The sequence below is a fragment of the Rhinoderma darwinii genome (assembly GCF_050947455.1).
Source record: "Rhinoderma darwinii isolate aRhiDar2 chromosome 1 unlocalized genomic scaffold, aRhiDar2.hap1 SUPER_1_unloc_6, whole genome shotgun sequence".
NCBI lineage: Eukaryota > Metazoa > Chordata > Amphibia > Anura > Rhinodermatidae > Rhinoderma > Rhinoderma darwinii.
The window spans coordinates 226,139-370,317 of NW_027461670.1; the positions used below are offsets into that span (position 1 = coordinate 226,139).

Genomic DNA, 144,179 nt, shown 5'->3' on the forward strand with positions numbered 1-144,179 from the left:
TTGGCGTACGAGGGTGCGCAAGCTGCCCCCATAGCCGTGCCCTGGAGCTGTAGGAAAAATGAACCATTGAAAGTAAAAAAATTGTGATTAAGAGTGAAATCAAGGAGAGACAAGATGAGCTGAGAAGTTTCCTTCTCAATATCGCTCATCAATAAAAAGTTTGCCACTGCATGTAGGCCGTCCCTATGTTGAATGCTAGTATAAAGGGACTCATCACACGTGACCAATAAATGGTCCGGATCTAAATGGATCCCCTCAATCTTCAACAATAAATCAGCCGAGTCACGCAGATAAGACGGTAGACACTCTACCAAAGGTTTGAGATGGAAATCAATCCATTTGCATGCCTTTTCAGTCAGACCCCCAGTACCCGAAATAATGGGCCCACCTGGCGGATTCTTAGCATCCTTGTGGATCTTGGGCAACAGATACATTGTTGGTATGGTAGGTTCTGGTACATAGAGAGAGTCACACAACAGTTTCGTGATTGTGCCATTTTCCAAGGCATCTTGCAAAATCTTGTGGAACTTTAGTCTGAAAGATGACAGGGGGTTGAAAGTGAGTTTTTGATAGCAAACAGCATTTCGTAATTGGCGTTTTGCCTCATTGACATATGACTGACGTGGCCACAGTACTCCGTTACCCCCCTTATTGGCTGGTTTCACTAAAACATCATCCCATGATTTAATTTTATCGAGACTATCCCTCTCTAGTCGATTCAAGTTATCATAACTGATTTTGCGGGATATCGTGCTCCATTTGTCCGAAACAAGTTTCACGAACAGGTCCACTGCTGGACAAATGGTGAGAGGAGGAAATTTTGTGGATTTATTCACTATGCACTCGGGTATCTTACCTTTAGGTAAAGATTCATCCTGATTAAGTAATTCTTCCAACGCACATAATGTTTCTTTTTCTTGTGCTGTTGTGAAGATATTGTCTTCCTCTTTGAAATACCACCTCTTGAAAATCAGGGATCTCCCAAACAACTGTAAATCCTTCACTGCCAAGAAATGGTCAAAGGAAGAAGCAGGGGAGAAAGTCAAACCCCTTGCCAACAAAGACATATCGCTAGGAGTAAGTGAATGCTTAGATAGGTTAATTACCTTTAAATGTTGATGACCTAGATTGAATTCCGGATTGGAGTTTGGATTCACTTGTCTAGGATTGTAATCAATTCCTCTGTTGGCCCTTCTCTTTGGATACACTGAGTTGTTGTAATTAACTTTACGTTTTTGTCTAGTGCTAATACGACCAGGAGCCGTGTTACGTGGGTCGTTTCGTATTGGTCACTGAGAGATGATATGAATGAGATACATGACGAACGACTAATGTTGGCAACAGGTGTTCTACCATTCCATCTATACATCCTTTTCTGAACGTAATCGTCATGATCACGAATCAGTTTTTTGGTCTTAATGGACTCTATTTCTTTCTCCCATATGGTGCATTGTTGCTCCAGCTGTGCATTAAAAATCTCTAGATTCTCCTTAGTCATCGCAGATTTAAACCGTGATTGAATTGTTTCCAACTCTATGTCCATGGTATCTATAGATTTAGAATTTAAATCAATTAGAAGATCCATCATTTTCCGTGAACAGGCGTTGCAATTGTTCTCCCACGAGGATGTGAATTTCACATCCTCAATGGGAAACGATGGAAACACCTGAATGGGTATGTTTAACTATCGCAATTTGTTCTTATACGGTTTCATTTATTAGCAATGTTTATTCTCTGCCATCTTCATACATATCTGTTACCTTAACTACTTCATATGGCATATGTCCATTCAATGTTGCTTCAAACTGTTGTGGGCAGAACCTAACGTGCTAATGTTTACAGTGATAGTTTGTACAACCAGGCATTTTTCATTCATTCATACTTATACAACCTATTTACTTCATGAGCTGAATGGCTTGTATGTCCTTTTAACCTGTTGGTTTATGGATTCGTTTTTTATCATAGTACGTCTACATGTTATCTTTAATAAAGTATTTATTTCAATTTCTTATACTTCCAGTCTATTGGCATCTTTTTTTTTAGGTTATATATTTATGCTTTGGATGCTTGTGTGGGTACACGCCCCAGGATCTAGCTCACATCTGATTGTTTGCTGGCTAACAGCCACAGTTTACTTCCTTTGGGCTGCTCAGATCCATGCTGTGCTTTTCGGTTCTATCAGGTGTACTAAGGGGCAGATGATTGGCTGGGCAGGTGTAGTAAGGGGCAGATGATTGGCTGGGCAGGTGTAGTAAGGAGCGGATGATTGGCTGGACAGGTGTAGTAAGGAGCGGATGATTAGCTGGGCAGGCGTAGTAAGGGGCAGATGATTGGCTGGGCAGGCGTAGTAAAGGGCAGATGATTGGCTGGGCAGGTGTAGTAAGGGGCAGATGATTGGCTGGACAGGTGTAGTAAGGAGCGGATGATTAGCTGGGCAGGTGTAGTAAGGGGCAGATGATTGGCTGGGCAGGTGTAGTAAAGGGCAGATGATTGGCTGGGCAGGTGTAGTAAGGGGTAGATGATTGGCTGGGCAGGTGTAGTAAGGGGCAGATGATTAGCTGGACAGGTGTAGTAAGGGGCAGATGATTAGCTGGACAGGTGTAGTAAGGGGCAGATGATTGGCTGAACAGGTGTAGTAAGGGGCATGTGATTAGCTGGGCAGGTGTAGAAAGGGGCAGATGATTGGCTGGACAGGTGTAGTAAGGGGCAGATGATTGGCTGGACAGGTGTAGTAAGGGGCAGATTATTGGCTGGGCAGGTGTAGTAAGAGGCAGATGATTGGCTGGGCAGGTGTAGTAAGGGGCAGATTGGCTGGACAGGTGTAGTAAGGGGCAGATGATTAGCTGGGCAGGTGTAGTAAGGGGCAGATGATTGGCTGGACAGGTGTAGTAAGGGGCAGATGATTGGCTGTACAGGTGTAGAAAGGGGCAGATGATTGGCTGGACAGGTGTAGTAAGGGGCAGATGATTGGCTGGACAGGTGTAGTAAGGGGCAGATTATTGGCTGGGCAGGTTTAGTAAGAGGCAGATGATTGGCTGGGCAGGTGTAGTAAGGGGCAGATGATTGGCTGGACAGGTGTAGTAAGGGGCAGATGATTGGCTGAACAGGTGTAGTAAGGGGCAGATGATTAGCTGGGCAGGTGTAGTAAGGGGCAGATGATTAGCTGGGCAGGTGTAGTAAGGAGCAGATGATTGGCTAGACTGGTGTAGTAAGGGGCAGATGATTGGCTGTACAGGTGTAGAAAGGGGCAGATGATTGGCTAGGCAGGTGTAGTAAGGGGCAGATGATTGGCTGGGCAGGTGTAGTAAGGGGCAGATGATTAGCTGGGCAGGTGTAGTAAGGGGCAGATGATTGGCTGGGCAGGTGTAGTAAGGGGCAGATGATTGGCTGGACAGGTATAGTAAGGGGCAGATGATTGGCTGGGCAGGGGTAGTAAGGGGCAGATGATTGGCTGGGCAGGTGTAGTAAGGGACAGATGATTGGCTGGGCAGGTGTAGTAAGGGGCAGATGATTGGCTGGGCAGGGGTAGTAAGGGGCAGATGATTGGCTGGACAGGTGTAGTAAGGGGCAGATGATTAGCTGGACAGGTGTAGTAAGGGGCAGATGATTGGCTGGACAGGTGTAGTAAGGGGCAGATGATTAGCTGGGCAGGTGTAGTAAGGGGCAGATGAATGGCTGGTCAGGTGTAGTAAGGGGCAGATGATTGGCTGGACTGGTGGAGCAAGAGATTGTGCTACTTACAGTATTCCTGCTGGAAGAGGGGAGAGAAAGCTGCAAAAATAAGTGTCCGGACACAGAACTAATAAGAAGATATTTTCTGGGTCTCAGCGCTGCCCCCTCTCCTGCTGACATGCAGGGGTACTTCTTCACCCTCTTCACCTCTATTATAGGATGTGACATCTTGAGGCCATGAGGAAGGGTCAGTGTTAGGGTATGAGCACACGACCTCTCTTCAGACGTAATGGTGGCGTTTTACGCCTCGAATAATGCCTGAAAAGACGGCTCCAATAAGTCGGCAAACATTTGCCCAGTGCTTGCAATGCGTCTTACGATGTGCAGACGACCTGTCATTTTACGGCCGCGTCAGAGAAGTGCAGGACACTTATATACATTATATGCAGGACACTTATATACATTATATGCGGGACACTTATATACATTATATGCGGGACACTTGTTATGGCAGGAAGGAGGTGAAGGGAAGAAGTGAGCCCTAATCTACCCACCGCCCTGTCCCTGCCTACTTGCAACGACCCGCCCTAGATGACGGGGTACAACTTGGCGGCGGTCCCTACGCTGTCTAAGTGCAAGGGAATACAAACAGGGAACAAGCAAGGGAAGGGGCAGTAGCCCACGGAACACCGTGAGGAAACGGAGTGGTGAACGAGCAGTCAGGATCAGGATGTAGTGGAGTATACAAAACGTAGAGCACGGAGCAGGAAGCAAGCCAGGGGCAAAGCGAAGCAGGATAAGCGGAACTGAAGCAAGGCAGAAGCACGGCAGAAGCAGGCTGGAGCAAGGCAGCAGTGGGGCCAGGAATCCAAGAAGAATAACAAGCAATGAGGAAGAGAAAACGGCAGGTATAAATGGACAGGGGGCGGAGCTAACTCCGACTGACCAGGCCACGATAGGCTCTCCCACTCCTGAGCCTGCCACCCTGATTGGTGGGAGCCGGTGTCAGTCTAAGAGGTCTGGCCTCAGGTGTCGACTGATTAATCCTGGGAGTATACACAGATGTAGTGCCTGGCAGATCCTTTACAGTACTCCCCCTTTTATGAGGTGCCACCGGACCCTTACTAAGAGGACCCGGTTTAGTGGGGAAGAGAAGGTGGAACCTCCTGATCAATACCCCAGAGTGAACATCTCGAGCAGGTACCCAAGTCCTCTCCTCCGGCCCGTATCCTCTCCAATGGACCAGGTACTGGAGGGAGCCCTGGATCATCCTACTGTCCACAATCTTGGCCACCTCGAATTCCACCCCCTCAGGGGTGAGAACGGGAACAGGAGGTTTCCTCGAGGGGGACCAGGACGGGGAGCAGCGTTTAAGGAGGGAGGCATGAAAGACGTCATGTATGCGAAAGGATGGGGGCAGCTCCAGACGGAAGGATACAGGGTTGAGGACTTCAATTACCTTATAAGGCCCAATAAAATCGGGGAGCAAACTTCCTGGATGGGACCTTAAGGCACAAGTTCCTAGACGACAACCACACCAGATCCCCGACGACAAACCGGGGGTTAGCAGAACGTCTTCTATCAGCCTGAATCTTTTGTACGCTCTGGGACGCCTCTAGGTTCTTCTGAACCTGGGCCCAGACTGTGCACAGTTCCCGATGAACGTCATCTACCTCGGGATTATTGGAACAACCAGGAGAAACGGAGGAGAACCTTGGATTAAACCCGAAATTACAGAAAAACGGGGAGACCCCTGACGAGTTACTGACCCGGTTATTCAGGGAAAATTCGGCAAGGGGAAGGAATGAGACCCAATCAAATTGACAGTCAGAGATGAAACACCTTAAATATTGTTCCAGGGATTGATTAGTCCTTTCCGTTTGGCCATTAGTTTCGGGATGGAAGGCGGAGGAGAAGGACAGAGCAATCTCCAACTTTTTACAAAAAGCTCTCCAAAATAAGGAAACAAATTGTACCCCTCTGTCAGAAACGATATTGACTGGGGCCCCATGGAGACGCAGGATGTGTTTAACAAACAAAGAAGCTAACGTCTTGGCGTTAGGTAGTTTCTTAAGGGGCACAAAGTGGCACATCTTGCTGAAGCGGTCTACTACCACCCACACCACCGACTTGCCCTGAGATGGAGGCAAATCGGTGATAAAATCCATGGAGATATGGGTCCAAGGTCTCTGGGGAATGGGCAAGGAACGTAGTAAGCCTGCAGGTCGGGACCTAGGGGTCTTGGACCTAGCACAAACCTCACAAGCGGCGACGTAAGCCCTAACGTCTTTAGGCAACCCAGGCCACCAATAGTTTCTGGTAATGAGGTGTTTGGTACCCAAGATGCCAGGATGACTAGATAGTGCGGAGTCATGGTTTTCCCTGAGTACCCTTAGCCGGTATTGCAGGGGGACAAACAGTTTGTCCCCAGGGAGGTTCCCGGGAGCTAAACCTTGATCAGCCGCGATATCAGAGACTAAATCAGAATCAGTGGCAGAAACGATTATACCAGGGGGTAAAATACAAGCAGGATCCTTCTCAGAAAGAGGATTGGCCATGAAACTACGTGACAGTGCATCAGCCTTAATATTTTTGGACCCAGCCCTATAGGTAACCAAGAAGTTAAATCTGGTAAAGAATAGCGCCCATCGAGCTTGTCTAGGATTAAGCCTCCGGGCAGATCCTAGGAAAACCAGATTCTTGTGGTCAGTAAGGACCGTTACCTGGTGTCTGGCCCCCTCCAGGAAGTGACGCCACTCTTCAAAAGCCCATTTAATGGCTAAAAGTTCGCGGTTGTCAATATCATAGTTACTCTCCGTGGGCGAAAACTTCCTAGAGAAGTAAGCACAGGGGCGGAGATGGGTGAGGGAGCTGGTACCCTGGGACAAGACGGCCCCCACTCCCACCTCGGACGCGTCAACCTCCACAATAAATGGCTCCCTTTGGTTGGGCTGAACCAGCACGGGGGCCGAGATAAAGCACTTCTTGAGGGTCTCAAAAGCCTGGACGGCCTCAGGAGGCCAATGGAGGACATCAGCACCCTTGCGAGTGAGGTCCGTAAGAGGCTTAGCGACCACCGAGAAGTTGGCAATAAATCTCCTGTAATAGTTGGCGAACCCCAAAAAACACTGTAGCGCCTTCAGGGAGGCAGGTTGGACCCATTCCGCCACAGCCTGAACCTTGGCAGGGTCCATGCGGAATTCATGAGGAGTGAGGATTTGACCTAAAAATGGTATCTCCTGTACCCCAAACACACATTTTTCGGTCTTAGCAAACAGATTATTTTCCCGGAGGACCTGGAGGACCTTCCTGACATGCTCCACGTGGGAGGACCAGTCCTTGGAAAACACCAGTATGTCATCAAGGTACACTACAAGAAAATTTCCCAGGTAATCTCTCAGAATTTCATTAATAAAATTCTGGAAGACGGCAGGGGCATTACACAACCCAAAGGGCATGACCAGGTATTCGAAATGACCTTCGGGCGTGTTGAATGCAGTCTTCCACTCATCCCCCTCTTTGATGCGGATAAGGTTATATGCCCCCCGTAGATCGAACTTAGAGAACCATTGGGCCCCCTGAACCTGATTAAAAAGATCCGGAATCAAAGGAAGGGGATACTGGTTCCTTACAGTGACCTTATTCAAGTTCCGATAATCAATGCACGGCCTAAGACCACCATCCTTCTTCCCCACGAAGAAGAAGCCAGCACCTACAGGAGAAGTCGAGGGGCGAATGAAACCCTTGGCCAGGCATTCTTGGATATACTCCCTCATAGCTTCACGTTCAGGACATGCAAGATTAAATATCCTACCCTTAGGAAGCTTAGCACCAGGTACCAAATCGATGGCGCAATCGTAATCTCTATGAGGGGGCAACACCTCGGAGGCCTCCTTAGAAAACACATCAGCGAAGTCCTGAACAAACTCAGGAAGCGTGTTTACCTCCTCCCGGGGAGAAATAGAGTTAACAGAAAAACATGACATAAGACATTCATTACCCCATTTGGTGAGACCCCCAGTATTCCAGTCAAACGTGGGATTATGCAACTGCAACCAGGGAAGACCTAATACCAGATCAGACGATAATCCCTGCATCACCAGTACAGAGCACTGCTCCAAATGCATGGAGCCAACAAGGAGTTCAAAAACAGGAGTATGCTGTGTAAAATAACCATTAGCGAGAGGAATGGAGTCGATTCCTACTACAGGGATAGGATAAGGTAAATCAATACAAGGCATAGCTAGAGACATAGCAAATTCCACAGACATGATATTAGCAGATGAGCCCGAATCCACGAAGGCACTGCCGGTGGCAGACCGGCCAGCAAACGAGACCTGAAAGGGAAGCAAAATTTTATTGCGTTTCATATTAACGGGAAATACCTGTGCGCCCAAGTGACCTCCCCGATGATCACTTAGGCGCGGAAGTTTTCCGGCTTCTTATTCTTGCGTCTGGGACAGGTGTTCAGTAGATGCTTGTCATCCCCACAATAGAAGCAGAGACCATTCTTCCTGCGGAACTCTCTACGTTGTCGAGGGGACATGGAGGCCCCGAGTTGCATAGGTACCTCCGAGTCCTCCGTGGAAGAGCGAGGAGACGGGACCTCGGGGGGAATCGCAGGGAAGTCAGAGGGGAAAACATTGAAACTTTCAAGCTGACGTTCCCTGAGACGTCGGTCAAGTCGTACTGCTAGGGCCATAACCTGGTCTAGGGAGTCAGAAGAGGGGTAGCTAACCAGCAGATCCTTCAGGGCGTCAGATAATCCTAACCTAAACTGGCACCTTAGGGCCGGGTCGTTCCACCGAGAAGCTACGCACCACTTTCTAAAATCAGAACAGTATTCCTCAACAGGTCTCCTACCCTGACGTAAGGTCACCAGCTGACTCTCGGCTAAGGCAGTCCTGTCAGTCTCGTCGTAAATGAGTCCAAGGGCAGAGAAAAAATGATAGACGGAGGAAAGTTCAGGGGCATCAGGAGCCAAGGAGAAGGCCCACTCTTGGGGCCCTTCCTGGAGTCGGGATATAATGATACCCACCCGCTGGTTCTCGGAACCTGAGGAGTGGGGCTTTAGGCGGAAATACAGTCTGCAACTCTCCCGGAAGGAGAGAAAAGTCTTACGGTCCCCTGAGAACCGGTCAGGTAACTTGAGGTCGGGTTCTAGAGGTGAGGTGAGGGGTACTACTATGACAGCGTCAGACTGGTTGACCCTCTGAGCCAGGGCCTGTAGGGAGAGGCCCTGCATCTGCTGGGACAGGGTCTCAAGGGGGTCCATGATAGCGTCAGCATAGGAGAAATGGTAGACTAGGTATGGGCTTGTTATTATGTTATGGCAGGAAGGAGGTGAAGGGAAGAAGTGAGCCCTAATCTACCCACCGCCCTGTCCCTGCCTACTTTCAACGACCCGCCCTAGATGACGGGGTACAACTTGGCAGCGGTCCCTACGCTGTCTAAGTGCAAGGGAATCCAAACAGGGAACAAGCAAGGGAAGGGGCAGTAGCCCACGGAACGCCGCGAGGAAACGGAGTGGTGAACGAGCAGTCAGGATCAGGATGTAGTGGAGTATATAAACGCAGAGCACGGAGCAGGAAGCAAGCCAGGGGCAAAGCGAAGCAGGATAAGCGGAACTGAAGCAAGGCAGAAGCACGGCAGAAGCAGGCTGGAGCAAGGCAGCAGTGGGGCCAGGAATCCAAGAAGAATAACAAGCAATGAGGAAGAGAAAACGGCAGGTATAAATGGACAGGGGGCGGAGCTAACTCCGACTGACCAGGCCACGATAGGCAAGAGGTCTGGCCTCAGGTGTCGACTGATTAATCCTGGGAGTATCCACAGACGTAGTACCTGGCAGATCCTTTAGGGTATGTTCACACGTAGTCAACAAAAACGTCTGAAAATCCAGAGCTGTTTTCAAGGGAAAACAGACCCTGCTTTTCAGACGTTTTTTTACCAACTCGCATTTTTCGCGGCGTTTTTCGCGCCGTTTTCGCGGCGTTTTTTACGTCCGTTTTTGGAGCTGTTTTCATTGGAGTCTATGAGAAAACAGCTCCAAAAACGTCCAAAGAAGTGTCCTGCACTTCTTTTGACGAGGCTGTATTTTTACGCGTCGTCGTTTGACAGCTGTCAAACGACGACGCGTAAATAACAGGTCGTCTGCACAGTACGTCGGCAAACCCATTCAAATGAATGGGCAGATGTTTGCCGACGTATTGGAGCCGTATTTTCAGACGTAAAACGAGGCATAATACGCCTCGTATACGTCTGAAATTTGGCCGTGTGAACATACCCTTACACTTATATACATTATATGCCGGACACTTATATACATTATATGCGGGACACTTATATACATTACATGCGGGACACTTATATACATTATATGCCGGACACTTATATACATTATATGCGGGACACTTCTATACATTATATGCGGGACACTTATATACATTATATGCGGGACACTTCTATACATGATATGCGGGACACTTATATACATTACATGCGGGACACTTATATACATTATATGCGGGACACTTATATACATTATATGCGGGACACTTATATACATTATATGCAGGACACTTATATACATTATATGCGGGACACTTATATACATTATATGCAGGACACTTATATACATTATATGCCGGACACTTATATACATTATATGCGGGACACTTATATACATTATATGCCGGACACTTATATACATTATATGCGGGACACTTATATACATTATATGCGGGACACTTATATACATTATATGCGGGACACTTATATACATTATATGCGGGACACTTATATACATTACATGCGGGACACTTATATACATTACATGCGGGACACTTATATACATTATATGCGGGACACTTATATACATTATATGCGGGACACTTATATACATTATATGCAGGACACTTATATACATTATATGCGGGACACTTATATACATTATATGCAGGACACTTATATACATTATATGCCGGACACTTATATACATTATATGCGGGACACTTATATACATTATATGCCGGACACTTATATACATTATATGCGGGACACTTATATACATTATATGCGGGACACTTATATACATTATATGCGGGACACTTATATACATTATATGCGGGACACTTATATACATTACATGCGGGACACTTATATACATTATATGCGGGACACTTATATACATTATATGCGGGACACTTATATACATTATATGCAGGACACTTATATACATTATATGCCGGACACTTATATACATTATATGCGGGATACTTATATACATTACATGCGGGACACTTATATACATTATATGCCGGACACTTATATACATTATATGCGGGACACTTATATACATTATATGCGGGACACTTATATACATTACATGCGGGACACTTATATACATTATATGCGGGACACTTATATACATTATATGCGGGACACTTATATACATTATATGCCGGACACTTATATACATTATATGCGGGACACTTATATACATTATATGCGGGACACTTATATACATTACATGCGGGACACTTATATACATTATATGCGGGACACTTATATACATTATATGCGGGACACTTATATACATTACATGCGGGACACTTATATACATTATATGCGGGACACTTATATACATTATATGCGGGACACTTATATACATTATATGCAGGACACTTATATACATTATATGCGGGACACTTATATACATTATATGCAGGACACTTATATACATTATATGCAGGACACTTATATACATTATATGCGGGACACTTATATACATTATATGCGGGACACTTATATACATTATATGCGGGACACTTATATACATTATATGCAGGACACTTATATACATTATATGCCGGACACTTATATACATTATATGCGGGACACTTATATACATTACATGCGGGACACTTATATACATTATATGCCGGACACTTATATACATTATATGCGGGACACTTATATACATTATATGCGGGACACTTATATACATTATATGCGGGACACTTATATACATTATATGCGGGACACTTATATACATTATATGCGGGACACTTATATACATTATATGCGGGACACTTATATACATTATATGCAGGACACTTATATACATTATATGCGGGACACTTATATACATTATATGCGGGACACTTATATACATTATATGCGGGACACTTATATACATTATATGCGGGACACTTATATACATTATATGCAGGAAGCTTATATACATTATATGCGGGACACTTATATACATTATATGCGGGACACTTATATACATTATATGCGGGACACTTATATACATTATATGCGGGACACTTATATACATTATATGCGGGACACTTATATACATTATATGCGGGACGCTTATATACATTATATCCGGGACGCTTCTATACATTATATGCGGGACACTTATATACATTATATGCGGGACACTTATATACATTATATGCAGGACACTTATATACATTATATGCAGGACACTTATATACATTATATGCGGGACACTTATATACATTATATGCGGGACACTTATATACATTATATGCGGGACGCTTATATACATTATATCCGGGACGCTTCTATACATTATATGCGGGACACTTATATACATTATATGCGGGACACTTATATACATTATATGCAGGACACTTATATACATTATATGCAGGACTCTTATATATATTATATGCGGGACACTTATATACATTATATGCGGGACACTTATATACATTATATGCGGGACACTTATATACATTATATGCGGGACACTTATATACATTATATGCGGGACACTTATATACATTATATGCGGGACACTTATATACATTATATGCAGGACACTTATATACATTATATGCGGGACACTTATATACATTATATGCGGGACACTTATATACATTATATGCGGGACACTTATATACATTATATGCGGGACACTTATATACATTATATGCGGGACACTTATATACATTAAATGCGGGACACTTATATACATTATATGCGGGACGCTTATATACATTATATGCGGGACACTTATATACATTATATGCAGGACACTTCTATACATTATATGCGGGACACTTATATACATTATATGCGGGACACTTATATACATTATATGCGGGACACTTATATACATTATATGCGGGACACTTATATACATTATATGCGGGACACTTATATACATTATATGCGGGACACTTATATACATTATATGCAGGACACTTCTATACATTATATGCGGGACACTTCTATACATTATATGCGGGACACTTCTATACATTATATGCGGGACACTTATATACATTATATGCGGGACACTTATATACATTATATGCTGGACACTTATATACATTATATGCGGGACACTTATATACATTATATGCTGGACACTTATATACATTATATGCGGGACACTTATATACATTATATGCGGGACACTTCTATACATTATATGCAGGACACTTATATACATTATATGCGGGACACTTCTATACATTATATGCGGGACACTTATATACATTATATGCGGGACACTTATATACATTATATGCGGGACACTTATATACATTATATGCGGGACACTTATATACATTATATGCGGGACACTTATATACATTAAATGCGGGACACTTATATACATTATATGCGGGACGCTTATATACATTATATGCGGGACACTTATATACATTATATGCAGGACACTTCTATACATTATATGCGGGACACTTATATACATTATATGCGGGACACTTATATACATTATATGCGGGACACTTATATACATTATATGCGGGACACTTATATACATTATATGCGGGACACTTATATACATTATATGCGGGACACTTATATACATTATATGCGGGACACTTATATACATTATATGCGGGACACTTATATACATTATATGCGGGACACTTATATACATTATATGCGGGACACTTATATACATTATATGCGGGACACTTATATACATTATATGCGGGACACTTATATACATTATATGCGGGACACTTATATACATTATATGCGGGACACTTATATACATTATATGCGGGACACTTATATACATTATATGCGGGACACTTATATACATTATATGCGGGACACTTATATACATTATATGCAGGACACTTCTATACATTATATGCGGGACACTTCTATACATTATATGCGGGACATTTCTATACATTATATGCGGGACACTTATATACATTATATGCGGGACACTTATATACATTATATGCTGGACACTTATATACATTATATGCGGGACACTTATATACATTATATGCTGGACACTTATATACATTATATGCGGGACACTTATATACATTATATGCGGGACACTTCTATACATTATATGCAGGACACTTATATACATTATATGCGGGACACTTCTATACATTATATGCGGGACACTTATATTCATTATATGCGGGACACTTATATACATTATATGCGGGACACTTATATACATTATATGCGGGACACTTATATACATTATATGCGGGACACTTCTATACATTATATGCGGGACACTTCTATACATTATATGCGGGACACTTCTATACATTATATGCGGGACACTTATATACATTATATGCGGGACACTTATATACATTATATGCGGGACACTTATATACATTATATGCGGGACACTTATATACATTATATGCGGGACACTTATATACATTATATGCGGGACACTTATATACATTATATGTGGGTCACTTATATACATTATATGCGGGACACTTATATACATTATATGCGGGACACTTATATACATTATATGCGGGACACTTATATACATTATATGCGGGACACTTATATACATTATATGCGGGACACTTATATACATTATATGCGGGACACTTATATACATTATATGCGGGACACTTATATACATTATATGCGGGACACTTATATGCGGGACACTTATATACATTATATGCGGGACACTTCTATACATTATATGCGGGACACTTCTATACATTATATGCGGGACACTTATATTCATTATATGCGGGACACTTATATACATTATATGCGGGACACTTATATACATTATATGCGGGACACTTATATACATTATATGCGGGACACTTATATACATTATATGCGGGACACTTATATACATTATATGCGGGACACTTATATACATTATATGCGGGTCACTTATATACATTATATGCGGGACACTTATATACATTATATGCGGGACACTTCTATACATTATATGCGGGACACTTCTATACATTATATGCCGGACACTTATATACATTATATGCAGGACACTTATATACATTACATGCGGGACACTTATATAGATTATATGCAGGACACTTATATACATTATATGCGGGACACTTATATACATTATATGCAGGACACTTATATACATTATATGCGGGACACTTATATACATTATATGCGGGACACTTATATACATTATATGCGGGACACTTATATACATTATATGCGGGACACTTATATACATTATATGCGGGACACTTATATACATTATATGCGGGATACTTATATACATTATATGCGGGACACTTATATACATTATATGCGGGACACTTATATATATTATATGCGGGACACTTATATACATTATATCCGGGACGCTTCTATACATTATATGCGGGACACTTATATACATTATATGCAGGACACTTATATACATTATATGCAGGACACTTATATACATTATATGCGGGACACTTATATACATTATATGCGGGACACTTATATACATTATATGCAGGACACTTATATACATTATATGCGGGACACTTATATACATTATATGCGGGACGCTTATATACATTATATGCGGGACACTTATATACATTATATGCGGGACACTTATATACATTATATGCGGGACACTTATATACATTATATGCGGGACACTTATATACATTATATGCGGGACACTTCTATACATTATATGCGGGACACTTCTATACATTATATGCGGGACACTTATATACATTATATGCGGGACACTTATATACATTATATGCGGGACACTTATATACATTATATGCGGGACACTTATATACGTTATATGCGGGACACTTATATACATTATATGCGGGACACTTATATACGTTATATGCGGGACACTTATATACATTATATGCGGGACACTTATATACATTATATGCGGGACACTTCTATACATTATATGCGGGACACTTCTATACATTATATGCGGGACACTTATATACATTATATGCGGGACTCTTATATACATTATATGCGGGACACTTATATACATTATATGCGGGACACTTATATACGTTATATGCGGGACACTTATATACATTATATGCGGGACACTTATATACGTTATATGCGGGACACTTATATACATTATATGCGGGACACTTATATACATTATATGCGGGACACTTATATACATTATATGCGGGACACTTATATACATTATATGCGGGGCACTTATATACATTATATGCGGGACACTTATATACATTATATGCGGGGCACTTATATACATTATATGCGGGACACTTATATACATTATATGCGGGACACTTATATACATTATATGCGGGACACTTATATACATTATATGCGGGACACTTATATACATTATATGCGGGACACTTATATACATTATATGCAGGACACTTATATACATTATATGCGGGACACTTATATACATTATATGCAGGACACTTATATACGTTATATGCGGGACACTTATATACATTATATGCGGGACACTTATATACGTTATATGCGGGACACTTATATACATTATATGCGGGACACTTCTATACATTATATGCGGGACACTTCTATACATTATATGCGGGACACTTCTATACATTATATGCGGGACACTTATATACATTATATGCGGGACACTTCTATACATTATATGCGGGACACTTATATACATTATATGCAGGACACTTATATACATTATATGCGGGACACTTATATACATTATATGCGGGACACTTATATACATTATATGCAGGACACTTATATACGTTATATGCGGGACACTTATATACATTATATGCGGGACACTTATATACGTTATATGCGGGACACTTATATACATTATATGCGGGACACTTCTATACATTATATGCGGGACACTTCTATACATTATATGCGGGACACTTATATACATTATATGCGGGACACTTATATACATTATATGCGGGACACTTATATACATTATATGCAGGACACTTATATACATTACATGCGGGACACTTATATACATTATATGCCGGACACTTATATACATTATATGCGGGACACTTATATACATTATATGCGGGACACTTCTATACATTATATGCAGGACACTTCTATACATTATATGCGGGACACTTATATACATTATATGCGGGACACTTATATACATTATATGCGGGACACTTATATACATTATATGCGGGACACTTATATACATTATATGCGGGACACTTATATACATTATATGCGGGACACTTATATACATTATATGCGGGACACTTATATACATTATATGCGGGGCACTTATATACATTATATGCGGGACACTTATATACATTATATGCGGGACACTTATATACATTATATGCGGGACACTTATATACATTATATGCGGGACACTTATATACATTATATGCGGGACACTTATATACGTTATATGCGGGACACTTATATACATTATATGCGGGACACTTATATACGTTATATGCGGGACACTTATATACATTATATGCGGGACACTTCTATACATTATATGCGGGACACTTCTATACATTATATGCGGGACACTTCTATACATTATATGCGGGACACTTATATACATTATATGCGGGACACTTCTATACATTATATGCGGGACACTTATATACATTATATGCGGGACACTTATATACATTATATGCGGGACACTTCTATACATGATATGCGGGACACTTATATACATTATATGCGGGACACTTATATACATTATATGCAGGACACTTATATACATTATATGCGGGACACTTCTATACATTATATGCGGGACACTTATATACATTATATGCGGGACACTTATATACATTATATGCAGGACACTTATATACATTATATGCGGGACACTTATATACATTATATGCGGGACACTTATATACATTATATGCGGGACACTTCTATACATTATATGCGGGGCACTTATATACATTATATGCGGGACACTTATATACATTATATGCGGGACACTTATATACATTATATGCGGGACACTTATATACATTATATGCGGGACACTTATATACATTATATGCGGGACACTTATATACATTATATGCGGGACACTTATATACATTATATGCGGGACACTTATATACATTATATGCAGGACACTTCTTGGGATGTAATTTGAGCCATTTTTCATGGACTCCAATGAAAACCAGCTCCAATAACGACCGTAATGGACGCCGCGAAAAACGCGAGTACATGCAAAAACATCTGAAATTTAGGTGCTGTTTTCTCCGTACTTTCAGACTTATTTGGCGTTGTCGTGTGCACATACACACATGTACTGAGAACCCCAGATCCCCCTGCATCTGCCCCTCCCCCGGTTTATGAGCCGCATTCATTCCACCCTTCTGTTTCCTGCCAGTGTCATGGTGTGATGAGAGCCTGAAGATGAAGGAAAGATGTTCTGCATCATCTCTCAGCACCTCCTACCCACCCCCGCAGTATGAGAGGAGTTACATGAGGCAGCGGCGGATCGCAGCATGACAGCAGTTCAGCTCTATGAGCTTTACTTAGAAATAGGACTATTGCTCCTCACTCGAGATAAATGGAGAAAAAAAGGAGGATAAAATTCTCCAGCGCTGTCCAAATGTTGTGGAATTGAAGGATTTAATCCAAGGCAAGAAGTGTAAATGAGATCTATGTGTAATGGATAAGAATGCTGAGCGTTACGAGGTCGGGCCGATCCCTTCATCAGGCAAAGAAACAAAGATCATGATGCACGAGGTGCGCCGGGGGTTTTTGTTTTTCTCTCCTTGTCTATAGATATTGCTCCTCACTGACCACCTCAGTGTTCTCCCCCGGTCATTGTAAGACTCTTCACCCCCACTGCCCGAAACCAAGTATGACAACTCCAACATGGACCTTCCCCAACATCCACTCAACAATCAGGATCTGTCCTGGAGAAGACCATGAATCAGCGGAGGAGTATAATGAACCTGGAGAATTACAAGAACCAGCAGCTTCAGAAGGCGGAAGCTTAGTCAGAGACGAGTGACTGAGGACGGTAGACACTGGTAGGGGACAGCAGGCCGAGACATGGTCCACCAACTGCCCAAGGTCAACAGATAACACAAAACGAGGAGGGAACTGGAACCCAGCGGCCAGGCCCCCGCTCAATAGACCCCCCAGCGGTCAACTCTGCTCAATACAGTGAAATCCTACCAGGACTTAACAAACAATCACTGCATCCACATTAGCACCCCAACATTCACCTACAATCATCCCAGCACCCCAACATTCACCTACAATCATCCCGGCACCCCAACATTCACCTACAAACATCCCAGCAACCCAACATTCACCTACAAACATCCCAGCACCCCAATATTCACCTACAATCATCCAGCACCCCAACATTCACCTACAATCATCCCAGCACCCCAACAATCACCTACAATCATCCCGGCACCCCAACATTCACCTACAAACATCCCAGCACCCCAATATTCACCTACAATCATCCAGCACCCCAACATTCACCTACAATCATCCCAGCACCCCAACATTCACCTACAATCATCCCAGCACCCCAACATTCACCCACAAACATCCCAGCACCCCAACATTCACCTACAATCATCACAGCAACCCAACATTCACCTACAATCATCCCAGCACCCCAACATTCACCTACAATCATCCCAGCACCCCAACATTCACCTACAAACATCCCAGCAACCCAACATTCACCTACAAACATCCCAGCACCCCAACATTCACGTAAAATCATCCCAGCACCCCAACATTCACCTACAATCATCCCAGCACCCCAACATTCACCTACAATCATCCCAGCACCCCAAAATTCACCCACAAACATCCCAGCACCACAACATTCACCTACAATCATCCCAGCAACCCAACATTCACCTACAATCATCCCAGCACCCCAACATTCACCTACAATAATCCCAGCACCCCAACATTCACCTACAATCATCCCAGAACCCCAACATTCACCTACAATCATCCCAGAACCCCAACATTCACCTACAACCAGGGGCGTAGCTAAAGGCTCATGGGCCCCGATGCAAAAATTCTTACTGGGCCCCCCCCCCCCCGCAAACTTCTCATGGCCGACGGTCCGCAGCTTTCAAAACAGCACCGTAATTTCAGCCGTAACAGACGCTGCCGTGTGAACATACCCTCAGGGCTTAAAATGTCAGGGGAAATAGCCCCAATACATATGTGTCCGCCCCAAAAAAATGTGTGTATAGGAGACAGCATAGCATATCTATAGCACTACGACCCTTTGAACTATGGATAGGATTAGATACATTGGCTCAGCAGACAGTATCACAGATGATAGGATTAGATACAGTGGCTCAGCAGACAGTATCACACATGATAGGATTAGATACAGTGGCTCAGAAGGCAGTATCACACATGATAGGATTAGATACAGTGGCTCAGCAGACAGTATCACACATGATAGGATTAGATACACAGCTCAGCAGACAGTATCACACAAGATACGATTAGATACAGGGCCCAGCAGACAGTATCACACATGATTGGATTAGATACAGGACTCAGCTCGCTGACATTGCGGCTCCAGCGCTGGACCCAGGATAGGTAAGAATAATAATTTTGCTTCTTTATGTGTTACTGATTATTTTTGTGTGTTTGTGTTTTTTTACAGGTTCGGTTGTTGGACTTCGGATACGAGGGCTTCAATGACGGCGTTTTTTTTATTCTCAATAACATGGTTAATGAGGGTTGTGTTTTTTTATTTCAATAAAATATTTTTTCTATGTGCTTGTATCTTTTTAAACTTTATTATCACCGCCTTAGTAATGGCCGCTGGCTGATTGACAATCTCCATCACTAAGGCGAGGCTTAATGTTAGCCGGTGCAGAGGCCAACACTAACCCCCATTATTACCCCTTTACCCACCGCCACCAGGAGTACTGGGAAGAGCCGGGTACGAACCAGTACCCGACCATCTGTAGTGACGGGCAGGCCGCAGGCTGGTAGTATTAGGCTGGGGAAGGCCAAAAACAGTGGCCCTCCCACCCTTGTAATGCTGCCTGCTGCTGCTGTGTTGTATCTGGCTGGTTATGAAAATTGGGGGGGACCCCACATCGTTCTTTCCAATTATTTATTTATTTTTTAAATGACGTGGGGTCCCCCCCATTTTTCATAACCAGCCAGATACAATAAAGCAGCAGCAGCCTAGCATCACCAGGGTAGGAAGGGCCACTGTTTTTGGCCTTTCCCCTCCTGATAATACCAGCCTGCGGCCACCCCAGTGGTCGACCATCACTACAGATGGTCAGGTACTGGATCGTACCCGGCTCTTCCCAGCACCCCTGGTGGCGGTGGGTACCGGGGTAATAAAGGGGGTTAGTGTTAGCCTCTGCATCGGCTAACACTAAGCCCCGCCTTAGCAATGGATGCTGTCAATCAGCCGGCGGCCATTACTAAGGCGGTAGTAATATAGTTAAAAAAAAAACACAAAGACATAGAAAAAATATTTTATTGAAATAAAAAAAAAACACACAACCCTCATTAACCATTTTATTGATAATAAAAAAAAAAGCCGTCATCGAAGTAGTCCTGGAATCCGCCGTAGTCCAACGACCGAACCTGTAAGAAAACACACAAAATATGATTAGTAACACATGTGTTAGGCTTAGATACAGGGCCCATTTGTGATACTGTCTGTGGGACCCTGTATCTGAGCCTACCACAAGGAAGGCTTAGATACAGAGTCCAGCAGACAGTAATCTTATACAGTATAAGATTACTGTGTGCTGGGGCCCTGTATCTAAACCTACAGTGTGGTAGGCTTATATACAGGGCCCATCAGACAGGATCACACATGGGCCATGTATCTAAGCCTACCATGTGATTGTCTTAGATACAGGGCCCAGCAGACAGGATCACACAATCTGTGATCCTGTCTCATGGGCCCCCTAAGCCTGCTACATCCCTAAACATTGATCGCCTGTCCTCAGGATAGGCCATCAATAGATGATGTGTCCGGGGTCCGTCTCCCAGGACCCGCCAATCAGCTGTTGTGAAGGGGCCGCAGCACTCGTACGAGAGCTGCTTCCCCTTCTTTTCACTACTCGCTCACACTATGAATCGCCGACACGGATTCACAGTGTGACCGGAATGAAGTGACAGGAATGAAGGGGAGCAGCTCTCGTACGAGTGCTGCGGCCCCTTCACTCCAGCTGATTGGCGGGTCCCAGGAGTCGGACCCCGCCAGTCAGGGCAACTAATCTTATCTTCCTCTTCAGCCGCGGCGGAAGTCCTGTCCTCTCGATGCTGTGCGCGGCGCATAGTGCTGTGACGTCATGCGCTGCGCACAGCGCTTGACGTCAGGACCTCCGCTGCGATCCGGAACCAGGAAGGTAAGTACAGTCTGTTACTATAGTAACAGGGACCCGCGGCCCGAGTTACTATAGTAACTTTTTATTGATGTGGTGCGGGGGGCTGTGGGCCCCCCTGGCTTCAGGGCCCGACCGCAATTGCGACCGCTGCGACCCCTATAGCTACGCCAGTGTATGTATGTGTGTGTTTATATATTTATTTCTAGATAGATAGAAAATAGATATGATATAAATAGATAGATATTGATAAATGGAGGTAAGTAGATAAAGATAGATAGATATGAGATAGATAGATAGATAGATAGATAGATAGATAGATAGATATGAGATAGATAGATAGATAGATAGATAGATAGATAGGAGATAGATAGATAGATAGATAGATAGATAGATAGATAGATAGATAGATAGATAGATAGATAGATAGATAGATAGATAGATAGATAGATATGAGATAGATAGATAGATAGATAGATAGATAGATAGATAGATAGATAGATAGATAGATAGATAGACATGAGATAGATAGATAGATAGATAGATAGATAGATAGATAGATAGATAGATAGATAGATAGATAGATAGATAGATAGATAGATAGAGACAGGAGATAGATAGATAGATAGATAGATAGATAGATAGATAGATAGATAGATAGATAGATAGATAGATAGATAGATAGATAGATAGATAGATAGATAGATATGAGATAGATAGATAGATAGATAGATAGATAGATAGATAGATAGACATGAGATAGATAGATAGATAGATAGATAGATAGATAGATAGATAGATAGATAGATAGATAGATAGATAGATAGATAGATAGATAGATATGAGATAGATAGATAGATAGATAGATAGATAGATAGATAGATAGATAGATAGATAGATATGAGATAGATAGATAGATATGAGATAGATAGATAGATAGATAGATAGATAGATAGATAGATATGAGATAGATAGATAGATAGATAGATAGATAGATAGATAGATAGATAGATAGATATGAGATAGATAGATAGATAGATAGATAGATAGATAAATAGATAGATAGATAGATAGATAGATAGATAGATAGATAGATAGATAGATAGATAGATAGATAGATAGATAGATAGATATGAGATAGATAGATAGATAGATAGATAGATAGATAGATAGATAGATAGATAGATAGATAGATAGATAGATAGATAGATAGATAGATAGACATGAGATAGATAGATAGATAGATAGATAGATAGATAGATAGATAGATAGATAGATAGATAGATAGATAGATAGATAGATAGACATGAGATAGATAGATAGATAGATGATAGATAGATAGATAGATAGATAGATAGATAGATAGATAGATAGATAGATAGATAGATAGATAGGTAGATAGATAGATAGATAGATAGATAGATAGATAGATAGATAGATAGATAGATAGATAGATAGAGACAGGAGATAGATAGATAGATAGATAGATAGATAGATAGATAGATAGATAGATAGAGACAGGAGATAGAATAGACAGACAGATAGATAGATGGTCAGCCCTGAGGTGTGAGAGCTCAGCATGACACACAGTGAAGGGGTTAATAGTTGCTACTTACATCTGGTGTAGGGGTCAGAGAGCAGCAGTAGTCAGGATTCCTGAGCTCTGTAACAGTGGACACTGCGGCTCGTACTGCCGGGGAGGAGCAGCAGCACACGATCTTCTTACTGTAGCCATTCCTTTCCCTTGCACAGGTCACAAGGAAGAGGCAAACAGCAAGAAGTGAGCTGATTGGGTGGACAGCACAGTGGGCGGAGCTGGGTCTTGGAAAATTATTGATAGATGAATCCACCCATCTTACAACACCCTCTTGTTCCCCCTCCACGCTATGACTCTCTGACAGTCGAGCTGCCACCGGGTCTCTTTTGTACCCCAGCAGTGACCAGCAATGCAGAGAAATCATTGCAGCGCTAGTGTGGTGAGGGGGGCCTGCGGGCCCCCCTAGCTACGAGGCCCGGTCGCAGTTGCGACCGCTGCGACCCCTATAGCTACGCCACTGCCTACAACCATCCCAGCACTCCATCATTCACCTACAATCATCCCAGCACTCCATCATTCACATACAATCATCCCAGCACTCTATCATTTACCTACAATCATCCCAGCACCCCATCATTCACCTACAATCATCCCAGCACTCCATCATTCACATACAATCATCCCAGCACTCTATCATTTACCTACAATCATCCCAGCACCCCATCATTCACCTACAATAATCCCAGCACCCCATCATTCACCTACAATAATCCCAGCACCCCATCATTTGCCTACAATCATCCATAACATCCCGACTTTCACCTACAATCATCCCAGCACCCAAACAATCACCTACAGTCATACCAGCACCCCAACATTCACTTACAATCATCCCAGCACCCCAACATTCACCTACAATCACCCCAGCACCCAAAAATTCACCTACAATAATCCCAGCACCCCAACATTCACCTACAATCATCCCAGCACCCCAACATTCACCTACAATAATCCCAGCACTCCATCATTCACCTACAATCATCCATAACATCCCAACATTCGCCTGCAATCATTCCAGCACCGCATCATTCACCTACAATCACCCCAGCACTCCATCATTCACCTACAATCATCCCAGCACCCCAACATTCACCTACAATTATCCTAGCACCCAATCATTCTCCTACAATCACCCCAGCACTCCATCATTCACCTACATCATCGCAGCACCCCAACATTCACATACAATCATCCCAGCACCCCAACATTGACCTAGAGTCATCCTAGCACCCCAACATACACTTAAAATCATACCAGCACCCCATTATTCACCTACAATCATACCAGCAACCCAACAGTCATACCAGCACTCCAACATTCACTTTCAATAATCATAGCACCCCATCATTGACCTAGAGTCATCCTAGCACCCCAAAATTCACCTACAATCATCTCAGCACCTTTCATTCAACTACAATCATCTCAGCACTCCATCATTCACCTACAATCATCCCAGCACCCCAACAATCACCGACAGTCATACCAGCACCCCAACATTCACTTACAATCATCCCAGCACCCCAACATTGACCTAGAGTCATCCTAGCACCCCAATATACACTTAAAATCATACCAGCAACCGATCATTCACCTACAATCAAACCAGCAACCCAGCAGTCATACCAGCACCCCAACATTCACTTACAATCATCACAGCACCCCATCATTGACCTAGAGTCATCCTAGCACCCCAACATTCACCTACAATCATCCCAGCACCCCAACATTTACCAACAATCATCTCAGCACCTTTCATTCAACTACAATCATCTCAGCACCCCAACATTCACTTACAATCATCCCATCACTCCATCATTCACCTACAACCATCCCAGCACTCCATCATTCACCTACAATCATCCCAGCACTCCATCATTCACATACAATCATCCCAGCACTCCATCATTCACATACAATCATCCCAGCACTCTATCATTTACCTACAATCATCCCAGCACCCCATCATTCACCTACAATAATCCCAGCACCCCATCATTCACCTACAATAATCCCAGCACCCCATCATTTGCCTACAATCATCCATAACATCCCGACTTTCACCTACAATCATCCCAGCACCCAAACAATCACCTACAGTCATACCAGCACCCCAACATTCACTTACAATCATCCCAGCACCCCAACATTCACCTACAATCACCCCAGCACCCAAAAATTCACCTACAATAATCCCAGCACCCCAACATTCACCTACAATCATCCCAGCACCCCAACATTCACCTACAATAATCCCAGCACTCCATCATTCACCTACAATCATCCATAACATCCCAACATTCGCCTGCAATCATTCCAGCACCGCATCATTCACCTACAATCACCCCAGCACTCCATCATTCACCTACAATCATCCCAGCACCCCAACATTCACCTACAATTATCCCAGCTCCCCATCATTCACCTACAATCATCCCAGCACCCAATCATTCACCTACAATCATCCCAGCACCCCATCATTCTCCTACAATCACCCCAGCACTCCATCATTCACCTACATCATCGCAGCACCCCAACATTCACATACAATCATCCCAGCACCCCAACATTGACCTAGAGTCATCCTAGCACCCCAACATACACTTAAAATCATACCAGCACCCCATTATTCACCTACAATCATACCAGCAACCCAACAGTCATACCAGCACTCCAACATTCACTTTCAATAATCATAGCACCCCATCATTGACCTAGAGTCATCCTAGCACCCCAAAATTCACCTACAATCATCTCAGCACCTTTCATTCAACTACAATCATCTCAGCACTCCATCATTCACCTACAATCATCCCAGCACCCCAACAATCACCGACAGTCATACCAGCACCCCAACATTCACTTACAATCATCCCAGCACCCCAACATTGACCTAGAGTCATCCTAGCACCCCAATATACACTTAAAATCATACCAGCAACCGATCATTCACCTACAATCAAACCAGCAACCCAGCAGTCATACCAGCACCCCAACATTCACTTACAATCATCACAGCACCCCATCATTCACCTACAATCATCCCAGCACTCCATCATTCACCTACAATCATCCCAGCACTCTATCATTCACCTACAACCATCCCAGCACTCCATCATTCACCTACAATCATCCCAGCACTCCATCATTCTCCTACAATCATCCCAGCACTCCATCATTCACATACAATCATCCCAGCACTCCATCATTCACATACAATCATCCCAGCACTCTATCATTTACCTACAATCATCCCAGCACCCCATCATTCACCTACAATAATCCCAGCACCCCATCATTCACCTACAATAATCCCAGCACCCCATCATTTGCCTACAATCATCCATAACATCCCGACTTTCACCTACAATCATCCCAGCACCCAAACAATCACCTACAGTCATACCAGCACCCCAACATTCACTTACAATCATCCCAGCACCCCAACATTCACCTACAATCACCCCAGCACCCAAAAATTCACCTACAATAATCCCAGCACCCCAACATTCACCTACAATCATCCCAGCACCCCAACATTCACCTACAATAATCCCAGCACTCCATCATTCACCTACAATCATCCATAACATCCCAACATTCGCCTGCAATCATTCCAGCACCGCATCATTCACCTACAATCACCCCAGCACTCCATTATTCACCTACAATCATCCCAGCACCCCAACATTCACCTACAATTATCCCAGCTCCCCATCATTCACCTACAATCATCCCAGCACCCAATCATTCACCTACAATCATCCCAGCACCCCATCATTCTCCTACAATCACCCCAGCACTCCATCATTCACCTACATCATCGCAGCACCCCAACATTCACATACAATCATCCCAGCACCCCAACATTGACCTAGAGTCATCCTAGCACCCCAACATACACTTAAAATCATACCAGCACCCCATTATTCACCTACAATCATACCAGCAACCCAACAGTCATACCAGCACTCCAACATTCACTTTCAATAATCATAGCACCCCATCATTGACCTAGAGTCATCCTAGCACCCCAAAATTCACCTACAATCATCTCAGCACCTTTCATTCAACTACAATCATCTCAGCACTCCATCATTCACCTACAATCATCCCAGCACCCCAACAATCACCGACAGTCATACCAGCACCCCAACATTCACTTACAATCATCCCAGCACCCCAACATTGACCTAGAGTCATCCTAGCACCCCAATATACACTTAAAATCATACCAGCAACCGATCATTCACCTACAATCAAACCAGCAACCCAGCAGTCATACCAGCACCCCAACATTCACTTACAATCATCACAGCACCCCATCATTGACCTAGAGTCATCCTAGCACCCCAACATTCACCTACAATCATCCCAGCACCCCAACATTTACCAACAATCATCTCAGCACCTTTCATTCAACTACAATCATCTCAGCACCCCAACATTCACTTACAATCATCCCATCACTCCATCATTCACCTACAACCATCCCAGCACTCCATCATTCACCTACAATCATCCCAGCACTCCATCATTCACATACAATCATCCCAGCACTCCATCATTCACATACAATCATCCCAGCACTCTATCATTTACCTACAATCATCCCAGCACCCCATCATTCACCTACAATAATCCCAGCACCCCATCATTCACCTACAATAATCCCAGCACCCCATCATTTGCCTACAATCATCCATAACATCCCGACTTTCACCTACAATCATCCCAGCACCCAAACAATCACCTACAGTCATACCAGCACCCCAACATTCACTTACAATCATCCCAGCACCCCAACATTCACCTACAATCACCCCAGCACCCAAAAATTCACCTACAATAATCCCAGCACCCCAACATTCACCTACAATCATCCCAGCACCCCAACATTCACCTACAATAATCCCAGCACTCCATCATTCACCTACAATCATCCATAACATCCCAACATTCGCCTGCAATCATTCCAGCACCGCATCATTCACCTACAATCACCCCAGCACTCCATCATTCACCTACAATCATCCCAGCACCCCAACATTCACCTACAATTATCCCAGCTCCCCATCATTCACCTACAATCATCCCAGCACCCAATCATTCACCTACAATCATCCCAGCACCCCATCATTCTCCTACAATCACCCCAGCACTCCATCATTCACCTACATCATCGCAGCACCCCAACATTCACATACAATCATCCCAGCACCCCAACATTGACCTAGAGTCATCCTAGCACCCCAACATACACTTAAAATCATACCAGCACCCCATTATTCACCTACAATCATACCAGCAACCCAACAGTCATACCAGCACTCCAACATTCACTTTCAATAATCATAGCACCCCATCATTGACCTAGAGTCATCCTAGCACCCCAAAATTCACCTACAATCATCTCAGCACCTTTCATTCAACTACAATCATCTCAGCACTCCATCATTCACCTACAATCATCCCAGCACCCCAACAATCACCGACAGTCATACCAGCACCCCAACATTCACTTACAATCATCCCAGCACCCCAACATTGACCTAGAGTCATCCTAGCACCCCAATATACACTTAAAATCATACCAGCAACCGATCATTCACCTACAATCAAACCAGCAACCCAGCAGTCATACCAGCACCCCAACATTCACTTACAATCATCACAGCACCCCATCATTCACCTACAATCATCCCAGCACTCCATCATTCACCTACAATCATCCCAGCACTCTATCATTCACCTACAACCATCCCAGCACTCCATCATTCACCTACAATCATCCCAGCACTCCATCATTCACATACAATCATCCCAGCACTCCATCATTCACATACAATCATCCCAGCACTCTATCATTTACCTACAATCATCCCAGCACCCCATCATTCACCTACAATAATCCCAGCACCCCATCATTCACCTACAATAATCCCAGCACCCCATCATTTGCCTACAATCATCCATAACATCCCGACTTTCACCTACAATCATCCCAGCACCCAAACAATCACCTACAGTCATACCAGCACCCCAACATTCACTTACAATCATCCCAGCACCCCAACATTCACCTACAATCACCCCAGCACCCAAAAATTCACCTACAATAATCCCAGCACCCCAACATTCACCTACAATCATCCCAGCACCCCAACATTCACCTACAATAATCCCAGCACTCCATCATTCACCTACAATCATCCATAACATCCCAACATTCGCCTGCAATCATTCCAGCACCGCATCATTCACCTACAATCACCCCAGCACTCCATTATTCACCTACAATCATCCCAGCACCCCAACATTCACCTACAATTATCCCAGCTCCCCATCATTCACCTACAATCATCCCAGCACCCAATCATTCACCTACAATCATCCCAGCACCCCATCATTCTCCTACAATCACCCCAGCACTCCATCATTCACCTACATCATCGCAGCACCCCAACATTCACATACAATCATCCCAGCACCCCAACATTGACCTAGAGTCATCCTAGCACCCCAACATACACTTAAAATCATACCAGCACCCCATTATTCACCTACAATCATACCAGCAACCCAACAGTCATACCAGCACTCCAACATTCACTTTCAATAATCATAGCACCCCATCATTGACCTAGAGTCATCCTAGCACCCCAAAATTCACCTACAATCATCTCAGCACCTTTCATTCAACTACAATCATCTCAGCACTCCATCATTCACCTACAATCATCCCAGCACCCCAACAATCACCGACAGTCATACCAGCACCCCAACATTCACTTACAATCATCCCAGCACCCCAACATTGACCTAGAGTCATCCTAGCACCCCAATATACACTTAAAATCATACCAGCAACCGATCATTCACCTACAATCAAACCAGCAACCCAGCAGTCATACCAGCACCCCAACATTCACTTACAATCATCACAGCACCCCATCATTGACCTAGAGTCATCCTAGCACCCCAACATTCACCTACAATCATCCCAGCACCCCAACATTTACCAACAATCATCTCAGCACCTTTCATTCAACTACAATCATCTCAGCACCCCAACATTCACTTACAATCATCCCATCACTCCATCATTCACCTACAATCATCCCAGCACCCATCATTCACATACAATCATCCCAGCACCCCAACATTCACCTACAATCATCGCAGCATCCCAACATTCACCTACAATCATCCCAGCACCCCATCATTCACCTACAATCATCGCAGCACCACAACATTCACCTAGAATCATCCCAGCACCACATCATTCACCTACAATCATCCCAACACTCCATCATTCACCTACAATCATCCCAGCACTCCATCATTCACCTACAATCATCCCAGCACCCCAACATTCACCCACGATCATCCCAGCTCCCCAACATTCACTTGCAATCATCCCAGCACCCCAACATTCACCTACAATCATCCCAGCATCTCATCATTCACCTACAATCATCCCAGCACTACATCATTCACCTACAATCATCCCAGCACCCCAATATTCACCAATAATCATCCCAGAATCCCATCATTCACCTACAATCACCCCAGCACTCCATCATTCACCTATAATCATCCCAGCACCCTAACATTCACTTACAATCATCCCAGCACCCAAACAATCACCTACAGTCATACCAGCACCCCAACATTCACTTACAATCATCCCAGCACCCCAACATTCACCTAAATTCACCCCAGCACCTATCATTCACCTACAATAATCCCAGCACTCCATCATTCACCTGCAATCATCCCAGCACCCCATCTTTCACCTACAATCACCTCAGCACTCCATAATTCACCTATAATCATCCTAGCACCCCAACATTCACTTACAATCATCCCAGCACCCAAACAATCATCTACAGTCATACCAGCACCCCAACATTCACTTACAATCATCCCAGCACCCCAACATTCACCTAAATTCACCCAGCACCTATCATTCACCTACAATCATCCCAGCACCGCATCATTCAACTACAATCATCACAGCACCGCATCATTCACCTACAATCACCCCAGCACTCCATCATTCACCTACAATCATCCCAGCACCCCAACATTCACTTTACAATCATCCCAGCACCCCAACATTCACTTACAATCATCCCAGCACCCCAACAATCACATACAGTCATACCAGCACCCCAACATTCACTTACAATCATCCCAGCACCCCAACATTGACCTAGAGTCATCCTAGCATCCCAACATACACTTAAAACCATACCAGCACTCCATCATTCACCTACAATCATACCACCAACCCAACAGTCATACCAGCACCCCAATATTCACTTAAAATCATCCCAGCACCCCATCATTCACCTATTATCATCCCATAACCCCATCATTCATCTACAATCATCCCAGCAACCCTTCATTCACCTACAATCATTCCAGCACCCCATCATTCACCATGTCACCTCAGCACCTCTTCATTTATGTACAATCATCCATAACATCCCAACATTCACCTACAATAATCCCAGCACCCCATCATTCACCTACAATAATCCCAACACCCCAAAATTCAGCTAAAATCATCCCAGCACCCCATCATTCAGCTTCAATCCTCCCAGAAACCCATCATTCACCTACAGTCATCCCAGCACCCCATTATTCACCTACAATCACCCCAGCACCTCATCATTCATCTACAATCATCCATAACACCCCAACTTTCACCTACTATCATCCCAGCACCCCATTATTCACCAAAAATCACCCCAGCAGCTCATCATTCACCTACAATCATCCATAACATACCAACATTCACCTAAAATAATCCCAGCACCTCATCATTCACCTATAATCATCCCAGCACCCCAACATTCACCTACAATCATCCCAGCTCCCCAACATTCACTTACAATCATCCCAGCACCCCAACAATCCCCTACAGTCATACCAGCAACCCATCATTCACCTACAATCATCCCAGCACCCAATCATTCACCTACAATCATCCCAGCACCCCATCATTCTCCTACAATCACCCAGCCCTCCATCATTCACCTACAACCATCCCAGCACCCCAACATTCACTTACAATAATCCCAGCACCCCAACATTCACTTACAATCATCCCAACAATCCCCTACAGTCATACCAGCACCCCAACATTCACTTACAATCATCCCAGCACCCCAACATTCACCTAAATTCAACCGGCACCTATCATTCACCTACAATAATCCCAGCACTCCATCATTCACTTGCAATCATCCCAGCACCCCATCTTTCACCTACAATCACCCCAGCACTCCATCATTCACCTATAATCATCCTAGCACCCTAACATTCACCTACAATCATCCCAGCTCCCCAACATTCACTTACAATCATCCCAGCACCCAAACAATCACCTACAGTCATACCAGCACCCCAACATTCACTTACAATCATCCCAGCACCCCAACATTCACCTAAATTCACCCCAGCACCTATCATTCACCTACAACCATCACAGCAGCCCAACATTTACCTACAATCATCCCAGCACCGCATCATTCACCTACAATCACCCCAGCACTCCATCATTCACCTACAATCATCCCAGCACCCCAACATTCACTTACAATAATCCCAGCACCCCAACTTTCACTTACAATCATTCCAGCACCCCAACAATCACATACAGTCATACCAGCACCCCAACATTCACTTACAATCATCCCAGCACCCCAACATTGACCTAGAGTCATCCTAGCATCCCAACATACACTTAAAATCATACCAGCACCCCATCATTCACCTACAATCATACCACCAACCCAACAGTCATACCAGCACCCCAATATTCACTTAAAATCATCCCAGCACCCCATCATTCACCTATAATCATCCCATAACCCCATCATTCATCTACAATCATCCCAGCACCCCATCATTCACCTACAATCATTCCAGCACCCCATCATTCACCTAGTCACCTCAGCACCTCTTCATTTATGTACAATCATCCATAACATCCCAACATTCACCTACAATAATCCCAGCACCCCATCATTCACCTACAATAATCCCAACACCCCAAAATTCAGCTAAAATCATCCCAGCACCCCATCATTCAGCTTCAATCCTCCCAGCAACCCATCATTCACCTACAGTCATCCCAGCACCCCATTATTCACCTACAATCACCCCAGCACCTCATCATTCATCTACAATCATCCATAACACCCCAACTTTCACCTACTATCATCCCAGCACCCCATTATTCACCAAAAATCACCCCAGCAGCTCATCATTCACCTACAATCATCCATAACATCCCAACATTCACCTAAAATAATCCCAGCACCTTATCATTCACCTATAATCATCCCAGCACCCCAACATTCACCTACAATCATCCCAGCTCCCCAACATTCACTTACAATCATCCCAGCACCCCAACAATCCCCTACAGTCATACCAGCAACCCATCATTCACCTACAATCATCCCAGCACCCAATCATTCACCTACAATCATCCCAGCACCCCATCATTCTCCTACAATCACCCAGCCCTCCATCATTCACCTACAACCATCCCAGCACCCCAACATTCACTTACAATAATCCCAGCACCCCAACATTCACTTACAATCATCCCAACAATCCCCTACAGTCATACCAGCACCCCAACATTCACTTACAATCATCCCAGCACCCCAACATTCACCTAAATTCAACCGGCACCTATCATTCACCTACAATAATCCCAGCACTCCATCATTCACCTGCAATCATCCCAGCACCCCATCTTTCACCTACAATCACCCCAGCACTCCATCATTCACCTATAATCATCCTAGCACCCTAACATTTACCTACAATCATCCCAGCTCCCCAACATTCACTTACAATCATCCCAGCACCCAAACAATCACCTACAGTCATACCAGCACCCCAACATTCACTTACAATCATCCCAGCACCCAAACAATCACCTACAGTCATACCAGCACCCCAACATTCACTTACAATCATCCCAGCACCCCAACATTCACCTAAATTCACCCCAGCGCCTATCATTCACCTACAACCATCACAGCACCCCAACATTTACCTACAATCATCCCAGCACCGCATCATTCACCTACAATCACCCCAGCACTCCATCATTCACCTACAATCATCCCAGCACCCCAACATTCACTTACAATAATCCCAGCACCCCAACATTCACTTACAATCATTCCAGCACCCCAACAATCACATACAGTCATACCAGCACCCCAACATTCACTTACAATCATCCCAGCACCCCAACATTGACCTAGAGTCATCCTAGCATCCCAACATACACTTAAAATCATACCAGCACCCCATTATTCACCTACAATCAGACCACCAACCCAACAGTCATACCAGCACCCCAATATTCACTTCAAATCATCCCAGCACCCCATCATTCACCTATTATCATCCCATAACCCCATCATTCATCCACAATCATCCCAGCAACCCTTCATTCACCTACAATCATTCCAGCACCCCATCATTCACCTAGTCACCTCAGCACCTCTTCATTTATGTACAATCATCCATAACATCCCAACATTCACCTACAATAATCCCAGCACCCCATCATTCACCTACAATAATCCCAACACCCCAAAATTCAGCTAAAATCATCCCAGCACCCCATCATTCAGCTTCAATACTCCCAGCAACCCATCATTCACCTACAGTCATCCCAGCACCCCATTATTCACCAACAATCACCCCAGCAGCTCATCATTCACCTACAATCATCCATAACATCCCAACATTCACCTAAAATAATGCCAGCACCTCATCATTCACTTACAATCACCCCAGCACCCCATCATCCACCTACAAACATTCTAGCACCCTAAAATTCACCTACAAACATCCCAGCACCCCAACATTCACTTACAATCATCCCAGCACCCAAACAATCACCTACAGTCATACCAGCACCCCTACATTCACTTACAATCATCCCAGCACCCCAACATTCACCTAAATTCACCCCAGTGCCTATCATTCACCTACAACCATCACAGCACCCCAACATTTACCTACAATCATCCCAGCACCGCATCATTCACCTACAATCACCCCAGCACTCCATCATTCACCTACAATCATCCCAGCACCCCAACATTCGCTTACAATAATCCCAGCACCCCAACATTCACTTACAATCATTCCAGCACCCCAACAATCACATACAGTCATACCAGCACCCCAACATTCACTTACAATCATCCCAGCACCCCAACATTGACCTAGAGTCATCCTAGCATCCCAACATACACTTAAAATCATACCAGCACCCCATTATTCACCTACAATCAGACCACCAACCCAACAGTCATACCAGCACCCCAATATTCACTTCAAATCATCCCAGCACCCCATCATTCACCTATTATCATCCCATAACCCCATCATTCATCCACAATCATCCCAGCAACCCTTCATTCACCTACAATCATTCCAGCACCCCATCATTCACCTAGTCACCTCAGCACCTCTTCATTTATGTACAATCATCCATAACATCCCAACATTCACCTACAATAATCCCAGCACCCCATCATTCACCTACAATAATCCCAACACCCCAAAATTCAGCTAAAATCATCCCAGCACCCCATCATTCAGCTTCAATACTCCCAGCAACCCATCATTCACCTACAGTCATCCCAGCACCCCATTATTCACCAACAATCACCCCAGCAGCTCATCATTCACCTACAATCATCCATAACATCCCAACATTCACCTAAAATAATGCCAGCACCTCATCATTCACTTACAATCACCCCAGCACCCCATCATCCACCTACAAACATTCTAGCACCCTAAAATTCACCTACAAACATCCCAGCACCCCAACATTCACTTACAATCATCCCAGCACCCAAACAATCACCTACAGTCATACCAGCACCCCTACATTCACTTACAATCATCCCAGCACCCCAACATTCACCTAAATTCACCCCAGTGCCTATCATTCACCTACAACCATCACAGCACCCCAACATTTACCTACAATCATCCCAGCACCGCATCATTCACCTACAATCACCCCAGCACTCCATCATTCACCTACAATCATCCCAGCACCCCAACATTCACTTACAATAATCCCAGCACCCCAACATTCACTTACAATCATTCCAGCACCCCAACAATCACATACAGTCATACCAGCACCCCAACATTCACTTACAATCATCCCAGCACCCCAACATTGACCTAGAGTCATCCTAGCATCCCAACATACACTTAAAATCATACCAGCACCCCATCATCCACCTACAAACATTCCAGCACCCCAACATTCACCTACAATCATCCCAGCACTCTATCATTAACCTACAGTCACCCCAGCACCCCATTATTCGCCTACAATTACACCAGCACCTCATTATTCACCTAAAATTACACCAGCACCCCATTATTCACCTACAATTACACCAGCACCCCATTATTCACCTACAATCATCCATAATTTCCCAACATTCACCTACAATAATCCCAGCACCCCATCATTCACCTACAATCACCCCAGCACCCCATCATTCACCTACAGTCATTCCAGCACCCCAACATTTACCTACAATCATCCCAGCAACCCTTCATTCACCTACAATCATTCCAGCACCCCAACAATCACATACAGTCATACCAGCACCCCAACATTCACTTACAATCATCCCAGCACCCCAACATTAACTTACAATCATCCCAGCACCCCAACATTCACCTAAATTCACCCCAGCGCCTATCATTCACCTACAACCATCACAGCACCCCAACATTTACCTACAATCATCCCAGCACCGCATCATTCACCTACAATCACCCCAGCACTCCATCATTCACCTACAATCATCCCAGCACCCCAACATTCACTTACAATAATCCCAGCACCCCAACATTCACTTACAATCATTCCAGCACCCCAACAATCACATACAGTCATACCAGCACCCCAACATTCACTTACAATCATCCCAGCACCCCAACATTGACCTAGAGTCATCCTAGCATCCCAACATACACTTAAAATCATACCAGCACCCCATTATTCACCTACAATCATACCACCAACCCAACAGTCATACCAGCACCCCAATATTCACTTAAAATCATCCCAGCACCCCATCATTCACCTATTATCATCCCATAACCCCATCATTCATCCACAATCATCCCAGCAACCCTTCATTCAACTACAATCATTCCAGCACCCCATCATTCACCTAGTCACCTCAGCACCTCTTCATTTATGTACAATCATCCATAACATCCCAACATTCACCTACAATAATCCCAGCACCCCATCATTCACCTACAATAATCCCAACACCCCAAAATTCAGCTAAAATCATCCCAGCACCCCATCATTCAGCTTCAATACTCCCAGCAACCCATCATTCACCTACAGTCATCCCAGCACCCCATTATTCACCAACAATCACCCCAGCAGCTCATCATTCACCTACAATCATCCATAACATCCCAACATTCACCTAAAATAATCCCAGCACCTCATCATTCACTTACAATCACCCCAGCACCCCATCATCCACCTACAAACATTCCAGCACCCCAACATTCACCTACAATCATCCCAGCACTCTATCATTAACCTACAGTCACCCCAGCACCCCATTATTCGCCTAAAATTACACCAGCACCAAATTATTCACCTACAATTACACCAGCACCCCATTATTCACCTACAATCATCCTTAATTTCCCAACATTCACCTACAATAATCCCAGCACCCCATCATTCACCTACAATCACCCCAGCACAACCATCATTCACCTACAGTCATTCCAGCACCCCAACATTTACCTACAATCATCCCAGCAACCCTTCATTCACCTACAATCATCCCAGCACCCCATCATTCACCTAGTCACCTCAGCCAGCACCTCTTCATTTTTGTACAATCATCCATAACATCCCAGCATTCACCTACAATAATCGCAGCACCCCATCATTCACCTACAATCATCCCAACACCCCAAAATTCAGCTAAAATCATCCCAGCACCCCATCAATCAGCTTCAATCCTCTTAGCAACCATTCATTCACCTACTGTCATCCCAGCACCCCATTATTCACCTACTATCACCCCAGCACCGCATCATTCATCTACAATCATCCATAACACCCCAACTTTCACCTACAATCATCCCAGCACCCCATTATTCACTTACAATCATCCCAGCACCCAAAGAATCACCTACAGTCACACCAGCACCCCAACATTCACTTACAATCATCCTTTAATGATGGGGTAGGGAGACAGACAGGTGAGCCCTAATCTACCCGCCACTCAGTCCCTGCCTACTTGCAACGACCCGCCCTTGGCGACAGGGTACAACTGGGCGATGGTCCCTACACTCAATAGGTGCACGACAGACAAGGGTACAAAGAAGCCAGGGAAATGGGGAAGTTGCCCACGGGAACACCGTGAGCAACAAGCGAGGTGAACGAGCCGAGTCAAACCACGAGATGAGCGAGGTACAAAAGCGCAGAGCAGAAGAGTGATCAGTAAAGCCAAGGTCAAAAACAAGCAGAGGGTCAGTAGTTCAAGAAGCTGCAGCAGCGCCAGGAAACCAGCAGAGAAAAATCACAAGCAAAGGAGGAAAAGGAAAGGCAGGTATAAATAGACAGAGGGCGGGAGCTAGCTCCGTCTGGCAAGGCTGCTATAGGCTCTCCCACTCCTAAGCCTGCCATCCTGGGTGGTGGAAGATGGAGTCAGTCTCACAGACATAGAAGCAGGTGCAGACTGATTACCTATGGGCGTTGACACAGAAGCTGTGTCTGGCAGATCCTTTATACATCCCAGCACCCCAACTGTTAAGGATCTGCCAGGCACAGCTTCTGTGTATACGCCCATAGGTAATCAGTCTGCACCTGCTTCTATGGCTGTGAGACTGACTCCATCTTCCACCACTCAGGATGGCAAGCTTAGAAGTGGGAGAGCCTATCACAGCCTGGTCAGACGGAGCTAGCTCCCGCCCTCTGTCTATTTATACCTGCCTTTCCTGTTCCTCTTTGCTTGTGATTCTTCTGTTTGGTTTCCTAGCCCTGTTGCAGCTTCTTTACTATTTGACCCTGCTTCATATGACCCTGGCTTACTGACTACTCTCCCGCTCTGCGTTTGGTACCTCGTACACTCCTGGTTTGACTCGGCTTGTTCACTACTCTCCTGCTCTGCGTTTTGTACCTCGTACACTCCTGGTTTGACTCGGCTCGTTCACCACTCTTGTTGTTCACGGTGTTGCCGTGGGCAACTGCCCCATTTCCCTTTGCTTCTGTGTACCCTTGTCTGTTTGTCTGTCGTGCACTTATTGAGCGTAGGGACCGTCGCCAGTTGTACCCCGTCGCCTAGGGCGGGTCGTTGCAAGTAGGCAGGGACTGAGTGGCGGGTAGATTAGGGCTCACTTGTCTGTTTCCCTACCCCCATCATTACACCAACATTCACCTAAATTCACCCCAGCACCTATCATTCACCTACAATCATGCCAGCAACCCTTTATTCACCTACAATCATCCTAGCACCCCATCATTCACCTACAATCATCCCAGCACTCCATCATTCACCTATAACATCCCAGCACTCCATCATTCACCTACAATCATCCCAGCACCCCATCATTCACCTATAACATCCCAGCACCCCAACATTAACCTACAATCATCCCAGCACTCCATCATTCACCTACAATCATCCTAGCACCCCATCATTCACCTACAATCATCCCAGCACTCCATCATTCACCTATAACATCCCAGCACTCCATCATTCACCTACAATCATCCCAGCACCCCATCATTCACCTATAACATCCCAGCACCCCAACATTAACCTACAATCATCCCAGCACCTCACCATTCATCTACAATCATCCCAGCACCCCATTCTTCACCTACAATCATCCCAGCACCCCAACATCCACATATAATCATCCCATCACTCCATCATTCACCTATAATCATCCCAGCACTCTATCATTCACCTACAATCATCCCAGCACCCCAACATTCACCTACAACCATCCTAGCACTCCATCATTCACCTACAATCATCCCATCACTCCATCATTCACCTATAATCATCCCATCACTCCATCATTCACCTATAATCATCCCATCACTCCATCATTCACCTACAATCATCCCATCACTCCATCATTCACCTACAATCATCCCATCACTCCATCATTCACCTATAATCATCCCAGCACTCCATCATTCACCTACAGTCATCCCAGCACTCTATCATCCACCTACAATCATCCCAGCACCCCAACATTCACCTACAATCATCCCATCACCCCATCATTCACCTATAACATCCCAGCACCCCAACATTAACCTACAATCATCCCAGCACCTCACCATTCATCTACAATCATCCCAGCACCCCATTCTTCACCTACAATCATCCCAGCACCCCAACATCCACATATAATCATCCCATCACTCCATCATTCACCTATAATCATCCCAGCACTCTATCATTCACCTACAATCATCCCAGCACCCCAACATTCACCTACAACCATCCTAGCACTCCATCATTCACCTACAATCATCCCATCACTCCATCATTCACCTATAATCATCCCATCACTCCATCATTCACCTATAATCATCCCATCACTCCATCATTCACCTACAATCATCCCATCACTCCATCATTCACCTACAATCATCCCATCACTCCATCATTCACCTATAATCATCCCAGCACTCCATCATTCACCTACAGTCATCCCAGCACTCTATCATCCACCTACAATCATCCCAGCACCCCAACATTCACCTACAATCATCCCATCACTCCATCATTCACCTATAATCATCCCAGCACCCCATCATTCACCTACAGTCATCCCAGCACTCTATCATTCACCTACAATCATCCCAGCACCCCAACATTCACCTACAATCATCCCAGCACTCCATCATTCACCTTCAATCATCCCAGAACCCCAACGTTCACCTACAATCATCCCAGCAACCCAACATTAACCTACAATCATCCCAGCACCCCATCATTAACCTACAATCATCCCAGCACTACATCATTCACCTACAATCATCCCAGCACCCCATCAGTCACCTACAATCATCCCAGCACCCCATCATTCACCTAAAATCATCCCAGCACTCCATCATTCACCTACAATCATTCCAGCACCCCAACATTCACCTACAATCATCCCAGCACTCCATCATTCACCTACAATCATCCCAGCACCCCAACATTAACCTACAATCATCCCAGCACTCCATCATTTACCTACAATCATCCCATCACTACATCATTCATCTACAATCATCCCAGCACCCCATCATTCACCTAAAATCATCCCAGCACTCCATCATTCACCTACAATCATCCCAGCACTCCATCATTCACCTACAATCATCCCAGCACCCCAACATTCACCTACAATCATCCCAGCACCCCATCATTCACCTACAATCATCCCAGCACTCCATAATTCACCTACAATCATCCCAGCACTCCATCATTCACCTACAATCATCCCAGCACCCCATCATTCACCTACAATCATCCCAGCACCCCATTATTCACCTACAATCATCCCAGCACCCCAACATTCACCTACAATAATCTCAGCACCCCATTATTCACCTACAATCATCCCAGCACCCCATCATTCACCTACAATCATCCCAGCACCCAATCATTCACCTACAGTCATCCCAGCACTCCATCATTCACCTACAATAATCCATAACATCCCAACATTCACCTACAATCATCACAGCACCCCATTATTCACCTACAATCATCCCAGCACCCCAACATTCACCTACAATCATCCCAGGACCCCATTATTCACCTACAATCATCCCAGCACCCCATCATTCACCTACAATCATCCCAGCACCCCATCATTCACCTACAGTCATCCCAGCACCCCATCATTCTCCTACAATAATCCATAACATCCCAACATTCACCTACAATCTTCACAGCACCCCATCATTCACCTACAATCATCTCATCTCCAGGACTGAGCTCTGAGGAGTGGGATTCCCGGGGGATGATTTATGGAGACAAACTTCAACTTCTTTGGGCTTATTCAGACGAACGTGTTATACGTCCGTGCTACGTGCGTGATTTTCACGCGCGACACACGGACCTATGTTAGTGAATGGGATCCGTTCAGACTGCCAGTGATTTTCACGCAGCGTGCGCCCGCTGCGTAAAACACACAACATGTCCTATATTTGGCAGTTTTTTGCACATCACGCAGCATACGCTGCTGACACACGGAGCTTTTATGGACCTTTTGTGCGCGCAAAACGCTCACGCTCGTGTGAATCCGCCTTAGGAAGGAGAGTGATTCCTGGGCAGCAGATGATGAGAGTGATTCCTAGGCAGCAGATGATGAGAGTGATTCCTGGGCAGCAGATGATGAGAGTGATTCCTGGGCAGCAGATGATGAGAGTGAGTCCTGGGCAGCAGAGGATGAGAGTGATTCCTGGGCAGCAGAGGATGAGAGTGATTCCTGGGCAGCAGATGATGAGAGTGATTCCTGGGCAGCAGATGATGAGAGTGATTCCTGGGCAGCAGATGATGAGAGTGATTCCTGGGCAGCAGATGATGAGAGTGATTCCTGGGCAGCAGATGATGAGAGTGATTCCTGGCAGCAGAGGATGAGAGTGATTCCTGGGCAGCAGATGATGAGAGTGATTCCTGGGCAGCAGATGATGAGAGTGATTCCTGGGCAGCAGATGATGAGAGTGATTCCTGGGCAGCAGATGATGAGAGTGATTCCTGGCAGCAGAGGATGAGAGTGATTCCTGGGCAGCAGAGGATGAGAGTGATTCCTGGGCAGCAGATGATGAGAGTGATTCCTGGGCAGCAGAGGATGAGAGTGATTCCTGGGCAGCAGAGGATGAGAGTGATTCCTGGGCAGCAGATGATGAGAGTGATTCCTGGGCAGCAGATGATGAGAGTGATTCCTGGGCAGCAGATGATGAGAGTGATTCCTGGGCAGCAGATGATGAGAGTGAGTCCTGGGCAGCAGAGGATGAGAGTGATTCCTGGGCAGCAGAGGATGAGAGTGATTCCTGGGCAGCAGATGATGAGAGTGATTCCTGGGCAGCAGATGATGAGAGTGATTCCTGGGCAGCAGATGATGAGAGTGATTCCTGGGCAGCAGATGATGAGAGTGATTCCTGGGCAGCAGATGATGAGAGTGATTCCTGGCAGCAGAGGATGAGAGTGATTCCTGGGCAGCAGATGATGAGAGTGATTCCTGGGCAGCAGATGATGAGAGTGATTCCTGGGCAGCAGATGATGAGAGTGATTCCTGGGCAGCAGATGATGAGAGTGATTCCTGGCAGCAGAGGATGAGAGTGATTCCTGGGCAGCAGAGGATGAGAGTGATTCCTGGGCAGCAGATGATGAGAGTGATTCCTGGGCAGCAGAGGATGAGAGTGATTCCTGGGCAGCAGAGGATGAGAGTGATTCCTGGGCAGCAGAGGATGAGAGTGATTCCTGGGCAGCAGAGGATGAGAGTGATTCCTGGACAGCAGAGGATGAGAGTGATTCCTGGGCAGCAGAAGATGAGAGTGATTCCTCGCTACCTACCGGGAGCCCTTATCAGCCCTTCCTGGATTAGAAACAGCTGCTGAGAAGTGGCCTCCTCCCTGGATGACTCCAGACCTCCTGAATGTGAGGGGCCCGAAGCCCACAACAAGCTGCTCCTATACTAGGGGGGCCGCATCAGGCCCTCAATCATTCTGGGACTGTATCACACATAATAGGATTAGATACACAGCTCAGCAGACAGTATCACACATGATAGGATTAGATACACAGCTCAGCAGACAGTATCACACATGATAGGATTAGATACACACCTCAGCAGACAGTATCACACATGATTGGATTAGATACACAGCTCAGCAGACAGTATCACACATGATAGGATTAGATACAGTGGCTCAGCAGACAGTATCACACATGATAGGATTAGATACAGCAGCTCAGCAGACAGTATCACACATGATAGGATTAGATACAGTGGCTCAGCAGACAGTATCACACATGATAGGATTAGATACAGTGGCTCAGCAGACAGTATCACACATGATAGGATTAGATACACAGCTCAGCAGACAGTATCACACATGATAGGATTAGATACAGTGGCTCAGCAGACAGTATCACACATGACAGGATTAGATACACAGCTCAGCCGACAGTATCACACATGACAGGATTAGATACACAGCTCAGCTGACAGTATCACACATGACAGGATTAGATACACAGCTCAGCATGCAGTATCAAACATAATAGGATTAGATACAGCAGCTCAGCAGACAGTATCACACATGACAGGATTAGATACAGCAGCTTAGCAGACAGTATCACACATGACAGGATTAGATACACAGCTCAGCCGACAGTAACAAACATGATAGGATTAGATACACAGCTCAGCAGACAGTATCACACATGATAGGATTAGATACACAGCTCAGCAGACAGTATCACACATGATAATATTAGATACACAGCTCAGCAGACAGTATCACACATGATAGGATTAGATACAGCGGCTCAGCAGACAGTATCACACATGATAGGATTAGATACATGATGATTATTTTCCCTCCTACTTTTCTGTAGCTATTCACAGTTGTCCTCCTCCAGACTTTTCATGGCTGGCTTCCTTCCGGCACAGTCTCCTCTCCTCTTCTTCTTCTTTTCCTTCTTCTTCTTCTCCTCCTCCTCTTCTTCTTCTCCTCCTCCTCCTCTTCATCTTCCTCCTAGTACAGTCTCCTCTCTTCTTCTTCTTCTTCCTCTTCCTAGTACTCCTCTTCCTCCCGCGACAGTCTCCCCTCTTCTTCTTCTCCTCCTCCTCTTCCTCCTCCTCCTCCTCCTTTTCCTCCTCCTCCTCCTTTTCCTCCTCTTCCCCTTCCTCCCGGCACAGTCTCCTCTCTCCTCCTCCTCCTCTTCCTTCCGGCACTGTCTCCTCTCTTCTTCTTCTTCTTCCCCTTCTCCTCCTCCTCTTCCGATTCCTCCCGGCAGTCTCCTCTCTTCTCCTCCTCCTCTTCCTCTTCCTTCCGGCACAGTCTCCTCCCTACTCCTCCTCTTCCTTCCAGTACAGTCTCCTCACTTCTTCTCCTCTTCCTTCCGGCACAGTCTCATCTCTTCTCCCCCTCTTCCTTCCGGCACAGTCTCGTCTCTTCTCCTCCTCTTCCTTCCGGCACAGTCTCCTCTCTTCTCCTCCTCTTCCTTCCGGCACAGTCTCCTCTCTTCTCCCGCTCTTCCTTCCGGCACAGTCTCCTCTCTTCTCCTCCTCTTCCTTCCGGCACAGTCTCCTCTCTTCTCCTCCTCTTCCTTCCGGCACAGTCTCCTCTCTTCTTCTTCTCCTTCTTCTCCTCCCACTTTTCTTCTTGGAATCCTCCTACCCTCAGAGCTTGTGTTGACCTCATGCCGACCGCTCTCCCTACCAGCTCCAAAGGCCACACTCGAAACCCAAGAAATGGATCACGGACGGCGAAAGGAGGCGCCAACTCTCTCATGACAAGAAGTCCCAAGATGACGACCCCCACCGCTCAGTGAACACTTCCGCAGGGTAGATGTAGCGCTAAAGTGTGTGAGGCTTCCACATACATTTGGATGACCCAGATAAAATGCCAGGATCCTGTCCTGCCCCAGAACATTATGTGATACAGAGTTGCCAGATTTTTTCATTTTCACCATGAAGGTCCAGACACCTCATTGTAGCGACTTCTACAGGTTAAGATTTCAGCACTAGACAGAGAATCATTATGGGTTATAACGGGTTCTCTCTTGACCTCGGACTGTTACATCAGGGTAATCCCTAAAATATCGCCTTCCAGGCTGGAATTTTACCAGGTCATAGTTTGCCCAGAAGTTCTCAAGCCCCTTCAGACGAGAAAAGCCGATGTCAAACTCAGGAGTGCCAAAAAGATGTGTGAATGCAAAGATGTCCGCCACCCCGAATCCAAGCCCGAAGAGCAGTTTACCTCCCTCCGTCTGACCCCGACTACGTTCTTTCACCACCCCCCTGATCCTCTCCTCAAGGCTCCGAGCAGTCGTCCTGGACATCACCCCTACACCAGTCACACCAGCTCAACCACACGGGCACAGCTGGGAGCAGGTCCTAATGTTCTAGAAGACACGCTCCCTCAATCCTCGTCCCGTCCTTCACCCTTCATTATCAGCTGCCTCATACTCACTCCTCATCCTCTACGTCCTCATAGACACTTTGCCGCGGATCAGACAATCTCCCCTCCGCTCACATCCCTCCAGTCCCAGACTCCGCCGGGACAACCACCTACAAGCTCCGGCTGTGGTCACAATTGTCCGATTTGCCTTCAGGAAATCGGCAGCAGAAATCCAAGGCTGAAGCTTTTGTTAATATTGGACACGTCGTGGATTGTACAATCTGCAGCTCATTCATTATTCTGCGCTGATTTTTTTCTGGAGCATGTGATTGGAGCTACGAAAACCCCATCAACTTGCAGTAAATTTGGAAAGTCAGCCGACTTAGCGTCGATTTAGTCACGGAATCTGCGCCTAAATCCTCAACATGTGAACATGGCCTAACAGACATGACCAGCGCCGATGCAGCACTCTCCACATGATCAGCGGTAGTTTCATTCCAGGTGGAGCAGGAGCCAGGACTTGCTGCAGTCTCCTCCGCCCGTTCATCCAGCAGATCCTGACTCTGCCTTGCCCCCACACTTTTCTGAGCACTTCTCTTTGCAGGCTCAGTGCTGCCCCCCGCAGGGCCCTCCACATTCTGCTTTGTTTTCCTCCCTCTGACCTGGGTGTCCAGTCTTTTACTTCACCACATTCTGCAGGTCGGAGAGGCATCGTCCGCCATTAACCGCATGGCTGCCTCATTCTCATTGCCTGCCATCGACTTCATTGATACAACGGCACGTGGTGGATTCACCAATTCTGCGGACTGAGCCGCACTAGACGACCCAGCGTGCTCCTGTGCAGGAAAATAACCCGGCTTCTGGTCTCTCTGCCTCCGCATCTTTGTCTTTACTTCTTCTACATCCTCAGCTTCCTCGTAGACGTGGCCGGCTCATGGATCTTCTGCAGGGACTCCAAGTATTTAATGGATTGTAATGACTCCATAGGTTGCTCATCATCATCATCGTCCCCCACTCTCTAGTTCTGTGGTCTCAGACTTTGGCACAGACTCCGGTTCTCGCTTCTCTCCTCGTTGATGATTTTCTCCAGGACCACTGACTTTCTTGTTGGTCTCATTCTTTATGTCCAGCACGGCCATCTTCCCCCTCAGTGTTGGGATCTCCCTGTGCCATGAACCCGGCGGGATGCATTGGATTCCTCTTCGTCAGCTTTGGGCTAACACTGGTATGGTCAAGGTGGGTACTCACCAGGGACCACTGAAAGGCAATGTGGACTTAGCTGCCAGGGACCGAAAGGTCGAGTCCCTCTGACTGCCCCATTAACGCGTCTAGCTGGAGACAATCAGATGACAATATGCCATGCTAATTCCAGACCCAAGGGATTTATCAAATGAAGCCGAGGTCAAGGTCACAAGAAATCGCCCAGAAACGGAGTCACAAGCAAAGGTCAGGTACATGATTAATTACCCCAGGGGCAGGAATACGAGGGCTGGAGTCAGGACGGGACCAGATACTCTGCCACCAGTTATAAGGGCAGTCCAATTGTATCATGTGGCTACAGAGGGTAGGCTTCTAGTCTGGAGGTAGTTCTTCATGCTGACCACTAGAGGGAGCTCCGTTAAGTAGTACTGAACATTGACCACTTCAGGGAGCTGTAAGACTCCGGCCTTATAAGGGTATGTTCACACGAGGTCATTACGTCCGTAATTGACGGACGTATTTCGGCCGCAAGTACCGGACCGAACACAGTGCAGGGAGCCGGGCTCCTAACATCATAGTTATGTACGACGCTAGGAGTCCCTGCCTCTCTGCAGGACAACTGTCCCGTACTGTAATCATAATGACCTCGTGTGAACATACCCTTACTGTAACGTCTACGGCCACGGTTCTGACTTAAACCTCGACGTGGCCATGGACATCTTACCTCTCTGCAGCGTCGTCCTCCTGTGAGGCGTCAGCACTCACTTCCGGACTTCGAGACTGTCTCTGGAGGGCGCGAGCACCCGCGCGGTCGCGGTATTAAAGGGCCAGTGCGCGCATTTTGCAGGAAGTCTGCAATCTAGCCCAGGATGCCCTGGGCTATAAAAAGGGCTCTGCCCTCTTGCTCTTTGCCAGAGCGTTGTTTGTTACCCATCGTTTGTCGTGCTAATGGACTCCCAGTGTCTTCCAGTTTCCCAGTGTACCTTGTTCCTGTATCCCGTATCCTGTTTCCGTGTTACCCAGTTCTAGTGCCGTGCTGTGCTATTGCCGTGCTGTACTACAGTCTACGCTTGATTGACTACGCCTCTCCTGACGTCTTCCCGCCTCCTGGTCCTGGACGTGCCTGCCTCGCTACTGTCTACGTTGCCTCAGGTACCATCGCTGAACTATTGAACTCTGTACTTACCTGTCTGGCCAGCTGCCATCCTGCTACATGGTACGGCCCAGTGGGTCCACAACCCGCATCGTGACAGTACGCTCTGGCCATGGACTCCGCTGGTTAATTCAAAGGCATGTCACCCTACCGAGCCATGCAGGTGGATCTGCTGGATCTCCGAGCTAGGCAGGATCAACTCCTTGTGGCAGTGGACCCTATGGCGCAGCAGCTAAGGATGCTAGTTGCTTCTCTTCCTGCCTTGGACGACTTGATTCTGCTTGCTACTCGGGTAGACATAAGGCTGAGGGAGAGATCTCACGAGGTTCGTCAGGAGCGACGGCGCCCTAGACTGGCGCCCAACTTCCAGCAACCCCTCTTGCCCGCTGCTATGACTTTGCCCGAGGTCCCGATGCAAGTAGACCGACTAAAACTATCGGTCCAGGAGAAACAGCACAGGCGCACCTCTGAACTTTGATTATATTGCGGCCTCGCTGGCCATGTCATGCGTCTGAGTCCTCACAAGCCAAAAAGGCCCAGCGCCTAGGTTTGGTTGGAGAGACAACCTTGGGCGTCAACACATTGAATCAAGAACTCTCTTCCAAACTATTCATTCCCGTAACCATCATAGCTGGCGATCGCCCCATCCGATCTCTTCCTACCTGGACTCCAGCTCTGCAGCCAACTTCATCTATCAAGACCTGGTGGATCTCCTTCTGTTGCCTACTATCCCGCTTGAAAGGCCGTTGATCGTTGCCTCGTTGGATGGACTGCCATTGCCTGACCCAGTTGTGCCCGTAACCAAGTCGTTGAGATTCCAAGTGGGAGCCCTTCATGCTGAACTCATCTCCCTGTTCGTCCTGTGAAGGCTGACCACCCCGTGCTGCTGGGTTTGCCTTGGCTCCGTCTGCATGCCCTCGTCCTGGATTGGAACTCTGAAGAGGTTCTCTAGTGGAGCCCAAAGTGTCTTGACCGCTGTCTGGGTCATATCCAGTCGCCACAGTCTCCTCCTCTTCAGCCATTGACAGGGTTGCCTTCTTGTTTCTCCATGTTCTCCGATGTCTTCAATAAAAAGGAGGCTGAGACCTTGCCGCCACACTGGGCATATGACTGTCCGATCGACCTGGTTCCTGAATCGTCTCCTGCTCGTGGTAGAGTGTGCCCTCTCTCCCTGCCAGAGACCCAGTCCATGTCGGCCTACATTAAGGAGAACCTGGAGAGGGGTTTCATTCGTAAATCCTCATCCCCGGCCGGAGTGGGGTTCTTCTTTGTTAAGAAAAAAGATGGATCGCTACGACCTTGTATTGACTACCGAGGCCTAAACCAGATCACGGTGATACTGGGGCAAATTTTTTTTCTAAACTGGACCTGTGGGGGGCCTACAACCTGATTCGGATTCGTCGAGGTGACGAGTGGAAGACTGCCTTTAATAATCGTGATGGTCACTACGAATACTTAGTTATGCCCTTCGGCCTGTGTAACGCCCCCGCAGTATTTCAAGAATTTGTCAGTGCCATTTTTCATGATGTTTGTGTTGTGGTGTATCTCGATGAGATTTTTTCCCCAGATCCAGTAACTCATCAGTATCATGTCCGCCAGGTGTTGCTCCGTCTATGAGGGAATCGCCTTTACGCCAAGCTGGAGAAGTGTGTTTTTGAGAAGAGGTCTCTACCCTTCCTAGGCTATATCTGCAGCGTTGTCCTCCTGTGAGGCGCCAGCACTCACTTCCGGACTTCGAGACTGTCTCTGGGGGGCGCGAGCACAAGCGCGGTCACGGTCTTAAAGGGCCAGTGCGCGCATTTTGCCGGAAGTCTGCAATCTAGCCCAGGATGCCCCGGGCTATAAAAAGGGCTCTGCCCTCTTGCTCTTTACCAGAGCATTGTTTGTTACCCATAGTTTGTCATACTAATGGTCCCCCAGTGTCTTCCAGTTTCCCAGTGCACCTTGTTCCTGTATCCCGTATCCTGTTTCCGTGCTACCCAGTTCTAGTGCCGTGCTGTGCTACAGTCTACGCTTGTATTGCTACTCCTCACCTGATGACTTCCTGCCGCCTGGTCCTGGACGTGCCTGCCTCGCTTCTGTCTACGTTGCCTCAGGTATCCTCGCTGAACCATTTGAACTCTGTACTTACCTGTTTGGCCAGCTGCCATCCTGCTACGCGGTATGGCCCAGTGGGTCCACACCCCGCTTCGTGACAATTACCCATCATCATTGCCCAACTGTCGTCAATACCCGCAGCCCTGGTGCAGAATATATACTGTATGTCCGTCTATATATATATATTCTAATATCTCCAAGAGTCACAGGCCCAACATACGACGGAGAATCTTCCTTAACATCTCGAATATTACACCAAACCCCACGTCCCAGAATATAAAACATTTATAACATCCCAAAACCTATTGGACCATGTGAACTCTCATCATACACAAAGAATCCGTCCATCATGTGACAACCACAAGACCAATGATGGAAATATTAGAGGTATTCAGTAGACTGCCCATCCTCCAGTATTAGGGAGACGTGCACCCACCACCCCGCGCTCATCACACCCCCTACTCATCCTCCTCGTGCTGGAATTAGCTGTTCCCCGGTCCAGATGCTGTTTTCGGGAGGTACATTTACTATTGTAGATATCTGGTGAACAGATTGCTGAGTTTTGACTATTTATTTAGCCGGTGATGATAAATGATATTGTTCCATTATTTTATGGGAGGGGAAGGTCAGCAGTTACTTTTTAGGGACAGTGGGATATCTATGCAGCCATCACACAGATGCAGTAGACTTCATTGCCCAGTAAGAGTTGGGTATGTAGCTGTGATCAATGGTTCAGCAATTAACTGCCATCCCATCCACCACCACCAATACCAGCACCACCACAGCCAACACCGCCACCACCACCGCCACCACTTCAGCCAACACAGCTACCACCACTACAGCCACCGCTACCACCACCACCACCAACACTGCTACCACCACCGCCACAGCCAACACTGCCACCACCACCACCAACTCCACCACCGCTACCACCACCACCAACACTGCCACCACCACAGCCACAGCCAACACCACCACCACCACCACAGCCAACACCGCCACCACCACAGCCAACACCACCACCACAGCCAATACCGCCACCAACACCGCCACCACCACAACCAACACCACCGCCACAGCCAACACCACCACCACCACAGCCAACACTGCCACCACCACCACCAACTCCACCACCGCTACCACCACCACCAACACTGCCACCACCACCCCCACAGCCAACAACACCACCACCACCACAGCCAACACCGCCACCACCACAGCCAACACCGCCACCACCACAGCCAACACCACCACCACAGCCAATACCGCCACCAACACCGCCACCACCACAGCCAACACCACTGCCACAGCCAACACCACCACCACCACCACAGCCAACACCGACACCAACACCACCACCACCACAGCCAACACCGCCACCACCACTAATGCCACCACCACAGTCAACAACGCCACCCACGCCACCACCTCAGCCAACACCGCCACCCACACCACCGCCAACACCACTACCACCACCACAGCCAACGCCACCACCACCACCACAGCCAAAACTGCCACCAACATCGCCACCACCGCCAGCAATGGTGCGGTGATGTCACATGCTAGCGATGGTGCGGTGATGTCACAGGCTAGCGATGGCGCGGTGAGGTCTCAGGCTAGCAATGGCGCGGTGATGTCACAGGCTAGGGATGGCGCGGTGATGTCACAGGCTAGCGATGGCGCGGTGAAGTCACAGGCTAACGATGGCACGGTGATGTCACAGGCTAGCTATGGCACGGTGATGTCACAGTCTAGCGATGGTGCGGTGATGTCACAAGCTAGCGATGGCGCGGTTATGTCACAGGCTAGCGATGGCGCCGTGATGTCCACAGGCTAGCGATGGCGCAGTGATGTCACAGGTTAGCGATGGTGCGGTGATGTCACAGGTTAGCGATGGCACGGTGATGTCACAGTTTAGTGATGGTGCAGTGATGTCACAGGCTAGCGATGGTGCGGTGATGTCACAGGCTAGCGATGGCGCGGTGATGTCTCAGGCTAGCAATGGCGCGGTGATGTCACAGGCTAGGGATGGCGCGGTGATGTCACAGGCTAGCGATGGCGCGGTGAAGTCACAGGCTAACGATGGCACGGTGATGTCACAGGCTAGCTATGGCACGGTGATGTCACAGTCTAGCGATGGTGCGGTGATGTCACAAGCTAGCGATGGCGCGGTGATGTCACAGGCTAGCGATGGCGCCGTGATTTCCACAGGCTAGCGATGGTGCGGTGATGTCCCAGTCTAGCGATGGCGCGGTGATGTCACAGGTTAGCGATGGTGCGGTGATGTCACAGGTTAGTGATGGCGCGGTGATGTCACAGGTTAGTGATGGTGCGTTGATGTCACAGGTTAGTGATGGTGCGGTGATGTCACAGGTTAGCGATGGTGCGGTGATGTCACAGGTTAGCGATGGTGTGGTGATGTTACATGCTAGCGATGGTGCGGCGCAGTCGTCTGGAGAGAATTATTCACTTGTGAGATGACGCCATTATCTTTATCTGTTTACTCCCAATATGAAGATGTTTTCCAGACACCGAGGAGCTGAATTAGGAGCAGAAAGGTGGAGAAAATCATAAATCAGAGCAGGGCAGCGTGGGTGAGATCCAGGAATATGATAACATAATGTGGATTATTGCCATTTACAGGACGCTCAGACGTGTGGGCACCTGCTCAGGGCAGATAACGTTCTCCAGCCCCATTGGTTCCATACTTCAGTCCACCCTCCCTGCTGCAACTGTAAGAGACGTTCTCCAGATGTGCCGAGACATACTCCACCAGAGAACACACACAGCTCCGAGAGGGGAGCTAAGAAAGACACTGCAGACACAGGTAAGAGACATCCCCGACACCCCATATACAGGTGAGAGACATCCCCGACACCCCATATACAGGTGACAGACATCCCTGATCCCTAAGAAAGACACCACATATACAGGTGAGAGACTGCCCTGACACCCCAAATACAGGTGAGAGACATCCCTGACACCCCAAATACAGGTGAGAGACATCCCTGACACCCCAAATACAAGTGAGAGACATCCCTGACACCTCAAATACAGGTGAGAGACATCCCTGACACCCCATATACAGCTGAGAGACTGCACTGACCTAAGAGAAACACCCCATATACAGGTGAGAGACTGCACTGACCTAAGAGAGACACCCCATATACTGGTGAGAGACTGCCCTGACCTAAGAGAAACACCCCATATACAGATGAGAGACACCCCATATACAGGTGAGAGACTGCCCTGACCTAAGAGAGACGCCCCATATACAGGTGAGAGACTGCCCTGACCTAAGAGAGACACCCCATATACTGGTGAGAGACTGCCCTGACCTAAGAGAAACACCCCATATACAGGTGAGAGACTGCCCTGACCTAAGAGAGACACCCCATATACAGGTGAGAGACTGCCCTGACCTAAGAGAAACACCCCATATACAGATGAGAGACACCCCATATACAGGTGAGAGACTGCCCTGACCTAAGAGAGACGCCCCATATACAGGTGAGAGACTGCCCTGACCTAAGAGAGACACCCCATATACAGGTGAGAGACTGCCCTGACACCCCATATACAGGTGAGAGACTTCCCTGATCCCAGACCTAAGAGAGACACCACATATACAGGTGAGAGACTGCCCTGACACGCCATATACAGGTGAGAGACTGCCCTGACCTAAGAGAGACACCCCATATACAGGTGAGAGACTGCCCTGACCTAAGAGACACCCCATATACAGGTGAGAGACTGCCCTGACCTTAGAGAGACACCACATATACAGGTGAGAGACTGCCCTGACCTTAGAGAGACACCCCATATACAGATGAGAGACTGCCCTGACCTAAGAGAGACACCCCATATACAGGTGAGAGACTGCCCTGACCTTAGAGAAACACCACATATACAGGTGAGAGACTGCCCTGACCTAAGAGAGACACCCCATATACAGGTGAGAGACTGCCCTGACCTAAGAGAGACACCCCATATACAGATGAGAGACTGCCCTGACCTAAGAGAGACACCCCATATACAGATGAGAGACTGCCCTGACCTTAGAGAAACAGCCTGGAATGACCTGACAGGAGAAGTGACAGCCTGGAATCACCTGATAGGAGAAGTGACAGCCTGGAATCACCTGATAGGAGAAGAGACAGCCTGGAATTACCTGACAGGAGAAGAGACACTCTGGAATGACCTGATAGGAGAAGAGACAGTCTAGAATTACCTGACAGGAGCAGAGACAGCCTGGAATGACCTGACAGGAGAAGAGACAGCCTGGAATGACCTGACAGGAGAAGAGACAGCCTGGAATGACCTGACAGGAAAAGAGACAGTCTGGAATGACCTGATAGGAGAAGAGACATCCTGGAATGACCTGACAGGAGAAGAGACAGTCTAGAATGACCTGACAGAAGAGACAGTCTGGTATGACCTGACAGGAGAAGTGACAGCCTGGAATGACCTGACAGGAGAAGAGACAGCCTGGAATGACCTGACAGGAGAAGAGACAGTCTGGAATGACCTGACAGGAGAAGAGACAGCCTGGAATGACCTGACAGGAGAAGAGACAGCCTGGAATGACCTGACAGGAGAAGAGACAGTCTAGAATGACCTGACAGAAGAGACAGTCTGGTATGACCTGACAGGAGAAGAGGCAGCCTGGAATGACCTGACAGGAGAAGAGACAGTCTAGAATGACCTGACAGGAGAAGAGACAGCCTGGAATGACCTGACAGGAAAAGAGACAGTCTGGAATGACCTGATAGGAGAAGAGACATCCTGGAATGACCTGACAGGAGAAGAGACAGCCTGGAATGACCTGACAGGAAAAGAGACAGTCTGGAATGACCTGATAGGAGAAGAGACATCCTGGAATTACCTGATAGGAGAAGAGACAGCCTGGAATGACCTGACAGGAGAAGAGACAGCCTGGAATGACCTGACAGGAAAAGAGACTGTCTGGAATGACCTGATAGGAGAAGAGACATCCTGGAATTACCTGATAGGAGAAGAGACAGCCTGGAATGACCTGACAGGAAAAGAGACAGTCTGGAATGACCTGATAGGAGAAGAGACATCCTGGAATGACCTGACAGGAGAAGAGACAGTCTAGAATGACCTGACAGGAGAAGAGACAGCCTGGAATGACCTGACAGGAAAAGAGACAGTCTGGAATGACCTGACAGGAAAAGAGACGGTCTGGAATGACCTGATAGGAGAAGAGACAGTCTAGAATTACCTGATAGGAGAAGAGACAGCCTGGAATCACCTGACAGGAGAAGAGACAGCCTGGAATGACATGACAGGAGAAGAGACAGCCTGGAATGACCTGACAGGAGAAGAGACAGCCTGGAATGACCTGACAGGAGAAGAGACAGCCTGGAATTACCTGATAGGAGAAGAGACAGTCTGGAATGACCTGACAGGAAAAGAGACAGCCTGGAATGACCTGATAGCAGAAGAGACAGCCTGGAATGACCTGACAGGAGAAGAGACAGCCTGGAATGACCTGACAGGAGAAGTGACAGCCTGGAATGACCTGATAGCAGAAGAGACAGTCTGGTATGACCTGACAGGAGAAGAGACAGTCTGGAATGACCTGACAGGAGAAGAGACAGTCTGGAATCACCTTACAGGAGAAGTGACAGCCTGGAATGACCTGATAGGAGAAGAGACAGTCTGGAATGACCTGACAGGAGAAGAGACAGTCTGGTATGACCTGACAGGAGAAGTGACAGCCTGGAATGACCTGATAGCAGAAGAGACAGTCTGGAATCACCTTACAGGAGAAGTGACAGCCTGGAATGACCTGATAGGAGAAGAGACAGTCTGGAATGACCTGACAGGAGAAGAGACAGTCTGGAATGACCTGATAGGAGAAAAGACAGTCTGGAATGACCTGACAGGAGAAGTGACAGCCTGGAATGACCTGACAGGAGAAGAGACAGTCTGGAATGACCTTACAGTAGAAGAGACAGTCTGGAATGACCTGACAGGAGAAGAGACAGTCTGGAATGACCTGACAGGAGAAGAGACAGCCTAGAATTACCTGATAGGAGAAGAGACAGCCTGGAATTACCTGATAGGAGAAGAGACAGCCTGGAATCACCTCACAGGAGAAGAGACAGCCTGGAATGACCTGATAGGAGAAGAGACAGCCTGGAATCACCTGACAGGAGAAGAGACAGCCTAGAATTACCTGATAGGAGAAGTGACAGCCTGGAATTACCTGATAGGAGAAGAGACAGCCTGGAATTACCTGATAGGAAAAGAGACAGTCTGGAATGACCTGACAAGAGAAGAGACAGTCCAGAATGACCTGACAGGAGAAGAGACAGTCTGGAATGACCTGATAGGAGAAGAGACAGCCTGGAATGACCTGACAGGAGAAGAGACAGCCTGGAATGACCTGACAGGAGAAGAGACAGCCTGGAATGACCTGACAGGAGAAGAGACAGCCTGGAATGACCTGACAGGAGAAGAGACAGCCTGGAATTACCTCATAGGAGAAGAGACAGTCTAGAATGACCTGACAGGAGAAGTGACAGTCTGGAATGACCTGACAGGAGAAGAGACAGCCTGGAATGACCTGACAGGAGAAGAGACAGCCTGGAATTACCTGATAGGAGAAGAGACAGCCTGGAATCACCTGACAGAAGAGACAGCCTGGAATGACCTGACAGGAGAAGAGACAGCCTGGAATGACCTGACAGGAGAAAAGACAGCCTGGAATGACCTGACAGGAGAAGAGACAGCCTGGAATGACCTGACAGGAGAAGTGACAGCCTGGAATGACCTGATAGCAGAAGAGACAGTCTGGTATGACCTGACAGGAGAAGTGACAGCCTGGAATGACCTGACAGGAGAAGAGACAGTCTAGAATGACCTGACAGGAGAAGAGACAGTCTGGAATGACCTGACAGGAGAAGAGACAGCCTGGAATGACCTGACAGGAGAAGAGACAGCCTGGAATGACCTGACAGGAGAAGAGACAGTCTGGTATGACCTGACACGAGAAGTGACAGCCTGGAATGACCTGACAACAGAAGAGACAGCCTGGAATGACCTGACAGGAGAATAGACAGTCTGGAATGACCTGACAGGAGAAGTGACAGCCTGGAATGACCTGACAGGAGAAGAGACAGTCTGGTATGACCTGACAGGAGAAGTGACAGCCTGGAATCACCTGACAGGAGAAGAGACAGCCTGGAATGACCTGACAGGAGAAGTGACAGCCTGGAATGACCTGACAGGAGAAGAGACAGCCTGGAATGACCTGATAGGAGAAAAGACAGTCTGGAATGACCTTACAGTAGAGGAGACAGTCTGGTATGACCTGACAGGAGAAGTGACAGCCTGGAATGACCTGATAGGAGAAAAGACAGTCTGGAATAACCTGACAGGAGAAGAGACAGCCTGGAATGACCTGATAGGAGAAGAGACAGTCTGGTATGACCTGACAGGAGAAGTGACAGCCTGGAATGACCTGACAGGAGAAGAGACAGCCTGGAATGACCTGACAGGAGAAGAGACAGCCTGGAATGACATGTCCTGGGGTTAGATGTAATATTGTGCCGGTCCTGTTGTTGTCAGTACTGTGGGGAGGGCCGGGTTAGTAAAGACCCTTTATCTCTGATGGTCTGGGGTCTCGGGCAGATCACGGGTGTAACATGACATTATTTTATTACTTCACAGATCTGCTACGAACTGAAACAAAAGCCGAAGAAAAGGTGAGAAACTGGAGTAGGTGGCGGAGTGAATGGCGGGGGCGGTCATGTGATGGGGGCTTCTAAATACCAGCGTGCTGGGCACACATGGGCATGACACTGGGCTCAGTGACTTGTAGGATGTAGCTGGTCCTGGGCATCATCGCTGGCACCAGTCCAGCCAGTCCTAACCAATGAGTAGAAAGCTTTCACAGCCGTTATGTGCCGGGTGGCTCCAGACTGTGCTCCAATCTTCCCATAATCGGGACCTCTGGACCCTCCTCCCACCTGGTGGTTCCGGACTGTGCTCCAATCTTCCCATAATCGGGACCTCTGGACCCTCCTCCCACCTGGTGGTTCCGGACTGTGCTCCAATCTTCCCATAATCGGGACCTCTGGACCCTCCTCCCACCAGGTGGCTACGGACTGTGCTTCAATCTTCCCATATTCGGGACCCCTGGACCCTCCTCCCACCAGGCGGCAACGGACTGTGCTCCAATCTTCCCATAATTGGGACCCCTGGACCCTCCTCCCACCAGGTGGCTCTAGCTGAGCGGATTGTCACCGGGGTCATCCCTGGACTGTATGTGATGCTCCATGATCAGTGAAGATCGGCCAGTGTCACTCTGGAGGCCATGGTCTCAGTCATACTCCAAACATTCTGCTTCTCTGGGAGTCTCTGGCCCACACGTGTGGACATGAGCGGTCACTAGGTGGCCATGTATGAGGTGGTCCATGCACAATGCCTCCCCTGGTCTTATGTTTACTTTAATAGCCAGTGATAAGGGGTCCGATACCTTGACGGGCACATTGATGGGGATAAAATGTGGAATAAATAGTAGATCAGGTTCTCCAGAACTAAACATGGCAGCTGACGGTCTCATTCATCTTTTTACAGAAACGAAACTAAGATTAAACTCAAGAGAAACACAAGTGACCCCACAACCTTGACATGGAGTCCACATCGGCTCTGCTCACCCTGCTCCTCATACATGTCAGCAGCGGGGAGAGACTTTACCAAGCATGGGACCCCTCCGACATACATGTCCACCCCCAGGACAAGGCACTGTCCATCCTGACAGCGACTCATGCCCAGGTACGTGACTGACCTCGCTGATATTTCACTCCATTATACAGAGTGATGGCAGGCACAGCTATTATCAATGGGGGGCGCTACACGTGTCCAATGGACCACGAGCCCACAAAGAACGTGACTCCACAAATATCTGGGCACATCCACATTAAACTTGAGATGAAACATCGAATACTTCATGGCCTAAATCAAAAGTAACGCGCGAAAAGGTTAAAATCATTTATAAAAACAAAATAAAAAACGTCATGAAAATAGAAAATAAACCACAAGTGACACCATAATGAATAACCCAATCCTTGTCAGTACAGGACAGCACAGGCGGAGCCCACGCAGAGCAGCTTGCCCACAACACACAGGCGGCTCCGTCTTCATTTCTGCATTACGGCTGATTTTCAGTCCACAATTATTATTGGATGTCACGTTATTTGGGGATGAATTACTTTCTTTTTGATTCTTATTCACAGGTGACAGGTTTTGTATTGCTCTAAGTTTTGCTGCTGCTTTTGTGGCTCTTTGTTTTTTATATTTTGCCTGGTCATATTATGATGGGTTATCACTACAATGGGGTCACATCATTTCTGTCGTCTCTATAAGTACTTGTTTTTTTTTAATGCTTTTAGCCTTTTGACGTGTTACTTCTGATTAGTGCCATAAAGTATTAGATTTTTCATCTCACATTTTTGTTTGTGTGCACAAATTATTGTGAAGTGCGGATTTCATTCTGTGCTAACTTTACATAGATTGGGGTGGTGGCGATGGAGTATGGTTTGGTCTGGAGGTGATGGCATGTGGTGTAGGTTGGAGGTGATGGAGAGTGGTGTAGGTTGGAGGTGATGGAGTATGGTTTGGTCTGGAGGTGGTGAAGTATGGTTTGGTCTTGAGGTGATGGAGTGTGGTATAGGTTGGAGGTGATATAGAATGGTGTAGGTTGGAGGTGATGGAGAGTGGTGTAGGTTGGAGGGGATGGAGAGTGGTATAGGTTGGAGGTGATGGAGTGTGGTGTAGGTTGGAGGTGATATAGAGTGGTGTAGGTTGGAGGTGATCGAGTGTGGTGTAGGTTGGAGGTGATGTAGTGTGTTGTAGGTTGGAAGTGATGGAGAGTGGTGTAGGTTGTAGGTGATGGAGTGTGGTGTAGGTTGTAGGTGATGGAGAGTGGTGTAGGTTGGAGGTGAAGGAGTGTGGTGTATGTTGGAGGTGATATAAAGTGGTGTAGGTTGGAGGTGAATGAGTGTGGTGTAGGTTGGAGGTGATGGAGAGTGGTGTAGGTTGGAGGTGATGGAGAGTGGTGTATGTTGGAAGTGATGGAGTATGGTTTGGTGTGGAGGTGATGGCGTGTGGTGTATGTTAGAGGTGAGGGAGAGTGGTGTAGGTTGGAGGTGATGGAGAGTGGTGTAGGTTGGAGGTGATGGAGAGTGGTGTAGGTTGGAAGTAATGGAGTATGGTTTGGTCTGGAGGTGATGGCGTGTCGTGTAGGTTGGAGGTGATGGAGAGTGGTGTAGGTTGGAGGTGATGGAAGGTGGTGTAGGTTCGAGGTGATTCAGTGTGGTGTAGGTTTGAGGTGATGGAGAGTAGTGTAGGTTGGAGGTGATGGAGAGTGGTGTAGGTTGGAAGTAATGGAGTATGGTTTGGTCTGGAGGTGATGGCGTGTCGTGTAGGTTGGAGGTGATGAAGTGTGGTGTAGGTAAGAGGTGATGGAAGGTGGTGTAGGTTCGAGGTGATTCAGTGTGGTGTAGGTTTGAGGTGATGGAGAGTAGTGTAGGTTGGAGGTGATGGAGAGTGGTGTAGGTTGGCGGTGATGGAGAGTGGTGTAGGTTGGAGGTGATGGAGAGTGGTGTAGGTTGGAGGTGATGGAGAGTGGTGTAGGTTAGAGGTGATGGAGTGTGGTGTAGGTTGGAGGTGATGGAGTGTGGTGTAGGTTGGAAGTGATGGAGAGTGGTGTAGGTTGGAGGTGATTGAGAGTGGTGTAGGTTGGAGGTGATGGAGTATGGTTTGGTCTGGAGGTGGTGAAGTATGGTTTGGTCTTGAGGTGATGGAGTGTGGTATAGGTTTGAGGTGATGGAGCGTGGTGTGGGTTGGAGGTGATATAGAGTGGTGTAGGTTAGAGGTGATGGAGTTTGGTGTATGTTGGAGGTGATGGAGAGTGGTATAGTTTGGAGGTGATGGAGTGTGGTGTAAGTTCGAGGTGATGGAGTGTGGTGTAGGTTCGAGGTGATGGAGAGTAGTGTAGGTTGGAGGTGAAGGAGAGTGGTGTAGGTTGTAGGTGATGGAGAGTGGTGTAGGTTGGAGGTGATGGAGAGTGATGTAAGTTGGAGGTGATGGCGTGTGGTGTAGGTTAGAGGTGATGGAGTGTGGTGTAGGTTGGAGGTGATGAAGTGTGGTGTGATTGAGAGTGGTGTAGGTTGGAGGTGAAGGAGAGTGGTGTAGGTTGGAGGTGAAGGATAGTGGTGTAAGTTGGAGGTGAAGGAGTGTGGTGTAGGTTGGAGGTGATGTACTGTGGTGTAGGTTGGAAGTGATGTAGAGTGGTGTAGGTTGGAGGTGATGGAGAGTGGTGTAGGTTGGAGGTTGATGGAGTGTGGTGTAGGTTGGAGGTGAAGGAGTGTGGTGTAGGTTGGAGGTGATGGAGAGTGGTGTAGGTTGGAGGTGATGGAGTGCGGTGTAGGTTGGAGGTGATGGAGAGTGGTGTAGGTTGAGGTGATGGAGAGTGGTGTAGGTTGGAGGTGATGGAGTGTGGCGTAGGTTGGAAGTGATGGAGAGTTGTGTAGGTTGGAGGTGATGGAGTGTGGTGTAGGTTGCAGGTGATGCAGAGTGGTGTAGGTTGGAGGTGATAGTGTGTGGTGTAGGTTGGAGGTGATGGCGTGTGGTGTAGGTCGGAGGTGTTGGAGAGTGGTGTAGGTTGGAGGTGATATAGAGTGGTGTAGGTTGGAGGTGATAGTGTGTGGTGTAGGTTGGAGGTGATGGCGTGTGGTGTAGGTCGGAGGTGTTGGAGAGTGGTGTAGGTTGGAGGTGATATAGAGTGGTGTAGGTTGGAGGTGATGGAGAGTGATGTAGGTTGGAAGTGATGGAGAGTGGTGTAGGTTGGAGGTGATTGGGAGTGGTGTGGGTTGGAGGTGAAGGAGAGTGGTGTAAGTTGGAGGTGAAGGAGTGTGGTGTAGGTTGGAGGTGATGGAGAGTGGTGTAGGTTGGAGGTGATGGAGAGTGGTGTAGGTTGGAGGTGATGGAGAGTGGTGTAGGTTGGAGGTGATGGAGAGTGGTGTAGGTTGGAGGTGATGGAGTGTGGTGTGGGTTAGAGGTGATATAGAGTGGTGTAGTGTAAAGGATCTGCCAGACACAGCTTCTGTGTCGACGCCCGTGCTTAATCAGTCTGCACCTGCTCCTAAGTCTGATAGAGTGACTCGGTCTGCTACCACTCAGGCTGAGGAGTGGGAGAACCTATCACAGCCTGGCCAGACGGTTCTAGCTCCTGCCTTCGGTCTATTTATGCCTTCATTTCCTGCTCCTCCTCTGCCTGTGATTCTTTCCTGTTTACTGGCTCTGCTGCTCCTGCTATTGTTATTGACCTTGCTTCATTTTGACCCTGGCTTTACTGACTGTGCTCCTGCTCTGCGTTTGGTACCTCGTACACTCCTGGTTTGACTCGGCTCGTTCACTACGCCTGTTGCACACGGTGTTGCTGTGGGCAACTGCCCCATTTCCCTTTGCTTCTGTGTACCCTTGTCTGTTTGTCTGTCGTGCACATATTGAGTGTAGGGACCGTCGCCCAGTTGTATGCCGTCGACTAGGACGGGCCGTGCAAGTAGGCAGGGACTGAGTAGATTAGGGCTCACCTGTCTGTCTCCCTACCCCGTCATTACATGTAGGTTGGAGGTGATGGAGAGTGTTGTAGGTTGGAGGTGATGGAGTGTGGTGTAGGTTGGAGGTGATGGCGTGTGGTGTAGGTTAGAGGTGATGGAGTGTGGTGTAGGTTGGAGGTGATGGAGTGTGGTGTAGGTTGGAAGTGATGGAGAGTGGTGTAGATTGGAGGTGATTGGGAGTGGTGTAGGTTGGAGGTGATGGAGTGTGGTGTAGGTTGGATGTGTGGCGAGTGGTGTAGGTTGGATGTGTGGAGTGTAGTGTAGGTTGGAGGTGATTGAGAGTGGTGTAAGTTGGAGGTGAAGGAGAGTGGTGTAGGTTGGAGGTGAAGGAGAGTGGTGTAAGTTGGAGGTGAAGGAGTGTGGTGTAGGTTGGAGGTGATGGAGAGTGGTGTAGGTTGGAGGTGATGGAGAGTGGTGTAGGTTTGAGGTGATGGAGAGTGGTGTAGGTTTGAGGTGATGGAGAGTGGGGTAGGTTGGAGGTGATGGAGTGTGGTGTGGGTTAGAGGTGATATAGAGTGGTGTAGATTGGAGGTGATGGAGTGTGGTGTAGGTTTGAGGTGATGGAGAGTGGGGTAGGTTGGATGCGTGGAGTGTAGTGTAGGTTGGAGGTGATGGAGAGTGGTGTAGATTGGAGGTGATGGAGTGTGGTGTAGGTTGGAGGGGATGAGTGTGGTGTAGGTTTGATGTGTGGAGTGTGGTGTAGGTAGGAGGTGATGGAGTGTGGTGTATGTTGGAGGTGATGGAGTGTGGTGTAGGTTTGATGTGTGGAGTGTTGTGTAGGTTGGAGGTGATGGAGTGTGGCTTTTTGTAGGTGATGGAGTGTCACTTGGATGGATGAGAGAGAGCGTGGCTTGGTTGGAGGTATGTAATGGAGTTTGGCTTGGTTGGAGGTGGGTGATGGAGTGTGGTACAGGCTAAAATGATGGAGTGTGGTGTAGTTTAGAGATGATGAGTGTGGTGTAGGTTGGAGGTGCTGGAGAGTGGTGTAGGTTGGAGGTGATGGAGTGTGGTGTAGGTTGGATGCGTGGAGTGTAGTGTAGGTTGGAGGTGATGGAGAGTGGTGTAGGTTGGAGGTGATGGAGTGTGGTGTTGATTGGAGGTGATGGAGAGTGGTGTAGGTTGGAGGTGAAGGAGTGTGGTGTAGGTTGGAGGTGAAGGAGTGTGGTGTAGGTTGGAGGTGAAGGAGTTTGGTGTAGGTTTGAGGTGAAGGAGTGTGGTGTAGGTTTGAGGTGAAGGCGTGTGGTGTAGGTTGGAGGTGAAGGAGTGTGGTGTAGGTTGGAGGTGAAGGATTGTGGTGTAGGTTGGAGGTGATGGAGAGTAGTGTAGCTTGCAGGTGATGGAGAGTGTTGTAGGTTGGAGGTGATGGAGAGTGGTGTAGGTTTGATGTGTGGAGTGTGGTGTAGGTTGGAGGTGATGGAGTGTGGCTTTTTGTAGGTGATGGAGTGTCACTTGGATGGAGGAGAGAGAGCGTGGCTTGGTTGGAGGTATGTAATGGAGTTTGGCTTGGTTGGAGGTGGGTGATGGAGTGTGGTACAGGCTAAAAATGATGGAGTGTGGTGTAGTTTAGAGATGATGAGTGTGGTGTAGGTTGGAGGTGATGGAGAGTGGTGTAGGTTGGAGGTGATAGAGTGTGGTGTAGGTTGGATGCGTGGAGTGTAGTGTAGGTTGGAGGTGATGGAGAGTGGTGTAGATTGGAGGTGATGGAGTGTGGTGTAGGTTGGAGGGGATGAGTGTGGTGTAGGTCTGATGTGTGGAGTGTGGTGTAGGTAGGAGGTGATGGAGTGTGGTGTATGTTGGAGGTGATGGAGTGTGGTGTAGGTTTGATGTGTGGAGTGTGGTGTAGGTTGGAGGTGATGGAGTGTGGCTTTTTGTAGGTGATGGAGTGTAACTTGGATGGAGGAGAGAGAGCGTGGCTTGGTTGGAGGTTTGTAATGGAGTTTGGCTTGGTTGGAGGTGGGTGTTGGAGTGTGGTACAGGCTAAAAATGATGGAGTGTGGTGTAGTTTAGAGATGATGAGTGTGGTGTCGGTTGGAGGTGATGGAGAGTGGTGTAGGTTGGAGGTGATGGAGTGTGGTGTAGGTTGGATGCGTGGAGTGTAGTGTAGGTTGGAGGTGATGGAGAGTGGTGTAGGTTGGCGGTGATGGAGTGTGGTGTTGATTGGAGGTGATGGAGAGTTGTATAGGTTGGAGGTGAAGGAGTGTGGTGTAGGTTGGAGGTGAAGGAGTGTGGTGTAGGTTGGAGGTGAAGGAGTGTGGTGTAGGTTGGAGGTGAAGGAGTGTGGTCTAGGTTGGAGGTGAAGGAGTGTGGTCTAGGTTGGAGGTGAAGGAGTGTGGTGTAGGTTGGAGGTGAAGGAGTGTGGTGTAGGTTGGAGGTGAAGGATTGTGGTGTAGGTTGAAGGTGATGGAGAGTAGTGTAGGTTGGAGGTGATGGAGAGTGGTGTAGATTGCAGGTGATGAAGAGTGGTGTAGGTTGGAGGTGATGGAGTATGGGGGGTAGGTTGGAGGTGAAGGAGTGTGGTGTAGGTTGGAGGTGATGGACAGTGGTGTAGGTTGGAGGTGATCGTGTTTGTTGTAAGTTTTAGGTGATTGAGTGTGGTGTAGGTTTGAGGTGATGGAGTGTGGCTTGGATGGAGGAGAGAGAGCGTGGCTTAGTTCTAGGTGATGGAGTGTGATGTAAGTTTTAGGTGATGGAGGGTGGCCTATTTGGAGTTGATGGCGTGTGACTTGGATGGAGGAGAGAGAGCGTGGCTTGGTAGGAGGTGGTGGAGTGTGGCTTGTTGTAGGTGATGGAGTGTGACTTGGATGGAGGAGAGAGAGCGTGGCTTGGTAGGAGGTGGTGGAGTGTGGCTTGTTGTAGGTGATGGAGTGTGACTTGGATGGAGGAGAGAGAGCGTGGGTTGGTTGGAGGTGATGAAGTGTGGTGTAGTTTTTAGACGATGGGGTGTAGGATAAAGGGGGTGAAGTGGGGTTTAGAGTTCGGTGTGAGGGATTTGTGTCTTATTATTGCCATTACTATTTCACGTGTTCTATTCTTGTGCGTTTTATCTTTTCAAGAACTATCTGTGGAAGTATGGCTGGATTAAGCCTGTTCGCTGGGACTCTTTGCCATTCCGAGGAGTTTCAACAATATCAGGGGGGATTGAAGCCCCAGCAGACATCTCCATCCTTCTAAATGAGGGAAAGACTACACCTTCTACTCAACCAGATATCCCCCAGCCTCCAGATGCAATACTAAATCAAAAATTTATAGGAGCTCTTAAAAGATTTCAGGAGGCAAACAGGCTTAAAGTGACGGGACATCTGGATGATGCCACACGGGAAGCCATGAATGCTCCACGCTGTGGCGTTCCTGACCGTAAGATCCCAGATGTAGAGAAACCTGAGGATTTAAAGGCAGCTGAGAGTGACAACTTATTGCAAGATAGTATCCAGGATAATATACAAGTTACTACCGCTAATCCCCTCATGTCTGCCAGTGAGAGGATCAGGAGGGAACTGAAGGAGAAAAGAAGGAGAGCCCAACCACAACCTGGGAATCATGTAAGGAAAAAACGAAGTGACCTCCTAAAAGCAGGAACTAAGAAAGGGGCCTTCTCCAAGCCCACAATAAAATGGAGGCTGCTGGGTGAAGGGTACAGCGTGTGGTTGACCATTGACCAGCAGAGGTCTATACTCATGCGTGCTTTCCGTATCTGGAGTGAAGTGGTCCCCCTCAACTTTGAAGAGGATTTGACTTCTCCTGCCCACCTCATTGACATCAAACTAGGCTTTGGTACCCGTGAGTATCAGTATTTTACCTTTCTTTATTGAGAAATGATTGATTAGCAAAGATAGAAGAGCACACTCCACTGCTCAGGCCTCACCTCTCTGAGAACGTCTGGGGTCCTGCGTATGACCTAGACTATTGGGTCTATCAAGTGGGAAATGGGGGATTTTATTTTACATAAAGGAAAGCTTCAGTCATCTGTGAATTCTCCCCCAGAGTTAGCACAAGGCATGAGGGGTAGTTGTTAGTTCTTCTATTTTTAGGGGTGCTCCTCAGGATACAGGTGCCTCTCATCCCATCCTTTCATGCTCTTCTCAGGGTTTAATGTTTTATCTTTAGTTGTTTAACATGGATCTTTTCAGGCAGAGGCGTAATCTTCTGGGCACCAATGTGATATCTTTAACTGAGCCCTCCCCACCTACCATATTCTATTTATAATGGTGCCCCTCTGTGGCAGCGTTGACTTGGCCTCCCTCAAGCACCATGGTCCTGGTGACTGCTACCTCAAATGCCCTATAGCTCTGCCCTTATTACCAGGTGAATTGGATGCAGTAATACTGACTTTCTTAATAAAACTGAAGTTTGAGGGAGGGGGCTGAATTATGAAGGTTTAGCCTAGGGCAACAAGCGAGCTCGTCCTGTCCCCATAGTGTGTGTATGACCCCCACCCATTCACAGTGTGAAGTTTGTGGTTTATAGTGTGGAGGTCTCTACATTTAGCACTCGACCCCTCTGACACTGATCTTCCCACAGCAGGAAATGTGTGACCTGTAAGTCACCTTCCTCATCACTCGTGCCTATCATTTACAGGTGTGCACTAAGTGATGATCCGAAACGATGCACCATGTGACCTAATTTACATAGCAAATCAGGGATTTATACATCGCTTCATCCCTGGTGTCCTATTGGAGGGGTCTTTAGTTCATAATCACTGTGGTTACCTTCCACTGCTTGTCTTTTATTATATACACACACAGTACTAGATGTGCATACAATTAAGTCTCATCCATTGATTCGTTCTCTTTATTTGACTCTTCCTGAAATTTCTGATACCTTCAAGTATGATTCATATCATACACACGTAGACGCATGTGCCAGCCTGATGTACTCGAAACAAAGTCACACATAAACCCACATCCAGTGAACGTGCCCCCATAACAGTAACAAACACAGTGACAGCTACAACGCAAACATCCACAGTAGCCCCATAACAATGACAGCCACAGTGCCTCCATAACAGTTACAGTCAAAGTACCCCCATAACAATGACAGCCACAGAGGTAAGTTCGAACTAACTATTGTCCTGTAAAGACAAGAGATCCCATGGGACCAAAATCTTTCATTCTTATGGGTTTCTGTAAATCTTTTGTTCTTATTTTACAGGTCGGCACTTGGGCTGCTCTCAGCTCTTTGATGGAATAGGCAGGGAGTTTGCTCATGCCTGGCAGCTCGGAGACATCCATTTTGATGATGATGAACATTTTGTGCCTCCCAATAGTGAAGAGGGGATCAGTCTGCTGAAGGTAAGAGGAACATGTGTACCAACCATTATATGAGCTGAGGTTATGAGGTTGTCTTCTGACTATAGAGGTTACTGGGTTGTCTTCTGACTATAGAGGTTACTGGGTTGTCTTCTGACTATAGATGTTAGTGGGTTGTCTTCTGGCTACAGAGGTTACTGGGTTGTCTTCTTACTATAGAGGTTAATGGGTTGTCTTCTGACTATAGAGGTTACTGGGTTGTCTTCTGACTATAGAGGTTACTGGGTTGTCTTCTTACTATAGAGGTTAATGGGTTGTCTTCTGACTATAGAGGTTACTGGGTTGTCTTCTGACTATAGAGGTTACTGGGTTGTCTTCTGACTATAGAGGTTACTGGGTTGTCTTCTGACTATAGAGATTACTGAGTTGTCTTCTGACTATAGAGGTTACTGGGTTGTCTTCTGACTATAGAGGTTACTGGGTTGTCTTCGGACTATAGAGGTTCCTGGGTTGTCTTCTGACTATAGATGTTACTGGGTGGTCTTCTGACTATAGAGGTTACTGGGATGTCTTCTGGCTATAGATGTTAGTGGGTTGTCTTCTGGCTACAGAGGTTACTGGGTTGTCTTCTTACTATAGAGGTTACTGGGTTGTCTTCTGACTATAGAGGTTACTGGGTTGTCTTCTGACTATAGAGGTTACTGGGTTGTCTTCTGACTATAGAGATTACTGAGTTGTCTTCTGACTATAGAGGTTACTGGGTTGTCTTCTGAATATAGAGGTTACTGGGTTGTCTTATGACTATAGAGGTTACTGGGTTGTCTTCTGACTATAGAGGTTACTGGGTTGTCTTCTGGCTATTGAGGTTACTGGGTTGTCTTCTGACTATAGAGGTTACTGGGTTGTCTTCGGACTATAGAGGTTCCTGGGTTGTCTTCTGACTATAGAGGTTACTGGATTGTCTTCTGACTATCGAGATTACTGGGTTGTCTTCTGACTATAGATGTTACTGGGTTCTTTTCTGGCTATAGAGGTTACTGGGTTGTCTTCTGACTATAGAGGTTACTGGGTTGTCTTCTGACTATAGAGGTTACTGGGTTGTATTCTGACTATAGAGGTTCCTGGGTTGTCTTCTGACTATAGAGGTTACTGGGTTGTCTTCGGACTATAGAGGTTCCTGGGTTGTCTTCTGACTATAGAGGTTACTGGGTTGTCTTCTGGCTATAGAGGTTCCTGGGTTGTATTCTGACTATAGAGGTTACTGGGTTGTCTTCTGGCTACAGAGGTTACTGGGTTGTCTTCTTACTATAGAGGTTAATGGGTTGTCTTCTGACTATAGAGGTTACTGGGTTGTCTTCTGACTATAGAGGTTACTGGGTTGTCTTCTTACTATAGAGGTTAATGGGTTGTCTTCTGACTATAGAGGTTACTGGGTTGTCTTCTGACTATAGAGGTTACTGGGTTGTCTTCTGACTATAGAGGTTACTGGGTTGTCTTCTGACTATAGAGATTACTGAGTTGTCTTCTGACTATAGAGGTTACTGGGTTGTCTTCTGACTATAGAGGTTACTGGGTTGTCTTCGGACTATAGAGGTTCCTGGGTTGTCTTCTGACTATAGATGTTACTGGGTGGTCTTCTGACTATAGAGGTTACTGGGATGTCTTCTGGCTATAGATGTTAGTGGGTTGTCTTCTGGCTACAGAGGTTACTGGGTTGTCTTCTTACTATAGAGGTTACTGGGTTGTCTTCTGACTATAGAGGTTACTGGGTTGTCTTCTGACTATAGAGGTTACTGGGTTGTCTTCTGACTATAGAGATTACTGAGTTGTCTTCTGACTATAGAGGTTACTGGGTTGTCTTCTGAATATAGAGGTTACTGGGTTGTCTTATGACTATAGAGGTTACTGGGTTGTCTTCTGACTATAGAGGTTACTGGGTTGTCTTCTGGCTATTGAGGTTACTGGGTTGTCTTCTGACTATAGAGGTTACTGGGTTGTCTTCGGACTATAGAGGTTCCTGGGTTGTCTTCTGACTATAGAGGTTACTGGATTGTCTTCTGACTATCGAGATTACTGGGTTGTCTTCTGACTATAGATGTTACTGGGTTCTTTTCTGGCTATAGAGGTTACTGGGTTGTCTTCTGACTATAGAGGTTACTGGGTTGTCTTCTGACTATAGAGGTTACTGGGTTGTATTCTGACTATAGAGGTTCCTGGGTTGTCTTCTGACTATAGAGGTTACTGGGTTGTCTTCGGACTATAGAGGTTCCTGGGTTGTCTTCTGACTATAGAGGTTCCTGGGTTGTCTTCAAGTTCTGACTATAGAGGTTACTGGGTTGTCTTCTGACTATAGAGGTTACTCGGTTGTCTTCTGACTATAGAGGTTACTGGATTGTCTTCTGACTATAGAGAATACTGGGTTGTCTTCTGACTATAGAGGTTACTGGGTTGTCTTCTGACTATAGAGGTTACTGGGTTGTCTTCGGACTATAGATGTTAGTGGGTTGTCTTCTGACTATAGAGGTTACTGGGTTGTCTGCTGACTATAGAGGTTAATGGGTTGTCTTCTGACTATAGAGGTTACTGGGTTGTCTTCTGACTATAGAGGTTACTGGGTTGTCTGCTGACTATAGAGGTTCCTGGGTTGTCTTCTGACTATAGAGGTTACTGGGTTGTCTTCTGACTATAGAGGTTCCTGGGTTGTCTTCTGACTATAGAGGTTACTGGGTTGTCTTCTGGCTATAGAGGATACTGGGTTGTCTTCTGGCTATAGAGGTTACTGGGTTGTCTTCTGACTATAGAGGTTACTGGGTTGTCTTCTGACTATAGATGTTACTGGGTGGTCTTCTGACTATAGAGGTTACTGGGATGTCTTCTGGCTATAGATGTTAGTGGGTTGTCTTCTGGCTACAGAGGTTACTGGGTTGTCTTCTTACTATAGAGGTTACTGGGTTGTCTTCTGACTATAGAGGTTACTGGGTTGTCTTCTGACTATAGAGGTTACTGGGTTGTCTTCTGACTATAGAGATTACTGAGTTGTCTTCTGACTATAGAGGTTACTGGGTTGTCTTCTGAATATAGAGGTTACTGGGTTGTCTTATGACTATAGAGGTTACTGGGTTGTCTTCTGACTATAGAGGTTACTGGGTTGTCTTCTGGCTATTGAGGTTACTGGGTTGTCTTCTGACTATAGAGGTTACTGGGTTGTCTTCGGACTATAGAGGTTCCTGGGTTGTCTTCTGACTATAGAGGTTACTGGATTGTCTTCTGACTATCGAGATTACTGGGTTGTCTTCTGACTATAGATGTTACTGGGTTCTTTTCTGGCTATAGAGGTTACTGGGTTGTCTTCTGACTATAGAGGTTACTGGGTTGTCTTCTGACTATAGAGGTTACTGGGTTGTATTCTGACTATAGAGGTTCCTGGGTTGTCTTCTGACTATAGAGGTTACTGGGTTGTCTTCGGACTATAGAGGTTCCTGGGTTGTCTTCTGACTATAGAGGTTACTGGGTTGTCTTCTGGCTATAGAGGTTCCTGGGTTGTATTCTGACTATAGAGGTTACTGGGTTGTCTTCTGGCTACAGAGGTTACTGGGTTGTCTTCTTACTATAGAGGTTAATGGGTTGTCTTCTGACTATAGAGGTTACTGGGTTGTCTTCTGACTATAGAGGTTACTGGGTTGTCTTCTTACTATAGAGGTTAATGGGTTGTCTTCTGACTATAGAGGTTACTGGGTTGTCTTCTGACTATAGAGGTTACTGGGTTGTCTTCTGACTATAGAGGTTACTGGGTTGTCTTCTGACTATAGAGATTACTGAGTTGTCTTCTGACTATAGAGGTTACTGGGTTGTCTTCTGACTATAGAGGTTACTGGGTTGTCTTCGGACTATAGAGGTTCCTGGGTTGTCTTCTGACTATAGATGTTACTGGGTGGTCTTCTGACTATAGAGGTTACTGGGATGTCTTCTGGCTATAGATGTTAGTGGGTTGTCTTCTGGCTACAGAGGTTACTGGGTTGTCTTCTTACTATAGAGGTTACTGGGTTGTCTTCTGACTATAGAGGTTACTGGGTTGTCTTCTGACTATAGAGGTTACTGGGTTGTCTTCTGACTATAGAGATTACTGAGTTGTCTTCTGACTATAGAGGTTACTGGGTTGTCTTCTGAATATAGAGGTTACTGGGTTGTCTTATGACTATAGAGGTTACTGGGTTGTCTTCTGACTATAGAGGTTACTGGGTTGTCTTCTGGCTATTGAGGTTACTGGGTTGTCTTCTGACTATAGAGGTTACTGGGTTGTCTTCGGACTATAGAGGTTCCTGGGTTGTCTTCTGACTATAGAGGTTACTGGATTGTCTTCTGACTATCGAGATTACTGGGTTGTCTTCTGACTATAGATGTTACTGGGTTCTTTTCTGGCTATAGAGGTTACTGGGTTGTCTTCTGACTATAGAGGTTACTGGGTTGTCTTCTGACTATAGAGGTTACTGGGTTGTATTCTGACTATAGAGGTTCCTGGGTTGTCTTCTGACTATAGAGGTTACTGGGTTGTCTTCGGACTATAGAGGTTCCTGGGTTGTCTTCTGACTATAGAGGTTCCTGGGTTGTCTTCAAGTTCTGACTATAGAGGTTACTGGGTTGTCTTCTGACTATAGAGGTTACTCGGTTGTCTTCTGACTATAGAGGTTACTGGATTGTCTTCTGACTATAGAGAATACTGGGTTGTCTTCTGACTATAGAGGTTACTGGGTTGTCTTCTGACTATAGAGGTTACTGGGTTGTCTTCGGACTATAGATGTTAGTGGGTTGTCTTCTGACTATAGAGGTTACTGGGTTGTCTGCTGACTATAGAGGTTAATGGGTTGTCTTCTGACTATAGAGGTTACTGGGTTGTCTTCTGACTATAGAGGTTACTGGGTTGTCTGCTGACTATAGAGGTTCCTGGGTTGTCTTCTGACTATAGAGGTTACTGGGTTGTCTTCTGACTATAGAGGTTCCTGGGTTGTCTTCTGACTATAGAGGTTACTGGGTTGTCTTCTGGCTATAGAGGATACTGGGTTGTCTTCTGGCTATAGAGGTTACTGGGTTGTCTTCTGACTATAGAGGTTACTGGGTTGTCTTCTGCCTATAGATGTTACTGAGTTGTCTTCTGACTATAGAGGTTACTGGGTTGTCTTCTGACTATAGAGGTTACTGGGTTGTTTTCTGACTATAGAGGTTACTGGGTTGTCTTCTGGCTATAGAGGTTCCTTGGTTGTCTTCTGAATATAGAGGTTACTGGGTTGTCTTCTGACTATAGAGGTTACTGGGTTGTCTGCTGACTATAGAGGTTACTGGGTTGTCTTCTGAATATAGAGGTTACTGGGTTGTCTTCTGGCTATAGAGGTTACTGGGTTGTCTTCTGACTATAGAGGTTACTGGGTTGTCTTCTGGCTATAGAGGTTACTGGGTTGTCTTCTGGCTATAGAGGTTACTGGGTTGTCTTCTGACTATAGAGATTACTGGGTTGTCTTCTGAATATAGAGGTTACTGGGTTGTCTTCTGACTATAGAGGTTACTGGGTTGTCTTCTGGCTATAGAGGTTACTGGGTTGTCTTCTGGCTATAGAGGTTACTGGGTTGTCTGCTGACTATAGAGGTTACTGGGTTGTCTTCTGGCTATAGAGGTTACTGGGTTGTCTTCTGACTATAGAGGCTCCTGGGTTGTTTTCTGACTATAGAGGTTACTGGGTTGTCTTCTGACTATAGAGGTTCCTGGGTTGTCTTCTGACTATAGATGTTACTGGGTTGTCTTCTGACTATAGATGTTACTGGGTTGTCTTCTGACTATAGAGGTTACTGGGTTGTCTTCTGACTATAGAGGTTACTGGGTTGTCTTCTGACTATAGAGGTTACTGGGTTGTCTTCGGACTATAGATGTTACTGGGATGTCTTCTGACTATAGAGATTACTGGGATGTCTTCTGACTATAGATGTTACTGGGTTGTCTTCTGACTATAGATATTACTGGGTTGTCTTCTGACTATAGATGTTACTGGGTTGTCTTCTGACTATAGAGGTTGCTGGGTTGTCTTCTGAATATAGAGGTTGCTGGGTTGTCTTCGGACTATAGATGTTACTGGGTTGTCTTCTGACTATAGATGTTACTGGATTGTCTTCTGACTATAGATATTACTGGGTTGTCTTCTGACTATAGATGTTACTGGGTTGTCTTCTGACTATAGATGTTACTGGATTGTCTTCTGACTATAGATATTACTGGGTTGTCTTCTGACTATAGAGGTTGATGGGTTGTCTTCTGAATATAGAGGTTGCTGTGTTGTCTTCGGACTATAGATGTTACTGGGTTGTCTTCTGACTATAGATGTTACTGGGTTGTCTTCTGACTATATATGTTACTGGGTTGTCTTCTGACTATAGAGGTTACTGGGTTGTCTTCTGACTATAGAGGTTCCTGGGTTGTCTTCTGACTATAGAGGTTCCTAGGTTGTCTTCTGACTATAGAGGTTAATGGGTTGTCTTCTGGCTATAGAGGTTACTGGGTTGTCTTCTGGCTATAGAGGTTACTGGGTTGTCTTCTGACTATAGAGGTTACTGGGTTGTTTTCTGCCTATAGATGTTACTGAGTTGTCTTCTGACTATAGAGGTTACTGGGTTGTCTTCTGACTATAGAGGTTACTGGGTTGTTTTCTGACTATAGAGGTTACTGGGTTGTCTTCTGGCTATAGAGGTTCCTTGGTTGTCTTCTGAATATAGAGGTTACTGGGTTGTCTTCTGACTATAGAGGTTACTGGGTTGTCTGCTGACTATAGAGGTTACTGGGTTGTCTGCTGACTATAGAGGTTACTGGGTTGTCTTCTGAATATAGAGGTTACTGGGTTGTCTTCTGGCTATAGAGGTTACTGGGTTGTCTTCTGACTATAGAGGTTACTGGGTTGTCTTCTGGCTATAGAGGTTACTGGGTTGTCTTCTGGCTATAGAGGTTACTGGGTTGTCTTCTGACTATAGAGATTACTGGGTTGTCTTCTGAATATAGAGGTTACTGGGTTGTCTTCTGACTATAGAGGTTACTGGGTTGTCTTCTGGCTATAGAGGTTACTGGGTTGTCTTCTGGCTATAGAGGTTACTGGGTTGTCTGATGACTATAGAGGTTACTGGGTTGTCTTCTGGCTATAGAGGTTACTGGGTTGTCTTCTGACTATAGAGGCTCCTGGGTTGTCTTCTGACTATAGAGGTTACTGGGTTGTCTTCTGACTATAGAGGTTCCTGGGTTGTCTTCTGACGATAGATGTTACTGGGTTGTCTTCTGACTATAGATGTTACTGGGTTGTCTTCTGACTATAGAGGTTACTGGGTTGTCTTCTGACTATAGAGGTTACTGGGTTGTCTTCTGACTATAGAGGTTACTGGGTTGTCTTCGGACTATAGATGTTACTGGGATGTCTTCTGACTATAGAGGTTACTGGGATGTCTTCTGACTATAGATGTTACTGGGTTGTCTTCTGACTATAGATATTACTGGGTTGTCTTCTGACTATAGATGTTACTGGGTTGTCTTCTGACTATAGATGTTACTGGGTTGTCTGCTGACAATAGAGGTTGCTGGGTTGTCTTCTGACTATAGATGTTACTGGATTGTCTTCTGACTATCGAGATTACTGGGTTGTCTTCTGACTATAGAGGTTACTGGGTTGTCTTCTGACTATAGAGGTTACTGGGTTGTATTCTGACTATAGAGGTTCCTGGGTTGTCTTCTGACTATAGAGGTTACTGGGTTGTCTTCGGACTATAGAGGTTCCTGGGTTGTCTTCTGACTATAGAGGTTCCTGGGTTGTCTTCAAGTTCTGACTATAGAGGTTACTGGGTTGTCTTCTGACTATAGAGGTTACTCGGTTGTCTTCTGACTATAGAGGTTACTGGATTGTCTTCTTACTATAGAGAATACTGGGTTGTCTTCTGACTATAGATGTTACTGGGTTGTCTTCTTACTATAGAGGTTACTGGGTTGTCTTCTGACTATAGAGGTTACTGGGTTGTCTTCGGACTATAGATGTTAGTGGGTTGTCTTCTGACTATAGAGGTTACTGGGTTGTCTGCTGACTATAGAGGTTAATGGGTTGTCTTCTGACTATAGAGGTTACTGGGTTGTCTTCTGACTATAGAGGTTACTGGGTTGTCTGCTGACTATAGAGGTTCCTGGGTTGTCTATTGACTATAGAGGTTACTGGGTTGTCTTCTGACTATAGAGGTTCCTGGGTTGTCTTCTGGCTATAGAGGTTACTGGGTTGTCTGCTGACTATAGAGGTTACTGGGTTGTCTTCTGGCTATAGAGGTTACTGGGTTGTCTTCTGACTATAGAGGTTACTGGGTTGTCTTCTGGCTATAGAGGTTACTGGGTTGTCTTCTGGCTATAGAGGTTACTGGGTTGTCTTCTGGCTATAGAGGTTACTGGGTTGTCTTCTGACTATAGAGATTACTGGGTTGTCTTCTGAATATAGAGGTTACTGGGTTGTCTTCTGACTATAGAGGTTACTGGGTTGTCTTCTGGCTATAGAGGTTACTGGGTTGTCTTCTGGCTATAGAGGTTACTGGGTTGTATGCTGACTATAGAGGTTACTGGGTTGTCTTCTGGCTATAGAGTTTACTGGGTTGTCTTCTGACTATAGGGGCTCCTGGGTTGTCTTCTGACTATAGAGGTTACCTGGTTGTCTTCTGACTATAGAGGTTACTGGGTTGTCTTCTGACTATAGAGGTTCCTGGGTTGTCTTCTGACTATAGAGGTTCCTGGGTTGTATTCTGACTATAGAGGTTCCTGGGTTGTCTTCTGACTATAGTGGTTACTGGGTTGTTTTCTGACTATAGATATTACTGGGTTGTCTTTTGAATATAGAGGTTACTGGGTTGTCTTCTGACTATAGAGGTTACTGGGTTGTCTTCTGACTATAGAGGTTACTGGGTTGTCTTCTGACTATAGAGGTTACTGGGTTGTCTTCGGACTATAGATGTTACTGGGATGTCTTCTGACTATAGAGTTTACTGGGTTGTCTTCTGACTATAGATATTACTGGGTTGTCTTCTGACTATAGATGTTACTGGGTTGTCTTCTGACTATAGAGGTTGCTGGGTTGTCTTCTGAATATAGAGGTTGCTGGGTTGTCTTCGGACTATAGATGTTACTGGGTTGTCTTCTGACTATAGATGTTACTGGATTGTCTTCTGACTACAGATATTACTGGGTTGTCTTCTGACTATAGATGTTACTGGGTTGTCTTCTGACTATAGATGTTACTGGATTGTCTTCTGACTATAGATATTACTGGGTTGTCTTCTGACTATAGAGGTTGCTGGGTTGTCTTCTGAATATAGAGGTTGCTGGGTTGTCTTCGGACTATAGATGTTACTGGGTTGTCTTCTGACTATAGATGTTACTGGGTTGTCTTCTGACTATAGATGTTACTGGGTTGTCTTCTGACTATAGAGGTTACTGGGTTGTCTTCTGACTATAGAGGTTACTGGGTTGTCTGCTGACTATAGAGGTTCCTGGGTTGTCTTCTGACTATAGAGGTTACTGGGTTGTCTTCTGACTATAGAGGTTCCTGGGTTGTCTTCTGACTATAGAGGTTACTGGGTTGTCTTCTGGCTATAGAGGTTACTGGGTTGTCTTCTGGCTATAGAGGTTACTGGGTTGTCTTCTGGCTATAGAGGTTACTGGGTTGTCTTCTGACTATAGAGGTTACTGGGTTGTCTTCTGCCTATAGATGTTACTGAGTTGTCTTCTGACTATAGAGGTTACTGGGTTGTCTTCTGACTATAGAGGTTACTGGGTTGTCTTCTGACTATAGAGGTTACTGGGTTGTCTTCTGGCTATAGAGGTTCCTTGGTTGTCTTCTGAATATAGAGGTTACTGGGTTGTCTTCTGACTATAGAGGTTACTGGGTTGTCTTCTGGCTATAGAGGTTACTGGGTTGTCTTCTGACTATAGAGGTTACTGGGTTGTCTTCTGGCTATAGAGGTTACTGGGTTGTCTTCTGACTATAGAGGTTACTGGGTTGTTTTCTGACTATAGAGGTTACTGGGTTGTTTTCTGACTATAGAGGTTACTGGGTTGTCTTCTGACTATAGAGGTTACTGGGTTGTTTTCTGACTATAGAGGTTACTGGGTTGTCTTCTGACTATAGAGGTTACTGGGTTGTTTTCTGACTATAGAGGTTACTGGGTTGTTTTCTGACTATAGAGGTTACTGGGTTGTCTTCTGACTATAGAGGTTACTGGGTTGTCTGCTGACTATAGAGGTTACTGGGTTGTCTTCTGAATATAGAGGTTACTGGGTTGTCTTCTGGCTATAGAGGTTACTGGGTTGTCTTCTGACTGTAGAGGTTACTGGGTTGTCTTCTGGCTATAGAGGTTACTGGGTTGTCTTCTGGCTATAGAGGTTACTGGGTTGTCTTCTGGCTATAGAGGTTACTGGGTTGTTTTCTGACTATAGAGATTACTGGGTTGTCTTCTGAATATAGAGGTTACTGGGTTGTCTTCTGACTATAGAGGTTACTGGGTTGTCTTCTGGCTATAGAGGTTACTGGGTTGTCTTCTGGCTATAGAGGTTACTGGGTTGTCTGCTGACTATAGAGGTTACTGGGTTGTCTTCTGGCTATAGAGGTTACTGGGTTGTCTTCTGACTATAGAGGCTCCTGGGTTGTCTTCTGACTATAGAGTTTACTGGGTTGTCTTCTGACTATAGAGGTTCCTGGGTTGTCTTCTGACTATAGATGTTACTGGGTTGTCTTCTGACTATAGATGTTACTGGGTTGTCTTCTGACTATAGAGGTTACTGGGTTGTCTTCTGACTATAGAGGTTACTGGGTTGTCTTCTGACTATAGAGGTTACTGGGTTGTCTTCGGACTATAGATGTTACTGGGATGTCTTCTGACTATAGAGGTTACTGGGATGTCTTCTGACTATAGATGTTACTGGGTTGTCTTCTGACTATAGATGTTACTGGGTTGTCTTCAGACTATAGATGTTACTGGATTGTCTTCTGACTATAGATATTACTGGGTTGTCTTCTGACTATAGATGTTACTGGGTTGTCTTCTGACTATAGATATTACTGGGTTGTCTTCTGACTATAGAGGTTGCTGGGTTGTCTTCTGAATATAGAGGTTGCTGGGTTGTCTTCGGACTATAGATGTTACTGGGTTGTCTTCTGACTATAGATGTTACTGGGTTGTCTTCTGACTATAGATGTTACTGGGTTGTCTTCTGACTATAGATATTACTGGGTTGTCTTCTGACTATAGATGTTACTGGGTTGTCTGCTGACAATAGAGGTTGCTGGGTTGTCTTCTGACTATAGATATTACTGGGTTGTCTTCTGACTATAGATGTTACTGGGTTGTCTTCTGACTATAGAGATTACTGAGTTGTCTTCTGACTATAGAGGTTACTGGGTTGTCTTCTGAATAAAGAGGTTACTGGGTTGTCTTCTGACTACAGAGATTACTGGGTTGTCTTCTGACTATAGAGGTTACTGGGTTGTCTTCTGACTATAGAGGTTACTGGGTTGTCTTCTGACTACAGAGATTACTGGGTTGTCTTCTGACTATAGAGGTTACTGGGTTGTCTTCGGACTATAGATGTTAGTGGGTTGTCTTCTGACTATAGAGGTTACTGGGTTGTCTTCTGGCTATTGAGGTTACTGGGTTGTCTTCTGACTATAGAGGTTACTGGGTTGTCTTCGGACTATAGAGGTTCCTGGGTTGTCTTCTGACTATAGAGATTACTGGGTTGTCTTCTGACTATAGAGGTTCCTGGGTTGTCTTCAAGTTCTGACTATAGAGGTTACTGGGTTGTCTTCTGACTATAGAGGTTACTCGGTTGTCTTCTGACTAAAGAGGTTACTGGATTGTCTTCTGACTATAGAGAATACTGGGTTGTCTTCTGACTATAGATGTTACTGGGTTGTCTTCTGACTATAGAGGTTACTGGGTTGTCTTCTGACTATAGAGGTTACTGGGTTGTCTTCGGACTATAGATGTTAGTGGGTTGTCTTCTGACTATAGAGGTTACTGGGTTGTCTGCTGACTATAGAGGTTAATGGGTTGTCTTCTGACTATAGAGGTTACTGGGTTGTCTTCTGACTATAGAGGTTACTGGGTTGTCTGCTGACTATAGAGGTTCCTGGGTTGTCTTCTGACTATAGAGGTTACTGGGTTGTCTTCTGACTATAGAGGTTCCTGGGTTGTCTTCTGACTATAGAGGTTACTGGGTTGTCTTCTGGCTATAGAGGTTACTGGGTTGTCTTCTGGCTATAGAGGTTACTGGGTTGTCTTCTGACTATAGAGGTTACTGGGTTGTTTTCTGACTATAGAGGTTACTGGGTTGTCTTCTGACTATAGAGGTTACTGGGTTGTTTTCTGACTATAGAGGTTACTGGGTTGTCTTCTGGCTATAGAGGTTCCTTTGTTGTCTTCTGAATATAGAGGTTACTGGGTTGTCTTCTGACTATAGAGGTTACTGGGTTGTCTGCTGACTATAGAGGTTACTGGGTTGTCTTCTGAATATAGAGGTTACTGGGTTGTCTTCTGGCTATAGAGGTTACTGGGTTGTCTTCTGACTATAGAGGTTACTGGGTTGTCTTCTGGCTATAGAGGTTACTGGATTGTCTTCTGACTATAGAGATTACTGGGTTGTCTTCTGAATATAGAGGTTACTGGGTTGTCTTCTGACTATAGTGGTTACTGGGTTGTCTTCTGGCTATAGAGGTTACTGGGTTGTGTTCTGGCTATAGAGGTTACTGGGTTGTCTTCTGGCTATAGAGGTTACTGGGTTGTTTTCTGACTATAGAGGTTACTGGGTTGTCTTCTGGCTATAGAGGTTCCTTTGTTGTCTTCTGAATATAGAGGTTACTGGGTTGTCTTCTGACTATAGAGGTTACTGGGTTGTCTGCTGACTATAGAGGTTACTGGGTTGTCTTCTGAATATAGAGGTTACTGGGTTGTCTTCTGGCTATAGAGGTTACTGGGTTGTCTTCTGACTATAGAGGTTACTGGGTTGTCTTCTGGCTATAGAGGTTACTGGGTTGTCTTCTGACTATAGAGGTTACTGGGTTGTCTTCTGGCTATTGAGGTTACTGGGTTGTCTTCTGACTATAGAGGTTACTGGGTTGTCTTCGGACTATAGAGGTTCCTGGGTTGTCTTCTGACTATAGAGATTACTGGGTTGTCTTCTGACTATAGAGGTTCCTGGGTTGTCTTCAAGTTCTGACTATAGAGGTTACTGGGTTGTCTTCTGACTATAGAGGTTACTCGGTTGTCTTCTGACTAAAGAGGTTACTGGATTGTCTTCTGACTATAGAGAATACTGGGTTGTCTTCTGACTATAGATGTTACTGGGTTGTCTTCTGACTATAGAGGTTACTGGGTTGTCTTCTGACTATAGAGGTTACTGGGTTGTCTTCGGACTATAGATGTTAGTGGGTTGTCTTCTGACTATAGAGGTTACTGGGTTGTCTGCTGACTATAGAGGTTAATGGGTTGTCTTCTGACTATAGAGGTTACTGGGTTGTCTTCTGACTATAGAGGTTACTGGGTTGTCTGCTGACTATAGAGGTTCCTGGGTTGTCTTCTGACTATAGAGGTTACTGGGTTGTCTTCTGACTATAGAGGTTCCTGGGTTGTCTTCTGACTATAGAGGTTACTGGGTTGTCTTCTGGCTATAGAGGTTACTGGGTTGTCTTCTGGCTATAGAGGTTACTGGGTTGTCTTCTGACTATAGAGGTTACTGGGTTGTTTTCTGACTATAGAGGTTACTGGGTTGTCTTCTGACTATAGAGGTTACTGGGTTGTTTTCTGACTATAGAGGTTACTGGGTTGTCTTCTGGCTATAGAGGTTCCTTTGTTGTCTTCTGAATATAGAGGTTACTGGGTTGTCTTCTGACTATAGAGGTTACTGGGTTGTCTGCTGACTATAGAGGTTACTGGGTTGTCTTCTGAATATAGAGGTTACTGGGTTGTCTTCTGGCTATAGAGGTTACTGGGTTGTCTTCTGACTATAGAGGTTACTGGGTTGTCTTCTGGCTATAGAGGTTACTGGATTGTCTTCTGACTATAGAGATTACTGGGTTGTCTTCTGACTATAGAGGTTGCTGGGTTGTCTTCTGAATATAGAGGTTGCTGGGTTGTCTTCGGACTATAGAGGTTACTGGGTTGTCTTCTGACTATAGAGGTTACTGGGTTGTCTGCTGACTATAGAGGTTCCTGGGTTGTCTTCTGACTATAGAGGTTAATGGGTTGTCTTCTGACTATAGAGGTTACTGGGTTGTCTTCTGACTATAGAGGTTACTGGGTTGTCTTCTGACTATAGAGGTTACTGGGTTGTCTTCTGACTATAGTGGTTACTGGGTTGTCTTCTGGCTATAGAGGTTACTGGGTTGTGTTCTGGCTATAGAGGTTACTGGGTTGTCTTCTGGCTATAGAGGTTACTGGGTTGTCTTCTGGCTATAGAGGTTACTGAGTTGTCTTCTGACTATAGAGGTTACTGGGTTGTCTTCTGGCTATAGAGGTTACTGGGTTGTTTTCTGACTATAGAGGTTACTGGGTTGTCTTCTGGCTATAGAGGTTCCTTTGTTGTCTTCTGAATATAGAGGTTACTGGGTTGTCTTCTGACTATAGAGGTTACTGGGTTGTCTGCTGACTATAGAGGTTACTGGGTTGTCTTCTGAATATAGAGGTTACTGGGTTGTCTTCTGGCTATAGAGGTTACTGGGTTGTCTTCTGACTATAGAGGTTACTGGGTTGTCTTCTGGCTATAGAGGTTACTGGATTGTCTTCTGACTATAGAGATTACTGGGTTGTCTTCTGAATATAGAGGTTACTGGGTTGTCTTCTGACTATAGATGTTACTGGGTTGTCTTCTGGCTATAGAGGTTACTGGGTTGTCTTCTGGCTATAGAGGTTACTGGATTGTCTTCTGACTATAGAGATTACTGGGTTGTCTTCTGAATATAGAGGTTACTGGGTTGTCTTCTGACTATAGAGGTTCCTGGGTTGTCTTCTGACTATAGATGTTACTGGGTTGTCTTCTGACTATAGATGTTACTGGGTTGTCTTCTGACTATAGAGGTTACTGGGTTGTCTTCTGACTATAGAGGTTACTGGATTGTCTTCTGACTATAGAGGTTACTGGGTTGTCTTCTGACTATAGAGGTTCCTGGGTTGTCTTCTGACTATAGTGGTTACTGGGTTGTCTTCTGAATATAGAGGTTGCTGGGTTGTCTTCTGACTATAGAGGTTACTGGGTTGTCTTCTGGCTATAGAGGTTACTGGGTTGTCTTCTGGCTATAGAGGTTACTGGGTTGTCCTTTGCTTTCAGCTATTATGTCTCGTGTGCAGGTTGCTTTACATGAGATTGGACACGTCCTTGGACTCATTCATATGAATGACATGACCTCCGTTATGCAGCCAAACTACATCCCAGCCAACAGTAGGATGGAACTTGATAGAATTGATCGAAGGGCGATCCAGAGGATCTATGGTGGGTACATTCTGGTGACAAGCCTGTGTGGTTAGATGTGTAATATCTTTTTTTTAAATATCAGCCAGTCAAAGATTTCTCATATTAAGTGGCCAACCTGGTAGCGCATAAATGGCCAGAGGTCATCCCAATCCTGCGAATGATAAATAATTTTGCAGGACAACAGTCCAGAGACTTCTATCTTTCCGGTTTATAAGGTCTACTACAAAGGTCGTTTAGTACTGATGCAGATACATTATTACAAGGGCATCAAAGCGCGGACGAGGAGAGCCGGCAGTCCTGGAAGCTGCTATTAAATATACTTTATTTTTGTAAACCATAAAAATGTATCTGCAATGTTGTATCTCATACTGAGAGCAATAATACAACTCAATACTCCACATAGTGCTCCCTCCGAGACGCTGCTGCTCTTAAGGCTCTACAGACCAGCGTAATACTCGTCCGTGTGCTATTCACACATGCGTGAGTTTTCACACATCGACTGTCCGTTGTGTGAAACTCACTGCATGTCCCATATTGGTGCATGACGACATCTGTCTACTGTCCATGTTTCATGAGGAAATGCAGAGAAATTAAAGAAATTAAAGAAAAAAAAAGTGCTTGCACAGACGTGAAAAACATCCTCTTACAGTAGAGGTTCCATAGTGTGACTGATCTTACAGTAGAGGTTCCATAGTGTGACTGATCTTACAGTAGAGGGTCCATAGTGTGACTGCTCTTACAGTAGAGGTTCCATAGTGTGACTGATCTTACAGTAGAGGTTCCATAGTGTGACTGCTCTTACAGTAGAGGTTCCATAGTGTGACTGATCTTACAGTAGAGGTTCCATAGTGTGACTGATCTTACAGTAGATGTTCCATAGTGTGACTGCTCTTACAGTAGAGGGTCCATAGTGTGACTGATCTTACAGTAGAGGTTCCATAGTGTGACTGATCTTACAGTAGAGGCTCCATAGTGTGACTGCTCTTACAGTAGAGGCTCCATAGTGTGACTGCTCTTACAGTAGAGGTTCCATAGTGTGACTGCTCTTACAGTAGAGGTTCCATAGTGTGACTGATCTTACAGTAGAGGTTCCATAGTGTGACTGCTCTTACAGTAGAGGCTCCATAGTGTGACTGATCTTACAGTAGAGGTTCCATAGTGTGACTGATCTTACAGTAGAGGTTCCATAGTGTGACTGCTCTTACAGTAGAGGTTCCATAGTGTGACTGATCTTACAGTAGAGGCTCCATAGTGTGACTGATCTTACAGTAGAGGTTCCATAGTGTGACTGCTCTTACAGTAGAGGGTCCATAGTGTGACTGATCTTACAGTAGAGGTTCCATAGTGTGACTGATCTTACAGTAGAGGTTCCATAGTGTGACTGCTCTTACAGTAGAGGTTCCATAGTGTGACTGCTCTTACAGTAGAGGTTCCATAGTGTGACTGATCTTACAGTAGAGGGTCCATAGTGTGACTGCTCTTACAGTAGAGGTTCCATAGTGTGACTGCTCTTACAGTAGAGGTTCCATAGTGTGACTGATCTTACAGTAGAGGTTCCATAGTGTGACTGATCTTACAGTAGAGGTTCCATAGTGTGACTGCTCTTACAGTAGAGGCTCCATAGTGTGACTGCTGTTACAGTAGAGGTTCCATAGTGTGACTGCTCTTACAGTAGAGGTTCCATAGTGTGACTGATCTTACAGTAGAGGGTCCATAGTGTGACTGCTCTTACAGTAGAGGCTCCATAGTGTGACTGCTGTTACAGTAGAGGTTCCATAGTGTGACTGATCTTACAGTAGAGGTTCCATAGTGTGACCGCTCTTACAGTAGAGGCTCCATAGTGTGACTGCTCTTACAGTAGAGGTTCCATAGTGTGACTGATCTTACAGTAGAGGTTCCATAGTGTGACTGATCTTACAGTAGAGGTTCCATAGTGTGACTGCTCTTACAGTAGAGGTTCCATAGTGTCACTGCTCTTACAGTAGAGGTTCCATAGTGTGACTGCTCTTACAGTAGAGGGTCTATAGTGTGACTGCTCTTACAGTAGAGGTTCCATAGTGTGACTGATCTTACAGTAGAGGCTCCATAGTGTGACCGCTCTTACAGTAGAGGTTCCATAGTGTGACTGCTCTTACAGTAGCGGTTCCATAGTGTGACTGCTCTTACAGTAGAGGCTCCATAGTGTGACCGCTCTTACAGTAGAGGTTCCATAGTGTGACTGCTCTTACAGTAGCGGTTCCATAGTGTGACTGCTCTTACAGTAGAGGGTCCATAGTGTGACTGCTCTTACAGTAGCGGTTCCATAGTGTGACTGCTCTTACAGTAGAGGCTCCATAGTGTGACTTCTCTTACAGTAGAGGCTCCATAGTGTGACTGATCTTACAGTAGAGGCTCCATAGTGTGACTGATCTTACAGTAGAGGGTCCATAGTGTGACTGATCTTACAGTAGAGGTTCCATAGTGTGACTGCTCTTACAGTAGAGGTTCCATAGTGTGACTGCTCTTACAGTAGAGGCTCCATAGTGTGACTGCTCTTACAGTAGAGGTTCCATAGTGTGACTGCTCTTACAGTAGAGGCTCCATAGTGTGACCGCTCTTACAGTAGAGGCTCCATAGTGTGACTGCTCTTACAGTAGAGGTTCTATAGTGTGACTGATATTACAGTAGAGGGTCCATAGTGTGACCGCTCTTACAGTAGAGGCTCCATAGTGTGACCGCTCTTACAGTAGAGGTTCCATAGTGTGACTGCTCTTACAGTAGAGGTTCCATAGTGTGACTACTCTTACAGTACAGGTTCTATAGTGTGACTGATCTTACAGTAGAGGCTCCATAGTGTGACTGCTCTTACAGTAGAGGTTCCATAGTGTGACTGATCTTACAGTAGAGGTTCCATAGTGTGACTGATCTTACAGTAGAGGTTCCATAGTGTGACTGATCTTACAGTAGAGGTTCCATAGTGTGACCGCTCTTACAGTAGAGGTTCCATAGTGTGACCGCTCTTACAGTAGAGGGTCCATAGTGTGACTGATCTTACAGTAGAGGTTCCATAGTGTGACTGCTCTTACAGTAGAGGGTCCATAGTGTGACTGATCTTACAGTAGAGGTTCCATAGTGTGACTGATCTTACAGTAGAGGTTCCATAGTGTGACTGCTCTTACAGTAGAAGCTCCATAGTGTGACTGATCTTACAGTAGAGGTTCCATAGTGTGACTGATCTTACGGTAGAGGCTCCATAGTGTGACTGCTCTTACAGTAGAGGTTCCATAGTGTGACTGATCTTACAGTAGAGGTTCCATAGTGTGACCGCTCTTACAGTAGAGGTTCCATAGTGTGACTGCTCTTACAGTAGAGGGTCCATAGTGTGACTGATCTTACAGTAGAGGTTCCATAGTGTGACTGCTCTTACAGTAGAGGGTCCATAGTGTGACTGATCTTACAGTAGAGGTTCCATAGTGTGACTGATCTTACAGTAGAGGTTCCATAGTGTGACTGCTCTTACAGTAGAAGCTCCATAGTGTGACTGATCTTACAGTAGAGGTTCCATAGTGTGACTGATCTTACGGTAGAGGCTCCATAGTGTGACTGCTCTTACAGTAGAGGTTCCATAGTGTGACTGATCTTACAGTAGAGGTTCCATAGTGTGACTGCTCTTACAGTAGAGGTTCCATAGTGTGACTGATCTTACAGTAAAGGTTCCATAGTGTGACTGCTCTTACAGTAGTGGGTCCATAGTGTGACTGCTCTTACAGTAGAGGCTTTATAGTGTGACTGCTCTTACAGTAGCGGTTCCATAGTGTGACTGCTCTTACAGTAGAGGTTCCATAGTGTGACTGATCTTACAGTAGAGGTTCCATAGTGTGACTGCTCTTACAGTAGAGGTTCCATAGTGTGACTGATCTTACAGTAGAGGTTCCATAGTGTGACTGCTCTTACAGTAGAGGGTCCATAGTGTGACTGCTCTTACAGTAGAGGTTCCATAGTGTGACCGATCTTACAGTAGATGCTCCATAGTGTGACTGCTCTTACAGTAGAGGCTCCATAGTGTGACTGCTCTTACAGTAGAGGTTCCATAGTGTGACTTATCTTACAGTAGAGGTTCCATAGTGTGACTGCTCTTACAGTAGAGGGTCCATAGTGTGACCGATCTTACAGTAGAGGCTCCATAGTGTGACTGCTCTTACAGTAGAGGCTCCATAGTGTGACTGCTCTTACAGTAGAGGCTTCATAGTGTGACTGCTCTTACAGTAGCGGTTCCATAGTGTGACTGCTCTTACAGTAGAGGTTCCATAGTGTGACTGCTCTTACAGTAGGGGGTCCATAGTGGGACTGATCTTACAGTAGAGGTTCCATAGTGTGACTGATCTTACAGTAGAGGCTCCATAGTGTGACTGCTCTTACAGTAGAGGTTCCATAGTGTGACTGCTCTTACAGTAGAGGTTCCATAGTGTGACTGCTCTTACAGTAGAGGTTCCATAGTGTGACTGCTCTTACAGTAGAGGCTCCATAGTGTGACTGCTCTTACAGTAGAGGTTCCATAGTGTGACTGCTCTTACAGTAGAGGCTCCATAGTGTGACTGCTCTTACAGTAGAGGTTCCATAGTGTGACTGATCTTACGGTAGATGCTCCATGGTGTGACTGCTCTTACAGTAGAGGTTCCATAGTGTGACCGCTCTTAAAGTAGAAGCTCCATAGTGTGACTGATCTTACAGTAGAGGTTCCATAGTGTGACTGATCTTACAGTAGAAGTTCCATAGTGTGACTGCTCTTACAGTAGAGGCTCTATAGTGTGACTTCTCTTACAGTAGAGGTTCCATAGTGTGACTGCTCTTACAGTAGAGGCACCATAGTGTGACTGATCTTACAGTAGAGGTTCCATAGTGTGACTGATCTTACAGTAGAGGCTCCATAGTGTGACTGCTCTTACAGTAGAGGTTCCATAGTGTGACTGCTCCTTCAGTAGAGATTCCATAGTGTGACTGCTCTTACAGTAGAGGTTCCATAGTGTGACTGCTCTTACAGTAGTGGCTCCATAGTGTGACCGATCTTACAGTAGAGGTTCCATAGTGTGACTGCTCTTACAGTAGAGGTTCCATAGTGTGACTGCTCTTACAGTAGATGCTCCATAGTGTGACTGATCTTACAGTAGAGGTTCCATAGTGTGACTGCTCTTACAGTAGAGGCTCCATAGTGTGACTGCTCTTACAGTAGAGGTTCCATAGTGTGACTGCTCTTACAGTAGAGGTTCCATAGTGTGACTGATCTTACAGTAGAGGGTCCATAGTGTGACTGATCTTACAGTAGAGGGTCCATAGTGTGACTGATCTTACAGTAGAGGTTCCATAGTGTGACCGCTCTTACAGTAGAGGTTCCATAGTGTGACTGCTCTTACAGTAGAGGGTTCCATAGTGTGACTGCTCTTACAGTAGAGGTTCCATAGTGTGACTGATCTTACAGTAGAGGTTCCATAGTGTGACTGATCTTACAGTAGAGGTTCCATAGTGTGACTGCTCTTACAGTAGAGGCTCCATAGTGTGACTGATCTTACAGTAGAGGTTCCATAGTGTGACTGCTCTTACAGTAGAGGTTCCATAGTGTGACTGCTCTTACAGTAGAGGGTCCATAGTGTGACTGCTCTTACAGTAGAGGTTCCATAGTGTGACTGATCTTACAGTAGAGGTTCCATAGTGTGACTGATCTTACAGTAGAGGCTCCATAGTGTGACTGCTCTTACAGTAGAGGCTCCATAGTGTGACTGATCTTACAGTAGAGGTTCCATAGTGTGACTGCTCTTACAGTAGAGGTTCCATAGTGTGACTGCTCTTACAGTAGAGGGTTCCATAGTGTGACTGCTCTTACAGTAGAGGTTCCATAGTGTGACTGATCTTACAGTAGAGGTTCCATAGTGTCACTGCTCTTACAGTAGAGGTTCCATAGTGTGACTGCTCTTACAGTAGAGGTTCCATAGTGTGACTGCTCTTACAGTAGAGGTTCCATAGTGTGACTGCTCTTGCTGCTCCGTCAGTGGGGTGGCTGTTATAACGGGTGTTGTCCGATCTTCTGACTCTGGTTTGACTTGTGAATCAGGGCAATGTTCTGGCCGGTTCAGCACGGTGTTTGACTGGGTGCACCAGGATCGCGGCTCCCATGGTAACTGGGTTTTCCAGACGTACTTCTTCCGGAAGAGCTGGTACTGGATGTATGAAAACCGCAGCAATCGCACTCGTTATCGAGACCCCCGCGTGTTGTCCAATGGCTGGAGGGGGATCCCGGACTCGGACATCGACGCCTTTCTACATATCTGGACACGTAGCAAGGACCTGACCTTGTTCTTTAGAGGTGAGAGGAAGGACATGAGGAGCTTCTACCACAGCATTGGTCAATGTGTCTCCAGTATCAGCCGCTTCAGTGGGGTGAGGGTTAGAATGCAGCTCTGGAGTAAAATACATGCCACTAATTAGGATCAGTAGAGGATAAGTAATGTATGTAGACAGTGACTCCATCAGCAGAATAGTGAGTGCAGCTCTGGAGTGTAATACAGGATGTAACTCAGGATCAGTACAGGATAAGTAATGTAATGTATGTACACAGTGACTCCACCAGCAGAATAGTGAGTGCAGCTCTGGAGTATAATACATGATGTAACTCAGGATCAGTACAGGATAAGTAATGTAATGTATGTACACAGTGACTCCAATAGCAGAATAGTGAGTGCAGCTCTGGAGTATAATACAGGATAAGTAATGTCATGTGAACAGTGACTTCGCTGTTTATGGGGAGAAGTCCTATATGTGACATGTATAATGGGGTTCAGCTTTAGTTAACACTAGACATGTTTTGGGGTAGTGGGGACACTTTTTCCTGTCTGGATCTTTATTATACGTTTGTTGTCTTGATATCGGGGTTGATATAAATGGTTGAGCGGTTTCAGTCCGGCAGTGGCGCTGTAGTGTTGGGGGATGTAGTGGGTTTTACTATCAGAACCTCATAACTTTCTCCCTCTCCAGGTACCCAGTACTGGCGTTATGATAATGAGAATGACAGGGCCTATGTTCAGGATCCCGAGGGCCACATCTACCCACGCCTCATCAATGAAGGCTTCCCTGGCATCAGTGGACCCATCGACACGGCCTTCTATGACCGCAAGGAGAGGAATGTTTACTTCTTCCGAGGGAGAAATGTAGGTCAACAACTAATCAGATAGGAGGTGCTCTCTGCCTGAGGAACTGTATATTGGGGCACTCTCTAGCTGTGTTATTGGGACATTCCGTAGCTGTGTTATTGGGACATTCTCTAGCTGAGATATTGGGGCACTTTGTAGCAGGTTATTGGGGCACTCTGTAGCTGTGTTATTGGGGCACTCTGTAGCTGTGTTATTGGTGCACTCTGTAGCTGTGCTATGGGGGCACTGTGACTGATTCTGTTTATTGGAACACTCTATGCCTTGGGCACTGTATATTTGGGCACTCTCTAGCTGCGTTATTGGGGCACTCTGTAGCTGTGTTATAGGGGCACTCTGTAGCTGTGTTATTGGGGCACTCTCTAGCTGTGTTATTGGGGCACTCTGTAGCTGTGCTATGGGGGCACTATGACTGATTCTGTTTATTGGAACAGTCTATGCCTTAGGCACTGTATATTTGGGCACTCTCTAGCTGCGTTATTGGAGCACTCTCTAGATGCGTTATTGGGGCACTCTCTAGCTGTGTTATTGGGGCACTCTGTAGCTGCGTTATTGGGGCACTCTGTAGCTGTGTTATGGGGGCAGTATGACTGATTCTGTTTATTGGAACACTCTGCCTTGGGCACTGTATATTGGGGCACTCCCTAGCTGCGTTATATGGGCACTCTCTAGCTGTGTTATTGGGGCACTCTCTAGCTGCGTTATAGAGGCACTCTTTAGCTGTGGTCACAAGGGGTTCGTGGACCCACTGGGCCGTACCGCCTTGTCGGTATGGCAGCTGGCCAACAGGACGCAGGTCAGAGTCTATAGTTCATATAGGGTACCTGTGGCAGCTCGGACAGTAGCAAGGCAGGCTAGGCAGGAACTTGGCAGCAGGTGGACATCAGGTGTGGAGAAGCAGGACAGGCGTGGTATACAGCACAGCACGGCTACAGCAAGCACGGCACTAGATCAGAATACAGGTTACAGGAACCTGAAACACTGGGAGCAGGAAACACTAGGGGGCCATTTGCAAGACAGACTAGGAATACAACAACAAAGCTCAGGCATAGAACTAGGGGGCTGGACCCCTCTTATAGTCCAGAGTACTCACGGGTCAAAGTTCAGGTACGAGGTCCGGTGCGCGCGCTGCCCCTTTAAGAACGTGCACGAGCGTGCGCGCGCACCCTATGGGATCCGGCATTGGTGAGTAGACGCGAGCGCTGGCTTCTCCTGAGGAGGAGGCTGGGGCCAGCGCTTGCCGACTCGTGGCTGCGGCTGTCAGGGGAAGAACGGAGATGACAGCCCGCATCCATGGACATGAAAGTATCCCCCTCTTACCCCCCCCATCTTCTTGGGACCAGAGTGAGAGAGAAACTTTTTCAGAAGAGCAGGAGAATTGAGGTTCTCCTCTGGCTCCCAAGACCTCTCTTCAGGACCAAGTCCCTTCCAATCCACTAAATAAAAGGTCTTTCCTCTCACTTTTTTGGTGTCCAGGATCTCTTGAACCTCAAAGGTGTCTGAAGGGCCGCTGGCGACAACCACAGGGCTAGGAGTCTTGGTGTGGCGGTTCAGGATCACTGGCTTCAGGAGGGATACATGGAAGGAGTTGGGGATCTTGAGGGTAGAAGGCAGCCGAAGCTTATAGGCGACATGGTTGATTTGTTGTAGGATCTCAAATGTTCCGAGGAACCTGGGAGCAAACTTGCATGACGATACTCTTAGTTGAATGTTCCTGGAGGACAGCCAGACCTTTGTGCCAGGAAGAAACGGAGGTGCTTCTCTTCTCCTTGTGTCCGCCCTCCGTTTCATACGGTCAACTGCTATCAGGATGAAGGATCGAGTCTGCTGCCAAATTTTTAGAAAGTCCCTAAAGGCCGCGTCAGCAGCTGGAACCTTGGATGAATCAGGAACCAGGAGAGGTATTCGTGGGTGTTGGCCAAGGACTATGAAGAACGGAGTGTTCCTAGTGGACTCGCTGGTATGATTGTTGTATGAGAATTCAGCCCACAGAAGCAACTGTACCCAGTCATCATGTTGCCTAGAGACTGTCACAAAGCGGGTTAGTGGACCCACTAGGCCGTACCGGGAAGGCAGCTGGCTAAACCACAGGAAACCCCAGAAATACAATGTTCCGCACAAGGGTACCTGAATAGTCCAGATGGTGGCCGTCGCTCTGGCACAGATGAGATGGGTGCAGCAGATGGCGCCAAACGTGGCGGATGACACAGGAGCCACAAGTTGCGCCAGACGTGGCGTATTCCTCCGGACGTGGCAGATGACACAGGACGTGGTGGATTCCTCCGGACGTGGTAGATGACACAGGACGTGGCAGATTCCTCTGGATGTGGCAGATGACACCGGACGTGGCAGAACTTGATACTAAGGCAAAGCACGGGAAACAGGAACGGGGAACAAGGCACGGGTAACAACAGGAACGGGAAACACTAAGGGACCATTTGCAAGACAGACTGGGAAAACTAACAACGCTCAGGCAAGGATTAGAAGGCCAGGAGACTTCTTATAGAACAGGAAATCGTGGCAGTTGATGATGATGACGATTTCCTTATTGCGTGCACTAGCCCTTTAAGGCCGGGCGCGAGCGCACCCTACGGGACACAGCCGAACGGAGCGGAAGTGAGCACTGGCGTCTCCTAGGAGGGAGACGGGGACCAGCGCTCACAGATCCATGGCTGCGGGCGTCGGGAGGTGAGTGAACCCGACGGCCCGCGGCCATGGACGCTACAGAGACGACCTGTCCATTGGACTGAGGATGGTAGGCCGAGGAAAAGTCGAACTTCACACCTGGAAGTCCGAAGAGGGCTCCCCAGAACCTCGAGATGAACTGAACCCCCCGATCAGACACAATATGCCGCGGCAAGCCGTGCAGGCGGAAGACGTGCTGGATAAACAGTATGGCCAGTTGATGAGCAGACGGAAGACCGGTCAGAGGAACGAAGTGAGCCATTGTAATGTCCGTTGCTGCGGGCTGTCAGCTCCAACCTCTCCCTGACAGCCGCAGCCACGAGTCGGCAAGCGCTGGCCCCAGCCTCCTCCTCAGGAGACGCCAGAGCTCGCGTCCACTCACCTCTGCCGGATCCAGTAGGCCTCATTAAAGGGGCAGCGCGCACACCGGACCTCAAGGACGAACTTTGACCCATGAGTACCCTGGACTATAAGATGGGTCCAGCCCCTTAGTTCTATGCCTGAGCGTTGTTGTGTTTTCTTAGTTTGTCTATGCAAATGGTCCCCTAGTGTTTCCTGCTCCCAGTGTTTCCTGTTCCTGTAACCTGTATCCTGATCTAGTGCCGTGTTGGTATAGTCGAGCTGTGCTGGATACCACGCTTGTCTGCTTCTCCACGCTTGACGACCACCTGCTGCCTAGTTCCTGCCAAGCTACTGTCCGTGCTGCCACAGGTACCCTATATTCTATAGACTCTGACCTGCTCCCTGTTGGCCAGCTGCCTTACCGCGAAGGCGGTATGGCCCAGTTGGTTCACAGACCTTTCGTGGCAGCCAATTTTGAAAATCGATCCCGGCGTGACCTGCCAGTCTAGAGGCGTGTCCCCAGCGGAGGACTCTCCTTTGGTCAGCCATGCGCACAAAAGTTCTCCCTTGAGGGATGTCCCCAACTTGCAGTGGATTGACTGAAACTATACAAGACAGGAGTTAAGGATCTGCCAGGCACAGCTTCTGTATCCACGCCCATAGGTAATCAGTCTGCACCTCCTTCTATGTCTGTGAGACTGACTCTATCTTCCACCACTCAGGATGGCAGGCTTAGGAGTGGGAGAGCCTATCACAGCCGGGCCAGACTGAGCTAGCTCCCGCCCTCTGTCTATTTATACCTGCCTTTCCTGTTCCTCCTTGCTTGTGATTCTTCTCGTTTTGTTTCCTGGCCCTGCTGCAGCTTCTTGTACCATTTGACCCTGCTTCATATTGACCCTGGCTTACTGACTACTCTCCTGCTCTGTGTTTGGTACCTCGTGCTCTCCTGGTTTGACTCGGCTTGTTCACTACTCTCCTGCTCTACGTTTGGTACCTCGTACACTCCTGGATTGACTCGGCTCGTTCACCACTCTTGTTGCTCACGGTGTTGCCGTGGGCAACTGCCCCTTTTCCCTTGCTTGTGTACCCTTGTCTGTTTGTCTCGTGCACTTATTGAGCGTAGGGACCGTCGCCCAGTTGTACCCCGTCGCCTAGGGCGGGTCGTTGCAAGTAGGCAGGGACTGAGTGGCGGGTAGATTAGGGCTCACTTGTCTGTTTCCTTACCCCTATCATTACATAATCACAAGCCCATATACCTAGTCTACCCTGGTCCCTGACACTACTATGGACCCCCTTGAGACCCTGGTTCAGCAAATGCAGGGTCTCTCCCTACAGGTCCAGGCCCTGGCTCAGAGGGTCAACCAGCCTGATGCTACCATGGTAGTGCCCCTCACCTCTCCTCTTGAACCCCACCTCAAGTTGCCTGACCGGTTCTCAGGGGACCGGAAGACTTTTCTCTCCTTTCGGGAGAGTTGTAGGCTCTATTTTCGCTTAAAGCCCCACTCCTCAGGTTCTGAGAGCCAGCGGGTGGGTATAATTATGTCCCGGCTCCAGGAAGGGCCCCAAGAATGGGCCTTCTCCTTGGCTCCTGATGCCCCTGAACTTTCCTCCGTTGATCTTTTCTTTTCTGCTCTCGGACTCATTTATGACGAGACTGACAGCTGGTGACCTTACGTCAGGGTAAGAAACCTGTTCAGGAGTATTGCTCTGACTTTAGGAAGTGGTGCGTAGGTTCTCGGTGGAATGACCCTGCCTTAAGGTGCCAGTTTAGGTTGGGTCCGTCGAACACCCTGAAATACCTGCTAGTTAGCTATCCCTCTTCTGACTCCCTAGACCAGGTTATGGCTTTAGCGGTACGACTTGACCGACGTCTCAGGGAACATCAACGTGAACGTTTTTGTGTTTTCTCCTCTGACTCCCCCATGATGCCTGCCGAGGTTCCGTTGCTTCGTTCTTCCACGGAAGACTCGGAGGTACCTATGCAACTCGGGGCCTCCGTGTCCCCCCAACAACGTAGAGAGTTCCGCAGGAAGAATGGTCTCTGCTTCTATTGTGGGGATGACAAGCATCAAGTGAACACCTGTCCTAGGCGTAAGAATAAGCAGCCGGAAAACTTCCGCGCCTAAGTGATCATCGGGGAGGTCCCGTAAATATGAAACGTAATAAAATCTTGCTTCCCTTTCAGGTCTCTTTTGGTGGTAGGTCTGCTACCGGCAGTGCCTTTGTGGATTCAGGGTCGTCTGCTAATATCATGTCTGTGGAATTTGCTATGTCTCTAGCTATGCCTTTGATTGATTTGCCTAAACCTGTCCCTGTAGTGGGTATCGACTCCACTCCTCTTGCTAATGGTTATTTTACACAGCATACCCCTGTTTTTGAACTCCTTGTGGGCTCCATGCATTTGGAGCAGTGCTCTGTACTAGTTATGCAGGGATTATCGTCCGATTTGGTTTTAGGCCTTCCCTGGTTGCAGTTGCATAATCCCACGTTTGACTGGAATACTGGGGATCTTACCAAATGGGGTAATGAATGCTTGACGTCATGTCTTTCTGTTAACACTATTTCTCCCCCTGAGTAGGTGAACACGCTACCTGAGTTTGTTCAGGACTTCGCTGATGTTTTCTCTAAGGAGGCCTCCGAAGTGTTACCCCCTCATAGAGAATACGATTGCGCTATCGATTTGGTACCAGGAGCTAAGCTCCCTAAGGGTAGGATATTTAATCTCTCTTGTCCTGAACGTGAAGCCATGAGAGAGTATATCCAGGAAAGCCTGGCCAAGGGTTACATTCGCCCCTCTACTTCTCCGGTAGGTGCTGGCTTCTTCTTCGTAGGGAAGAAGGATGGTGGTCTTAGGCCGTGCATTGACTACCGTAACTTGAATAAGGTCACTGTGAGGAACCAGTATCCCCTTCCTTTGATTCCTGATCTCTTTAATCAGGTTCAGGGGGCCCAATGGTTCTCTACATTTGATCTACGGGGGGTGTATAACCTTATCCGTATCAAAGAGGGGGATGAGTGGAAGACTGCGTTTAACACGCCCGAAGGTAATTTCGAATACCTCGTCATGCCGTTTGGGTTGTATAATGCTCCCGCGGTCTTCCAGAATTTCATAAATGAGATTTTAAGAGACTACCTGGGGGTATTTCTTGTAGTGTACCTTGATGACATACTTGTGTTTTCAAAGGACTGGTCCTCCCACATTGAGCATGTCAGGAAGGTGCTCCAGCTCCTTCGGGAAAACAAACTGTTTGCGAAGACCGAAAAATGTGTGTTTGGGGTGCAGGAGATACCATTTTTGGGTCAAATCCTCACTCCTCATGAATTCTGCATGGACCCCGCTTAGGTCCAGGCTGTGGCGGAATGGGTCCAACTTGCTTCCCTGAAGGCATTACAGTGCTTCTTGGGGTTCGCTAATTATTACATGAGATTTATTGCTAACTTCTCGGTCATCGCTAAGCCTCTTACGGACCTCACTCGCAAAGGTGCTGATCTCCTCCGCTGGCCTCCTGAGGCTGTCCAGGCTTTTGAGGTCCTTAAGAAGTGCTTTATCTCGGCCCCGGTGTTGGTTCAGCCCAACCAAATGGAGCCATTTATCGTGGAGGTTGACGCGTCCGAGGTGGGAGTGGGGGCTGTCTTGTCCCAGGGTACCAGGTCCCTCACCCATCTCCGTCCCTGTGCCTACTTCTCCAGGAAGTTTTCGCCCACTGAGAGTAACTATGATATTGGCAACCGCAAACTCTTAGCCATTAAATGGAAATTTGAAGAGTGGCGCCACTTCCTGGAGGGGGCTAGGCACCAGGTAACGGTCCTTACCGACCACAAGAATCTGGTTTTCCTAGAATCTGCCCGGAGGCTTAACCCGAAATAAGCTCGATGGGCGTTATTTTTTACTAGATTAAATTTTTTGGTTACCTATAGGGCTGGGTCTAAAAATATTAAGGCTAATGCACTGTCGCGTAGCTTCATGGCCAGCCCTCCTTCGGAGGAAGATCCTGCTTGTATTTTGCCTCCAGGTATAATCATTTCCTCTATTAACTCTGATTTAGTCTCTGAAATTGCTGCTGATCAAGGTTCAGCTCCCGGGAACCTTCCTGAGAACAAGCTGTTTGTTCCTCTGCAATTCCGGCTACGTGGACTTAGGGAAAATCATGACTCCGCACTATCTGGTCATCCAGGCATCCTGGGTACCAAGCACCTCATTGCCAGAAACTATTGGTGGCCTGGGTTGCCTAAAGACGTTAAGGCCTACGTCGCCGCTTGTGAGGTTTGTGCTAGGTCCAAGACTCCCAGGTCCCGACCAGCGGGCTTACTACGTTCTTTGCCCATTCCCCAGAGACCTTGGACCCATATCTCCATGGATTTTATCACAGATTTGCCTCCATCTCAAGGCAAGTCGGTGGTGTGTGTTGTAGTAGACCGCTTCAGTAAGATGTGCCACTTTGTGCCCCTCAAAAAACTACCCAATGCTAAGACGTTAGCTACCTTGTTTGTCAAACACATCCTGCGTCTCCATGGGGTCCCTGTCAATATTGTTTCGGACAGAGGGGTACAATTTGTTTCATTGTTTTGGAGAGCCTTCTGTAAAAAGTTGGAGATTGATCTGTCCTTCTCCTCTGCCATCCATCCTGAAACTAATGGCCAAACTGAGAGGACTAATCAGTCTCTAGAACAATATTTAAGGTGTTTTATCTCTGACTGTCAATATGATTGGGTCTCATTCATTCCCCTCGCCGAATTTTCCCTTAATAACCGGGTCAGTAACTCGTCAGGGGTCTCCCCATTTTTCTGTAATTTTGGGTTTAATCCACGGTTCTCCTCCGTTTCACCTGGTAGTTCCAACAATCCCGAGGTAGATGTCGTTCATCGGGAACTGTGCACAGTCTGGGCCCAGGTTCAGAAGAACCTAGAGGCGTCCCAGAGCATACAAAAAACTCAGGCAGATAGAAGACGTTCTGCTAACCCCTTGTTTATGGTCGGGGATCTGGTGTGGCCATCGTCTAAGAACTTGCGCCTTAAAGTCCCGTCCAAGAAGTTTGCTCCCCGGTTTATAGGGCCGTATAAGGTCATTGAAGTCCTCAATCCTGTCTTCTTCCGACTGGAGTTGCCCCCATCTTTTCGAGTACACGACGTGTTTCATGCCTCCCTCCTTAAACGCTGCTCCCCGTCCTTGGCTCGCTCGAGGAAATCTCCTGTCCCCGTTTTCACCCCTGAGGGGCTAGAATTCGAGGTGGCCAAGATTGTGGACAGCAAGATGGTCCAAGGCTCCCTCCAGTACCTGGTCCATTGGAGAGCTTACAGGCCTGAGGAGAGGACTTGGGTACCCGCCTGGGATGTTCACGCTGGGGTATTGGTCAGGAGGTTCCACCTTCGTTTCCCCAATAAACCAGGTCCATCTAGAAAGGGTCCGGTGGCCCCTCATAAAAGGGGGGGTACTGTTAAGGATCTGCCAGGCACAGCTTCTGTATCCACGCCCATAGGTAATCAGTCTGCACCTGCTTCTATGTCTGTGAGACTGACTCCATCTTCCACCACTCAGGATGGCAGGCTTAGGAGTGGGAGAGCCTATCATAGCCTGGCTAGACGGAGCTAGCTTCCGCCCTCTGTCTATTTATACCTGCCTTTCCTGTTCCTCCTTGCTTGTGATTCTTCTCGTTTTGTTTCCTGGCCCTGCTGCAGCTTCTTGTACCATTTGACCCTGCTTACTGGCTACTCTCCTGCTCTGCATTTGGTACCTCGTACACTCCTGGTTTGACTCGGCTTGTTCACTACTCTCCTACTCTACGTTTGGTACCTCATACACTCCTGGTTTGACTCGGCTCGTTCACCACTCTTGTTGCTCACGGTGTTGCTGTGGGCAACTGCCCCTTTTCCCTTGCTTGTGTACCCTTGTCTGTCGTGCACTTATTGAGCGTAGGGACCGTCGCCCAGTTGTACCCCGTCGCCTAGGGCGGGTCGTTGCAAGTAGGCAGGGACTGAGTGGCGGGTAGATTAGGGCTCACTTGTCTGTTTCCTTACCCCTATCATTACAACAGGTCGATAATGTTCTGGGGCATCGCCATAGTGTCTTCCGTCTCAAAAGACCTGGACAAGGCATCGGCCCTCACATTCTTGTTAGCCAGGCGATAATGGAGCTCAAACTGGAACCTAGCAAAGAACAGTGACCACCTGGCCTGATGAGGATTCAGCCGTTGGGCTGTCTGGAGGTAGGTGAGGTTCTCGTGGTCCGTAAAAATCAGGATGGGATGAGCTGTGCCCTCTAGTAGATGTCTCCACTCCTCCAGGGCCAATTTGATGGTCAGTAACTCCCGATCCCTAATCAAGTAGTTGCATTCTGCGGAAGAGAAGAGCTTAGAGAAATATCCACATACCCTAGACTTGCCCTTGGAACCTCTCTGGAACAGGAGTGCACCAGCACCGACAGAGGACGCGTCCACCTCCAACGAGAACTGTAGGGAAACGTCTGGATGATGGAGGATAGAGGCTGACGTGAAGGCACTCTTCAGGCTATTGAACGCGGACTCTGCCTCAGGAGTTCACACCTTGGCGTTCATGCCTTTCTTGGTGAGGTTAGAGATTGGAGATGTTAGTGAAGAGAAGTTTGGGATGAACTGTCTGTAAAAATTGGCGAATCCCAGAAAGCGCTGTATGGCCCTCAATCCTTGAGGACGTGGCCATTCCAGGACAGCCTTTACCTTTTCAGGATCCATCTTGAGACCTCTATTCGAGATGATGTAGCCCAGGAAGGGTAGCGCATCTCTCTCAAACACGCACTTTTCCAATTTGGAGTACAGATGATTCTCCCTTAACCGCAGCAGGACTTGATGGACATTTTTCCGATGAGTCATAGGATATGGAGAAAAAATTAAGATGTCATTAAGATAGACTACTACACAAACATAGAGGAGGTCACGGAAAACGTCAATCACAAACTCCTGGAAGACCGCGGGAGCATCACACTCTGGCTGAAGGGCATTACTAGATATTCATAGTGTCCGTCCCGGGTGTTAAATGCCGTCTTCCATTCGTCACCCTGGCGAATCTGGATTAGATTGCAAGCCCCCCACAGGTCTAACTTGGAAAAGATCTTGGCACCACGTATACGGTCAAATAATTCTGAGATCAATGGCAATGGATACTTATTTTTCACCGTGATCTGGTTGAGACCTCGGTAGTCTATACAGGGACGAAGAGAACCATCCTTCTTTTTGACGAAGAAGAACCCGGCTCCTGCCGGGGAGGAATACTTGCGTATGAAGCCCCGCTCCAAGTTCTCTCTAACATAGGCGAACATAGACAAAGTCTCTGGCAGAGAGAGAGAGGATATACCCTACCACGGGGAAGGGATGCACCAGGAATCAGTTCGATAGGACAGTCATACGCCCGATGTGGGGGCAATGTCTCTGCCTCTTTCTTGCTGAAGACGTCAGCAAATGAAGCAAAATGACTCGGCAATCCTGCCAGTGACTGAGGCAGAGGAGACTGAGCCAAACAAATCTGTTGCAGGCAAAGATTGTGACACTTGGGGCCCCACTGGAGAACCTCTCCTGAGTTCCAGTCCAGGACTGGGGCATGCAATCGGAGCCAAGGCAGACCCAGCAACACAGGATCAATGGCTCTGGGTAGAACATAGAACGACAGCAGTTCGGAGTGGAGAGCCCCTACTTGGAACCTCAGTGGTTTGGTCACAGCAATAACTGGGTCTGGCAGGGGTAGACCATCTACTGAAGCGATTGTCAACAGGCTCTCCATAGGGGTGGTAGGTAACTGAAGAAGAAGGTACACTAGGTCTCTACGGATGAAATTAGCAGCGGATCCAGAGTCCAGATACGCAGAGACCTGATGCATTCTCTTACTGGACACTATGGTCGCTGGTATGGACAATTTGGACGAAAGTCCTTTTTTACCCAAGGTTGCTGTAATGTCGGGGTAGGGAAATAGACAAGTGAGCCCTAACCTACCCGCCACTCAGTCCCTGCTTACTTGCAACGACCCGCCCTAGGCGACGGGGTACAAATGGGCGACGGTCCCTACACTCAATAGGTGCACGATAGACAAACAGACAAGGGTACAAAGAAGCCAGGGAAATGGGGAAGTTGCCCACGGGAACACCGTGAGCAACAAGCGAGGTGAACGAGCCGAGTCAAACCAGGACATGAGCGAGGTACAAAAACGCAGAGCAGAAGAGTGGTCAGAAAAGCCAAGGTCAATCACAAGCAGAGGATCAGTAGTTCAAGAAGCTGCAGCAGGGCCAGGAAACCAACAGAGAAGAATCACAAGCAAAGGAGGAACAGGAAAGGCAGGTATAAATAGACAGAGGGCGGGAGCTAGCTCCGTCTGGCCAGGCTGTGATAGGCTCTCCCACTCCTAAGCCTGCCATCCTGGGTGGTGGAAGATGGAGTCAGTCTCACAGACATAGAAGCAGGTGCAGACTGATTACCTATGGGCGTCGACACAGAAGTTGTGTCTGCCAGATCCTTTACAGTTGCCTCTCCTAGCAACCCTAGGCTTTGGGACTTTAGGTGACACATGTACACAAGATGGCCACCGAGGCCGCAATAAAGACAAAGTCCCTAAGTGCGTCTGAGTTGTCTCTCCTGGGTGGATAGCTTACCCCGGTCCATCATCACAGACTCCATAGGATCGACATCTGAGGACAGCAGAGGTTTCTGCAAAGTAGGTCCCAGACTAGGAGGGTCTCCCTCCCAACTAACCTTTTGGAGGCGTTCTCGGATCCGCATATCAATCCGGGCGGACAGAAGGATGCGGTCAACCAGGGTAGATGACAGTTCTCGAGCGGCAAGTTCGTCCTTAATCTTAGGAGACAGTCCATTTCAGAATGCAGCCACCAGGGCCTCATTGTTCCACAACAATTCTCCTGCCAGGGTGCGAAAGTGGATGGCGTACTCACCCACGGAGGTGTCTCCTTGGTGTAGTTTAATCAAGGAAGCCGCTGCAGATAAGACCCGTTCAGGCTCATCAAACACCACGCGAAAAGTCCGGAGAAAGGCTTGGAAGTCACGGGTCTCAGGTCCTTGTCTCTCCAAGATAGGGTTCGCCCATGCAAGAGCCTTGCCAGCGAGGAGAGAGATGATGAAAGCGACCCTTGCGCCGTCAGATGAAAATGTCTTAGAACACAGGCTGAAATGGATCTAGCACTGGTTCAAAAATCCACGACAGGTACCTGCGTCTCCATCATAGTGGTCTGGAAGTGGCAAAGAAAAACACGGGTCGACACTGCCAGGAGGTGTAGTCTGAGGATCAACACTGCCAGGAGGTATAGTAGGAGGAACGGCCGCTCTTGCTTCCTGCTGACGAACGAGAGTGTTCAAAGCTTGGAGGAGTTGGTCCTGTCAAGACTGGAGGTCCAGAAAATTACGCCCGCATCTCCTGTGACGTCGTCATGGTCTTGGATCGACCAGCGGGGTCCATGGCCTGAGCTTACTGTCACGTGGGGTTCGTGGACCCACTGGGCCGTACCGCCTTGGCGATATGGCAGCTGGCCAACAGGACGCAGGTCAGAGTCTATAGTTCTTATAGAGTACCTGTGGCAGCTCAGACAGTAGCAAGGCAGGCTAGGCAGGAACTTGGCAGCAGGTGAACGCCAAGCATGGAGAAGCAGGTCAGGCTTAGAATACAGCACAGCACGGCTACAGCAAGCACGGCACTAGGTCAGGATACAGGTTACAGGAACAGGAAACACTGGGAGCAGGAAACACTAGGGGGCCATTTGCAAGACAGACTAGGAATACAACAACATAGCTCAGGTATAGAACTAGGGGGCTGGACCCCACTTATAGTCCAGAGTACTCACGGGTCAAAGTTCAGGAACGAGGTCCGGTGCGCGCGCTGCCCCTTTAAGAGCGGGCACGAGCATGCGCGCGCACCCTACGGGATCCGGCATTGGTGAGTAGACGCGAGCGCTGGCTTCTCCTGAGGAGGAGGCTGGGGCCAGCGCTTGCCGACTCGTGGCTGCGGCTGTCAGGGGAAGAACGAAGCTGACAGCCCACAGCCATGGACATGACAGCTGCGTTATAGGGGCACTCTCTAGCTGCGTTATAGGGGCACCTAAGCTGTGCTATAGGGGCACTCTCTAGCTGTGTTATGGGGGTACTATGACTGATTCTGTTTATTGGAACACTCTCTGCCTTGGTCATTGTATATTGGGGCACTCTGTAGCTGTGTTATAGGGGCACACTGTCGCTGTGTTATTGGGGCACTCTCTAGCTGTGTTATGGGGGCACTATGGCTGATTCTCTTTATTGGGACACTCTCTGCCTGGGACATTGACTATGAGGGCACTCTCTGGCTCACAGGGACACTTTATCCCAGAGACACTATGTTTGGATCGCTCTCTGTCTGACACTATTTCTACGGGTGCTCTAAGACTGGCACTCTGCATGGGGTTCTTTATGGATGATGCTGTGCATGTAGGTACTATATGGCTGGCAGTGTTTACAGGGACATTCGCTGCCAGAGGAACTGATTGTGGGGAACTCCCAGGCTGTGTGACGGCGGCACTGTGTTTGGGAACTCCTTGGATGACACTGTGGGAGCCCCTTTGCTGTTTTTATGGCTCTTACTAGTATCGGCGTGTTCTGCTTTCCCACACTGCGTCTGTAACCTCCCAAAAACCTTATTTGAACTAGATCACATGTGAATGTTATAAAACGTCGTCCTCTCGTGGGGTCATGGGGAAGTAGAACATTCTCTTAGTTGTCTCCACACTCATAGTAGTAGTACATCTAGTGGGATGAAGGTAAATCTGTGAGTCACTAGTGCTCAGTGCTGGAGAGGATGAGAGGAGTTGTCCACTATTTGTCTTCATTTAGTGCCAATGCCACAAATTTACTGCTTCAAAATCCTCTGTGACCCAATTCACACCCCTTATGTGGAGCACTGAGTGAACGATATCACCGGACCTCCAGACTTCATGTGGTCACACAGGGGTAGTATTAGGTCCAGCATAAACTTTCCATCATTATCCTCCACGCACCACAGCTTTTTTATATTTCAATGAATCTCTCCACCACAGGTCACTGCTTTCAGTGTGGATAACCATAAAGTGATCCCCGGGTATCCCAAAGCCATCATTGATGTGTTCCCTCCATATGTTCATGGAGATCATCCTCAGAGTGACCTGGACGCTGTCTACTACTCCTACACTCATCAGAGCATCTTCTTCATCAAGGACACAAATGTCTGGAGAATGTCTGGAAATAGGGATCAGCAGGACAGTGCACCCCAAAATACCCTCCTTCCCCGTGTCTCCATCAACGAACAGTGGTTCGACATCTGTGACGTTCATCCATCAATGCTGAATGCACCCAGAAGATAAACCTCCTATGGAACAAGAGGATGGATATTCTGGATCAGAACCGGCACCAGATTCAACACTATGAGGACTGATAAACTGTGTAAAGAATTTAGTCATTAATAATTCATACAATGAATGACAATAGGCTTAGCGGGGCCAGCAGCCATACAATGAATGACAATAGGCTTAACGTGGCCAGCACCCATGCAATGAATGACAGTAGGCTTAGACTGGCCAGCACCCATATAATGAAGGATAGTAGACTTAGAGGGACCAGCACCCATACAATGAAGAACAGTAGGCTTAGCGGGGCCAGCACCCATACAATGAATGACAATAGGCTTAGCGGAGCCAGCACACATACAATGAAGGACAGTAGGTTTAGCGTGGCCAGCACCCATACAATGAATGACAGTAGGCTCAGCGGGGCCAGCACCCATACAATGAAGGACAGTAGGCTCAGCGGGGCCAGCACCCATACAATGAAGTTCAGTAGGCTTAGAGGGCCCAGCACCAACACAATGAAGGACAGTAGGCTTAGGGGGGCCAGTACCCACACAATGAAGGACAGTGGGCTTAGGGGGGCCAGCACCCATACAATGAAGGACAGTAGGCTTAGGGGGGCCAGCACCTATACAATGAAGGACAGTAGGCTTAGGGGGGCCAGCACCCATACAATGAAGGAAAGTAGGCTTAGCGGGGCCAGCACACATACAATGAATGACAGTAGGCTTAGCGTGGCCAGCACACATACAATGAAGGACAGTAGGCTTAGCGGGGCCAGCACACATACAATGAAGGACAGTAGGCTTAGCGGGGCAAGCACCCATACAACGAAGGACAGTAGGCTTAGCGGGGCCAGCACCCATAAAATGAAGGACAGTAGGCTTAGCGTGGCCAGCACCCACACAATGAAGGACAGTAGGCTTAGGGGGCCAGCACCCATAAAATGAAGGACAGTAGGCTTAGCGTGGCCAGCACCCATACAATGAAGGACAGTAGGCTTAGCGTGGCCAGCACCCATACAATGAAGGACAGAAGGCTTAGCGAGTCCAGCACCCATACAATGAAGGACAGTAGGCTTAAAGTGGCGAGCACACATACGATGAAGGATATTAGGCTTAGCATGGTCAGCACCCATACAATGAAGGACAGTAGTCTTAGCGGGGCCTGCACCTATACGATGAAGGACAGTAGGCTTAGATGGGCCCTCACGATGAAAGACAGTAGGCTTAGCGGGGCCAGCACTCATACAAAGAAGGACAGTAGGCTTACATAGTTACATAGTTACATAGTTACATAGTTTGTACGGTTGAAAAAAGACACATGTCCATCAAGTTCAACCAAGGGATGGGAAAGGGGAAGTAAAAAATGTCTACAAATAGCAGTTAATATTTTTTAGTTCTAGGAAATTATCTAACCCTTTTTTGCAGCATCTCCTGTCCCTGCTGTGACAGCTCCTGCGGTGTCTCCTGTCCCTGCTGTGACAGCTCCTGCGGTGTCTCCTGTCCCTGCTGTGACGGCTCCTGCGGTGTCTCCTGACCCTGCTGTGACGGCTCCTGCGGTGTCTCCTGTCCCTGCTGTGACGGCTCCTGCGCTCGGCTATTCCATAGATTCACAGTTCTCACAGTAAAGAAGCCTTGTCGCCTCTGCAGGTTGAACCTTTTTTTCTCCAGACGGAGGGAGCGCCCCCTTGTTTTTTGAGGGGGTTTTCCATGGAACAGGATTTCACCATATTTTTTGTATGTGCCATTAATATATTTATATAAGTTAATCATGTCCCCCTTAGTCGTCTTTTCTCAAGGCTAAATAGGTTTAATTCTTTTAATCTTTCCTCATAACTTAGATTCTCCACGCCCCTTATTAGCTTCGTTGCTCTTCTTTGTATTTTTTCCAACTCCAGGGCATCCTTTCTATGAACTGGAGCCCAGAACTGGACTGCATATTCTAGATGAGGCCTCACTAATGCTTTGTAAAGTGGTAATATTACATCCCTGTCCCGCGAGTCCATGCCTCTTTTGATACACGACAATATTTTGCTGGCCTTTGAAGCAGCTGATTGACACTGCATGCTGAAATTTAGTTTATGATTTACAAGTACACCCAGATCCTTCTCAACAAGTGACTCCCCCAGTGTAGCTCCCCCTAGGACATATGATGCTGCAGATTATTACACCCAGATCCTTCTCAACAAGTGACTCCCCCAGTGTAGCTCCCCCTAGGACATATGATGCTGCAGGTTGTTGGTACCCAGATGCATAACTTTACATTTATCTACATTAAACTTCATTTGCCAAATGGACGCCCAAACACTTAGTTTGTTTAAATCTGCCTGCAATTCACAAACATCTTCCATAGTCTGAACTATATTACATAGCTTGGTGTCATCTGCAAAAATAGAAATAGTGCTATTAATCCCATCCTCTATATCATTAATAAATAAGTTGAATAATAGTGGTCCCAGCACTGAACCCTTAGTGTGGCCAGCACCCATACAAAGAAGGACAGTAGGCTTAGCGGGGCCAGCACTCATACAATGAAGGACAGTAGGCTTAGCGTGGCCAGCACCCATACAATGAAGGAAAGTAGGCTTAGCGGGACCAGCACCCATACAATGAAGGACAGTAGGCTTAGCGGGGCAAGCACACATACGATGAAGGATATTAGGCTTAGAGTGGCCAGCACCCATACAATGAAGGACAGTAGGCTTAGGGGGGCCAGCACCCATACAATGAAGGAAAGTAGGCTTAGCGGGACCAGCACCCATACAATGAAGGACAGTAGGCTTAGCGGGGCAAGCACACATACGATGAAGGATATTAGGCTTAGAGTGGCCAGCACCCATACAATGAAGGACAGTAGGCTTAGCGGGGCAAGCACCCATACGATGAAGGATATTAGGCTTAGCGTGGCCAGCACCCATACGATGAAGGACAGTAGGCTTAGAGGGGCCAGCACCCTTATGATGAAAGACAGTAGGCTTAGCGTAGCCAGCAGCCATACAATGAAGGACAGTAGGCTTAGCGGGGCCAGCACCCATACAATGAAGGACAGTAGGCTTAGAGGAGCCAGCACCCATACAATGAAGGACAGTAGGCTTAGCATGGCCAGCACCCATACAATGAAGGACAGTAGGCTTAGCGGGGCCAGCACCCATACAATGAAGGACAGTAGGCTTAGTGGGCCCAGCACCCATACAATGAAGGACAGTAGGCTTAGCGGGGCCAACACCCATTCAATGAAGGACAGTAGGCTTAGCGTGGCCAGCACTCATACAATGAAGGACAGTAGGCTTAGTGGGGCCAGCACCCATACAATGAAAGACAGTAGGCTAACCCCATAAAAGCCTCAACATTTGTTACCCAAGATAAGTTATGATGTCGACATATATCGCATCCATCATATGACAATGTTCCTTCTAGGAATTATTTTGAAAGACAAAACTTCTTGTTGCATTAAATTATAATATTGTTTTTCTAATCCATTGTTTCCATAGTCCTTAATTATGGATCTAGATCATCTAACGCTGGTCGAGCTGGGGAGGTTCTAGTCTGACTGTCGAGGTTGTACTCCCATGTAATGATTAGGAGATGAATCTGTTACAGTTCCACATTATTAGGATATAAAATAAGAATATCTCTAACATAAGATGACATGTTGGCGGCCGGTCACATGACGTTCTAGGTGACTCTACGTCATAGTTTAGAACATCTTCATTCCATCTTCTCCTCTTGTAGTGAAGTTCGTATTATGGGTTCGATCAAGTTTTTTTTCCATAAATAAGTCGCATTTCTTAAGCGCATGATATAATTGTTACACACACTTGCAGCAGGTGGAGGTGTGGGGGAGTAGATTGAGCGTGCACCTACTATTATGAAAACGTCTGAGCGCCGTTGATTGCTTAGATTTAGAAGTTTACTCCACTTATTACTTATCTCTGTACCAGTAGAAAAGTGCTAGATATGAATGGGCTGTCACTATCACAGGATATGTGGACCCACTAGGCCGCTCCGCCGTAGCGGAGAGGCAGCTGACAAGGTCACACTCTATATGAAAGTCAATAGTAGATAGTAACGCTTAGGTACCTGAACTAGTCCAGACAGTGGCTGAGGCTTCAGCACAGATGGAGGCCGGTGCAGCAAGCAGCACCAGACGTGGCGGGCAGTATCCGATGTGGCAGAAGACACTGGACTTGGCAGAAGACACTGGACGTGGCAGAAGACACTAGACATGGCAGAAGACACAGGACGTGGCAAACCACAGCAGATGCAGTAGACACGACTCCAACACTGGTAGGCACAGGAACAAGAACAGTATGGGATACAGGAACAGGTAACAGGGCATGTGTAACAACTGGAACAGGAAACACTAACGGACCATTTGCAAAACAGACTGGGATAAACTAACAACGCTCAGGCAAAGATCAGAAGGGCTGGGGCCTTCTTATGGACCAGAAAAATAATGTGGTTGATAATGATGATTGTTTCCTGATGTGCGCGCGCAGGGCCCTTTAAGGCCGGGCACGAGCGTGCACCCTACGGGACACAGCAGAACAGAGCGGAAGTGAGCGCTGGTGTCTCCTAGGAAGGAGATGGGGACCAGTGCTCACGAATCCATGGCTGTGGCCGTCGGGAGGTGAGTAAACCCGACGGCCCGTGGCCATGGACGCTACAGTATCCCCCCTCTTCCGCCCCCTTATCTTGGGGCCAGAGCGAGAGAAGAATTTTTTAATAAGAGTAGGAGCACTGAGGTTCTCCTTTGGCTCCCAGGACCTCTCATCAGGACCAAACCCTCTCCAGTCCACCAAATAGAAAGTCCTTCCTCCTACCCTTTTGCAGTCCAAGATCTCCCTCACCTCGAAAACATCATAAGAACCGCTGGGAACAACTGTGGAACTAGAAGTCCTGCTGTAGTGGTTGAGGAACACGGGTTTCAGGAGGGACACATGAAAGGGTAGGAGACAGCCGCAGCTTATAGGAGACAGGGTTTATCTGTTGCAGAATCTCGAAAGGACCAAGAAACCTGGGAGAAAACTTGTATGAGGGTACCTTCAAGCAAATGTTCCGAGAGGACAGCGAGACTTTAGTACCCGGAAGATACTGAGGCGGCTCTCTTCTCTTTGTATCTGCTTTTCGCTTCATGCGATCTACCGCCAGCAAAATAGAGGACCGGGTCTATTGCCAGATCTGCAAAAAGTCCCCATATGCAGAGTCAGCAGCGGGTACCTGAGAAGAAGTCGACACTGGAAGAGGGACTCTAGGATGTTGACTGTACACAATGTGAAATGGAGTGGAAGTGGTGGATTCACTTGTGTGGTTGTTGTATGAGAACTCAGTCCATGGTAGAAGCTGTACCCAGTTATCGTGCTGTGAAGAGATGAAGTGGCAGAGATAATTCTCCATGATCTGGTTTTTCCTCTCAACTTGCCCATTGGACTGGGGGTGATAAGCTGAGGAAAAGTCCAATCTCACATCTAGGAGCTTACAGAGGGCTCTCCAGTACTTTGAGGTAAACTGAACCCCTCCGGTCGGACACAATGTGAAGAGGCAAGCCATGCAAGCGACAGATGTGTAGAATGAAGAGACTCGCCAGTCGGGGAGCAGAAGTTAGGCCGGTCAGCGGGATAAAATGTGCCATGTTAGAGAACCGGTCCACCACCACCCAGACTGTGTTCCATCCTGCTGAGGGGGGAAGGTCTGTGACAAAGTCCATTGCAATGTGCTGCCAGGGGGCACTGGGTACATGCAGAGGTTGAAGCAGGCCGGCCGGCTTGGAGTGAGTAACTTTGTTAGAAGCACACCGTGCAAGAAGAGACTAAGTCCAGAACATCTTTAGGTAGCGTGGGCCTCCAGGAGTGACGAGCAATCAGGTCTCAGGTCTTATGGACACCAGCGTGCCCAGCTAGTTTAGTACTGTGTACCCAGTGAAGAATTCTCCTGTCTGGCAACCGAACAAAAGTCCTCCCCGGAGGGATGTCTCTAATCTGCAGAGGATTAGCAGTGACAATGCATGACGGGTCTATGATAGTCTGAAAGGACTCCACCGTGTCTTCCTTCTCAAACAATCTGGACAGGGCATCGGCCCTCACATTCTTGTCAGCGGGACGGTAGTGGAGCAGAAATTGGAAACGGGTGAAGAACAGCGACCACCTGGCTTGACGGGGATTCAGTCGCTGTGCAGACTGAAGGTAGGTAAGGTATTTGTGGTCGGTGTAGATCAAGATGGGGTGAGCTGTGCCCTCTAGAAGATGTCTCCACTCCTCCAGAGCCAATTTGATGGCCAGTAGCTCCCGATCTCCAATAGAGTAATTGCGCTCAGCAGAAGAAAAAAGTCTTGAGTAGTAGCCACATGCAACTGCCTTTCCTTTGGAGCTCCTCTGGAACAGAAGTGCGCCTGCACCAACAGAGGAAGCGTCCACCTCCAATGAGAACTGCTGAGATACGTCAGGATGAATGAATGCGGACTCTGCCTCTGGAGGCCATACCTTGGAATTCACACCCTTCTTGGTAAGGGTAGAGATGGGAGCCGTCAGAGAAGAGAAGTTAGGAATAAACTGCCGGTAGAAATTGGCGAATCCCAGGAACTGCTGGATGGCCCTCAGGCCTTGAGGACGTGGCCATTCCAGGACAGACTGTAGTTTCTCAGGATCCATCTGAAGACCTTGAATCAAGATTGTAAAGGATCTGCCAGACACAGCTTCTGTGTCGACGCCCGTGGTTAATCAGTCTGCATCTGCTCCTAGGTCTGATAGATTGACTCGATCTGCTACCACTCAGGCTGGTAGGCTGAGGAGTGGGAGAACCTATCACAGCCTGGCCAGACAGAGCTAGCTCCCCCCCTCTGCCTACTTATACCTTCATTTCCTGCTCTTCCTTTGCCTGTGATTCTCTCTTGTTTCCTGGCTCTGCTGTTCCTGCTTGTACTATTGACCTCAGCTTAATTTTGACCCTGGCTTTACTGACTACGCTCCTGCTCTGCGTTTGGTACCTCGTACACTCCTGGTTTGACTCGACTCGTTCACTACTCTTGTTGCTCACGGTGTTGCCGTGGGCCACTGCCTCATTTCCCTTAGCTTCTGTGTACCCTTGTCTGTTTGTCTGTCGTGCACTTATTGAGCGTTGGGACCGTCGCCCAGTTGTACGCCGTCGCCTAGGACGGGCCGTGCAAGTAAGCAGGGACTGAGTGGCAGGTAGATTAGGGCTCACCTGTCTGTCTCCCTACCCCGACATTACATAATCACAGGCCCATATACCTTTTCTACCCTGGTTCCTATACAACTATGGACCCCCTTGAGACCCGGGCTCAGCAAATGCAGGGTCTCTCCCTACAGGTCCAAGCCCTGGCTCAGAGGTGCAACCAGCGTGATGCTAATCAGGTAGTGCCCTCCACCTCACCTCTTGAACCCCACCTCAAGTTGCCTGACTGGTTCTCAGGGGACCGGAAGACTTTTTTCTCCTTTCGGGAGAGTTGTAGGCTCTATTTCCGATTAAGACCCCACCCCATAGGTTCTGAGAGCCAGCGAGTGGGTATAATTATGTCCCGGCTCCAGGACGGCCCCCAAGAATGGGCCTTCTCCTTGGCCCCTGACCCCCCTGAACTTTTCTCTGTTGACCTTTTTTATTCTGCTCTCGGGCTCATCTATGACGAGACTGACAAGACTGCCTTTGCCAAGAGTCAGCTGGTGACCTTACATCAGGGTAAGAGACCCGTTGAGGAGTACTGTTCTGACTTTAGGAAGTGGTGCATAGCTTCTCGGTGGAATGACCCTGCCTTGAGGTGCCAGTTTAGATTGGGTCTGTCGAACGCCCTGAAAGACCTATTAGTTAGCTATCCCTCTTCTGACTCTCTAGATCAGGTTATGGCTTTAGCGGTACGTCTTGACCGACGTCTCAGGGAACGACGACTTGAACGTTTTTGTGCCTTCTCCTCTGGCTCCCCCATGATGCCTCCCGAGGTTCCATTGCTTCGTTCTTCCATGGGAATCTCGGATGTACCAATGCAACTCGGGGCCTCCGTGTCTCCCCAACAACGTAGAGAGCTCTGCAGGAAGAATGGTCTCTGCTTCTACTGTGGGGATGACAAGCATCAAGTGAACAACTGCCCAAGGCGTAATAATAAGCAGCCGGAAAACTTCCGCGCCAAAGTGACCATCGGGGAGGTCGCTTGGGCGCACTGGTATTTCCCGTAAATATAAAACCTAATAAGATCTTGCTTCCCTTTCAGGTCTCTTTTGAGGGTAGGTCTGCCACCGGCAGTGCCTTTGTGGATTCAGGGTCTTCTGCTATTATGTGTAATGAAGGGGTAGGGAGACAGACAGGTGAGCCCTAATCTACCCGCCACTCAGTCTCTGCCTACTTGCAACGGCCCGTCCTAGGCGACGGCGTACAACTGGGCGACGGTCCCTACACTCAATATGTGCACGACAGACAAACAGACAAGGGTACACAGAAGCTAAGGGAAATGGGGCAGTTGCCCACGGCAACACCGTGAGAAACAAGAGTAGTGAACGAGCCGAGTCAAAATAGGAGTGCACGAGGTACAAATCGCAGAGCAGGAGCGTAGTCAGTAAAGCCAGGGTCAAAAATGAAGCAAGGTCAATAATCATAGCAGGAGCAGCAGAGCCAGGAAACAGAAAAGAATCACAGGCAAAGGAGGAGCAGGAAATGCAGGTATAAATAGACAGAGGGCGGGAGCTAGCTCCGTCTGGCCAGGCTGTGATAGGCTCTCCCACTCCTCAGCTTCCCAGCCTGACTGGTAGAAGATCGTGTCAGTCTCTCAGACTTAGGAGCAGGTGCAGACTGATTACCCACGGGCGTCGACACAGAAGCTGTGTCTGGCAGATTCTTTACAGTACCCCCCCTTTTAAGAGGGGCCACTGGACCCTTTCTAGGTAGACCTGGCTTATTTTAGTACTGATCCTGAGTTACAGCCTGTTGTAATGACGGGGTAGGGAGACAGACAGGTGAGCCCTAACCTACCCGCCACTCAGTCCCTGCCTACTTGCAACGGCCCATCCTAGGCGACGGCGTACAACTGGCCGATGGTCCCTACGCTCAATAAGTGCACAACAGACAAACAGACAAGGGTACACAGAAGCTAAGGGAAATGGGGCAGTTGCCCACGGCAACACAGTGAGCAACAAGAGTAGTGAACGAGCCGAGTCAAACCAGGAGTGCACGAGGTACAAATCGCAGAGCAGGAGCGTAGTCAGTAAAGCCAGTGTCAAAAATCATAGCAGGAGCAGCAGAGCCAGGAAACAGAAAGAATCACAGGCAAAGGAGGAGCAGGAAATGCAGGTATAAATAGACAGAGGTCGGGAGCTAGCTACGTCTGGCCAGGCTGTGATAGTCTCTCCCACACCTCAGCCTCCCAGTATGACTGGTAGAAGATCGTGTCACTCTCTCAGACTTAGGAGCAGGTGCAGACTGATTACCCACGGGCGTCGACACAGAAGCTGTGCCTGGCAGATCCTTTACATTATGTCTGTGGAATTTGCTATGTCTCTAGCTATGCCATTGTTTGATTTGCCTAAACCTGTCCCGGTAGTGGGTATCGACTCCACTCCACTTGCTAATTGTTATTTTACACAGCATACCCCTGTTTTTGAACTCCTTGTTAAATCCGAAAAATGTGTGTTTGGGGTGCAGGAGATACCATTTTTGGGTCAAATCCTCACTCATAATGAATTCCGCATGGACCCTGCCAAGGTTCAGGCTGTGGCTGATTGGGTCCAGCCTGCCTCCCTGAAGGCGTTACAGTGCTTCCTGGGGTCTGCTAATTATTACAGGAGATTTATTGCTAACTTCTCGGTCATCGCTAAGCCTCTTACGGACCTCACTCGCAAAGATGCTGATCTTCTCCACTGGCCTCCTGAGGCTGTCCAGGCTTTTGAGATCCTTAAGAAGTGCTTTATCTCTGCCCCAGTGCTGATTCAGCCTAACCAAATGGAGCCATTCATCGTGGAGGTTGACGCCTCCGAGGTGGGAGTGGGTGCTGTCTTGTCCCAGGGTACCAGGTCCCTCACCCATCTCCGTCCCTGTGCCTACTTCTCCAGGAAGTTCTCGCCCACTGAGAGTAACTATGACGTGGGCAACCGCAAACTCTTAGCCATTAAATGGGCATTTGAAAAGTGGCGCCACTTCTTGGAGGGGGCTAGGCACCAGGTAACTGTCCTTACTGACCACAAGAATCTGCCCGGAGGCTAAACCCGAGACAAGCTCAATGGGCATTGTTTTTTACTACATTTAACTTTGGGGTCACCTATAGGGCTGGGTCTAAAAATATTAAAGCTGATGCACTGTCGCGTAGCTTCATGGCCAGCCCTCCTTCGGAGGAAGATCCTGCTTGTGTTTTGCCCCCAGGTATAATCATATCCTCTGTTGATTCTGACTTAGTCTCCGAAATTGCGGCTGATCAAGGTTCAGCTCCCGGGAACCTTCCTGAGAACAAGCGGTTTGTTCCCCTGCAATTCCGGCTAAGGGTACTCAGGGAAAATCACGACTCTGCTCTATCTGGCCATCCAGGCATCCTGGGTACCAGGCACCTCATTGCTAGAAACTATTGGTGGCCTGGGTTGCCTAAAGACGTTAAGGCCTACGTCGCCGCTTGTGAAATTTGTGCTAGGCCCAAGACTCCCAGGTCCTGACCAGTGGGCTTACTATGTTCTTTGCCCATTCCCCAGAGACCTTGGACCCATATCTCCATGGATTTTATCACCGATCTGCCTCCATCCCAAAGCAAGTCGGTGGTGTGGGTTGTAGTAGACCGCTTCAGTAAGATGTGCCACTTTGTGTTCCTCAAGAAACTACCCAATGCCAAGACGTTAGCTACCTTGTTTGTCAAACACATCCTGCGTCTCCATGGGGTTTCTGTCAATATTGTTTCTGACAGAGGGGTACAATTTGTTTCATTGTTTTGGAGAGCTTTCTGTAAAAATTTGGAGATTAATCTGTCCTTCTCCTCGGCCTTCCATCCTGAAACTAATGGCCAAACTACTCTCCTGCTCTGCGTTTGGTACCTCGTACACTCATGGTTTGACTCGGCTCGTTCACTACTCTTGTTGCTCACGGTGTTTCGGTGGGCAATTGCCCCTTTTCCCTTAGCTTCTGTGTACCCTTGTCTGTCGTGCAGTTATTGAGCGTAGGGACCGTCACCCAGTTGTACGCCGTCGCCTAGGACGGGCCGTGTAAGTAGGAAGGGACTGAGTGGCGGGTAGATTAGGGCTCACCTGTCTGTCTCCCTACCCCGACATTACAACACACATATAGAGGAGATCTCGGAAAATATCCTGGACGAATTCCTGAAATACTGCGGGAACGTTACACAGTCTGAAGTGCATCGCTAAGTATTCGTAGTGCCCATCGCGGGTGTTAAATGCCGTCTTCCATTCATCACCCCGGCGAATCCGGATTAGGTTATAAGCCCCCTGCAGATCTAGCTTAGAAATTTTTTTGGCTCCTCGTATGTGATCAAACAGCTCGGATATAAGTGGCAATGGGTATTTGTTCTTGACTGTGATCTGGTTCAGACCACGGTAGTCAAAGCAGGGTTGAAGAGATCCATCTCTCTTCTTAACAAAGAGAGGGAGGAAGATTTTCGTATAAAACCCCTCTCCAAATTCTCCTTGATATTGGCTGACATAGATAAAGTCTCTGGCAAGGAGAGAGGATATACCCGTCCATTATACTCTGATTATATGAGGAGGTGAGGAGAAGCCTAGACAGAGGGGCCGCTGTGGATATAGTGTTTATATGAGAGGTGAGGAGAAGCCTAAACACTATATCCACAGCGGCCCCTCTGTCTAGGCTTCTGCTCACCTCTCATATAAACACTATATCCACAGCGGCCCCTCTGTCTAGGCTTCTCCTCACCTCCTCATATAATCATTATATACACAGCGGCCCCTCTGTCTAGGCTTCTGCTCACCTCTTCATATAATCACTATATCCACAGCGACCCCTCTGTCTAGGCTTCTCCTCACCCCTCATATAATTATTATATACACAGCGACCCCTCTGTCTAGGCTACTCCTCACCTCTCATATAATCACTATATCCACAGCGGCCCCTCTGTCTAGGCTTCTGCTCACCTCTTCATAAAAACAGATTAGGTTAGTTTGACAACTTCTGTCCTTAGTAAAACCGTGCTGGCTGTCACTTATAATACTATTTTTTGTCACATAATCCTGTATATAGTCCCTTAATAGCCCCTCAAACATTTTCCCCTCCATGGATGTTAAGCTTACTGGTCTATAATTACCCGGGGAAGACCTAGAGCCCTTTTTGAAAATAGGCACCACATTTGCCCTGCGCCGGTCCCTTTAAGAATTCTATGGTGTAACCCATCTGGTCCCGGGGCCTTGTGCACATTTATTTTATTTAATTTAGCTTGGACCATCTCTACATTCATCCAATTCAGTATATCAACTGATATATTAACAGCACTGGCACCGGCTACATCAGCTGCTCTTTCTTCTGTTGTATATACAGAGCTAAAGAACCCATTTAGTAACTCTGCCTTCTCTTGATCCCCTGTGATCAACTCCCCATTACCATTATCTAGGGGTCCTACATGTTCAGACCTTGGCTTTTCTGCATTTATATGCTTGAAGAATTTTTTAGGATTTGTTTTACTATCCTTGGCCACCTGCCTTTCATTTTGTATTTTTGCTAATTTTATTACATTTTTACAGATTTTATTAAGCTCTTTATATTTTACAAAGGCTAGAGCTGTACCCTCAGATTTTTATTTTTTAAATGCCCTTTTTTTGTCATGTATTGCCCCTTTCACAGAAGGTGTAAGCCATGTGGGGTTTAATTTGAGTCGTTTATACTTGTTACCTGTAGGAATAAATTTTGCACTATAATAACTCAAAGTAGATTTGAAAATCTCCCATTTATCATTTGTCCCATTATTTGACATTAGTTCTTCCCAGTCTATATCCTGAATTGCCGCCCTCATCCTGGGGAAATTGGCTTTCTTAAAATTAAATGTTTTTGCCCTCCCAGCCTGCGTTTGTTTTTTACAGTATAGGTAAAATGTAACTATATTATGATCACTGTTACCGAGGTTTTCACGAACATTGACGTTCCCAACAAGATCTGCATTATTAGAAATGACCAGATCCAACAGAGCTTCACCTCTAGTCGGGTCTTCCACAAACTGGCCCATAAAATTTTCCTGCAACAGGTTGAGGAAATGTCTCCCCTTTGCAGTTGAAGCCGAACCATGACACCAATTAATATCCCGGAAATTAAAATCTCCCATTATCACTACAGTACCCGCCTGTGCAGCCCGCTCTATCTGTTTATATAGCTGACCCTCCATCTCCTCAGTTATATTGTGGGTCTATAGATTACACCAAAAGTCATTTTTTCAGTGTTTACCTCCCTTTGTAATTCCACCCACAAGATTTCAACCTCCTCACATTATTCACCAACTAATGTCTCTTTCACACTCCCCTTCATATCACTTCTCACATACAGACATACAGCACCGCCTTCATATCACTTCTCACATACAGACATACACCACCGCCTTCATATCACTTCTCACATACAGACATACACCACCGCCTTCATATCACTTCTCACATACAGACATACACCACCGCCTTCATATCACTTCTCACATACAGACATACACCACCGCCTTCATATCACTTCTCACATACAGACATACACCACCGCCTTCATATCGCTTCTCACATACAGACATACACCACCACCTTCATATCGCTGCTCACATACAGACATACACCACCGCCGTCATATCATTTCTCACATACAGACATACACCACCACCTTTCCTATTTGCCCTGTCTTTCCGAAACAGTGTAAAACCCTGTAGATTTACAGCCCAGTCATGTGAAGAGTCCAGCCATGTTTCAGCAACACCAACTATATCTATATTTTCTTCCAGTATCAAGGCCTCCAGCTCCCCCATTTTGCTTGCTAGACTTCTGGCATTTGTGAACATACACTTTAACTTGCCTGTCAGTTTTTCACTTTTATTATCAGAAATGTGATTTGACATTATTCGGGCATTTTTATTTACACTGCTGTTTTGTAACGAAAGGATCTCCTTATCCTGTTGTCTAGTCCTCTCCCCACATTCTGTTTCTCCCCCCACCAATATAGTCTGACCCCTCTCTAACTTGGCTACCCCTTTTTTTTCTACATTGACCTCCCTCCTCAGCCCTAGTTTAAAGGGAACCTGTCACCAGCATTTTAGCTATAAAGCCAGCAATACCTGGTGAAAGTGGGTGAAAAATCATTGTCATCTAAGCTATAAATATGTTCTAAGTAAGCTCTGTAGCTTTAGTATTCCGTTTTTCAGTGGTCCCACGCCATATGCAAATGAGCAGAAAAGAGTCAAATCTTCATCTGAAAAGAGTCAGATTTTCATTCCTCCAGCGTCTCAGAGTGGACTCCACCTCCTTCTTTTTGAGTGACAGCTCCTTAGCCAGTCAGGGCCGGACAGGTGGCAACGGTGGGCGGGGTTAAGAAGCTGCGTCCCAGAGGGAAAAATAATTACCATAAAAGGTGGGAAGAGTTTAAAGGGAATGTGTTGTTAGCAAAAAATTTATTTTTTTTTTAGTTAAACAATTAGTGTGTAGGTGATTAAACATTGTTCTAATTTTTTTTATTTTTTTCACGAGTCAGGAAATATTATAAATTAGATTCTAATTTATAATATTTCCCAGCACTGGTCACTAGATGGAGCAATTCCCAAAATTGCAGCATTGCATGTGGTAAAGCAACCACATTGCTTTATGCTGCAAAATTGGAAAAAAATCCCTCGCTCTAGTGAGCTCTCAGAATCCCCCCCTCCTTTATCCTGGCTAGTGCCGGGAGAAACGAGGGGTTTGAACGGTCTAACCTCCTACACTGTGTCGCCATTTTTTGAGCTAACACACAGTGTAGAAGGTTTACATACAGTAGTAAACACACTGAAACATGAACATACATAGAAATAACTTACCTGCCGCCGCCGCTCCCTCCGGACCGTCCGCTCCGTCTGCTGCCGCTGCTCCAAGTGCACAAGTCCGGAAGCCATGACCGGTAGTAGTAATCTTACTGCCTGGCCGCGACTTCCGGTCTACAAGAAAATGGCGCCGGACGGCGCTCAGTTCAACTTGGACTGTGTGGAAGCGGCGCATGCACCGTTCCCACACAGACGGCGTACACCATAGTGGATGGAACGGGCCCCGTTCGCATTCACTATGGGACTGTAGCTGCCGTATTCCATGTCTGTATGTGTCGTTAATCGACACATACAGAAATGGAGTAAAAAATGGCAGCCCCCGTAGGGAAGAAAAAGTGTAAAAATAAAAAAAAGTAAAACACTAACACACAAATAAATATAAAAGTTTTTAATAAAAGACTAAAATGAAACTGATGTTAAAAAAAAATTTTTTGTGACACTGTTCCTTTAAACGACGATATTTATCGACAGAGGAGGACTTCAGGAAAGAAGAGAACAGGAACGAACTCTGGACAGCTGCGGCCATTGAGGGGTCAGGCGAGTTTAACAGGTAAGATGTTGATGACAGGATCCCTTTAAATACTCCGCCACCCCATCTAGAATTCTCTCCCCCAGCACAGCGGACCCCCTTCCATTTAGGTGCAAATCATCTGCAGAATACAGTTTGTAACCCAATGAAAAGTCAGCCCAGTGCTCTAGGAACCCAAATCCTTCTCCTCTACACCAAGACTTCAGCCATGCATTTACCTCCCTGAGCTCCCGCTGTCTTTCCTGTGATGCGCATGGCACAGGCAGTATTCCTGAGAATACAACCTTGGAGGTCCTTCCCTTCAGCTTGTAGCCTAGTTCTTTAAAATTATTCTTAAGGCTCCTCCACCTACCATTTATTCTGTCGTTGGTACCGACATGGACCACGACAGCTGGATCATCACCAGCCCCTCCCAGCAATTTGTCCACCCGTTCCACCACATGCCGAACCCTGGCACCAGGGAGACAGCAAACCATTCGGTTGAGGTGGTCTTGGCGACAAATTATTCTATCCGTCTTCCTGATTATAGAATCCCCTACAACTATCAATTGTCTTGGCTTACCTGCATTACCATCCCGCCGACTACTAGCTGGGCTGTTCTCCCGGCTGTTAGGGAGATCAGTATCCACTAGGGCTGCCATTTCTGAGACTGACACCCTCGCATCATCACCCAACTTGGCAATTTTGCTTGGAATGTCAGAAACAGGATTTGCCTTCCATTTCTTGGACCCCTTTCTACTGCCCCTAACTGCATTAACCCAGCTACTTACCTGATCCTGCTCACCCATGTCTTCACCCTCCAGTTGTAACCCACTAACTGCATGCTCCGTGAGCAGCATGCTCAGCTCAAGATTGTCTATCGCCCTAAGTGTTGCATTTTGCTCCTCCAGATCTCTAATGCGAGCTTCCAGGTGACCAACATGCTCACATCGCCACAGAGGTATTCACCCTGGAACTCCGGCTCCAGACGTGCATACATATGGCAAACTGTGCACTGAAGAAAACCTCCAATCTTGCTGTCCATTATCCCAGTTACAAAAAAACAGTGAACAGTTGTTAATGCAAAAAGAATAGAAGAGTACTTACTGGGGCTTTAACTCCTCTTTTTAACTCCGGTTTTTGTAACTCCACTTGATATACAAACCACTTGTTTAGCAAGCCCACCAGAGCAGGCTCTACAGAGTACTGAGGCCTAATTTATACCACCTGGGACCATACCACACTGTTACTGAATAATACCGCCACACCATAACCACATAGTGACTGACTAATACCCCCATACTGTTACTGAATAATACCGCCACACCATAACCGCATAGTGACTGAATAATACCCTCATACTGTTACTGAATAATACCGCCACACCATAACCACATAGTGACTGAATAATACCCCCATACTGTTACTGAATAATACCACCACACCATAACCACATAGTGACTGAATAATACCCCCATACTGTTACTGAATAATACCGCCACACCATAACCACATAGTGACTGACTAATACCCCCATACTGTTACTGAATAATACCACCATACCATAACCATATAGTGACTGAATAATATCCCCATACTGTTACTGAATAATACCTCCACACCATAACCACATAGTGACTGAATAATACCCCCATACTGTTACTGAATAATACCTCCATACCATAACCACATAGTGACTGACTAATACCCCCATACTGTTACTGAATAATACCGCCACACCATAATCACATAGTGACTGAATAATACCCCCATACTGTTACTGAATAATACCTCCACACCATAACCACATAGTGACTGAATAATACCCCCATACTGTTACTGAATAATACCTCCATACCATAACCACATAGTGACTGACTAATACCTCCATACTGTTACTGAATAATACCGCCACACCATAACCACATAGTGACTGACTAATACCCCCATACTGTTACTGAATAATACCGCCACACCATAACCACATAGTGACTGAATAATATCCCCATACTGTTACTGAATAATACCACCACAATATAACCACATAGTGACTGAATAATACCCCCATACTGTTACTGAATAATACCACCACACCATAACCACATAGTGACTGACTAATACCCCCATACTGTTACTGACTAATACCTGCATACCATAACCACATAGTGACTGAATAATACCCCCATACTGATACTGAATAATACCGCCACACCATAAGCACATAGTGACTGAATAATACCCCCATACTGATACTGAATAATACCTCCACACCATAAGCACATAGTGACTGAATAATACCCCCATACTGTTACTGAATAATACCGCCACACCATAACCACAGTGACTGAATAATACCCCATACTGTTACTGAATAATACCGCCACACCATAGCCACATAGTGACTGAATAATACCCCCATACTGTTACTGAATAATACCTCCATACCATAACCACATAGTGACTGACTAATACCCCCATACTGTTACTGAATAATACCTCCACACCATAACCACATAGTGACTGAATAATACCCTCATACTGTTACTGAATAATACCGCCACACCATAACCACATAGTGACTGACTAATACCTCCATACTGTTACTGAATAATACCTCCACACCATAACCACATAGTGACTGAATAATACCCCCATACTGTTACTGAATAATACCACCACACCATAACCACATAGTGACTGACTAATACCCCCATACTGTTACTGAATAATACCTCCACACCATAACCACATAGTGACTGAATAATACACCCATACTGTTACTGAATAATACCACCATACCATAACCACATAGTGACTGAATAATACCCCCATACTGTTACTGATAATACCACCATACCATAACCACATAGTGACTGAATAATACCCCCATACTGTTACTGAATAATACCACCATACCATAACCACATAGTGACTGACTAATACCACCATACTGTTACTAAATAATACCGCCACACCATAACCACATAGTGACTGACTAATACCCCCATACTGTTACTGAATAATACCTCCATACCATAACCACATAGTGACTGAATAATACCCTCATACTGTAACTGAATAATACCACCACACCATAACCACATAGTGACTGAATAATACCTCCATACTGTTACTGAATAATACCCCCACACCATAACCACATAGTGACTGAATAATACCACCATACTGTTACTGAATAACACCTCCACACCATAACCACATAGTGACTGAATAATACCCCCATACTGTTACTGAATAATACCACCACACTATAACCACATAGTGACTGAATAATACCCCGATACTGTTACTGAATAATACCACCACATCATAACCACATAGTGACTGAATAATACCCCCATACTGTTACTGAATAATACCGCTACACCATAACCACATAGTGACTGAATAATACCCCGATACTGTTACTGAATAATACCACCACATCATAACCACATAGTGACTGAATAATACCCCCATACTGTTACTGAATAATACCGCTACACCATAACCACATAGTGACTGAAAAATACCCCCATACTGTTACTGAATAATACCTCCACACCATAATCAGATAGTGACTGAATAATACCCCCATACTGTTACTGAATAATACCGACACACCATAACCACATAGTGACTGACTAATACCACCATACTATTACTGACTAATACCACCACACCATAACCACATAGTGACTGACTAATACCACCATACTGTTACTGAATAATACCTCCACACCATAACCACATAGTGACTGACTAATACCACCATACTGTTACTGAATAATACCGCCACACCATAACCACATAGTGACTGACTAATACCACCATACTGTTACTGAAAAATACCCCCATACTGTTACTGAATAATACCTCCACACCATAATCACATAGTGACTGACTAATACCACCATACTGTTACTGAATAATACCGACACACCATAACCACATAGTGACTGTATAATACCCCATACTGTTACTGAATAATACCCCCATACTGTTACTGAATAATACCACCACACCATAACCACATAGTGACTGAATAATACACTCATACTGTTACTGAATAATACCCCCATACTGTTACTGAATAATACCGACACACCATAACCACATAGTGACTGACTAATACCACCATACTGTTACTGAATAATACCGCCACACCATAACCGCATAGTGACTGAATAATACACCCATACTGTTACTGAATAATACTGCCACACCATAACCACATAGTGACTGAATAATAACCCATACTGTTACTGAATAATACCACCACACCATAACCCCATAGTGACTGAATAATACCCCCATACTGTTACTGAATAATACCTCCTCACCATAACCACATAGTGACTGAATAATACCCCCATACTGTTACTGAATAATACCACCACACCATAACCACATAGTGACAGAATAATACCGCCACACCATAACCACATAGTGACTGGATAATACCCCCATACTGTTACTGAATAATACCGACACACCATAACCACATAGTGACTGACTAATACCACCATACTGTTACTGAATAATACCGCCACACCATAACCACATAGTGACTGAATAATACCCCCATACTGTTACTGAATAATACCTCCACACCATAATCACATAGTGACTGAATAATACCTCCATACTGTTACTGAATAATACCACCACACCATAACCACATAGTGACAGAATAATACCCCCATACTGTTACTGAGTAATACCACCACACCATAACCACATAGTGACTGAATAATACCCCCATACTGTTACTGAATAATACCACCTCACCATAACCCCATAGTGACTGAATAATACCCCCATACTGTTACTGAATAATACCACCACACCATAACCACATAGTGACTTAATAATACCCCCATACTGTTACTGAATAATACCGACACACCATAACCACATAGTGACTGACTAATACCACCATACTGTTACTGAATAATACTGCCACATCATAACCCAATAGTGACTGAATAATACCACCATACTCTTACTGAATAATACCGCCACACCATAACCACATAGTGACTGAATAATACCCCCATACTGTTACTGAATAATACCGCCACACCATAACCACATAGTGACTGAATAATACCCCCATACTGTTACTGATAATACCACCATACCATAACCACATAGTGACTGAATAATACCCCCATACTGTTACTGAATAATACCACCACACCATAACCACATAGTGACTGACTAATACAACCATACTGTTACTAAATAATACCGCCACACCATAACCACATAGTGACTGACTAATACCCCCATACTGTTACTGAATAATACCTCCATACCATAACCACATAGTGACTGAATAATACCCTCATACTGTAACTGAATAATACCACCACACCATAACCACATAGTGACTGAATAATACCCCGATACTGTTACTGAATAATACCACCACATCATAACCACATAGTGACTGACTAATACCACCATACTGTTACTGAATAATACTGCCACATCATAACCACATAGTGACTGAATAATACCACCATACTGTTACTGAATAATACCACCACACCATAACCACATAGTGACTGAATAATACCCCCATACTGTTACTGAATAATACCGCCACACCATAACCACATAGTGACTGAATAATACCCCTATACTGTTACTGAATAATACCACCACACCATAACCACATAGTGACTGACTAATACCCCCATACTGTTACTGAATAACACCTCCACACCATAACCACATAGTGACTGACTAATACCCCCATACTGTTACTGACTAATACAGCTACACCATAACCACATAGTGACTGACTAATACCCCCATACTGTTACTGAATAATACCTCCACACCATAACCACATAGTGACTGACTAATACCCCCATACTGTTACTGACTAATACCGCTACACCATAACCACATAGTTACTGAATAATACCACCATACTGTTACTGAATAATACCTCCACACCATAACCACATAGTGACAGAATAATACCCCCATACTGTTACTGAATAATACCACCACACCATAACCACATAGTGACAGAATAATACCCCCATACTGTTACTGAATAATACCACCACACCATAACCACATAGTGACTGAATAATACCCCCATACAGTTACTGAATAATACCACCACACCATAACCACATAGTGACTGACTAATACCCCATACTGTTACTGAATAATATCACCATACCATAACCACATAGTGACTGAATAATACCCACATACTGTTACTGAATAATACCACCACATCATAACCACATAGTGACTGAATAATACCCCCATACTGTTACTGACTAATACCACCACACCATAACCACATAGTGACTGAATAATACCCCCATACTGTTACTGAATAATACCGACACACCATAACCACACAGTGACTGAATAATACCCCATACTGTTACTGAATAATACCCCACACCATAACCACATAGTGACTGAATAATACCGCCACACCATAACCACAGTGACTGACTAATACCACCATACTGTTACTGAATAATACCCCACACCATAACCACATAGTGACTGACTAATACCCCCAAACTGTTACTGAATAATACCACCACACCATAACCACACAGTGACTGAATAATACCCCATACTGTTACTGAATAATACCGACACACCATAACCACATAGTGACTGACTAATACCACCATACTGTTACTGAATAATACCGCCACACCATAACCACATAGTGACTGAATAATACACCCATACTGTTACTGAATAATACCACCACACCATAAACACATTTTGACTGACTAATACCTCCATACTGTTACTGAATAATACCTCCACACCATAACCACATAGTGACTGACTAATACCCCCATACTGTTACTGAATAATACCTCCAAACCATAACCACATAGTGACTGAATAATACACCCATACTGTTACTGAATAATACCACCACACCATAACCACATAGTGACTGAATAATACCCCCATACTGTTACTGAATAATACCACCACACCATAACCACATAGTGACTGAATAATACCCCCATACTGTTACTGAATAATACCACCACACCATAACCACATAGTGACTGAATAATACACCCATACTGTTACTGAATAATACCACCACACCATAACCACATAGTGACTGAATAATACCCCCATACTGTTACTGAATAATACCACCACACCATAACCACATAGTGACTGAATAATACCCCCATACTGTTACTGAATAATACCACCACACCATAACCACATAGTGACTGAATAATACCCCCATACTGTTACTGAATAATACCGCCACACCATAACCACATAGTGACTGACTAATACCACCATACTCTTACTGAATAATACCCCCACACCATAACCACATAGTGACTGACTAATACCCCCATACTGTTACTGAATAATACCACCACACCATAACCACATAGTGACTTAATAATACCCCCATACTGTTACTGAATAATACAGCCACACCATAACCACATAGTGACTGAATAATACACCCATACTGTTACTGAATAATACCACCACACCATAACCACATAGTGACAAAATAATACCCCCATACTGTTACTGAATAATACCACCACACCATAACCACATAGTGACTGAATAATATCCCCATACTGTTACTGAATAATACCTCCTCACCATAACCACATAGTGACTGACTAATACCACCATACTGTTACTGAATAATACCTCCACACCATAACCACATAGTGACTAAATAATACCCCCATACTGTTACTGAATAATACCTCCACACCATAACCCCATACTGACTGAATAATACCACCACACCATAACCACATAGTGACTGACTAAAACCCCCATACTGTTACTGAATAATACCTCCACACCATAACCACATAGTGACTGAATAATACCCCCATACTGTTACTGAATAATACCACCACACCATAATCACATAGTGACTTAATAATACCCCCATACTGTTACTGAATAATACCGCCACACCATAACCACATAGTGACTGAATAATACACCCATACTGTTACTGAATAATACCTCCACACCATAACCACATAGTGACTGAATAATACCACCATACTGTTACTAAATAATACCGCCACACCATAACCACATAGTGACTGACTAATACCCCCATACTGTTACTGACTAATACCTGCATACCATAACCACATAGTGACTGAATAATACCCCCATACTGTTACTGAATAATACCACCACACCATAACCACATAGTGACTGAATAATACCCCCATACTGTTACTGAATAATACCTCCTCACCATAACCACATAGTGACTGACTAATACCACCATACTATTACTGAATAATACCACCACACCATAACCACATAGTGACTGAATAATACCCCCATACTGTTACTGAATAATACCGCCACACCATAACCACATAGTGACTGAATAATACCCCCATACTGTTACTGAATAATACCGCCACACCATAACCACATAGTGACTGACTAATACCCCCATACTGTTACTGAATAATACCTCCACACCATAACCACATAGTGACTAAATAATACCCCCATACTGTTACTGAATAATACCTCCACACCATAACCCCATACTGACTGAATAATACCACCACACCATAACCACATAGTGACTGACTAAAACCCCCATACTGTTACTGAATAATACCTCCACACCATAACAACATAGTGACTGAATAATACCCCCATACTGTTACGGAATAATACCACCACACCATAACCACATAGTGACTGAATAATACCCCCATACTGTTACTGAATAATACCCCCATACCATAACCACATAGTGACTGACTAATACCTCCATACTGTTACTGAATAATACCGCCACACCATAACCACATAGTGACTGAATAATACCTCCATACTGTTACTGAATAATACCACCACACCATAACCACATAGTGACTGACTAATACCCCCATACTATTACTGAATAATACCGCCACACCATAACCCCATAGTGACTGAATAATACCACCATACTGTTACTGAATAATACCACCACATCATAACCACATAGTGACTGAATAATACCCCATACTGTTACTGAATAATACCACCACACCATAATCACATAGTGACTGAATAATACCCCCATACTGTTACTGAATAATACCGACACTCCATAACCACATAGTGACTGACTAATACCACCATACTGTTACTGAATAATACCGCCACACCATAACCACATAGTGACTGAATAATACACCCATACTGTTACTGAATAATACCGCCACACCATAACCACATAGTGACTGAATAATACCCCCATACTGTTACTGAATAATACCTCCACACCATAATCACATAGTGACTGAATAATACCCGCATACTGTTACTGAATAATACCACCACACCATAACCACATAGTGACAGAATAATACCCCCATATTGTTACTGAATAATACCACCACACCATAACCACATAGTGACTGAATAATACCCCCATACTGTTACTGAATAATACCACCACACCATAACCACATAGTGTCTGACTAATACACCATTCTGTTACTGAATAATACCACCACACCATAACCAGAGTGACTGAATAATACCCCCATACTGTTACTGAATAATACCGCCACACCATGACCACAGTGACTGACTAATACCACCATACTGTTACTGAATAATACCCCCACACCATAACCACATAGTGACTGACTAATACCCCCATACTGTTAATGAATAATACCACCACACCATAACCACATAGTGACTTAATAATACCCCCATACTGTTACTGAATAATACCGACACACCATAACCACATAGTGACTGACTAATACCACCATACTGTTACTGAATAATACCGCCACACCATAACCACATAGTGACTGAATAATACACCCATACTGTTACTAAATAATACCACCACACCATAACAACATAGTGACTTAATAATACCCCCATACTGTTACTGAATAATACCGACACACCATAACCACATAGTGACTGACTAATACCACCATACTGTTACTGAATAATACCACCACACCATAACCCCATAGTGACTGAATAATACCCCCATACTGTTACTGAATAATACCTCCATACCATAACAACATAGTGACTGAATAATACCCTCATACTGTAACTGAATAATACCACCACACCATAACCACATAGTGACTGAATAATACCCTCATACTGTTACTGAATAATACCTCCACACCATAACCACATAGTGACTGAATAATACCCCATACTTTTACTGAATAATACCACCACACCATAACCACATAGTGACTGAATAATACCCCCATACTGTTACTGAATAATACCACCACACCATAACCACATAGTGACTGAATAATACCCTCATACTGTAACTGAATAATACCACCACACCATAACCACATAGTGACTGAATAATACCCCCATACTGTTACTGAATAATACCTCCATAAAATAACAACATAGTGACTGAATAATACCCTCATACTGTAACTGAATAATACCACCACACCATAACCACATAGTGACTGAATAATACCCCCATACTGTTACTGAATAATACCTCCACACCATAACCACATAGTGACTGAATAATACCCCATACTTTTACTGAATAATACCACCACACCATAACCACATAGTGACTGAATAATACCCCCATACTGTTACTGAATAATACCACCACATAATAACCACATAGTGACTGAATAATACCCCCATACTGTTACTGAATAATACCGCCACACCATAACCACATAGTGACTAAATAATACCCTCATACTGTTACTGAATAATACCTCCACACCATAACCACATAGTGACTGAATAATACCCCCATACTGTTACTGAATAATACCTCCATACCATAACAACATAGTGACTGAATAATACCCTCATACTGTAACTGAATAATACCCCCACACCATAACCACATAGTGACTGAATAATACCCCCATACTGTTACTGAATAATACCTCCACACCATAACCACATAGTGACTGAATAATACCCCATACTTTTACTGAATAATACCACCACACCATAACCACATAGTGACTGAATAATACCCCCATACTGTTACTGAATAATACCACCACACCATAACCACATAGTGACTGAATAATACCCCCATACTGTTACTGAATAATACCACCACACCATAACCACATAGTGACTGAATAATACCCCCATATTGTTACTGAATAATACCTCCACACCATAACCACATAGTGACTGAATAATACCACCATACTGTTACTGAATAATACCACCACACCATAACCCCATAGTGACTGAATAATACCTCCATACTGTTACTGAATAATACCACCACATCATAACCACATAGTGACTGAATAATACCCCCATACTATTACTGAATAATACCACTACACCATAACCACATAGTGACTGACTAATACCACCATACTGTTACTGAATAATACCTCCACACCATAACAACATAGTGACTGAATAATACCCCCATACTGTTACTGAATAATACCCCCACACCATAACCACATAGTGACTGACTAATACCCCCATACTGTTACTGAATAATACCACCACACCATAACAACATAGTGACTGAATAATACCACCATACTGTTACTGAATAATACCTCCACACCATAACCACATAGTGACTGAATAATACCCCCATACTGTTACTGAATAATACCTCCACACCATAACCACATAGTGACTGAATAATACCACATACTTTTACTGAATAATACCACCACACCATAACCACATAGTGACTGAATAATACCCCCATACTGTTACTGAATAATACCACCACACCATAACCACATAGTGACTGAATAATACCCCCATACTGTTACTGAATAATACCACCACACCATAACCACATAGTGACTGAATAATACCCCCATATTGTTACTGAATAATACCTCCACACCATAACCACATAGTGACTGAATAATACCACCATACTGTTACTGAATAATACCACCACACCATAACCCCATAGTGACTGAATAATACCTCCATACTGTTACTGAATAATACCACCACATCATAACCACATAGTGACTGAATAATACCCCCATACTATTACTGAATAATACCACTACACCATAACCACATAGTGACTGACTAATACCACCATACTGTTACTGAATAATACCTCCACACCATAACAACATAGTGACTGAATAATACCCCCATACTGTTACTGAATAATACCCCCACACCATAACCACATAGTGACTGACTAATACCCCCATACTGTTACTGAATAATACCACCACACCATAACAACATAGTGACTGAATAATACCACCATACTGTTACTGAATAATACCTCCACACCATAACCACATAGTGACTGAATAATACCCCCATACTGTTACTGAATAATACCACCACACCATAACCACATAGTGACTGAATAATACCCTCATACTGTTACTGAATAATACCGCCACACCATAACCACATAGTGACTGAATAATACCACCATACTGTTACTGAATAATACCCCCACACCATAACCACATAGTGACTGAATAATACCCTCATACTGATACTGAATAATACCGCCACACCATAACCACATAGTGACTGAATAATACCCCCATACTGTTACTGAATAATACCGCCACACCATAACCACAGTGACTGAATAATACCCCCATACTGTTACTGAATAATACCGCCACACCATAACCACATAGTGACTGAATAATACCCTCATACTGTTACTGAATAATACCTCCACACCATAACCACATAGTGACTGAATAATACCCCCATACTGTTACTGAATAATACCTCCATACCATAACCACATAGTGACTGAATAATACCCCCATACTGTTACTGAATAATACCACCACACCATAACCACATAGTGACTGAATAATACCCCCATACTGTTACTGAATAATACCTCCATTCCATAACCACATAGTGAATGAATAATACCCCCATACTGTTACTGAATAATACCACCACACCATAACCCCATAGTGACTGAATAATACCTCCATACTGTTACTGAATAATACCACCACATCATAACCACATAGTGACTGAATAATACCCCCATACTGTTACTGAATAATACCGCCACACCATAACCACATAGTGACTGAATAATACCCTCATACTGTAACTGAATAATACCACCACACCATAACCACATAGTGACTGAATAATACCCTCATACTGTAACTGAATAATACCACCACACCATAACCACATAGTGACTGAATAATACCCCCATACTGTTACTGAATAATACCTCCACACCATAACCACAAAGTGACTGAATAATACCCCATACTTTTACTGAATAATACCACCACACCATAACCACATAGTGACTGAATAATACCCCCATACTGTTACTGAATAATACCACCACACCATAACCACATAGTGACTGATTAATACCCCCATAATGTTACTGAATAATACCACCACACCATAACCACATAGTGACTGAATAATACCCCCATACTGTTACTGAATAATACCTCCACACCATAACCACATAGTGACTGAATAATACCACCATACTGTTACTGAATAATACCACCACACCATAACCCCATAGTGACTGAATAATACCTCCATACTGTTACTGAATAATACCACCACATCATAACCACATAGTGACTGAATAATACCCCCATACTGTTACTGAATAATACCGCCACACCATAACCACATAGTGACTGAATAATACCCCAATACTGTTACTGAATAATACCACCACACCATAACCACATAGTGACTGAATAATACACCCATACTGTTACTGAATAATACCACCACACCATAACCCCATAGTGACTGAATAATACCTCCATACTGTTACTGAATAATACCACCACATCATAACCACATAGTGACTGAATAATACCCCCATACTGTTACTGAATAATACCGCCACACCATAACCACATAGTGACTGAATAATACCCCAATACTGTTACTGAATAATACCACCACACCATAACCACATAGTGACTGAATAATACACCCATACTGTTACTGAATAATACCACCACACCATAACCACATAGTGACTGAATAATACCCCCATACTGTTACTGAATAATACCGCCACACCATATGCACATAGTGACTGAATAATACCCCCATACTGTTACTGAATAATACCACCATACCATAACCATATAGTGACTGAATAATACCCCCATACTGTTACTGAATAATACCACCACACCATAACCACATAGTGACTGAATAATACCCCATACTGTTACTGAATAATACCACCACACCATAACGACATAGTGACTGACTAATACCCCCATACTGTTACTGAATAATATCACCACACCATAACCACATAGTGACTGAATAATACACCCATACTGTTACTGAATAATACCACCACACCATAACCACATAGTGACTGAATAATACCACCGTACTGTTATTTAATAATACCACCACACCATAACCACATAGTGACTGACTAATACCCCCATACTGTTACTGAATAATACTGACACTCCATAACAACATAGTGACTGAATAATATCCCCATACTGTTACTGAATAATACCACCACACCATAACCACATAGTGACTGACTAATACCCCCATACTGTTACTGAATAATACCCCCACATCATAACCACATAGTGACTGACTAATACCCCCATACTGTTACTGAATAATAACACCACACCATAACCACATAGTGACTGAATAATACCCACATACTGATACTGAATAATACCTCCACACCATAACCACATAGAGACTGAATAATATCCCCCATACTGTTACTGAATAATACCACCACACCATAACCACATAGTGACTGAATAATACCGCCACACCATAACCACATAGTGACTGAATAATACCCCCATACTGTTACTGAATAATACCCCCACATCATAACCACATAGTGTCTGAATAATACCCCCATACAATTACTGAATAATACCTCCTCACCATAACCACATAGTGACTGAATAATACCCACATACTGTTACTGACTAATACCACCACACCATAACCACATAGTGACTGACTAATACCCCCATACTGTTACTGAATAATACCGCCACACCATAACCACATAGTGACTGAATAATACCCCCATACTGTTACTGAATAATACCGCCACACCATAACCACATAGTGACTGAATAATACCCTCATACTGTTACTGCATAATACCACCACACCATAACCACATAGTGACTGAATAATACCCCCATACTGTTACTGAATAATACCGCCACACCATAACCACATAGTGACTGACCTATACCCCCATACTGTGACTGAATAATACCGACTCTCCATAACCACATAGTGACTGAATAATATCCCCATACTGTTACTGAATAATACCACCACACCATAACCACATAGTGACTGACTAATACCCCCATACTGTTACTGAATAATACCACCACACCATAACCACATAGTGACTGAATAATACCTCCATACTGTTACTGAATAATACCACCACACCATAACCACATAGTGACTGAATAATACCCCCATTCTGTTACTGAATAATACCCCCACATCATAACCACATAGTGACTGACTAATACCCCCATACTGTTACTGAATAATAACACCACACCATAACCACATAGTGACTGAATAATACCCACATACTGATACTGAATAATACCTCCACACCATAACCACATAGTGACTGAATAATACCCCCATACTGTTACTGAATAATACCTCCACGCCATAACCACATAGTGACTGAATAATACCCCGATACTGTTACTGAATAATACCTCCACACCATAACCACATAGTGACTGAATAATATCCCCCATACTGTTACTGAATAATACCACCATACCATAACCACATAGTGACTGAATAATACCCCCATACTCTTACTGAATAATACCTCCACACCATAACCACATAGTGACTGAATAATACCCCCATACTGTTACTGAATAATACCTCCACACCATAACCACATAGTGACTGAATAATACCGCCACACCATAACCACATAGTGACTGAATAATACCCCCATACTGTTACTGAATAATACCCCCACATCATAACCACATAGTGTCTGAATAATACCCCCATACTGTTACTGAATAATACCCCCACACCATAACCACATAGTGACTTAATAATACCCCCATACTGTTACTGAATAATACCACCACATCATATCCACAGTGACTGAATAATACCCACATACTGTTACTGAATAATACCACCACACCATAAACACATAGTGACTGACTAATACCCCCATACTGTTACTCAATAATACCTCCACACCATAACCACATAGTGACTAAATAATACCCCCATACTGTTACTGAATAATACCTCCACACCATAACCACATAGTGACTGAATAATACCCCCATACTGTTACTGAATAATACCTCCTCACCATAACCACATAGTGACTGAATACTCCCATACTGTTACTGAATAATATCACCATACCATAACCACATAGTGACTGAATAATATCCCCATACTGTTACTGAATAATAGCACCACACCATAACCACATAGTGACTGAATAATACCTCCATACGGTTACTGAATAATACCGCCACACCATAACCATATAGTGACTGAATAATACCCCCATACTGTTAGTGAATAATACCGCCACACCATAACCACATAGTGACTGAATAATACCCTCATACTGTTACTGAATAATACCTCCAACACCATAACCACATAGTGACTGAATAATACCCCCATACTGTTACTGAATAATACCTCCACACCATAACCACATAGTGACTGAATAATACCCCCATACTGTTACTGAATAATACCTCCACACCATAACCACATAGTGACTGAATAATACCCCCATACTGTTACTGAATAATACCACCACACCATAACCCCATAGTGACTGAATAATACCCCCATACTGTTACTGCATAATACCACCACACCATAACCACATAGTGACTGAATAATACCCCCATACTGTTACTGAATAATAACACCACACCATAATCACATAGTGACTGAATAATACCGACACACCATAACCACATAGTGACTGAATAATACCCCCATACTGTTACTGAATAATACCACCACACCATAACCACATAGTGACTGAATAATACCGACACACCATAACCACATAGTGACTGAATAATACCCCCATACTGTTACTGAATAATACCCCCACATCATAACCACATAGTGTCTGAATAATACCCCCATACTGTTACTGAATAATACCCCCACACCATAACCACATAGTGACTGACTAATACCACCATACTGTTACTGAATAATACCTCCACACCATAACCACATAGTGACTGACTAATACCCCCATACTGTTACTGAATAATACCACCGCACCATAACCACATAGTGACTTAATAATACCCCCATACTGTTACTGAATAATACCGCCACACCATAACCACATAGTGACTGAATAATACACCCATACTGTTACTGAATAATACCACCACACCATAGCCACATAGTGACAGAATAATACCCCAATACTGTTACTGAATAATACCGCCACACCATAACCACATAGTGACTGAATAATACCCCCATACTGTTACTGAATAATACCACCACACCATAACCACATAGTGACTGAATAATACCCCCATACTGTTACTGAATAATACCACCACACCATAACCACATAGTGACTGAATAATACCACCACATCATAACCACATAATGACTGAATAATACCACCATACTGTTACTGAATAATACCCCCACACCATAACCACAGTGACTGAATAATACCACCATACTGTTACTGAATAATACCTCCACACCATAACCACATAGTGACTGAATAATACCCCCATACTGTTACTGAATAATACCGCCACACCATAACCACATAGTGACTGAATAATACCACCATACTGTTACTGAATAATACCGCCACACCATAACCACATAGTGACTGAATAATACCCACCATACTGTTACTGAATAATACCCCCACACCATAATAACATAGTGACTGAATATTACCTCCATACTGTTACTGAATAATACCGCCACACAATAACCACATAGTGACTGCATAATACCCCCATACTGTTACTGAATAATACCACCACACCATAACCACATAGTGACTGAATAATACCCCCATACTGTTACTGACTAATACCTCCACACCATAACCACATAGTGACTGAATAATACCCCCATACTGTTACTGAATAATACCTCCACACCATAACCACATAGTGACTGAATAATACCCCCATACTGTTACTGAATAATACCACCACACCATAACCACATAGTGACTGAATAATACCCCCATACTGTTACTGAATAATACCTCCACACCATAACCACATAGTGACTGAATAATACCCCCATACTGTTACTGAATAATACCACCACACCATAACCACATAGTGACTGAAAAATACTCCCATACTGTTACTGAATAATACCCCCACACCATAACCACATAGTGACTGAATAATACCACCACATCCTAACCACATAATGACTGAATAATACCACCATACTGTTACTGAATAATACCCCCACACCATAACCACAGTGACTGAATAATACCACCATACTGTTACTGAATAATACCACCACACCATAACCACATAGTGACTGAATAATACCCACCATACTGTTACTGAATAATACCCCCACACCATAATAACATAGTGACTGAATATTACCTCCATACTGTTACTGAATAATACCGCCACACAATAATCACATAGTGACTGCATAATACCCCCATACTGTTACTGAATAATACCACCACACCATAACCACATAGTGACTGAATAATACCCCCATTCTGTTACTGACTAATACCTCCACACCATAACCACATAGTGACTGAATAATACCCCCATACTGTTACTGAATAATACCGCCAAACCATAACCACATAGTGACGGAATAATACCCCAATACTGATACTGAATAATACCACCACACCATAACCACATAGTGACTGACTAATACCCCCATACTGTTACTGAATAATACCTCCACACCATAACCACATAGTGACTGAATACCTCCATACTGTTACTGGATAATACCGCCACACAATAACCACATAGTGACTGACTAAAACCCCCATACTGTTACTGAATAATACCTCCACACCATAACCACATAGTGTCTGAATAATACCCACATACTGTTACTGAATAATACCCCCACACCATAACCACGTAGTGACTGAATAATACCCCATACTGTTACTGAATAATACCGACACTCCATAACCACATAGTGACTGAATAATACCACCATACTGTTACTGAATAATACCACCACACCATAACCACATAGTGACTGAATAATACCCCCATACTGTTACTGAATAATACCTCCACACCATAACCACATAGTGACTGAATAATACCCTAATACTGTTACTGAATAATACCACCACATCATAACCACATAATGACTGAATAATACCACCATACTGTTACTGAATAATACTGCCACACCATAACCACAGTGACTGAATAATACCCCCATACTGATACTTAATAATACCACCACACCATAACCACATAGTGACTGACTAATACCCCCATACTGTTACTGACTAATACCACCACACCATAACCACATAGTGACTGAATAATACCTCCATACTGTTACTGACTAATACCACCACACCATAACCACATAGTGACTGAATAATACCCCCATACTGTTACTGAATAATACCTCCACACCATAACCACATAGTGACTGAATAATACCCCCATACTGTTACTGAATAATACCGCCAAACCATAACCACATAGTGACTGAATAATACCCCCATACTGTTACTGAATAATACCTCCATACCATAACCACATAGTGACTGAATAATACCACCATACTGTTACTGAATAATACCACCACACCATAACCACATAGTGACTGAATAATACCCCCATACTGTTACTGAATAATACCTCCACACCATAACCACATAGTGACTGAATAATACCCCCATACTGTTACTGGATAATAACACCACACCATAATCACATAGTGACTGAATAATACCCCCATACTGTTACTGAATAATACCTCCACACCATAACCACATAGTGACTGAATAATACCCCCATACTGTTACTGAATAATAACACCACACCATAATCACATAGTGACTGAATAATACCCCCATACTGTTACTGAATAATACCACCACACCATAACCACATAGTGACTGAATAATACCCCCATACGGTTACTGAATAATACCCCCACACCATAACCACATAGTGACTGAATAATACCCCCATACTGTTACAGAATAATACCCCCACACCATAACCACGTAGTGACTGAATAATACCCCATACTGTTACTGAATAATACCACCACACCATAACCACATAGTGACTGAATAATACCCCCATACTGTTACTGAATAATACCGCCACACCATAACCACATAGTGACTGACTAATACCACCATACTGTTACTGAATAATACCACCACATCATAACCACATAGTGACTGAATAATACCACCATACTGATACTGAATAATACCTCCACACCATAACCACATAGTGACTGAATAATACCCCCATACTGTTACTGAATAATACCACCACACCATAACCACATAGTGACTGAATAATACCCTCATACTGTTACTGAATAATACCCCCACACCATAACCACATAGTGACTGAATAATGCCCACATACTGTTACTGAATAATACCACCACACCATAACCACATAGTGACTGAATAATACCCCCATACTGTCACTGAATAATACCACCACACCATAACCCCATAGTGACTGAATAATACCCCCATACTGTTACTGAATAATACCACCACATCATAACCACATAATGACTGAATAATACCCCCATACTGTTACTGAATAATACTGCCACACCATAACCACATAGTGACTGAATAATACCCCCATACTGATACTGAATAATACCACCACACCATAACCACATAGTGACTGAATAATACCTCCATACTGTTACTGACTAATACCATCACACCATAACAACATAGTGACTGAATAATACCCCAATACTGTTACTGAATAATACCGCCAAACCATAACCACATAGTGACTGAATAATACCCCCATACAATACCCCCATACTGTTACTGAATAATACCTCCACACCATAACCACATAGTGACTGAATAATACCCCCATACTGTTACAGACTAATACCCCCACACCATAACCGCATAGTGACTGAATAATACCACCACACCATAACCACATAGTGACTGAACAATACCTTCATACTGTTACTGAATAATACCCCCACACCATAACCAAATAGTGACTGAATAATACCACCATACTGTTACTGAGTAATACCACCACACCATAACCACATAGTGACTGAATAATACCACCATACTGTTACTGAATAATACCACCACACCATAACCACATAGTGACTGACTAATACCACCATACTGTTACTGAATAATACCGCCACACCATAAACACATAGTGACTGAATAATACCACCATACTGTTACTGAATAATACCTCCACACCATAACCACATAGTGACTGAATAATACCCCCATACTGTTACTGAATAATACCACCACACCATAACCACATAGTGACTGAATAATACCCACATACTGTTACTGAATAATACCGCCACACCATAACCACATAGTGACTGAATAATACCCCCATACTGTTACTGAATAATACCGTCACACCATAACCACATAGTGACTGAATAATACCCCCATACTGTTACTGAATAATACCACCATACCATAACCACATAGTGACTGAATAATACCCCCATACTGTTACTGAGTAATACCTCCACACCATAACCACATAGTGACTGACTAATACCCCCAAACTGTTACTGAATAATACCGTCACACCATAACCACATAGTGACTGAATAATACCCCCATACTGTTACTGAATAATACCACCACATCATATCCACAGTGACTGAATAATACCCCCATACTGTTACTGAATAATATCACCACACCATAACCACATAGTGACTGAATAATACCCCCATACTGATACTGAATAATACCTGCACACCATAACCACATAGTGACTGAATAATACACCCATACTGTTACTGAATAATACCGCCACACCATAACCACATAGTGACTGAATAATACCACCATACTGTTACTGAATAATACCGC

General features: G+C 45.7%; 1 protein-coding gene across 1 annotated transcript; it reads left to right on the forward strand.

Annotated features, from left to right (window-relative positions):
• The first annotated feature begins 60,239 nt into the window (after window positions 1-60,239).
• LOC142674680 (matrix metalloproteinase-21-like) lies at window positions 60,240-109,969 on the forward strand. Its single transcript, XM_075847196.1, has 7 exons — window positions 60,240-60,395; window positions 67,297-68,020; window positions 69,392-69,531; window positions 84,879-85,020; window positions 91,088-91,339; window positions 92,008-92,180; window positions 106,240-109,969. Exons 1-7 carry the CDS (start codon window positions 60,252-60,254, stop codon window positions 106,540-106,542), a joined length of 1,878 nt encoding a protein of 625 aa, XP_075703311.1. The 5' UTR covers window positions 60,240-60,251; the 3' UTR covers window positions 106,543-109,969.
• Window positions 109,970-144,179: the final 34,210 nt, after the last annotated feature.

Bases quoted from the DNA above. Each gene is read 5' to 3' on its own strand.
- LOC142674680 (XM_075847196.1), top strand. From the start codon at position 60,252: ATGGAGTCCACATCGGCTCTGCTCACCCTGCTCCTCATACATGTCAGC. The intron at 68,021-69,391 runs GTGAGTATCAGT...CTTATTTTACAG, and splicing joins CAAACTAGGCTTTGGTACCC to GTCGGCACTTGGGCTGCTCT. The intron at 85,021-91,087 runs GTGGGTACATTC...CTTGTGAATCAG, and splicing joins GGCGATCCAGAGGATCTATG to GGCAATGTTCTGGCCGGTTC.